The sequence below is a fragment of the Lagenorhynchus albirostris genome, chromosome 5 (assembly GCF_949774975.1).
Source record: "Lagenorhynchus albirostris chromosome 5, mLagAlb1.1, whole genome shotgun sequence".
Taxonomy (NCBI): Eukaryota; Metazoa; Chordata; class Mammalia; order Artiodactyla; family Delphinidae; genus Lagenorhynchus; species Lagenorhynchus albirostris.
Window position 1 is genome coordinate 65,524,903 of NC_083099.1, and position 144,179 is coordinate 65,669,081.

Here is a 144,179-nt window from a genome sequence, read left to right on the forward strand (position 1 = left end):
TGGGGAGGGGTGGGAATGGGAAATGCATGGTAGCAAAGAAGCATGGAGCATTCGGGGGCAGGTGAAGGAGACGGTCAAGGTTGAGGGGAGCAGTGCACACTGGTCAGCCCTAAGGCCCAGCCAGGATTTGTAAGAGAATGTAATGTGCCTGGTAGACACACCAGCCTTCTGCTAAGTCATATTTATTGAGCACTTAGTTTATGCCTGCACTGTGCTACACTGTGCTACGTGCTATATGTATATTAACTAAATTTGATCCTCATCAGACTTTTATGAGGTAGGTAAGGTATGCCATTTCCGTAATATGGACAAAGAAACTGAGGCTTAAAGACGTGAAGTCACCTGCCCAGTGTTACAAAGCTAGTAGGTGATACAACCTGGATTCTGACCACCCTGCTACTCTGCTTCTTTAAAGAGAGTGAGAAGGGGGCTAAGATGCCCCCTTTATTGGCCAGTAATAGATGGGCCGAATGAGGTGCGTGTAGGGCAAGGGGCATCTTGCATCAGATAACCAGCCTCTGCTGCTGACTGACCATGGACAGGTGAGGAAGAAGGTGAGGAACCGAATTCAATTCCTCATCCCGGTGACCCTCTGTATCCAGTCCTTGTTGTGGAAGGTGTAGGAATACACTCCGTAACGGTCCTTCTTTCCACAGTCCACACCCCAGGACACCGTGCCCACTAGGTACCATTGGCCTCTCTCTATATCCAAGGTCACCATGGGCCCTCCAGAGTCACCCGCACAGGCATCCTTCCCACCTAGAGGAAGAAGTGAGGCAGGTTAAAGCGTCTCCTTCCCTAGCCCCAAATCCAGAGAAGCCTCCTTCTCTCCACAACTGCCTTGTAGTTCAGAGAATCGGGCACCAGGGGGCGCAGTAGACCATTGGACCCAGACCTGGATTCTGAGCTGTTGTAGGTCAGACCTCCTCAGACCTCAGTGATTTTAGAAAGTGCAAGTTAGGACTCTCTCATTTCACAAGGGAAAAGCTGGGCTGGGAGAAGGGAATTATGGAAGTTCCTTACTTAGCCCCCCTTCTCTCCGATGCAGCTTCTTCAGTGGAATCCTTCCTCTCATGACCGTCCTCCCTCTCCCCCGCCTCGCTCCTGCCTGTCCGCCGCTGCTCAACCTGCCAGCTCCAAGGTCTCCAGTCCTTCCACTGCCAGGCTCAGCTCCCCTCCCTGGCTGGTGGTGCCCTGTTGTATGCCGGCCTCCTGACTTACCTTCCTTCTCCCCAGCACAGATCATGTCTCTGGTCACTTTCTTCTTCAGTGGGGTATAGGCCTCCTGGCAGATGCGGTGGTCAACAACTGGGATTTCGATCTGGAACACAAGGCCACTGTTGGTCCCCACCCCTGGCTGAGGAGCCCTGCTGCTCTGACACCCCTAGAGCTGACTCATCCCCATCCCCTTCCTGGATGAGCCTGGGTCTGCCTTAGACCTGGCCTCAGAAACTACCTAGGGTACAGGTGAAGGAACACTGAGTGCAGAATCAGGAGATCCATGTTCTGGTACAGTCTTAGTCATGAACTTGCTGTGTGACCTTGCACAGGTCATTTGCCCTTTCTGGGCCTCAGTTTTCTCATCTGTAAAATGGAGATAGTAATACTTGCCTAGCACATGCATGATCTCAAATATGGCAGTGTATGCAAAACCTATGGGCAGTCTTCTTTTCCTCACTCTTACCATTACTGGTTGTGGGACCTGGGGCACGTAGCCTTCACCACTGTGTTCTCAGATCTCTGAGACTCTGTTTCCTTATCTGAATAATGGGAGTCACAATATTTGACATACTAATCGCATAGAGTTGTTGTGCGAAGAGGAGATGAATGAGCGGATATTCTGTAAACTACAAACACTGCATAAATTGTAGGTGGTGTAGGGTTAGTGAGGCTCGCCTAGCAGCAAGCATTCACTTACGTTCTCCCCCACCACAGTGTGAGCTTCCAGACACTCGGTCTGTATGTTGTCCATTTCTATCTCACATAGCTTGGAACATGGTCAGTACTCAGGAAATGTTATTTTGAATTGAGGTGATACACTGATACATAAAGTAAGGTATTGTGATTGTTATTGCCCTAGATTCAGCTCGGGGGTAAACGTTGGAATGGATGTCTAGAATAAAAAGAGGAAACATATGAGTTTCCTTCAGCCAAACCAAGAACTGAATGGGTCACACTCCCCCCAAAAGCACAACTCCTGTTGGCCCTTGCTGGGAGGGGCCCAGAGGCATTCAGGTCTCTTTGGGGCCGTGGCCTTCCCAGAGAAGTGGCGAGAGGAAGTCAGGCAGGGTGGTCGTGAGCACGTGTCCTCAGCAAACTGTTGAGTGCCTGACTGACCTCTATCCATCGCTCATGCATCATTTAAGTGTCACTTCCTCTGGGAAGCCCTTCTGTACCCCTAAGGCAAGGTCAGAGCCCCTGCTGTACATTCCGGAGCATCTTGTACCTCTTCCTCATTCCATTGCTCACATTGATAACTACTTTCTGTCTATCCCACTTGACTGTAAGCCCAAGGAGGCCAGGGGCCAGATCTGTGCTCTTACCTCCCAGCATACCTAGCAGTTAATACAATGTCTGGTACACAGGAGGCACCGAATAAACACTCTAGAGTTAACGACTGAAGGGCTAAATTGTTGTTGCCAATCCAGAATTTTAAAGTACGCTAAAATAATGCATGTTGAAGGGTTTAGAGACTAGCTGTGGCGGTCGTAGAAGCTGGTAATGTCCGAGCCAGGCAGCTCCTGGAGGACATCTAGTGTTGCCCCTGACTTTGCAGCCTGAGATACTACACTGCGGTCTAGAGAGGCAGGATGACTCGTTTAAGATCTCGCAGCAGGTTACTAGGAGCCAGGACTTGGAGCCATGGCTCCTTACTCCTGGTCCAGTGTTCTTTTCTGATATGACAAGAACGTAAACTTCTACATGCAACAGTCAAGTTCATTGCTGCAAGGACTGCAGCTCTCAAGGCCCACTCCTTGGCCCATTCTTGGTTACTCTGTTATGTGAACCTTCATGATGTATATAGATGGATCACCTTTGGGGGAGTCCAAGACGCCTGTTCTCTGGAAGAATTTCCATAAATTGAGACTTTAATAAGCTACAGAAACATTAAGCAATGTTTAGAGACTAGAGCCCTATGACATGTAGAGCAAACAGATCAAACTAGTTGGGATTCAGTCTCATTTAACTTTGAAGATGAGTTTGGGCCCCTGGTACCTCTCTCACCCACCCCCTGCCGAAGCCTCTAACCCCCTAAGGGGCACTATGGTGCAGAAAGGTCCAATGTAGGGCAGAGGTGTCACCCTCTGAAGGGTATAAATTGAACTTCACCTCCATCAGGGTCTCCGGGAACCTTTGCAAGAACTGCTTCCCCCAGCCACTGACGATGACCATGGTCCCTGGAGGAGAGAAGACACAGTGAGAGCAGAGAGGCTGTCTGTGGGGTTTTCAGAGGGTGACATCTTGCAGCCCCATCATCCTCTGCCTGTGGAGGAAGGGCTGAGTTTGCCCCCTCAGAGAATGGCAGCATGGTGGGGGAGAAGACTGCTGGGTTGAAGGTTACCCACGACAGAGGTTTAGGCATTTGTTTCTATGAGACGTTAGCTGGTTTATTTGTTTAGTTGCCTGTTCTCTCCCACTCCCAGCTAGCTTGGAACCTAGACTCCATGAGAGCAGTAATCTCATATATCTTATTCAGCGCTGTATCTCCACGCCTACAGCAGTGCTGACACATAGTAGATGCTCAATCAATAACTGAATAAATACAAAGTCCAGCTTAGCCCACAATATGCTACGTTCCCTCCCCTTCTGAGTCTCAGTTTCTCCATCCATAAAATGAAGAGGCTGGACTTGGTATTCTCTAAAACCCCTCCCAGCTCTGATATTCTAGAAGCCTATGAAGTTGGCAGACCTCGAGGCAGTGTGGAAATGGGTTGAGCACTGATAGAACACTTATCTCTTCATTTGTAAAAGAGCCTGGCTACTGAAAACAACATTGGGCTTTAAGTTGGAGATCTGAATTCTACCCCCAGATCTACTTCTTACAAGCTGAATCTTGGCTAAGTCACTGTACCTTGCTGAGCCTGTTTTCTCATCTGGAAAACGGGACTACAATACCACCTCATAAGGCTTTTATAAGTAGTACATAAATTAATTAATGTAAATCAGGTGGCACGTGGTAGGCGCATGGCATCTGATGAATCAGAGCCATACCTGTGCCTTTCCTGTTGGCTTACTTCTCCTGAATACTTCTCAGATCCCATTCAGCCATTTTAAAAAATAACTTCTTTGAACTAAACGAGGTTATCTGTGACATGGCTCCACTGACTTTAGAACAGGATGGAACAAAAGCCAACTGCCCTGGGTTGGACTCTCACTCTGTGTTGGATATGTTTGATTATTATTTCATTTAAACATCACAACCACCCATGGGATATTATCCCCAGTGTAGAGGGAAGGGGCTTGAGGCTTGGCAACTTCCTCAAGGTCACCCAACTAGGAAATGGCAGCATGGGGATTTGAGCCTGTGCTGGTGATGAAGCTATTGTCTCTCAGCTCCAAACGTACCCTTCTACACTCTACCTTGTGATGCTGCAAATGAGACTCTGAAATGGCAGATCTGCTTTGTCAGGGGTGTTCCTGAAAATAGGGGGAACCTCCAGGAAGGCTTGCCATTCCTGTTGGCATCACCCTAGCAATGGTTCCTCACCCCAGCAGTGGCGGTTGGTCCCAGCTGTTCTCCCTAGCACCATCAGCACAGGGCCTCTTTTGCAGCATCTGAGTTCCTGCTTCACAGACCCCTGTCAAGCTTCTAGGTTCTATGTCTCCAACTTCTTCTCTTTGTTCCTCCAGCCCCAGGAGTGGTGGTTTCTTCCTGCAAGTGCTATCTCTATTATCTCAGCACCCCCCTTTACTTCTCCAGTCCTCCAATACCCTATATTAAATTCTCTCTGATATAACAACTGGTCTGGTTTCTGTTTTCCTATCTGGACCCTGACTCATATAGTGCTTGCAGTACTGATCAAGCCTGCCTGTTTACCTTGGAACCAGCTTTGACTCAGCTGTTTTAGGGGAGGCAGCTGAGGAATCACACAGACATGGTCAGCTGGCTCAGTTGGCACCAGAGCCCGACCAATGCTGGAGAAGAAGGCTCTATGGAGGTACCAGGTACTCTGCAGATGTGGAATCACAGGTGGGGGTGGTACCTTCCTGCGGTGGCCCCTGGGGCAGACAGATGGGCATCACGAAGTCATTCAGCACCGGGCTCTTCGACAGCTCCAGCAGAGCCACGTCATTCTCAAATGTGTTGGGGTTATACAGGGGATGGAGGAAGATTTGTTTGACGTTGAGACTCTGTTCATTCTCATCTGACCGGTACCTCCAATGCTTGCCTGGGAAAGAAGAAGGCGTGTGAGGTATGAGGGCAATGCAAGCTTAGAGGATAAGGTCGCACCTTGTTCCCTGTCAGCCCCTGTCCCATTCAGCCCATGTTTCCAGCCTTAACCCTTATACTGCCCTTCACCTACTTTTTTCAAGGCATCCCATCTTACCTGCCCTTCTCCACATATTCTCATGGCTCTGACCTCTGTCTTTCTTCATGACCTGATCCCATTGCCTTATAATACTCATTCCAGTGCCCATTGCCATATGTCCAAGCCTTCCTTGCCTGGGTCATGTGTTGCCTCCCTCCATGAAATCTCTCAGAGTCTTGAGTTAGATTCTTCAATTAGAAATCTCTTCCCTACGAACTCCCATGCCCTTTATCTGTTCCTCTCCTCTAGAACTTACTGCTTCCTACTTTATATTCGAGGTCTCTGTGCTTACATTCTATTCCTTTATTAGACTCTAAGTCCCTGTGGGCAGGAACTTGTGTAGTTATATGCTGGCATAGTGTCAGGACATAAATATGTGCTGAACTAAACTGAATCAGCCGGTGGTCTTGATTTTACAAAGGAGAGGGGAAGCTTGGATGGTTTGTGTATGATCCACTTGAAGCCACGGATTCACAGAAGCCTGAAGCACTTTTGGAAATTATCCAGATGAGGCTCTTTATTGTAAAAACTGAGGCTTCACCTTCAGTGACCTGCTCATGGTCCCACCACCTGAGAATCACAGCCTTGGGCTTAGATGCAGGTCCCTGGCCTCCAGTCGTGACTTGTCCTTCATCCCAGGCACCTTCCCTGATGATTGAGTGAGTGAGTGGACACACCCCATCCCCAGAACCACAGCTGGCTGCAGGAATCACCTTGCTCCGCACTCACCCATGATGATTTTGAAGGCAGAGGGGCTGAGCAGGTCCAAGCCATGTAGGGCTGCGTCCTCTGAATCCAGCGATTGGTGAAGGCAGTGAGCCGCGGTCACAATCCATTTGGAGCCTGGGAACAGAATTGTGCACACACACTGTCCTCACGGCCCCATCCTGCTTCCCACAGCCTCAAGCTGAGGGCTTTCAGACCCCTCCTCTCCATGGCACCCCTCTCCCTTGCGTTTCACAGCCTCAAGGCGGAAACGCATATGATCCTGATCTGAAAACGGGGAGTTGAATCTGAGATTTCATCTGCCTTCTCCAACCTAGGCCCAAACTGAATGTTTTAAAGATGATTTCAGGTCTCCCTTAAAACCATGGGGTTGGCGAGCTCCGGACAGCCCAAGGTGTGCACAAGAAACTTCGTGCTCACTGGCCACCCCTCCGGCCTTGCTGCTCAAGCCGTGGTCCCTGGACCAGTAGCCTCAGCCTCCCCTGGGAGCTTCTTGGAAATGCAGACTCTGAGGCCCCACCGTACGTCTACTGAATCAGAACCTGCATTCAGTAGTAAAATCTGAGGGTTTTAATAAGATCTCCAGGTAACTTCTATGCATATTAAAGTTTGGAAAGCACTGTTGTACGTGGTTCTTCTCAACTTTGGGTGCACATTTAGAATCACCTGGGGAATTAAAAACAAGCAAACAAATCCCCAAAAATAGTACCTGGGCCTGAAGCCAGAGCATCTATGTCATGGGAGTGAGGCACAGGTACAAATACACTTTAGAAGTGCCCCCAGATGATTCTACTGCCATCAGGGCTGAGAACCGCGGCTCTGATCCAAACCTCTCATTTTATAGACATGGATTCTGAGGCCTGGAGGAGAGCGAGGATGTCTAGGGCAACTCTGCAGGTTGGTGGCAGGGCCAGGGCCAGACCGTGGGTGTGCTGATGGTCAGCTGAGCACATCTCTTGCATCTTGGCTGTCTTTTTCCCTTGATGGACAGGTCCCTGCCCTTTGCTCAGTATGGGGTCAGGCTTCGGTTCATCCTTAAGGTTGAACAGATGACAAACCCATAAATAGCTGAGGCCAGAGACATGCTGGGTTGAGCCAAGCAGAAAGAAAGGCACCAGGGCTTTGGGATGGGGTATCGGGGCCAAGTACAGAGTCCAGGGCAGAGTCCCTGTCTGGAGCAGGTCCCGGGCTCCACTTGGCCCTCTCAGGAGCAGCTATGTTCCCTGGCTACTGGCTTCTGGATAGAGCTCCGCACAGGCCACCCTCTTTTCCCTGGTGGCATTTTTGATCCCTGTCCACAGCCAGGGGCTGTTGACTAATTTTCCAGGTAGGTAAAGTGGGATGAGGTACCCAGATTAGGGAGCCTGCCTTGGAGCGGGGCTCTGGGCTATTTAGATGAACCTGGGGTATGCAGCGGTGAGTCCAAAGACATGGCTTTGCCTCGTAGCTCTGCAAACACTGAGTCCCTGAGCCAGAACCCAGGCTTTAGGGTGGGCACTGAGCGGGAGCTTTCTGTCTGTCCCTCAGCTCCTTCCCTGCTTCCTCTGCCCTCTCCTGTCTTTCCCTCTCTCTACAAAACTAGACAACAGAGGAGGAGAGAGATTCTAGACGAGGAGAGCTGTGGGGAGGGCTGAGTAAGTCAGATCTTGTAGCTTGGCTGAGGGTAGAGAAGTGGGAATAAACACGCAGTAGACACAAGTGAGTGCTGAACATCATTGAACTTAAACACTCAAGGCTTCAGAAAACTAATCTAACTCTTAAAACCGTGGGCAGTGATCCATCTATTTACTTACATTCTAAAAAAGCCAGAAATGTCTTTGCTCCCTTCTGCTCTCCCTGCCGGCTCCTCCCCTCTCTTTGCTTCTCTTCTGATGCATTCTTTTCTGGGTCCTCCCTGCTGTTCTATGCCTTTCACAATTCTCTCTCTCCCTCTCTCTCTCTGTCTCGTCTCATGCCCCACCAGTTTCTCTTCCTCCGGTTGTATTTGTTTCCTTTCATTTTCCCCTTAATTTCTCTTCACTTCCCTCTCTAGTTCTCTCATATGCCCTCCGTCTCTTTCTCTATCTTTGTCCTTGTCCTTCTAAGCCCTCTCTCTGTCTCTCTGCCCCTTCTCATTCTTGGCCCTCTCCCCTGCCTGCTTCCCACTGGGCTCCCCTTTAACCTGTGCTCACTCGCTGTGCCCCTTTGGGAGGCTCCATAGGGGAGACCACTCATCTTTGTGTTTGTAGGAATATAAGGATCAAACCCTCTGCTGGGTTACCATTTCACACACCTCGGGGATGTCCAGACTGCAGTCTCACCAGAGCCTGCACCTCTCCTCGGGGATCCCAGTCGGGGAGCTGTCCTCACCTGAGTGTACCCTGGAGGAGGAGGGTGGGTCAGCGCGAGGCGAGACCGGCAGCCCCAGAGCTGCCCAGGCAGAAGTGGACCCATCCATGCCTTCTTCCTCTGTGATAGGGTTAGAGGGACTCTAGATTGCTATTAATTTTTATTATGATGTCAGAGCTGGGATGGACCTTAGGTCATTTGGACTAAACTGGCAGGAAGAGCCATCAGTCATTTCTTCCCTACCTTTGCTCCCACTGCCAATCACATTCAGTCCACTACAAAATTCTCACAATCTTATTTCTCAATGGCTTTGAATCAGCCTGGTTTCTATTCCTCAGCCCCTGTCCTTTTTCTGAGGCTAATGACTTTCCTCTCCACTATTGCACTATAGCTGCCTCACTGGACTCTTGGCTTCCAGATTCACCCTTCTTTCAATCCATGCTGTCTCAGGAGAGAACTTTCCAGAACATGCTTATAAACCTGGAGCAGCATTCAAGAAAAGATCTAAATTCCCAAGCATGGCATTCAAGGCTTTGTAAATCTCCCTTCTCTGACTCCTCTAGTGTGGGTTTCCTGGTTCCCCCTGGTCCCACGGCGCTGGCACCCCCTCACTTTGAGCCGCATGTAAGTGCCTTGTGTTGTAATCCATGTTTAAGGGTCTGACTCCCTCACCCTTCTCAGTGCCAGAGAATGACCAGGGCTCGGGAAGTGGTGTTGGCTGAAGGAGCCAGCTAGAAGAGAACACGTGTCTCCTGGCTCCAGCTCAGGTTTCTTTCTGCCACTTTGTACTTCTGGGTCCCGCTACTACTGTGGAAGATTCTCAGTGAAGAAATCTTGTCAGTCTCCAGGAAGAGGGTCAGGTCCCTTTCCTTCTACCCTAACCTCTAATCCTGGGTCCCCCAGCCCTTCCACCTTCAACTTACCTAAAAGAGAGCCCCCGCAGAAGGGCTGCCCATTCGGGTGTGACAGCATGGCAATCCATGGGGTGGTGCCCTTCTGGGCTGGGCGTCCACTGAAGATCCTGGCCATCAGATTCCGGGAGAACTTGGGGATCCCACACACTGCAGCCAAGGGAGGGAGGACAGATCACACTCTGGGCTCCATCTTGCCCTTTGCCAGAGCTACTAGCACATCACCCTCTGTTAGGAACATCTGTTATTTTTGATATTCCAGCATCCATTGCTCCTTTCAGTAACAGCACCCCAATTTTCCTCTGGGGCCCACTCTTCCCCCATTTCTTGTCCATATAGCCTGAGTTGCAGTGATCTTACCTCTGGTTCTAGGGGTAGGAATGTGACCCAGACCTGACTAATGAAAGCCTCTTATACTCTGGTCACAGTGATTGCTCAGAGATGGGAAGGTAACCCTGGCCAGGCCAATGAAAGCCTGCCTTGGGAATTTTGCTAGGAGGTCCTTCTCTGCTGGGTTGCTAAGCTGCTGGCTAAAAGCCCAGATTTGCCAGAGATCACTTCATGGAAAGTTTGTCGAAAAACTTGCTACTAATGGAAAAACCAAACCAAACCAAACCAAAAAACATCCTCCTCTCCATCTGCTCCCTCTGTAAACTTTCTTCTCTTCAGAACGAACTCTGGGCTTCCAAACTTTTGGGGACCTGGCTTTGAGGATTTGCACCCCTCTCCTCTGTCTTGCATCTCTCCTTTGTCTATGCCTCCAAAACATGATCAAGACCTCTCATTCTAAAAATCAAATTTCCAGTTCCACAGTCTCTCCCTCCCCTTTCTTCCATAGTCAAGCTTCTGGAAAGAGAAGATGACACCCAGTATCTGCATCCTTCCCTGTCCTTTGGAGGTGGATTCAAAGGAAGAAAGTGCCACGCTCCACACAAACTTGGACATAAAGTGGCCATTTGAATATTTAATAGATCTGTAATCATGGATGGACACAGAACGACTCTGGGCCCATAGCTGGAACTTCAAAGATGGTATTTACATGTATAGGAGAACACTATTTCTGAAATTTTATCTCACGTATTCTTCAGCTCTAGGAAATCTCGCCTTGTGGCTGCTGGAGGTTTTTAGGTTTCAAGGAAGCAAAACCTGGAGAACTGAGCATATAAACCAAGAGAAGGGAGGATGTAAGGGCAGTGTGCTATCTCAGGAAAGAGATAAAAACCTAGGAGAAGCCTGAAGAGAGAAAGAGAAGGAGGGAGGGTGTAGGAGGGAGGGGGAAAGAGAGAGAGAGAAGAGGGAAAGAAGAAGGAGGAGAAAGAGGTGGTGGAGGAGGAAGAGGAGGAGGATAAAGGACGAGGAGGATAAAGTAAGAGGGAGGAAGGGTTAAGGACTTCAGCATGAGCGCAGGCCTGCTCCCTGGATCCTCTCTCAGAGTTGACAGTAGAGACCGGGTCCCAGCACCCGGGAAAGTCCAGCCTGGAAGCGTCCTCTGGACTGTCCTGGGTCATTTGCACTGTTGATCACTTTATCCTTCTTGACACTTTCCCTCCTTGGCTTCTGAAGCTCCTCTCTTCCTGTGTTTCTGATTCCTCTTCCTTGTCTCTTTCTTGGGGTTTCTCTTCTTCTCTCCATGCCATCAATGCTCGTCTTTCCCTTTTTGAGTCCTCAGCCCCCTTTTCTTTTCTCTTCCAGTAGATAATGCCATCTCCTCCCATGCCATCATACTATTTAGACCCTGATGAATTTCAGATCAGTGTCTCTAATCTGCCCTTTCCTCTGAACCGATCCTGAAGTCTCCAGCTGGATTGCACATAAACTCCTCAAGCACAGAAAACCCAAGTCCTGGTCTCCACCCTTCACCACCCATCTGTCTCCCCTTTGTTATTCCAGATGTCTGTCAATGTCTGCACGGACTGCATCCTCGTTGCCTCCCTCTTCTTCAACACCCGTATTTAATCAGCCACTAAGCTGGTAAAAAAAGTCACCAGAAGAAGCAGAGAGTAATGTCACAATGTGCTCTCCATGCAACCTCGTGACACCTGTGTCTCAATATGTCACAACATAAAGTCCAAATATCTAGAGGAAAGTAAAACTCTGAAATGTAATAGAATACAAGACATGATAATCTTTGAAATCAGCTACATATAAAGTATAAGGCATAATGTAAGATTCTTTTAGTTCTCAATAGTGTAAAAAGCATGACAGTTTCATTATGATACAATTCCCAAACAAAGGCAAACCAGGAGTACCTTGTATGGGGAGCTCTCACTAACAGATTAGCTTGTGTTACTCCACATCTCTGTGTCTGCACTATTCACACGATGCCTCTACACCAAGCCCTGCCCAATACACTACTTAGATGTTTTCAAACTCCCTCACGCCCACATCTGCAGTGTCACACCCTAGGTCTGGGGGGTTTTCACCACCTCTCTCCAGAATGGTTGTTGTAATTTCCCAACCGCTCTCTCTAGCTTGGTCCTTCCCCGACCCCTCCACTTTTCACAGCATGTTGCTCACGCTCTAACCTGCTGATTCAGAACTTCCCATGGGTGAGACCCAGGAATCTGCATTCCTAACAAGCACTCCAGGTGATTCTGATATACCCCAAACTAGAGCATCACTGGTTACAGGACAGAGCACATAGAATAACATAGAATGACCTTCAAGACTCTGTCCACCTTCCCCTCATCCCCTCTGCCCCCACTCTACTCAGGGCACACTTTTCTGCTTCATCTTTGTCCCCTCTCCCCTTGTCTCCCATCTCCCAGTGCGTTCTTTGTAACCTCTCTGCAAATGTATCCAGATCCTCTTCAGCTGTATGAACCTCCCCCTCAAGTTCCCATAATACTGCAATCTCCACTCCTCTAATGACGTTAATTCCCTTCGCCTTTGTGAGACCTAGGTGCACACAGTCTTGCCTTGCGTGCTCATTTGAGCTCTTTGAACTCAAGGAATTAAACGGCAGGCACTTCCGTGATGGAATGGGCAGCCTTCGAGAGGACACATGTCCGTAACCGACTCCATTCCTCAACACCCTTTCTTGGATGATGTCCAGGTGACAAAAATTGTACTGTTTCTGCAATGGGAGAGATTTTGGCTTCATGAGGGGCCAGGTTTTCTTCAAAAAGTCAAAACAGGGCTTCCCTGGTGGAGCAGTGGCTGAGAGTCCGCCTGCCGATGCAGGGGACATGGGTTCATGCCCTGGTTCGGGAAGATCCCACGTGCCGCGGAGCAGCTGGGCCCGTGAGCCATGGCCGCTGAGCCTGTGCGTCCGGAGCCTGTGCTCCGCAACGGGAGAGGCCACAACAGTGAGAGGCCCGCGTACCGCAAAAAAAAAAAAAAAAAAAAAAAGTCAAAACAAACGAACATCAACAATAACCAAACCCCAAAACAAAGGCTGTTGGTTATCCACAGAGGGTTTATTTCCACTTTAGTCCCCTGATGGGAGAAACGGAGTGCAGAGGAAACTTACAGGGGAGTGAAGCTTGTGATATAAAATAAACAAAATAGAGTATCCTCTACATGCACTGTTCATACACATGGGAGTGTGCTTCCAGGACCTGACTGGAAAAGCGGATGCTTCCCAACTGCTCTCTTGGAATCCCTCTCAGGGCTTCTTCTTTCTCTGATGGAGAGTCCCCAGGAGAGCGAGCCTGGGGAGAAGGAAGATGATCAGCCCTGTGAGGGCCAGGGAGAGGCTCCTGGCATTGGAAGCACCGAACGCTGGAGCTGGAAGGACCCTGAGGGGGATCTGATGCCTTCCTTTTACAGATGGGGAAACTGAGGCCCAGTTGGGGGCAGAGCTGGGGCTGGAACCCAGGACTCTGGGCTCTCCCTCTCTTCTCACTGTCTTTCACGGGCAAGTCCCTGCTTCTCTGGAAGCTGGAGGACTGGACCCCTCTCAATATCCACGCTGGGTGTGTTCTCTGTAGAGCTCAGACCACAGACACGCAGGGCAGTCTGGTGGGACTGGGTCACTCCTATGCCCTGAGCCCTCCTTCTCCTGTTTCCCTGTCCAGAGGCACAGCGAGCATGGTGTGAGCCTTCTCTCTCTCCAAACAGTCCAGTTGAGTCTCCACACCTGAGGCTGAGGCTTTTCAGGTGACACATTTCAAGGCTGGAAGGTTGCTTCGTGCTCGTCTGGAGTGCCAGGTGTGGACACCCGTGTGGTCAGCTGGTATTCGGGAGTGACATGTGGGTCCAAATGATGTGCTCTGAGTGGTTGGTGGGAATTTAACGGGCTTGGGGAGCCTCCCACTGCTCTCCTCCTTCCCCCAGTCGCCACGGAGCTTCCCAACTTTCTCTTTGTCCTTTGAAATTCCTTTAACAGGGAACAGAAGGGATAAGGCTTGGACTGCAAGAGGTTTTGGGAGAGAAAACCCAGGGACAAAAGTACTACAAGGCATTACACTCGGAGAGAGGGGCCTCAGGCTGTCATCCCTGTCTCCCCAAACCTGAGGAGTTTTCGGCCAGAATGTACCCAGAGGGCAAAGCTGGGAGAACACACGGACTTAGCTCACGGCAAGGAAACATTTTCTAACAGTCAGGTCCAAGCTCAGTTACGCCAAGAGTGAGAGCAGGGCCACTGGGTTTGACAAATGACTAGCAGTGAACGAGGCCCCTGGGGTGAGTATTCGGGAGAGGAGTGGGGGGTACTGGCCCCAGTCTAGCTCCCTCACTGTACTGCGGGGAGAAGGAGGCCTGGAGAGGGGAGGGGACTCGCCCAGGGCCAGCGACCCAGGCCTCCTGTGTAGGGCCTTTTCCCTGTACCACATTGCTGCCTCTCAGGGTCCCAGGGGCTGTCTTGGGAGGGTGGGAGCAGCGTGGTCCATCCCACTGGTCACGTGAGTAACATGGAGTGTGCCGTCTTTGGGAGTGTGTGGTGCAGCCTCGCTCGGGCTGGCCAGGGCAGGCGCCCCGAGGACGTAACGCAGCTCACCGCTCCACCTGGAGCTCCCCCAGGCCCCGCGGGGAGCCTATCTGCTCCCACACCCAGTCCACGTAGTTGGAGACCTTGGTGTAGACCCCATACACCTGCTTGCTGCCACATTCTTCGGGGCCCCCCCAGGACACCAGGCCTTGGGCCACCCAGCGCTGGCTCGAGTCGTCGAGGATGACAAAGGCGCCGCCGCTGTCCCCCAGGCACGTGTCCTTGCCACCCTCGTAGTAGCCGGCACAGAACATGTTCTCTGTGACGCTGTAGTTGCCTGACCGGGACTCGTAGCTAGTCTTGCACTCGGCGTGCGGCACCACGGGTAACTTGACGTACTGCAGGACGTCTGACAAGGTCCGCGTGCCACTGCTGATGATCTCGTCCACCGTCACGTTAGGATTGGAGATGCCCCAACCAGCTACCAGCCCCAGCATGTGGGGCGCCGGGCCTTCGGGCTCGGGTCGCGGCAGGCAGATGGGCATGATATGAGGCCCCAGGGGCACGGGCTCCCGCAGCTGCACCAGAGCGATGTCGTGGTTGTAGTTCTGGATGTCGAAGTCTGGGTGGAGCACCACTCGGGCGGCCGAGCTGTTGACAGCCCCCGATTTGTCCCGCACGTCATGCAGGCCCAGGTAGACGGTGACGTGCTCCTTGGAGACCGGTGTCACCGTGTTGTCTCTGCGCTGGGAGCGCAGCACGTGGGCTGCCGTGAGGATCCAGGACTCAGAGAGCAGGGCCCCGCTCCCAAACCACTTGTCATTGGGCACCCTTGAGGTGTCCTCCACCACGATCAGGGCCTGCCACGGGAAGAGGCCGGGCTCAGCATTCCGGCCCCCGATGATCCGCTTGACCAGGTTTGGCAGGGAGCGCGAGGGCTGGCCACACGCTGCAAGGAGAAGGAGGGAGCGGGGACAAGGGACAGAGACACGTCAGGTCAGCCAGGTGGAGGACCTCTGAAAGAAATGCACGTCTCACCCACTGTAGATTATGCCACCACGGCCCCTACTCTGCATCACAGAGCCATGCTAGCCTGGGAAAGCTGTGAGTGCGCTCATCTTTGGCCTAAGTCTTTCTAGTCTGGCCCATCTGTAGTTGGACCCTTCTGTAGCCAGGGCTGTCTATGGACCAGACCTTTTTATATGTGGGCCTTCACCATCCTGAACCATTCCAGCCAAGATCACTTGTGGCCTGGATCATCTTTAGTCAGGACTATCTCTAGCAGTGGTCACTTTGCCCCTTTCTTCCCTAGAAAGGCATCTCAGAACCCAGACGTGGTCCATGCTGTAGGTACTTTGAAAACTTCTGAAAACCACAGATCAATGGCTTTGAGAGATGGAAGGAAATTAAAATACTGTCTAGCAAGTCACAGCAAACACTGGACTGGGAACTGAGACACCTGGGGCCTTGAACTGGCTTTTCTCTCCTCTGTCCTGTGTGACTCTGGGTTAGGATATTTCCTTCTCTGGATTTCAATTTTTGATCTGCTAAATGAGGCAGTTGGTCAAGATGATCTCCAAGGATCCTTTAAATTCCAAATTCCTTTGATTTTTATTTCATCTGCCCTGGTCACCCCCATTTTATAGGTGAGTAGAACTCTCCAGAGGTTAAATGACTAGCCCAAGGTCACATTGCTATTAAGTTGAGTAGCAGGGGCTTAACTAGATTCTAAGATGAATGTCTTGTCCTTGTGTCCCACAGTGCCTCCTTACATATAAAGAACCTTTTCTTCTCTGGACTAAAGGACACATGATGTGAAGGGATGCCCAGGGCATCCAAGGTTAGGGAAAGGTGGCATAATCTACCAGCAATGATGCATAGGCTCTGCTCTACCCATCATTGCACCTGGGGACCCCGTAGTACCTTCAGGGAAAGAAGAAAGGTCTGATCAAACTTAGTTCTATCGAGTTGTACCCCGAGCATGCACATGCACCACCAGCCTCCTGTAGCCAAACGCCTTTGGCCCGTGAGCAGAGGGTCTTCAGAACCAGCCCCCCGCTGCCTAAGAACAAGCTCCCAAGGGCCCCTCCAAGCAGGGTGCTTGGGTCTGGGGGCTAAGCCTGGTATGAGCGTGGACCTCCTCTGGGTTGCGAAGTGCCGGGCTACACCCCTTGGCCTGCAATACTTTCAGCAGTCCTTTAAAGACCAAGGAGTATCTGAGTTTTCTTGGCAACTCTGAGAGGTCAGGCTTCCAGCAACCTAATGCTTTTCAGATGCTCTTCTTCTGGACGCCAGATGCTTCTTACGTGATCCTGAGGCACCCTGCTGTGCACCCCAGGCCAGACGTGAGGTGGTTTTCGCTAATTGTCTGTGGCAGGCCTTTCGGAGCTGAAGGCCAGACTCTCGATTATAAGCGGCAGCCTACCAAGTGGCTTCTCCAGGCAGGTCTGTGACTGGCCCTGCAGAACAGTGCACTGAGCGCTCATAGGCCCTCATCTGGTGAGGGACACTTCTGTGGCTCAGTCCACGGTCACAGCAAAGCCGGCACTGAATGGTGCCTTTTTCCCACGAAGGTGCCAGTGGCATACTCCAGGTCACAGAGTGCCTGAGCGGGGGAAGCTTGGAGAACAGCTCACTTACAGATGGAAAACTTGAGGTTCAAAGAAGGCAAGTGACACACTCAAAGTTATTGGTGGCAGAGCCAGAAATGGAGCCTGTTTCTTTGGACACTGGCTTCATTTTTTCCCACTAAAGTCTGTTTTTCTTCTTGATATGCTCTTGTCCTTTCAAGAGGTTGAATGACGCAGCAAGCCTTTGAGAGTGCTCATTGAAATGGGGCCATTCTTTTAGGCTGCTACCGTTCTCCATCCAGTCTTTCCTGAGGCAAAGGATTCACCTTGAAATACTAGAGCTGCAGCTGTGCTGAAGTCAGATTTGGGCTCTAGAAGACTGGAGGTACTGAGGGAGGGCCCTAAAAACAGAAATGTGATATTCGAGAATTCGGGGTTCATGAGGATGGCAGAGTCAAGAATGGCTCAGCATTGCTGGTGTTGACATCAAAAGTCTTGGGTCCATCTTCCAGTTCTGCCTCTAACTTTCTGTAGGTAACCCTGGATGAATCATTACACCTCCCTGATCCTTAGTTTTCTCATGTGTCAAATAAGGGGCAAATAATATTTTCTTAACAGTTTCCTTGGAAAGGTGGGATATTATGATGCCAGATGAAATGGCTTTCTCCATTCTGGCTTGCCTTTGGGTTCAATCTTGGTGTTTTAGTGGGGGAGAATTTAGAATTTTCTGGCCTGGTTCAATGATACACGATGTTCTGCTCGATACCAGGTGTTAAAAGAATTTCATGACTCATTGCAAGATGCTTTGTATGAATCTAGAGGACGATGACCATTAAGAGTCATAGAGTGTCAGGGATCACCTGGTACTTCTCCTTCACTTCTGAGGTACGAAATCCTAGCCCCAGAGACGTGAGGTTACCTACCAAAGCTTGCAATTAGGAAAAGACAACAGTGGGACCAAGACCCGGGCCCATGACTCCCAGCGCAGTGCCTCCTCCCCTTCTAGACACCGCAACATGGCTGCCTGGGATGGAAGCCACCTGCAGTGCCGTCTTTGGTCCACCTAGTATTTTAGCAAAATGGGGGTTTGGCCTCCAGTTTGCCACAGCTCCACCATTCCCCATCTTCTCTGAGGCTTCTCCAGCCGTGGCCCTTGGGTGTGCTCCTGGCTAAGCCTAACTGAGATGATGGGGGTCAGCAGAGTGTGGATGGGTTGGCCTTTCCCCTGTTTCAGCTCCTCACGAATTCTTTGTGTTCTTTCTTAGACTTAAAGCCCTCTTAAGTGAAGTCTTCCTAACCAGTCCCCATCCCTTTACTCCCAGACAACTACATGCAGGAATTTCCTCCTTCTCTGGGAACTCGTAGCAGCTGTGATGGCCAGGGACATTTCCTATTACCACAACATTCTTTGTTCATTTTAAAGTGGGGTCAGTAGACAGGCTTGGGGGAGGTAGCAGTCACTAAGACTTGAGCGCATTGCTCTTTGGAAGAGCTTGTTGCTCTGTCCTATGGTCATTTGGTATTTGTCTGATTTCCACCTCCTCTGAAACACAGTGAGTGCTTGAGGACGAGGTGTCTACTTTCTCACTTTTCCTGGTGCACAGCCAGGGCAAACACCAACTCTGTGGGATGAAAAACCTGGTGGGAAGGGTGCAGAACTGCAGAGAGAAGAGGCAAGAAGGCTCCTGGTGTGACAGAACAGGTTGAACATAGAGGCGGGCTGGTTTGAGAAGATGTGAGGCTAGGCTTTTCTGACCTTTGCCCTTCTGACGTTATCTCTTAAAAATCAGTCGAAGCATCCTGACCTCCCCACCCCTTACTCCATCAGCAGCCAGAGCACCTGCGGCCCGAGGGCCTGGCATGGGAGACCCTGAGGCAGAGAATTTGAGGGGGAGGTACCTGGCAGGCAGGTGGGCTGGCTTCTCCCCAGGACTTCATTCATCCAGACTCCTTGGGCAGAACACGTATATACATCTGGGAGAGGGAGAAAAGGTTGAAGAAGAAGGAGAACATAGGTGATTTATAGCACATGGAAAATAGATCTGCGTTTTTAACTCCTCTGTTGTGGATCATCGCAAGCCTTCCAAAGTCTTTCTGATGCCGTTCTCTCTGAACCAGTCCTGTCTGCAACTTGAAACATCTTTCTAAACTGGGAATCGTTTCATCTCTGCTCAAAATCACAATAGCTCCCCACTGGCCTCAAAAATAAACAGGATGCTCTTCAGTATGGTGTCCAAGGCTCTGAGCAATCTGACTCCTGCCTGTCGGGGCCCCGCCCAGCCCCTGGGATGCACCTCTCATCATTAGTCACACAGCTCTCTGTGACGCACTTCCTCTGCCCCCGCTTCTCCACTTAACAAACCCTTTCATAAACCACACTTGTGCCCACCATCTCATGAGACTTACGCTGGCTCTGTGAGCGCTATCACTATTCCCTTTCTGGAAGGAGGACTTGGAGGCTTTGAGAAATTAGGAGAATTTTCTTAGTGCTAGTCTGTGGTGGAAGCAGAACTGACTGGCCTTCACATCTCCTTGAGGGTTCCTTCTCTGCCAGAGGCTGTATGTCTGTGTGGGTACGGGGATGTCATGCAGCTTAACTCGGGGTGCAGGCCTGAGGCAGGGAGAGGTGAGGCATGTCTCCAAGGGTTTCTTTTCCCAATTCCTCCCAAACCGTGGCCAACAGACTGGCTGTTTCAGCCCCCAGCCTAACCCTGAGACCCAGAGCGTGTGAGGACGGAGTGTGCTGGTCTAGCGTGGAAGGCTCACCTGTGATACTGTGCAGCATCTTGTAGTAGGGCTGCTGGCAGGAGTATCTGATCTCAGATTTGTATGTGGTAAGGTTGTTTCTGGTGGAAAATGTGACCAGTCCGTTTTCCAGCTCTGCTGGGGCTCCACAGTCCACAACTGAGAGAGAAGAGAGTGAGACCCCTCAATTACCCCTTCCTCTTCTTCCTGGGGCCATCTGGTGCGTGTCTCATACGATGTGCGGCTTGTACACTGCACACAACTCCAGAGAGCAACGTTATAGTCTATGCACATGGTGGCCCTGTATTTGGGGTGTCTCCCATCTATGACTGCTGTGTGGTCAACTCACCTGGCCTGGTGTCAATTCCAGGGCAGGGGCAGGTCTGCTGAGACTCAAGGAGATCCCAGTCTTCTCCCCACCAGGGCCCTTTCCTTGACTTCCAGTTCTATTGTGCAATCCTCTTCTGTCCAAGCATGAAGCCCATGTCTCAGTGAGAAAATTCTGGCTCACATGAACCAAAGAACCTTCAGTTCTTCCAGACCCAACCACATGCTGAGTAAGAGCAATTATTGTGCTCACTTTGGAGCGTGGCATGAAAAAGTACAAACAAAAAGAAACCCAGCTCCTGCATGAGTACACAGCCGCACCCTGCTGGCTCTCTGCAGGCACAGAAAGCAGAAGGGGGGTCAGGAGGGACCAACTTTTCGTCTTCACCTACTCATTTTCTCTGGTTGTTGGTGGCTGGACGTTGGGGCTGGCTGTAGGGCAAGACCAAAGATGCCTGCTCCTCAGAGGTGATCTTAGGAGAGCTTGCCAGTCCAGCACGAGTGTGCCAGGCGCCAGGTCAGGGGCTGAGGACCCAATTTGTCAATGTCTCTTCAGGGGCCTTTGTTAGAAGATGGTGCTCATGTCTAAGGAAATCCTAATCTTAGTTCAAACAGCCTCTGCCAGAACTGAAGAATCCCAGAGGACTCAGAACTTCGCAGGTGGAAAGGAACCTGAAGTCAGGCAACCTAGAACATCATCTTTACTTACAGATGAGCCGAGCGGGGAGACTTGACTGGTCTAAGGTCACATGGTGAATTACAGTCAGAGAACCAGATCTGACCTTAAACTCAGTGTTTTTTTAAGTAAACCAGACTCACAGTTCTTAGGACCTGTTTTCTAGTGAAAACGGCCTGTGATCAATATTAGCTGGGTAATGGTGGACATTAGCTATCCATCTTCTGATAATTTCAGAGGATCATATTCTAAAGCCAGAGCTTCCCTCCTCCTGAATTTCACCTGGTCACCTCGGGAAACAGAGATAGGGGCAATTTAGCCCTGAGACGCTATTCAGAAATTGTGATTTTTAACTTTAGGACTCCAAATTTATATTTTTGATTGAACAGAGAGTTATCTAACTGAAAATACAGATGATTCTAAGACCCTTCAGGGTGGAGGAGAAGGATGAAGCATGGGAGTAAAAGCAGGTAGGTACCTCCTATCTACAAGGAAGGCAAACGCCAAGAGAACTGGTTAGTGTTGTTTCCTGGCCTCCAATCCCCCTGGACAAATCGCTCCCATTTGTTTTGATCTCCCAAAGGTAGAGACACCCTTCTACTCTGAGGAGAAAGCATGTAAGGGTCAGCACTATGATAACAAGAGGCAATAATATTTACTATCTAAAGCTATAAACAATTTTAAAAGAATTTTCCTGCAGAGTCTCTAAGCAGATTTTTCTTCCTTTTTTAAGAAATACCATTGATTAGTGCCTGGATCTTTGTATTACTCTTGAGTCCCTTAACTTCGGTCTAGCAATTTATTTTGCCCAAATTATCCTCAAGACCTAATACCTAGTTCTGGGTGGAGGATTCCAGAGTCAGTCATAGACATGGCTAGGTGGTCAGGCCGTTGAGAGCCTGTACGCAGCCAGCACTGGTGCAGAGAGATTGTCTGGACGGAGAGCCTGCTTTCACTTTACTCCAGAGAAGTAACTTTGCCCACTGATGAAGCTGGTTTTACAATCAGACAGAGGGGGTGACAGACAGTGGAAAACAGAGGGTCATTTCAGCTTGGGTATAGTGAGTGGGGAAGAGGTGAACCTTCTCCCCAAGTCTACACTGGCAGGCAAAGAGCCATGCGTCTCTGGGACCTAGAGACAGCTTCCCGTTCCGAAGGCCCTTTGAGTTCTGCCTGCCACAATCCAAGATGCTAGATCCAGACCCTGCTTCCTCAGTTAGTCCATCTTCTTTGCTTGGGAAAGGGTCTCATCATCTTCTCTGAAGTGTGTCTGGCCACTTCCACACTCTGGGATCAAAACGCTCTTTCTTTCCCCTTTCCTTTGGCCTCCCATTCTCATCAGTCTCTGGGTTGGGTTGTGCCACCCACACCCTGTCTCCACTGTCACTCTTCCTGCCATTTACTTTCCTTCAGACATGTCTTTCTTGCCCTGCCGCCCTGAGGATACACTGACACAGTCTTGGGGCTTCCTAGGGAACCACACACAATCAGCTCACCTGGCCCTCAGGTCCCAGGGATGCCCCTGACCTGCCCCACCCCACTTTCATCTTCGTCCCTCCTGCCGTGCCCTTGCATTCCAGTGTCACACACCCCTCACTGTGCTGCTGCTTTCCCTACACAGGAAACCCTGTGGTTCATGCTCTGGCCACCCTCCAGGCCTTGATCGAACATCGCTGCTTCTTGAAAGGCTTTTCTCATTCTTCTAATTGGATAGGGCTGCTTCCTCATTTCTCCTTGCATGGCCCTTTATTCACTGCTCTCTGAGGCATGTATCTTAAGTTGCCTGGTATTGCAATTATTTGGTTTTATATCATATCTTCCGTCTAAATTACGATCCCCTCTCTCACACTGAGTACAAGACCTGTTATACTTTGTGGTCTTAAAAATATTGATCCAACTGATGCTTATCTTTAGTGATTGCCCCATCTCCTCTCTCAAGGGTGCCCTTGACCTAGGATGGTGCTGCAGTCTCCGGACCATTCATTGTCCGACTTTGCAGGATTCTACCTTCATCAAGAGGCTATTCAATCAGCAAATAGACTGAGCAGTCACAATGTAATGCAGGGGTGCTCTGATATGTCTACCCAGATTTTGTTCAGGCTGAAGCAGAGATTCCCACCCCCCACAGCCCTTTCTTTATCATTATTTATGACCCACTGATGTCCCATGGCACCAGAGCTGAGGACTGCTGCTTTCAAGCGTGATGCCTATCTTTTGAACAACTTTAATTAGGGAATTTCCAGAAATGCAAAATTTGTAAACCCCAGAGGAAAGATCTTCTGATGATGGAATTTCAGCCCTGTGTTAGGTACAGGTGGAAGAGAAACTCTTGGGCATGAGAATAGGTCTAGGTTTCCTAAAAATCCATGCTATATGAGTTATTGTTAGTTTCACCTACTCATGGTTGTTAAGAAAGGAGCAATGGGGACAAATATTAAAGTCATAAAGTCACAGGCATTTTGGCCCATTTAAACTTGAAGTGTGGAGTGGAAATCAGGGCCCACTTTGACCTGGTCTACCTAAGACCATGTGAACATCTCTAGAATGAAAGCCATTTTTCCTTTGATAAGAGTATAGTCCACATAGAAGTGCTAAAACAAAATCCCCCATTATCTTTTCATTATCTTTTCAGCATAATGTTTGTATGATGGGTGAACCCTCAAAAGGAGAGTTGTTACATATGCCGCGGTTTCAACTGCTTAGGCCTGTGTTGCCTTGTTCAGCATCCATTCTAATCCGCACTGAAATGGGAAATGGAGTGTTGGCAGGATGGGGAGGGATGGAGGAGCTCTGGGACCCAGGGGTCTTGTGAGTGGTCCATTCCTGGATGTCTGCACTGTGTGGGGTCCCGCCATTCACTCTGCCACTTGCTCTGACTCAGGTTCGCTCTCCACATCCATTTCCGTTTCTGCCACCATGATGAAGATCAAAGAGGGGTCAGGAGGTAAAGAGAAAGGAAGCAGAGAGAAGGAGGGAGAGAGAGAAAGAAGAGAAAGAAAAATTAGCAAGCAAAGCAGAAACAGTTGCTGCAGGAAATACAGAAATCACTCCACCAGAATCGATTAAGAATGCATAGTGTAGGTACAGCCAGTGTGAAGGACAGCTTGGGATTGTGGAATGCGTACCATTCTGAGAATTTGCACAGTCATAAATCCTGGCTCATGGCAATGATAACATTCTGCCCGTGCAGCAAGCTTTGCATTGCTCTGGTCCAAACCCTCATTTGGCAGATGGAATCAGAGTAGAGCAGGACTGGTTTGGGGTCACCCAGCAAGGTGGACGCAGGGCCAGAACCACAGCCCATAATTCCCACTTCCTGTTTTGGTGCAAGTTTCTTCACTGCACACACACACTTCTGTCTGTTCCCAACTGCTTTCCCCACAGTCCCTGGGGACTCACAACTTCTCAGTCTTTTTTGTCTTTTTTGCATCTCCCCTAGGACCCAGCACATGCCTGGGACAAAAGTACTCAATAAATACCTACTCAGTGAACAAGCAGAGATGCCGGGTGTGTCTGAGTGGGGAGTCTAATAGTCCTGATTCAGGCTATGCTGGGAGAACCAGGCCATATTAGGGAGGAAAAATTCCTCTTTTCTTTTGTACAAAATGACAGCATACCTTTGTATACTAGCATACGTCACATAAAAGAGCACCAGCAGATACATTAGTGCCTTACTCTATCAATAATTCTGTGACAATAAAAAGTGTGTGTTTCGGGCTTCCCTGGTGGCGCAGTGGTTGAGAGTCTGCCTGCCGATGCAGGGGACATGGGTTCGTGCCCTGGTCTGGGAAGATCCCACGTGCCGTGGAGCAGCTGGGCCTGTGAGTCATGGCCGCTGAGCCTGCGCGTCCGGAGCCTGTGCTCCGCAACGGGAGAGGCCACAACAGTGAGAGGCCCGCGTACCGCAAAAAAAAGAAAAAAAAAGTGTGTGTTTCATCAGGGACAAAAAATTATTACCGTTTCCTACTTTCCAAGAGTATGAATGAGAGAAACCAAACCTCTTCCTATGAGGGGGCTGGGTAGGAGAAAGAAACAAGCTTCTACAGAGCTTTTACTTATTCCTGGTGCTCCATGGCTGTGATACGTACATTAACTCAGTCCACAGAACGATCAACAATGCAGGAAACTCAGGCCAAATGAGTCTCAGTCAAGTGTTCATGCATATTTAACTGGTGGGGTCTGGATTTGAATCTAGAAATTCCTGTCTCCAAAGCAACACCCTGTCCTCTCTACCCCTCATCCTCTGCCTCGTCCTTCAGACCGCCTCCTTGCCCTGTTCTGCAAAGTGCTTCACACAGAACTTAGTCACAGCACCACACACGAGCCACGTGTTGCAGGAGGTGGCAGATGTGTCTGTTGGCATTTAGTTCTTCAATGCCTGGGCCCTGTCTTTTCCATCTGAATTCCCTGTGGACCTCTGCACAGGCATCCAGTAAGTGTCTGTGGAGACTTTTTGTTGCAGCCATAAAGTGCACCCATTTCCCACACTGGGCTGACTCCAGCCTCATCATCATATAGAAAAGAAAATTGAAAACAAGCACTTTCTGCTCCAAAATTATGCCTGGGATTTGCCTCAGGGAAGTCCCACCCTGACAGTGTCCCCCTGGGGCAGTGGGAGTGGATCCGCCTGCCTACTGGACCCAAGCCGTTTATTAGAAGGGAAGAGGACAACACTCTAAAGTTTATATGAGGTCATGAAATGGGGCTGGGCAGGACCCACCCTAATTCTCAACTCCTCACCTCTCCATTCGAAAATATATCCTCCTTCCCTCCCTCCCTCTTTTCTCTTCCCTTTCTGGCGCCAGGCCTCCTCTCATCACTGTTGCCACAGATAAGTTTTCTAAAATTGTGGTCCTTACACGTCTTGCACTGAAATCACCCGGTTAGGGGCAGAGGGCGTGGTGGCCGGTGATTTGTATTTTTACAAGCTCACTAGGTGATTTATAGGGATGACATTATTTCCGAACCAGTGGGATATATTCTAGAGCTAATCCAAAATCTTTACAGCTGAGGTGAAGGATCTTGTCCCTGGTCACAGCGTGGCTTAGGAGCAGAGCCAAGGCAAGAACTCTGGGTCCCAAGAACCAGTGCAGAACTGGACCCCCTGCTTCACTGTGTTGACCACACAGCCCTTCCTGCACAGCCCCAGCTCATGAGCTGTCCCAGGAGACAGTGGATATAGCTGATGGCCACGTAAAGGCTGGCAAGGTCACTGGGCTCTGGGCACCAGTGCCAAAATAGTTTCCTGAATTAGCAATCGCCAGAGCTAGTTTCGAACCTGGAAACAAGCTATTCCTTTAGCAAATCTGGCAACCTGCCTGCAGGCAGAGGTAAAATTAGCATTTAGAAAACAAACTGGGACCCACAAGGTCCTTTCGGAATTCTAACATCTTATTGCTGAAAGAAACATTAATAAACTTTCGTCCAACCCCGATGTGCCTGTGGAATTCCTGCCCTAACCCGCTCAGACTGTACCTGCCAGGTTTCCCCCCTTGTGTGGGCTCTGCTCGGACCCCACCAGTGCTGGGGAGCTCATGAGCCTTAGAATCAACCGATTGTGTTTTCTTACTTTTACAGGTGGGAATCTTGTTACTCCACGTCCCATCCTTCAGACACTCGATCTGGAACGTGTCCATCTCCACATTATCCTGGGAAGAAACATGAAGGAGGTATGGGAAGGAGGAACGGTGGGGTCTGTGGTTTTTCCCAGTGAAAGCAGCTCGAACAGCAAAGGTGGCTGCCCTCCCCTGAGCTTTCCCAACCGTGGGCCTCCAAGAGCTTGAAGCTAAGGGGAAGACAGATGCTGAATTCGTATCCCCCCGCTCCTACTCTGGAGACAGGCCAGGACTGTGTGCAAGAAGGGGTCCGGGAGGCTGTCTCTGAAGGGAAACCTGGACCCGTGCCTCCTTCAGAGCAGCGGCTCTCAAACCTGAGTGAGCGGCAGCAACCCTGAGCCCCTGAGGGCTTTTGCACAGGTCACTGGGCCCTTCTGAATCAGTGGGTCTGGCCTGGGGACCACAGCTTTGCATTTCTAACAAGTGATGTGCTGATGTCGTGGGGCCCTCACTTGGATGATCGTTCCCTGAGAGCAGCGGTCCACTAGCTTGGCCCACATCAGACTCACCTGGGCAACTTAACAGAGAACAGTCACTGGGACCCCCCCGCCCCAGAGATTCTGCTTGAATTGATCTCAGGTGGGGTTGGGAGGTGATTTTGTTTTTGTTGTTGTTTTTAAGTTAACCATGGGGTTCCTAGGAGAACGACTGTTTCAGAGAGCAAGCAATGCCTACCTGCCACCTTCAAAATCTCTACTTCTATCCCAGGTCCCCCCCAAATGCCTGACAAACTTTGTTAATGTTGTTTGTACTGGTTATCGGGCTGCATGGATTTGATTTGCTCTGACTTTTGTGTCACCTTCAGAAATGAGAGTCTGGGACACACACTTTGAATTTTCACAAGACTGGAATCTCTGATGCATTTTGGAGGTTTATGGAGAAGGTAGGAAATACTGTGGTGGGACCAGGACAAGCTCTAGAAGCCCGCCTGCCCTGGGAGGCTCTGGAGAATTTCTCTGGCCTGGATGACCTCCCTCCTCCGGCAGGACCCTGTACCTTCAGCACTTTGTGGCCTGTGTCACAGCTGATGAGCACCTGGTCTTTGAAAAAGTACTTGGCTTGCAAGGGCTCGATATTCCCATGGACAGGAGGCTGCAGCTTGGGGCACTCATTCCCTGGTGGGGAACAATGAAAGGAGAAGGTGAGAAAACAAAGAAAAGTCTGGTCACGAGAGGCCATTCCTTAGAATGCAAGGCCTGATGAAGGTGGAAAAGCCACACAAAAACCATACTCCCAGGCTGTGGGGGCCTGGACCTACCAGGCCCTGAAGAAGGCTTACTTTGGAAACTTGAGCAGGTCACTTTCCAACATGGACCTCTATTTCCTCATTTGTAAAATGAAGTGGTTGGCCAGATGATTTCATCAAAACTCAGGGTTGGAAAAGATATTAAATGTCACTGAGTGCAACTCCTGTCTAATGTTCCCTTTCCATCTTCTATAGTAGACCTCAGACATCTATTTGCATTCCTACAGGGACAGGGAGCTGGATACCTCCCAACCTGTATCTTTCATACTAGACTCCTCTGATTAAAGGAACAGAATTTTCATATTCAACTGAAATTTATACCCTTGTAATTTTTACTCAGTGGGCATAGTTTGCTCTTTTGGGTCACGCACGATGACCCCACTCTTTCTTCCCAAGACCATTCTTCAAAGTGTTAGAGAGACTGTGATTATATGCCCCTGAGCCCTCTCTTCAAAAGGCTAAATTGGATAGGATTCCTCCTTCCTGGACAAACTCTCCTTTGTTAATATCCTCTTCCTGCCTCTCCCCACAAGCAGGCACTAAATGTGATGATGCAGCCAAGTCCAGGATAGTCTCTGAACTGGATTAGTCACACACAGCTGTGGTCTTGTCGCTGATGTCTACCCACTTCTTCCTCGAGTTACTGCAGGCCCGTTGGATCAAATACCTCCAGCAGGGTATGGACCAGGACTGAGTGCCTTGAGGTACTGGGGAATGAGGCTTGTGGGCTTTGTCAGTCTGGGGGACACATGGAGGCAGACGGCCATGGTGAAACATTTTGAGCTACAGACTCTCACCCAAATTCCTGCCCCAGACGTGAGGAGGGCTGGCACTGGAGGGGTCCTCCCCACGCCCAGTGAATCACAGCATGAAGGGGTGAAGTTCAGGAAACAGTTTTTTTTTTTTTTTTTTTTTTTAAATCTCCTCATGTGATTCTGAAGTGCAGCCAGTTTTGAAATCTACATCTAGTCCAAACCCACCATCATTGCTGCCCTTGCGCCCATTTTACAGATGGGAAACTGAATCAGCAAAGAGAAATTGCCTCGGTCCCAAGCTGCTCACTGGCAGAGTTGGGAGTTCTGCCACATGCCAGGAGGAGCCCCAGGCCTGCTCCCCCTCACCACGTGGCCACTGCCCCATGAGGGCTGAGCATGGGACCCAAGTGTGACCCAGGAGGGGAGAGGCCGTGTTACCTGTTGCCCTGTACAACAGCCTCCAGCCCCGGTTCTCGCCTGAGTTGTCACTGCGGAACAGGATCTGAACGCTGTGGCTCTGGGTACTGATGGGTTCTGGGGCTTTCTCTCCACAGAAGGGCCCCAGAACTTTTGGACCGGTTTTAATCTGTGAGGGGCAAGACAGAGAAAAAGCAGGGTCACACCTGAGTGGCAGAGGCTGCTGCAGGGATTGTCTCTACACTGCACCCGGGGTTTTCTGGAAGCTTCAATGTGAGCCCATGGTGTTCACTCACATTTTTAGTGGGCATTACCATTCACCAAAGGGCTCCATCTCCACTCTCCCATTTACAATTTACAATGACCCTGGAAGTGGACAAGGCAGGCCGATAATCCTCTGCTCATAGATGAATCTATTATGGCTCAGGAAGGAGAAGAGCCCTGTCCAGGTGCACAGGACAGAAAAGGCTTCTGTTCTCAAAGACCCTGCAGCCTAGTGGGGGCAGACTAATGGATAATAAACAAAATAATTACGGGCTTTGGTAAGCATTATAAAAACAATCAGGATGATGTATAGATATAATACAAATATATGCTATATGTTTATGTAGTAAAATCTATGTAGTTTGTATAATTCATCATTAATATAATAGATAATAACTTTAAATAGGAAGTCAGGGACAGCCTCTTTGAGGAGGTGACATTGGATTTGAAACATGTAGGATGAGAAGGAGCTTCTCATTGAAAGAGGAGGGAAGAATACTTTCCAGGCAGCGAAAACAACTTATATGAAAGTTGAGGCCAAAGGTGGGAAAGAGCCTGGCAAGTATCAAGAACAGGAAGGATTTGCATTTCTCTAATGATTAGTGATGCTGAGCATCCTTTCATGTGTTTGTTGGCAATCTGTACAGACAATAAATGCTGGAGAGGTTGTGGAGAAAAGGGAACCCTCCTGCACTGTTTGTGGGAATGTAAATTGATACAGCCACTATGGAGTACAGTATGGAGGTTCCTTAAAAAACTAAAAATAGAACTACCATACGACCCAGCAATCCCACTACTGGGCATATACCCAGAGAAAACCATAATTCAAAAAGAGTCATGTACCACAATGTTCACTGCAGCTGTATTTACAATAGCCAGGACATGGAAGCAACCTAAATGCCCATTGACAGACAAATGGATAAAGAAGATGTGGCACATATATACAATGGAATATTACTCAGCCATAAAAGAAACGAAATTGAGTTATTTGTAGTGAGGCGGATGGACCTAGAGTCTGTCATACAAAGGGGAGTAAGTCAGAAAGAGAAAAATAAATACCGTATGCTAACACATATATACGGAATCTTAAAAAAAAAATGGTTCTGAAGAACCCAGGGGCAGGACAGGAATAAAGACGCAGAGTAGAGAATGGACTTGAGGCCACGGGGAGGGGGAAGGGTAACCTGGGACAAAGTGAGAGAGTGGCATGGACATATATACACTACCAGATGTAAAACCGATAGCTGGTGGGAAGCAGCCACATAGCACAGGGAGATCAGCTCGGTGCTTTGTGACCACCTAGAGGGGTGGGATAGGGAGGGTGGGAGGGAGACGCAAGAGGGAGAAGGTATGGGGATATATATATACATATAGCTGATTCACTTTGTTATAGAGCAGAAACTAACACACCATTGTAAAGCAATTATACCCCAATAAAGATGTTAAAAAAAATTAAAAATAAATAAATAAATAAAAGAATGGGAAGGAAGCCAGTGGGGCTGGAACAGAGGGAATGCCCTGGCTTGAGGTTGGAAAGGCAGACAAGGGCCATATTGTGCTGAGGAATTTATGTTTACTCCAAATACAATCTTGATGTAACCTGGCTTTCATAGAGTTTACCCTGGATTCTATGAGAGAGCAGACCGTGTAGAGCAAGAGTGGAAGCCAGCAAACCCGCCAGGTAGCTTTGCAGTTGACCGGAAGAGAGCAGGGTTTACACTCGGATGGAGGCATCGGGGATGGAGAGACGGGAAGACGCACTCTGGGCTGGTCCGGATTTCCCAGCTCCCAGGCCCGGTCCTGCCTATGCCTTCAACTCTTTCTCCTTCTACCTCTGAGGACCAGCACTCTTTAACCCTCATTTGATGAATTCTATAATCCTGGGTACATCTTCATCTTGTCAGCCTTACTGTGGCAAGGGGGCAAAGGGAAGCCCCAAGAGGTTACGTGCCTGGATAAGGCTCATAGCATAGCTCCCAGGATGTGCTGTGTGGTAGACAGAGTTCTAAGACGGTCCCCATGACCTTCAGCCTGGTGTTACTTCATGATGATGTTATTTTACCTGGCAGAAGGGATTTTGCAGGTGGGCAAAGGGCTAGTTTGGGAACAGGGCAGATCCCTAGACTGGATCCAATTAAGCTGGTAGATGTTATTTTAAATAATTATTTTTAGGAAGAAACCTGCTTGGCCCCCTCTCCTGGAAGAAGGGAGGGCCAAGAATGTCAATTTTCCCAATTCATCCAAGATTTTCCAGCATTCCCAGGGCTTATGCCCACTGTCTTCTTACCTTGATGTAGTCATAGGGGCAGGACACCTCAGGATGGTCCTCAATGTCGAAAATGTCCTCAAACTGCAGGGTGATCATGAAACCCTCCTCCAGCTCAATGGTGTAGACGCATTCGGAGCTCTTAGGGTAAGGGCTGGGGAAGTCGGGGCTGGTGATCACGCCAGTCCTCTGCGTGAAGAGGTTGTCACTGCACTCCACTGTGGGAAACACACCGGAGCAAAGTGGCACACCACACCCATGGCCACAGCAACCCCTTTCTTATTGGCTACTGTACAATTCTCCCAGTGGTCCTGAGACGCAAGTGGGGAAGGAGTCATTATCCCCATTTTACAGATGGAGAAACTGCAGTTTAGTGAGGGGAAGTGATTTAACCAAGGTCACACACCCAGTAATTTGCAGAGTCAATACTCAAAGGCAGTGAGTGTGATAAACTTTCTTGGCAAATTCTCTGGTCTTTGTCGGGGGCTGGAGGGGTCTGAGATGGAGTGGTCTGGTAGAAAGTCTGGTCTTCTTTTGTCCTGCTCTCCCCTCAGCCCAGGACTCCCCGGGGTCTCTGCTCAAAGCCTTCCTGGATCCCTCATATAACACAGGACCTTCACACGTACCCTCACTCTCTGGCCCTGGTCTTGCTTTTGTTTCTCTTCATGCTGCTGACCACTGCTTGCCAGTATGAAATATATTTGTCAGTGGATTTTCCTGTCTCCACTAGACTGTAAGTTCCCTGAGCTCAGGGATTCTGCTCTGTTCCTCACCACAGCTGCAACCCAGCACCCAGGGTCCTGGATCCTGGCCATGGCTGAGCCCTGCCAAGGCCCTGTTGTTTGCCACTGAACCATTGTCCTTGGGCTGACCCATCCTGGATCTGGCATGACAATTCTTCCTAAGCCTTTGTTTATCCTGCTTATTTGTAAACGAGAAAACTGTGGCCAGAAAGGGGGCGTGACTAACCTGAAGTCCCACAGCTATGAGCTGCAGAACAAGGTTTAGAGTGGCTTCTGAATCCCGAAGCTTTCATTTTTCTACACCAACCACTTTCATGGGGAGAATATCGCCCCTAAGGGGGCCAAAATTGGTTCTTTGGGAGGGGGAGTTGTTACTCTTTTTATGCATAATACACAGATAGACATACAGTGCATAAGCATATATACAGTATGTCTGTGGTATTAAAATTTCATGGGTGAGGCAATTAGGAAGAGAATGTTTAAAAAGGCTCCTGGGGGCAGAAGTGAAAATGAAAAACAGGATTGGGAAACATTGCTCATTCTTAGCCCCTCTGTACTCAGCACATAGTAGATACTCAATAAATACTTACTGAATGAAAACCATGGAAAATACAACCCTGTTCAAGAAAAGTCCTGTTATGTGCCTGCTTTGTACTGATGGGTCCTATAGAGTTTTATCTGGAAGTAAGTAGAAGTTTTTGAAGGAGAAAGGAAAAAAAATTCTTGTTTCCAGCCTTTCCCTCCTCCAATGATCCCTCACTCAGCTTCCAAGTGATCTTTCTAAAATGCAGATCCTTACCCTGAAGTCATACTAATCTACTGGCAATTCCCCAAACATTCCAAATTCTGTCATGCTTCTGTATGTTTGCAGAAGCTGTTCTCTCTGCCTGGAGTGCCCTCCTTTCCTTGTTATTTCTCCTTCATCAAGGGCACCATCTCTGAGAAGTGCTTGCTCACTTCTCTGTGCAGACTCAGGTCTGATGGTACCATGTCCACACTTCTTTTACAGCACTTATTACATTTTACCATTTTCCTATGTGGCTATTACCTGCTACCCAGGAGGTCCTCATGGAAAGTGGCCGAGTCCTCCTATTTCTCCACCCCTGCCTCAGCCTGGAGACTGTGGCAGAGAAGGCACACTGATGAGAGGTGAAAGCAAAGGGAGCTAGAAGGAATGGGACGTTTTCTTGCCACCTCTGTCTTTGCCTCTCTCTTCCCTCTTCTCTCCCTTGCACTGAGGTTCTCTCTATCAACAGAGGAACTTGAGGGGCCATGAAAGAGCAGGAAAAAAGGACCTGGTGGGTGAAGCCTAGTTTATGGTTCAGGACTGGGAAACCTGGGTTTTCCCTTGACTTGGCCAGTTACAGTAGAAGAGGAAATAGGGACTAAGGAGCAGAAATTCCTGCTGCCCAGGAAGAAAGATGGACTAGAGCCTAGGGCTTCTGAAATGCGGTCCTCTGAGAACCTGAACCCGACTTCCAGGCTGGTGGGCATTTCAGCATCTTTATCCCCGTGGTATCTGAGGCACAGCTCTCTGATTTCATTTTAAATCATCCCTACTGCACATCTGTCCTTCCTCTGAGCCTCCCCTAATCTTATCGGAAAATATGGCGCATAATGGTGATGCACAGAATCATCGCTGGGCCCCACCTCGGCAGGTCCTGTTGTCTGTGTGGAGGATGTAGCCGAAGCGGCAGGAGCAGTAGTAGCCGCCGATGTAGTTATGGCAGTAGTGGTCACAGGACAGCTCCTCGTCTTCCCGCTCCATGCACTCGTCCACATCTGCGGGGCAGGTAGAGCCTCTCAGTCAACCAGTTCATGTGTGATGGTGAAGACAACAGCCAACATCTACAGAGCACTCAGTATGGGCCACTCACTGTGTTGGGAGGTTCCTGCATCCCTCATTTAAGCCTCTCTGAAGGCCCATAAGTAGCCACTATCTCCATTTACAAATGAAGAGACTTACCCAAGATCACAGAGAGCCTGGCTGAAACCCAGGCAACCTGACTCCTGGTGGTGCCACTGTTCTCTAACAGTTGTGATAACAGTAAGCAGGACCATTATGATCCCCTTTCTATAGATGATGAAGCTGAGACTTAGAGCCATTAAAGAACTTACTCCGAGTCACACCAAGAGTTAAGTGGTGGAGTCGGCATTCAAATCAAGGTGGGCTGGCTCTAGAATCCAGGCTCTTAACCTCTCCTCCATGCTGCTTCTCTCTTTCTAAGTCCCTATGGGGGTCAAGCCCTATCCTAGGCGTTGGAAATATAAGGATAAAAAGATGTATGTTCTCAACCCAGTTTAAAAATTGGAACATGTATTTCTTCCCAAAAGATACAGGAATGGCCACGAAGCACATGAAAAGATGCTCAGCATCACTAGGCACCAGGGAAATGCAAATTAAAACCATAACGAAGTACCACTACATACCCCACGGAATGGTTAAACATTTTTCAATTGATAACATCAAATGTTGGTGAGGATAAGGAGCAGCCAGAACTCTCATACGTTGGTGGAGAGATACAAAATGGTGCAGACACTTTGGAAAAAGTTTGACAATTTCTTATAGAACTAAACATACACCTACCCTATGACTCAGCAATTCTGCTCCTAGATCTATACCCTGCAGAAGTGAAAACATGTTTGCAAAATGGCTTGTACAAAAAGGTTCATAGAAATTTTATTGAGAGCCCAAATATGGATAGAATCCAGGTGTCCAACAATAGGAGAATGGATAAATAGATTGCAGTATATTCATACAATGGAAAATTACTCTGCTAGGAAAAGAAACAATTACTGATGCATTGCAAAAACATGAATGAATATCAAAAACTTTATGCTGAGTAAAAAAATCCTCACCTCACAAAATATATTCTGTATGTGTTCCTTTATATGTAGTTTTGGAAGTGGCAAAGCTAATCTATGGTGGGAAAAAAATCAGGACAGTTGTGGCCTCTAAAGGAGGTGGGAGTGGGTTGCAGTTGGGAAGGAGTACAAGGGAACTTTCTGGGTTAGTGATAAAGCTCAACATCTTTTTAGGGGTTTGTGTTAGACACAAATATAAATTTTTGAAAATTTAAATGTACTTAAGATTTGTGCATTTCATTGAATGTAAATTTTACATTAAAACGAAAAATGTGAATAGATTAGATAAACAATATACATGCTAAAGTATTTAGGAAGAAGAGTACTGATGTCTGCAATTTATTTTGAAATGCATCAAAACAGATGAATTAATGGATAGAGGATAGATAGATGGATAGATAAGTGATAGAGCAAATGCAGTAAGACATTACTGGTAGAATCTATGTGGTGAGTATAAGGTGTTCATTTTAAAGAAGAGAGCACAAGGCACTTTTAATCTTGATAGAGAAAGGGAGACCCGGGGATGCGCCACCCACTTCTCTAACTTACCCACAGCCATGTAGTGGGCCTCAAAGCCTGTGAATCGCTCCTCGTTGGAGAAATCTGAACGGAAAGTGATAGACATGAAGGAGCCAGGGGAGAGGACCACTTCCTGGCCAGGGGTCTGTTCTGTGTCTGTGGTCTCCCTGCCACAGAAGGTTGCCAGCACCTGCTCCTCAGTTTCTACCTTTAGGGTCAAAGAGAAAGGGAACAAGATGAGCACCTTCCCAAATTAGCTCTTCTCTGCTGGTCTCCAGGAGAAAGGACGGAGGGGCTGCCCACAAGTAGACCAGGCAGCCTGGGAAAGCCAGAGAAAGGGGTTTAGGGATTCTGGGATTTGAGGAAAGACACATTACAGGTTAAGTCAATGTGGCCGTCCAGCCACTGTTTCACTCGTTTTGTTTAGGTCCATCAAAAGTAGCTTGGCATTTGTCATTCCTGTTGACAACAAAATGGCTTATTTGTTAAAAATAGCTCAATGTTAAAATAAATAAATTTTAACATTGGATAATAGAATAAATAAGAGCTAGATAATCTCACAGATTCTATACGCAACAGGAACTTACATTTCCAGGAAAAGAAAGTTTATACACAATATAAGTCATTCATTGAACATTCAGTGTGTGCCTGCCACAGAGCAAAGCGTGGGGTGGGGATGATGGGAGATGAGTAAGACACAGAGCTGTCACGGGGAGGCAGTGTTCAGGGGGAGAAGAACAGAGACAGAGCTATCATACAATGTGACAAGTGTCTCATTGAGGATGCACTCAGAAGGAGGTGAAGGATCCCCGTTAGAATGTATGCTGCAAGAGAGTGAGACTTTAATTAATTAATTACTTGATTACTTAATTAATTACTTAATTACTTATTGATATATCTGAGTTTTATTTATAAAATGATACAATATCTGTATCAGAAGTGGAAGTTTTAAAAAAATTGCATATGCTTTTCATTATTTTTATTGAAGTATAGTTGCTTAATAGTGTGTTATTTTCAGGTGTACAACAAAGTGATTCAGTTATACATATGTATGCATCTATTCTTTTTCAGATTCTTTTCTTCATAGATGTATCTTCAGTGCATGGTGCAGGACCTAGAACATAGCAGTTACCCAATAAATATTTGTCATTAAGAACTAAAAGTGCAAGACATATTCTGAGAACAATGAGATGCCAGGGAGTCTGTGGGGATTGTAGGAGGAGATATATTTGGAGGAATAAGTTGAAACTAGATTACAGTTGACCTTGAATGACATAATAACAAGTGACTCAATTCTGTGAGTAAAGGGAAGACGTAATCAGAACTGTATTTAATAGGTAGTCTTAATAATACAGAAACTACTGGAGTCACCCAGAAATAGGTGCATTTGTGTTAAGACTCAGATGCAAATATTGCCTATTTGCTAAAGAATTCCTACTTTGCAAGAGTCTGAGGCCCTGGGTAAATTCAGAGACCCAAGGAGAGATTCTAAACTGATTGCCTAAGGCAGAATTTATGTGTTTGGTTTGGGAAGCACAGTGTTGTAGCTGGTTGGTATATTTATTTGACTACCAATACTTGGCCTACCTACCACTCTATCATTTACACCTACCGCGATCCTTTTAAAGTAGTGTTTCTGTTTGCAACCTCTAGATTGGTATTTTAACCAAGATGCGAGAGAAAAATCTCTGACCAAGAATGATTTCTGCTGCCTTTCAAAGTCATTAAAGAAAGTTCTCAAAGGCTGCCTATCTCTAGTAGCTTCTAATGAATTCATTGTTTTGTTCATTAGTTTAGTATGTCAGAAGTATCTTAACATTTGACACTTCTGTTTTGAAACTAATGATTTATTTATTTAAAATAAGTGGGAGTTTTAAAGAAAAACAATTTGCCCTGGCAACAAAACACAAGGACAATTAATCACTAACTTTGGGAACTGAAGTGTAAACAGAAAATGAGATCATAGCTTTGCTATTTTTTCCTCTTCTCTGCAGATACTAGCCCAACTCACACCAGCCTTATTGCTATAGAACGTGCCTATCTGCACACAGTTGAAATGTCACTTCCTTGAACATCACAGCTGTTTTGCTGTTTTGCTGATCTGAGTTTTCCAGGTAGCTGAAGTTTTTACCTAGCTATGACTAGAAAAATTTTTTCCGGGGTAGCGGGGTATAATGCTTTTTAAAGTGCTTTATTCAAATCCCTGCTTTCTCAGGTAAAACATGCTAATCCTTCTTGGTGATCCAGGGACATTGTTATGAACATCAACTATCTTAGGGATATTGAGTTATGTAAAGTTGCTTGCCCTGCTTTGAAGGTCCCCAGACTATTATGCCTTTGCAATTCTTACGTCTTCTTTATGTAATGTTTTATTCACTGTTTTAAAATCAGTTTATTAGCTGAAATATGTTGTAAAATAGAAACCAGTTAAGCTGCTATCATTAGAACTTAATAAAAATAAGACAAAGTAGATTTAGAGTGAGGGCCTGGGAGAAGGCTTCTTCTATGAGTAACTGCATGAGCTGGAATGCACTATCTTGGTGACCTCTGCTTTGGAGTGTATGGACCTGGCATTTAGAGGTCCTGAGTATTCCTGAGGACCATACTCAGAGGTCCTGAGTATTCCTGACTCCACCATAAACTGTTATGTGGCTGACTCCTGTAGTTATCCACCTGGTAAACTAGGGGTTTCAACTTGCTGAGCTCTACACTCTCTTCCAGTCCTGACATACTAGTATTCTAACAAGTCATCATATCCATACATTAAATAAACCAACTAGAGGATGGTGAGCAGGAATTTCAGCACACAGATTGCTTCCTGCTGAAGAACTTGATGAACTTGAACTTGTTTGTGGTCTATAATCATGTGATACAGAATCAATTACTAATGAAGAGTCATGCCTTGAGCATTAACACTTCCAGGCACAGCAGCCTCCTTCCTAACTCGGTATTCCCAAAGTCTCTGGGGTTCCATAGTACCTGTAGCATGGACAGTTTCAAGTGAAATCAGCCAGAGATAATTTGGATTAGGGAGAGACCTAATGAAAGTCCGTGATAAACAACCTCCCTCCTTGTAACTTCCAGGCTTAAGGACCGTTTATGATGGCAGGTAAACGATCATCACCTGCAGGGCCTCACTATTCCAGAGGACAGGTAAGCAGGCCCCAGCTGAGACCCATGGGGAAATCTGAGCCAGATATACCTTTAGAAGCAGGGAAGAAAAGGCCCAGGGCCCTGGGAATTCAGCCTGCAGCTCCGAATAGAGTCCTGGAATATCAGAGTGTGGAAGGAGGGACCCTTAAGAACTGTTTCGATCCCCATCCTTCTAGAGGAAACTGAGGTCCAGAGAGGGGCAGTGACTTGCTCAAGAGTAGAGAGATAATCATGATTCCCTGATACTTGTTTTGTTTTTGGAACTGTTTTGACCCTGGAGAAAGGAACCCACCAACCCAGAGAGTGCAAAGCAAAAGACATAGGCACTCTGCCAAACAACTTTTCTGGCTCAAGGGCCTCTTGAAACTTTATCTTGGGTGCATGGACTGTCTCCCAGAGAGGATGTGGCTCAGTGACAGCTCTGGCCATAACCTAAATAGAGGGGGTCACTGGCCCTACTTAATATCTTCAGCCCTTGCTATGATTGTAAAAATCTACAAAAACCATTGACTTCTAAGTACAGATGGAGGATTGAGCTCTGGCTTCTGTTCAGACTACCCCATTTCTAGGGTCATCGTATTAACATGATGGAGGGAAATACCTTATCAAATGAAAACACAAAATTCGTAATATTAGAGAACCATCTGGCTGGGGATCACAGACTCTTCATTTTTCTACTTCTTATGGGCAGCCATGTCCTTTCAGACTATTGTGATTTAGGGCACCAATACATGGATGCATGTCCTCAATTTGCTTTCTTTCAACTCAACTCAGCAAATATTTATATAGCAAGTTCTGTCTGCATTATAATGTGAAGGATGTCAAAAATTACTTATTTGTTGGGCTTCCCTGGTGGCGCAGTGGTTGAGAGTCCGCCTGCCGATGCGGGGGACGTGGGTTCGTGCCCCGGTCTGGGAGGATCCCACATGCCGCGGAGCGGCGGGGCCCGTGAGCCATGGCCGCTGGGCCTACGCATCTGGAGCCTGTGCTCCACAACGAGAGAGGCCACAGCAGTGAGAGGCCCGCGTAACGCAAAAAAAAAAAAAAAAAAAAAAAATTACTTATTTGTTGCACGTGCTTAATAAGGAAGTCCCCCCCCCCCCGCCTCTGGGAATGTAAAATTTAGTAGGAGAATAAGTACTCAAATGTGTATGTGTTAGGGAATCACCAGATTGTAGTTATTGCAATGAAAGCTAGGAAGCCGCTGGGCTTATAAGATGGGAAAATATTGCATCCAGCTGAGGGGAATCAGAGACCACTTAAGAAGAAGAGAATGTTCTTTGATCTGGGGACTGAAAGGTGAGTAGAATTTAGGCAGGTAGAAATAGTAGGTGGAGGGTTTGGGGGGCAGAGGGGAGGACATCCAGGCAGAGGGAATAGCGAAGTCCCAGGGGCATTAGGAGTCTCAACTGCCCCTCCCTTCCCACCACCACCTAGGAAAGGGGTTCTGTTGATGTAGGAAAGGGGTTCTATTGAGGACAGGGAACAGGGGAGAGAGATCTAAGGAAAAGAAGCCAGAGCCTGTTTTCTATGAATTTTCTACCTTAGTAGAAACAGCACAAACCTCCTAGGCAAAGCTAAGGCAGAGCAGCAGAAAACTTGGTCAAATTTCTGTGGGAGGACAGCTATGGCTGCTTTCCACATGTCCATAAGGTTATCTCACCAGAGCTTAACAAATACACTGACAGCCACCCAACGAGAAACTTGAAGCCCAGATGATTTAAATAAATCAAGCAAGGTCATGATCTAGTGGGTGGTGGCTTCAGGTTCACAATGCAGCATCCTGATTCCCTAGTCAATAATGCTCATGCTCCTTTAAGACAGGAGGCAAACAAAAAATGCTGTCCTCTACTATATGATATCACTTATATATGGAATCTAAAAAATAATATGAACTAGTGAATGTAACAGAAAAGAAACAGACTCACAGATACAGAGAACAAACTAGTGGTTACCAGTGGGGGAGGGGGCAACAAAGGAGTAGGGGATTAAGAGGTACAAACTATTATGTATAAATAAATAAGCTACAAGGATATATGTACGGCACAGGGAATATAGCCAATATTTTACAATAACTATAAATGGATTTTAACCTTTAAAAATTGTGAATCACTGTGTTGTACACCTGTAACTTATATGATATTGTACATCAACTATACCTCAATTTAAAAAAAAAAGAGGCCGTCCTATAAGCCCAAATGCCTGAGAGCTTTGCTAGTCCATGTTCCCAAGCTTCATCCTGGAGCCCCACTGACATCTTCTCTGGGCCCTTGAAGAGCTTTTCAGATTTAATTTAGGCATTCAGGGAGTGTGCTGAATTGTCCTGCTGTCAATTTAGTTAACCTCGGAACCATGTTCCCCAGAATCTCCTTCTCTATCTAGTTCCAGGTTACTGTTGGCCAAAACAGGAACTTGTGTGGTTTGGAAGGCAATAGTCCTTACTCTCTGGAGGTTGTTTTATGATCAGATACAGAGATGGACAGATGTAGATGTGCCAATAGGTTCTAATTGTCTTCACTCTCCTCCTCTCTGCATACAGCTCTTCTTTCCTGCTTCTGGCTCTGATGACTAAGAGTGGCCCAGGCCCACCAGAGGCTTGCAGGTGTCCCCACAGGCGTAGTAGCTGCTCAGAGCCAACAGCTTCTCATAGACTTCTCTCCATGAGCTCCCTCTTCATGACCCAACTTTGGCTTCTTCAATAGGCTTGAATTCTCAGCTTTCTCTGAAGATACCAATATTTCCACCCATGCCAGGGCTTCACGAAAATGGATAAGTGAACTGTCTGTGGTCCTCCAACTCTCTGTCTAGGAGAAGCTGGGATCTTTACTTTCCTAGCCTCTCCTATAATTACATGAGTTCTAATGCCCATAAATAGCTTTTATCTCATAATACTCACAGAGGCTCTGCTTTTCTGACTGAACTCTGACTGATACAGCCTGGAGCCACAGAAATGACCTCAGGCAAATCCAGCAAAAGGACCATCCTGCCAAGCCTAGCCTAAACTTCTGACCACAGAATCAAGAGCAAATAAAATGGATATTGTTTTGGCTACTAAATTTTGGAGTGGTTTGTTACACAGCACTAGACATGTTATAGGGAGTAAGGAAGTAATCTGGGATAAAGAGAGACACTGACCTTTGTGAACTGAAATTTTGAGAATTACAGTCTCATGCCGTCTTAGGGCCTTGAAATTTACCTCATTTAACCTCTTATTTTTCTACCACACCCTTGAAAAATTCACACCACCTTTTCACCATCAGTTGCAGAGATGAAAAACTCACTACCTTCCAAGATAGATGAGGCCATTTTGGATTATCTTTGGCTTAGAAAGTTCTTCCCTGGCCCCATAACTGGGAATATAATTGAGGGGAAGATATTCCAATTGTGGAAAAAACTTATGAACAATGATGTTTCTAGCAGTTATATATAATAATAGAAAACTGGAAACAATGTAAATACCCAATTCTAGGGGAACTGTTGCATTAGCATTAGCTTAGTTAAGCAGCTATTAATTATTGCATTAATGGAGAATTTTCAGTGATCTGGAAACATTCTTAGTAGGTTATACTAAGTGAAAAAGCAGGACAAATTGTATATTCAATGTAATTATAACTATGTTGAAAGTATACATTGAAAATAAAAAGTGGAAGGAATTAGAGCAAACAACAATGGCTAGTGAAATGATAGGTAATTTTTCTTTTTCCTGTTTTTCTATTTTAAAAGTATTTTAAAAAGAAATTTGGGCCGACAGCTACTTCCCTCTAGCTTCTACCCAATGGCATAAAATCAGTTGGTTCAGGTCAACCAACAAAGGGAGCACACAGGTGGGGCAGCTGAACCAGCCTGGAAGTTCAGGGTTGGTTTCCAGTCTCTCCATCTCTTATAACCACCTGAGTCTTCCCTTCCTCATGGTCATGTATGGAGACCCCCTCATCACTATTTCACTTCCTTCTCTCATTTTTTTCTAGCCCTTGGGTCCCAACAAAGCTGAAAAAGAGGTGAAAATTTTTGCTTTAATTCCACACAAACAATACAGTGAAAAATAAAATTCTGAGAAAACAATCAAGAAACTCGGAACAACTAAAATTCACATATGGCAGGGAGGGTCTCATGTCAGGGAACAGTTTTTGTGATTGTCAAGTCCAAGAGGGACCCAGAGGATGAGGTGTAAGTGGAGGTATGAGGGGAGATAGAAGAGATCCTTGGTGTGAAATTCCTGAAGACTTTAGGGGAAAGAAGAGGAGAGGGAGAGAGGGGGCATGGAGGATTGAACATTTAAGAATGTTTGTGATAAGAACATCTCTGCCCTTTTTTGGTTCTCAAGAGAGTGAGTCAAATTGTGAATTGCTTTCAATTGTGTAAGTTTTCTGTTTTTTTGGATGTAACCCCTTACTGAGACTGGATCATGTGGGACCTCATCTTTATATAAGTTGCACATGAGTCTTCACCAATTAGTATATGTTAGGAAAATTATTTAAATTCTCTATGTTTTAGGTTACATTGTATTCCCTAAAAGATATGTTCAAGTCCTAACTCTTGGACTTGATTTTATATGGAAATAGTTCTTTGCCTATGAAATTATGTTAAGATGACATCATACTGGATTAGGGTGGACCCTAACCCAATGACTGGTGTCCTTATAAGAAATGGGAAACTTGGACACAGAGACATACACAGAGGGAAGTGTGAAGACAGAGGCAGAGATTGGAGATATGCGGCCGTAGCCAGGAACGCCAAGGACTGGCAAACAACCACCAGGCAGCTAGAAGAGGCAAGGAAGGATCCTTCCCTAGAGCCTTCAGAGGAAGCATGGCCCCACCAACACCTTGATTTCAGACTTTTGGCCTCCAGAACTGTGACAGAAGAAGCTGCTGTTATAAACCACCAGGTTAATGGCAATCTGTTATGGCAGCCCTAGGAATTGAATACATTCTGTATATAAGTTTTTCTCATTTGTAAAATAGTGAAAATAATAGTATTTATAAATCATATGACTTTGTGAATATGACATGAGTTAATATATGTAAAATATTCAGAAAGTTACCTGAAATATAGTCAGCACTCAGTAAATCAGTGAGAAAAACAGGACCCCTGAGATTCAGCCAACTGAGGTGACATCTTTCTGGACTCCCAGCTAAGTGGGGCATGGGTAATTTCACATATTCAAAGAAGAATTAAGAGACTGAAACCGTCCCTAGATATTCTCTTGTTTCCTGGTTCCACTCTTTCATTCCTAATCTCACTGGGGTCATCAGCACAGACATCTCTTTTTATGAGTCCCCCCAGATCCCAGGCTGATGGGGCAGGCAGGGAACCCAGGGAGACCTTGCAACCTGGCCTCCTCATTTGGCAGGTGGCATCTTAGGTCCCTTTGGCTCTCTGAACTTTACTAGCCTCCTATCAGTCCTGGGAGGTGGGGGACATGGAAAAGATATTATCCTAATTTTATAAGAGAGGACCAGAGTAATTTAAGGGATCTCTGCAAGCTTCCATCCACAAGAGAATAATAGCAAGTCCAGGAATCCCTTTACTTTCCTGTGTGTCAAAGGATTTCTCTAGGTGTGTGAATTTAGGCCAATGATTCAGTGACAGCCCTGGGCCCAGGACCCCTGACTCACAAGTGAGTGCTCTGTGCTCCTGTGGTCGCCTTCACCGCAAGTCTGTCACCCTCCAGGGACTGGGCCAGGGGTTAACAGCTCAAACTGCTACTTTATCCAGGTGCCCAAACTGCAGTTAAATATCATGAGAAGGAGCAAAGTAAAGGTACCAGATGCCAGACAAGAACCTGGGTCTAGAACAAAAAGGAGACGTGTGTGTGTGTGTGTGTGTGTGTGTGTGTGTGTGTGTGTGTGTGTGTGTGTGTGTGTGTGTGTGTGTGTGTATTGCATTTCAGAAGCTCTTGAAAGCCATGTAAGTAAAAATAGCACAGCTGGTGGGGTTAAGACTCAAGTTGGCCACATTTGTGAGGGGCTGCAGGTTGTTGCTTCAGTCCTGGATCAAGTCGTTTGGCCATAAAATAATAATGATGATAATAATAATAATAACAATAATAATAATAATTGTAGTAGTAGTGGTAGTAATAATTCCCACTCCCCCTCCATGTGGAATTTCCAGTTGACAAGGTGTTTTCACCTTCTTTATTTGTTTCTGACGGCTGTCTTGTAATGATTGCACTTCAGGTAGACATTGTGATTCCCCGACCAGAGAGGTGACATGAATTTCCAAGGTCACATAGCCTAGGAGTAGCTGACCTGAGATAAAAATACAGATGTTCTGACTTCCAGCCTTGTTCAGTAACTGGAATTACAAGACCATAGAAGGTCTGAGATAGAAAGGACATTAAAGGCTACCTATCATTTTCCTCTCTTAGATGGGGAAACTGAGGCTCAGAGAAGTGAAGTAACTGGTTGAAAGTCACATGGCCAGATAATGGCAGAGCTACCATCAGGGCCCAGATATACTGATAGTCCCAGCAAAGTGTTCTTATACATTTGTTAGTCGGAGTAAAAACCTCCTAACAGAGCTGGGTAAGCCCCTAGGAAGGTATGTATCGTGTACATGCAAATGCTAGACGCCATTAACAGTATGAGGACCTGAGAACCAGCTGGCAGGTGTTAGAGTCCCCGAATCCCTCTGCTACCAGGAGGATTGCCCAGTCACTAGGAGGGCTCCGGGCAGAAAAGGAGACGGTCTCTAGGCAGCAGAGCACGGGGAGAAGAAAGAGCTGGTTGGGGAGGGGTGGCCACGAGCTTGGGAAGCAAGCATCCCGCAGGTGGGAAACTGGAGGCGCCTGGCATCTCAGTGCGGCAGGGCTGGGGGGGCGTGGGTGGGAGCGTCTGGGAATCATGGCTGGGAAGGGGGGCCAGGAAGGGCTTTACTCTCATTGGACCGTGAATGGCTTAAACTCCCCATCCACCCCTTCTGTGACTTCAGAGCCAGGCCCATTCACATGCAAATACCCTCTGGGACCGGGAAGCTGAGCCCCAGAAGGTTCAGGACAGGAAAATAGCCTGGGGACAGGCAAAAACAAAGCCTTGTTGTGTTCTTCTCCTGCAGAGGCAGCCTGGCTCCAGGTCGGTCACAGTCAGCACTGGGGTGAAAGCAGTGATTAAGTAAGTGCTGAGCGGAGAAAAGGGACCCGCCACCGGCCAGCGTCTCCAGGCACTTTCCAGGAATGTGCAAGCCGGTATGTCCCTCCGCCACTGCCCAGGACCCTGCCCTCCCCAGCCCGAATGCACATCCTCAAATCTTGGAAAATTTTCAAGAGACCTAGAATAGGGACCAAAAGACCTGGCTTCTGGTTACCGCCCTGCCACTCACATGTGTCACTTTAACCTCCCCAGGCACTGGTGCCCTGGAGCTGGCTCTTACCAACTTACAGGGGCCAGTTGTCAACTTTTCAGGGATTTTTGCGATGCTGTTGTTAAACATACCCATCGTGAAAAACTGTTTCATAAATTTACAATTAAATAAATTATATTAAAAAGAAATAAATTATATAAAAACTCATCATCTCCTAACTATTCTATCATTTTACTATTATCTCAGCACTTGAGTTTACTAATGTCTAGAATATCTAAGTGGTGAATAGAGAGCTACCGAGGTATCTCTTCTCTGCCCTCCCAACCCACCCCCCAGTCCAGACCAGGTTGTTGATCATTGCTAAGTGCACCACTGGGTTCAGCCTCAGTTTTCACAAACATACTCGGTGGACCTTAATTCTCTCCTCTAAGAGTCAGGAGGTCAAATGACACTTGGGTGGGAAAGCAGCTTGTAAAGTCTGCCATTGCCTGTGCGCATTAGGCAGGGACCCTATTTCCCAGGCCCCCTGGTGATGGGGCTCCCACCTGTACCTCTGTCTTCATCTCCCATCCCTGTCCCTCCTGCTCCAGCCACACTGCCAACCTTGCTCTTCTTCAAACACACCAGGCACATTCCCACTAAGGTCTTGGCTGTTCTTTCTGGTTGAGATGCTTTTCCCCAGAAAGCTACATGGCTGACTTTCTCAACTTCTTCAAGTCTTTGCTCAAATGTCACCCTTTCAACAAGGACCACCTTGATCAACATATTTCAGTGGTAACATGCACCCCACCTCACGTGGACCCTCTTTACCCTGCTCTGTTTCACTTCTTTGCCTATCACCTTACTACTCATTATATAATTAACCTGTGGATTGCGTTTAGTGTTTACTGTCTGTTCCCCCCAGTGTCATGTAAGCACACAGCCGACCGGCATTTCTGTCTTGATTACCACTATACCCCAAGCTCTAGTAAATGGTAGGCATTCAATGAATATTTGTTGAATAAATGAATACCTCCACTTCCCTACTTTTTCTTCTATGAGCACATCAAAGCAAATTCAAGCCCTGCTTTTTACTAAGGTGAGAGTGGCCTGTGTACACATAAGCACACAGATTTGCACACCGGGGCACCTATTCCCCAGAGCACTCCCACCTCACACTCACCCACACTTGCCCACATTCTCTGCCCCAGCGCTGGGAACCTTCCTTCTCTTTTCCATTACCCCAGAGCCTGTGCTGTTTGTACTTCCTTCATAAAATAAGCTTTTGTCACGCTTTTTCTGAAGCTCATTTTCACTTCCTGATTCTTCTGAATCAGCTAGAATGGATTTGGAAACCTGGTATCTCTGGAGTGAAGAATTCCACTAGGGAATACAATTGAAATTCATGAGAAATATTTACCCATTCCTCTTTTCCCTCAGGGGCAAGGCCTCCTGTCTACTCCCAGAGAATGAACAGAGCTTCAGCAGTAGTTGAAGGTCGAGGGCACGTTCAGAGTAAACACAGAGCACTGCACAGAAATTAGGAGTCCGGGTTCAGAGGAGTCAGTCTTTGAGCAGGGCCATGGGAGGGACTTATCTGTCAATTACACAGCAGGATGAAGACTGACCCAACGAGGCCTGGGAAGGGAGCATCAGGGCTGGAAGGGCTTAGAGAGGCCAGCCAGTCCAATTTCCTCATTGGGCAGATGGAGAAACTGAGGCCCAGAGCAGACAAGTGAATTGCCCAATGTCTCAACAGGAGTCAGTGGCTGATCTCTAGACCAGAGCCCTTTCCTTTATGCTTACCACCAGGAGATTTTTGCTTTTTCCTGTTCTGCCCCCAGGGCTGTGCTCACTACTAGAAATAAACACAGACACAGGTCCTGAACTCCTGGGACTGACAGTCTAGTGCAATGTCCTTGAGTTCACCATTAGACATGTGTACCACAAACAGATAAATTGAGCACTTTCCCAACCTTCATAGCTCAGACTCCAATTTTTATTTATTTATTTATTTTTTCAGTACGCGGGCGTCTCACTGTTGTGGCCTCTCCCGTTGCGGAGCACAGGCTCCGGATGCGCAGGCTCAGCGGCCATGGCTCACGGGCCCAGCCACTCCACGGCATGTGGGATCTTCCCGGACCGGGGCACGAACCCATGTCCCCTGCATCGGCAGGCGGACTCTCAACCACTGTGCCACCAGGGAAGCCTGTTCAGACTCCATTTTTATAAATTTATTTTTCTCTCAATGTCAGAATAAAAGAGAAAGTTCTTTAACAAAATCTAGACAACACAGGAACCCTCAAGGTCCTTCAGTTTTACAAGATTTTACTAAATTTCTCTTATAGCCAGGAAGCATATCAAAATCCTGAAATCCCTACCAGGATAAAACTTGTTCTGAGAAGGGCCAAATGGAGAAACACAATCATGACTTAGGGGTAAGAAGAACAAGGATTGAAACCTGGCTTTGCTCTAAAGTCCTGGACCACAAATGCACTTAAGCTCTTGATGCTCAGTATCCTTTCCTGTAAATTAGATGTAGTAATCCCGGCTCTCCCTAGTCCATGAGAATCAAAGGAGGCAATACATCAGAAAGTGCCACAAACTTGTGTCACGACAAATGAATACACAGGAGAAATAAACAGCCTCTTGCATTTGATTAGTCCTTTCAGAGTACTTTTCCATAAATTGCCTGAAAAACTGAGTGATATGTGCAAGGTCATAGGCAGCCAGTTAGTGGTAAAGTCAGAGCAGATGAGAAAACGGACACTCATTGAGCATCTGGTGATACCAGCAAGCACTTTAGTGCTCACACCCTTGCCATCATTACCACTCTAATAATGCTTACTGAACTAATTACATAGGTGTTGGGCATATGTCAATACAGCATTTACCTCACTTGACATTCACAATAAGCCCAAGAGATAGGCATTACTGTTATCCCTATTTTACAATAAATAGTGGAGGCAGGACCTGACTCTAGGTCTGAGTGGCTCTAGAGGCTGAACTCCAAACCACTGAACATGTTTGCCTTTTGCAGTACTGATTTCACTCACAGCCATCATTTCATTTAAACTCTTGCATAAACTGCAAGGAAGGTACTGTATCATTGAGTCTTTTTTTTTTTTTTTTGGTACCAATCACAAAACCGATGCTTAGGGAGATCAAGAAGTTTAGGGAATTGCACTGTTAAATTCCTCTTTACCCTTCAAGACTTATCTCAGACATTAATTATTTCCAAAGCTTTTCTTGAACACCCAGAAATGATCACTCTACAACTTATATACTGCCCCATACTCTTGTGTTACTCTGCCCAGTTTTAGCTTATTAATTATGTACTTGTCTTATGACACACTATGAAATCATGAGTTCTTGGAGGGCAGGTACTGTCTTACTCATCTTCATGGGGCCTGTCTTTGGTGCAGTGTCCAACTTATGGTAGATTTTCAATAAAATTCTTAGACTTCATTCCACAGACAGCGGAGAACAATTGAGAGGTTCTGAGAGTTGCACAATCAAAGCAATGTTTAAGAAGATCTGTCTGGACACATGTAGAGGGTGGACCGGTTGGGGAGAGACCCACAGCTGGTAGACATTTAGGATGGTATTGCAATAAACTAGGCGAGAGGAATAAGAACTGGAACTAAAGGGCTAAAGTGGAGAGAATGGAAGAAATGTTTAATGTATCAAGAATATAAGAGGAGAAAAGTGATGTTATGTCATATGAGCATTTAACAGATGCCAGTTGAGCTATATGCACTCAATAAAAGAAGGGGAAAGAGAGAAAGAGAAAAAAGCCAAATGCAGGCTCTTATGATCTCCTTTTCCAATGAACAGATACCATGAAGTGGACTTGACAATAAGATGTGTGAATCTGCTGCTCCCTTCGTGGTTCTGGTTTCTGAGTACCTTTTTCAGTAACTATAGCTCCAGGGCTCCTTTCTCAGCACAAGTCAAACTACTTCATCTGATGCTCAACTAAAGGAACTATATAATTTGTTGCATTTCTGGGGAAAAAAGTCTCTTCTGGACATTCTAAAAGACAGTGCTCTACTATATTTAAGAGAGTAAGTTTGACTATAGACAGTATTTGCCTTACATTACACTTAAAAACCTAAGCACGCATAAGATGGGGGACTCCACTGTCACTTAATAATTTTAAAAGAAGAAAAGAAAAGACTGAGAGTTTTGAGATATAAATTCTGGTCCCCGTGTGACCTTGGCCAATGAATTGCCCTTTCCAGGGCTTCAGCATGATGATCATGAAGTTGAATCATGATTCCTGAGGTCTTAGATACATAGAATATCAGGGCTAGGTGGACCTTAGAGAACGTCTGGTTCAACTCCCTGTATTTGAGACAGGAGGAAAGAGTCCACTCTAAAAGCAATCACTTGCCCAGGGTTACTTAGTTAGTAGAGAATGGCCACAAGAATCTAGGCCTCCAGTTTCCTGGCCAGTGTCTGTGCTCTGCCCCTCGCCTACAGCATTAACCAGCTGTGATTCATATGTCTCATCTGTGCACTGTAGGAATCCACACATTGCAGCCACATTCCAAGGAAGCAAATCCTGTCGTGCAGATGTGCATGTGCCTTGAAGACCAAAGACTGCGGGAAGTCAGGCTGGAGAGGAATTTTCATAAAATGAGAGCATCCAGACCACAGCCTTGGGGTCCTGCCCTTCTTCAAGCTGCTGATGTGCAGTGTCAGCAATTCCGTCATCATCACCCTGATGGGCCAGGGTGGGAAGGGCAGTCTGTGGACTGGGGCTGGGCTGAAAGGATTCCTGTGAACTGGACGGTCCTTTAAACCCACTCCCAGGCCTGCCAGGGGAATTCAGTCACAGAATGAAAGAGCCTCAAAACAGGGGATATTATCCCATCAGACGGAAATGAGTGATATTCCAAGTTCCTTGGAAAAGGACAGCACTGGTATGATATATTTACAAGTTTTCTTCAAATGACATGTCACTAAGGCAACTCCAGCAGACTATAGTCTCTTACTGGAGTGCTTATGGCCACGGAACTTCAAGAAGAGGCCGCTGTGACATATTATTACCGTTCTCTGGCATTATCCTAACTAGGATAATGAGGGTTTGGGGGGGTCATCTGGAAAGCTCTGGCAAGGAGAATGAAGATTAAAATTCTGGAATTTAAGGGACCTTAGGGATCATCTCATTCTACTCCTCATGGAACAGATGAAAAGACAGAATTTTGTAGCGGGGTATTGACTTATCCAAGGGTGGCATGGCTGGCATGCTCATGCTTCATTCAGATGAAAAGGGAAGAGCCTCCTTCTCATTCATAGCCAGGAAAGCCACATATTCTGGGGGTGGAAGGTTAGGGAGAGAACACAATTAGGAAAAGTCAATGGGTTTCGACTATATGTTGACGGCTTCTGGGTTTTAGGGTTCACAGGTGAGAGTACTAGTCTTGTCCCTGAATTGGGAACTTAAGGAGTATTCAAGCTGTAATTCCTGCAAGGTGTGACCTTCAGGGGGACCAAGAAGGTTGAATGAGCAGAGTGAGCTTCTGAGCCACCTTCAACCCTAGCAGCCTCACTTCTGTTTCCTATATCAGGACTACTAGAAGATTTTTAAGAAGAAAATGTCCACTAGGGAGAAAATATTTGAAAAACAACAATAACAACAATGACATGGGACTAGGTGGGTCTCCAGAGGGCCCCTGTGGCCTGACATCCTATGAGTTCTTGAGTCCAGGAGGGGAACTCTGCCGGGCACATGTGGGCAAGGACACAGGGCCTGTCTCCACATGAGCACTAGTCATCAGCTGACCAGGGTGCAGCGTCCTGTGAAGGAAGGCCTGCTCAGGCCCCATGGCTGCTAGAACCTCTGCAGGGAGGCCAATGCTAGTGCTGGGATGGCATTCTGGAAGGAAGTGGGCTGTGCAAGCCCAAGCAAAGTAATACCTCTCTGTCCAATATGCTAATCTCTTCTTCTAAAGGAACTGGAAAAATGTATTGGAATCAGAGAAGCAAGGACTGTCGGGCACTTCAGGTAGGCAGCTCAGTCTCTGTGTTGCCTCACACAGACTGTTTCTTTGCTATGCTCAGAGGTCATAAGTCTAATTTTGGAGCAGAGAGAGTGCTAAAAGATTGCCTTTTCTACTCCAGATCATTTGGGAGTTAGTGGCAGATCTGGGACTAGAACAGGCATTTCCTGAATCCCAGTCAAGAAACCAGGATGATGCTGCCCTTCCAGAGGGCCTAGTCCCATCTCCTTGGGCTTTCAGGAAGGTATCTCACCACCCTAGATAGAAACCATCAATCAATTTCCAAAATATTCTCCAACCAGAAAGGCCAAACTTTGGGTAGAAATTTCAGTGTCCTTAATTCAGTGTCGGAAGAGGTCTTCACAGTCTATTGTTGCCCTTGAAAAGTATCATTTTTTTCCGCTACAAAGTGTAGCTGATGTCAACCCTTTAATCTGCCTTGCCAGGAGACTCAATTTATTTGGGGGCAAAGGAATGAGTTAAATCCTCTATTGTGTGTTTATCATCTCGATAAAGGAGTCCTAACAAGGTCAAACCTGGCATCCATATAAATAAGAGGAAAATTTGTGAGAAATGATTGAATATGAATTGAGAGTGAATTCTTAGGGTGGAGGCAGGGAGGAATAATGAAAATAAGTCATTGTCACAGCTAAAGAAAAAAATTCTAATTTCTGTGGTCTTGAGGCCTCAGCTACTAATAAAGGCAAGTGTTTCCGCTGGCAAAATTTCTAGATGATTGACATATTTGAAAGTAGAGAAAAAAGCAGTTAGGAAGTTCACATCTAGCCTTGTCTAAATCTATGGAATTTACTCTTCTATTAAGTCATTGTTTGGTCATTTTCCTTCTGCTAAGTTCACTCTCCAACCTAAATATTTGAGAATACCATGGTTGTACGGTGAGCATCAGCTAGGGGAATGGGCGGGGGGATTCTGCTAACCTAATGTCCCCTACCCATAATGCATCTGGGATCCTGGAGTTTGGTTCTGCCGGAGGCTAGATTATGTCCTAGAAGACATAACTAACCTGTTTGTTAGAAATTTCAATTTAGGATGATAAACACTTCGGATCTTGGTGAATACTCTCTGCTTGATCCTTGCGAGTCTGAGAAGTTGACTCCATTTTCAATGAATTCATAGAAACTGTCTGTCAATCTAGATTACCAAGCCACATCATCTCTTAGAGCAGCCAGTTTTACCTTTTCTCATTCTTTCTGTCAATCTTTTATTGTCATTACTCTTTTTCATCTTGTGCAATTGCTATTTTTCTAGGCTCATCTCTCTTTTTAAGGGACTAGATTTTTGTGTCCTTAAATTCTCACAGTTTCTAGCACAGGGCATTCAAAGATGGGCAGCATCACACAGAGAGAGCAATGGTTCTCAAATGGAGAGATTTTGCTCCCCTGGGGATATTGATAACTGCTGGAGACATTTCTGGTTGTCACAACTGGAGTGGGAATGCTATTGGCATCTAGTGAGTAGAAGCCAGGGATGCTGCTGAAGACCCTACCATTCGCAAAACAGCTTTCTTCAGCAAGTAATTGTCTGGCTCAAAATGTCAATAGTGTTAAAATTGAAAAACTGTCACGGAGCACCAATTTTAGAACATTTTCAATCACAGAAAATGTGCTTTAAATGGGATACTTGATGCATATCCAACATATATAATTAGCCACACCCACCATTTAAAATGAGTTAATCAGGGTAGGGGTTCACAGCCCCACTTACCAGGCCTCCGCCCCACCCCATCCCACCGTTCTTTTCAGCCCCTGCAGTATCCTAGGGCTCAGTGTAGTACAGTTTGTGAGCAGTTTGGTGGAGCCAAAAGAACATGGTATTGAAAGTCACAAGACATGGGTTTGGAACACTGATCCATCACTTACTAGCTGTACAACGTTGGGTGAGTTGCTTCACCTTCTTGGGGTTGTTTCTTTGTCTGTAAATGGGACAGTAGTACCTGTCTCATAGGATTGTTTTAAAGGTTGAATGAGATTTTAAGTGTAAATCACCTTGTCAACTCACTTCTTTGCTGTTGATCAAACATTCTGGTAAATACAAGGTTAACTCTTGTTGAATTACAGGCTGTGGAAAAATGAGACTATACTAATACCAAAAATATAGAAAGCCTACTCTAGGGTGGTTTGATGAGAACTTCTTCCAGGAAACCAGAGAGAGTTTATAAAGTAGGTTCTTAGGTCTTCACATCTTTTTGAACCAGATACAACCTTAATAAGTGTCATCTCTCAGAAGTACTGTAACCTTTCTTAGCTCCACTTTTAAAAGAGAACAGCTCCCCACCCATGGCATTGTTTGTGGGCTCTCCTTAAATTCTGGGAAATGTTGTTTTGATGTTGTAATCATTTTCTGCTCCTCTTCCATTTGTCTTTGACATCCATCTGTGTAGTGACCCCCCACCGTTGCCCATACTCTTTGTTGATAAAATCCAAACTCTTTAGCATCATATTCAAGGCCCTTCAGAATCTCATCCCAATCCAACCTTCCAACTTCACCTCCTACTCTCCGCTGCGGCATACGCTACACTTCCCAAACACTTGATCATTACCTAGGGAACAGGGCAACGCTTTCTAATGCCTCAGCTTTGGATATAATGCTAGCTTACTCTGATTAATGCTGACTCTGGGGTATCTGCCCTTTTCTGCTTGTTGAATTAAAGGTGACATTGGAGCAGAGGTTAGTGGAAACGTTAAAGACTTTGAGATCAGAAAGGAAAAGGCAAGGCTGTGTTTGGCTGAGTCACACTTTGCCAGTTTCAGTTTCCCTCAAGGTCTTTTCTAGATCTTCCTACTCAGCCTGCACCTAGCATGCCACCCCCAACCCTCCTTCATAATGTTATAACACTGTAATGTCTCCCTCACTGGACTGCCAGCCTGGGTGGTAAACACAGCATCTAATTCATCTAAGCTCCTCTAACTCCCAGCAGATTCTCCCATAGAGAACCTGGCCCAGTTAGGGAACATTAAGGGTCTCACCTTCACATAGTCGTATTCACAAAGGTAAGAGGATTCCAAGTTGAAGTGCATGAAGTAAAGCTTGATCCGAAATCCCTCTGGGACAGTGATATTCCACGTCACCTCTGAATCACTTGGATAAGAGTCTGGATAGCCAGGCGACTGAATCTGGCCAAACATATTGTTAAGCTCCACTATGTGGGCCAAAGCCTTCAACAAGGAGAAGCACAGAGCGTGAGAGAGAAGGAGCCACCTGAAAGACATGAATGGATTCACTTACATTCACAGACACTGGTCCTTGCCATTTAGCTAAATCAACAGCCAGGAGAACAAGTTCCCAGCATGTCTCTGCCACTGACCTGCTGTAATTACTTCGTCCTTATGGGTCTTGCTTACCCAGCCTATAATACTGGAGGGCGGTAACTTGATTTTAAAGGTTGCTTCCAGTTGTGCTCTTTTTAAAGATTTGATAATAGTATTAAACTTTCCCAGAAAATACCATATTTGGGACTCTGAGGCATATCATTTTTTGGTTGAAAATATAAATTTCATAGTTAGGTAAAAGCTGGTATCATTTCTTTAGCTTAGCTTCATTTAAGAATCATAAACTCTTGATTCAATTTTCTAAAAAGTAAGTAACAGTAACATGGTAATACTGAGATAAGACATATACTCAATGATGGGATCTGTAGTACCTAAAACAAATTTAACAAAATCAATCAAGAAATGCAAAATTTTGAATTAAGAAGGAATGAGCAAAACAAGGTTTTTCCTTTTGGCAAGTGTTTTTATAAAAGGATCAAAAACATACAGTTTATTTCCAGCTGCAGGAATGAGAGATGATGGACTGTGAAAAGAGTTGCATAAGGGGCACGGGAAATTCAACAAAACTTGCAGAATACACCCAAAGTGGCTGATGCAATAATGAGGCAGAATGTCCAAGGCTTGTCAAAAACCTAATGGTCGGGCTTCCCTGGTGGCGCAGTGGTTGAGAGTCTGCCTGCCGATGCAGGGGACATGGGTTCGTGCCCCGGTCCGGGAAGATCCCACATGCCGCGGAGCGGCTAGGCCCGTGAGCCATGGCCGCTGAGCTTGCGCATCCGGAGCCTGTGCTCCGCAACGGGAGAGGCCACAGCAGTGAGAGGCCCGCGTACCGCAAAAAAAACAAAAACAAAACCAAACAAACAAAAAACCTAATGGTCAGTACACAGGACAACCAAGGCATCTACTAGATTGCTCCCCCTGTGAGACTCAAGGACCTTGAACTCAAACATCCCAATCCTGGCTCATCGACTTCTCCCTTAAATACTATATGTTCTGCTTCCTATGTCTTGGGAACCCCTCTGCTTCTCTCCAGCCAATTAATTTAAATGTTCTTATCTGGACTGTTGCTATTTCATCCTAACTGATCTCCCTGGCTACCACTTCATACCATTCAGCAATCTTCCGCCAAATTTGATTTTCTAAAACACAGATGTGTCCACACTGCTCCACTGTGCCTGCAGGGCAAAGCATCTGCTACCGGGGTGGCTGATAAGCCCTTTTTGCTCTAGTGCTGATTTACCTGTCCAACTTCATCTCATAGCAGCCATGCCGAGGCAGATCATTCTGGGAGCATGCCATGCCCATCCAGGCCTTGGTCCCACTGCACATGCCCGGCTCATTCCTCACCTGGTTGTCTTATTTATCTTCCACCATCCAGCTCAAAGCTTCCCAAGATACCACAGAGTATCCTTCACTCCAGATTCCAGCTCCCTGTACGTGCTTCCAATTGGAGCACTGCTTTAGGCACAGTCCCTGAAGTTAGGTGTATTTGGGGTCAAATCCCAGTTCTCTTACTTACTGGTTGTGAAACCTTGGGTAATTAGTCTCTGAGCTCAGGTTTCCTCAAATGTAAAATGAAGACTATAATCTCTAATTTACAGAGCTCACATGAACATTGGAGATGATGTATGTGAAAGACCTAATATAAAGCCTGGTATATAAGAGATGATGAATGAATGAACGAATGAATGAACGAAAGCATGAAAGTGGGGCCAGAGTCTTATATAGCCTAAAAAGTAACTTCTGGGAAATTATACCAGCGTCTTAAGATTAAGATACAATTTGGCTAATCAGGAAGTTGTTTCTCCCCAAGCTGCCCCACGCTGCTCCGTAAACAGATGCACATATGTTTATATATGCACACGTATGAATTTTTGAGTGTGCAAACACAATGAGATAACTACAATGAGATTATCTAGCTGTCATATAATTTTTACATAAAAGGTAAATATGTAAGTGCAAAATGGCCTACAAGGGTGTCAGTAGGATATTAACAGTAGTTATCTCTGAAGTGGTAATATGAGTGTTTTTAATTTTACTTTTGTGTATATAAAATGTTCAGATGTGTCTAGAAGGGCCTTGTGCTATTTTTTCAATGAAAAAAAAATGGTTATTTAAATTTTTTCCAAGGCCCCTGCAATAGCAACATGTGAGATGCAACTAAGGAAACAAAATGTTTTAATCCAATTGCCAGGGTCAATATTTTTATAAACCAATCTGTGGAGGAGAGAGAAGGGGAGGCACAGGTCCAAGCTCTCTCGTGAACTAGTAGGAAAGCTTGAGTCTAGAAACCCTGGCTTGCAGGGCTCAGGCAGCCCCACTTTCAAGTGAGGAAATATACTGATGGTACCCGGGCTAGGAGTTCTGGTTCAGTTCGCTTGGGGAGGGGAGAGCACTGGTCTTAGGTTGGAATAGCTGGATTCAAGTCCAGACTTTGACTTTATTTATCTGACCCATCTTGGGGAAGTCACGTAAGGTCTCCCTCTCAGTTTCTTCATTCTTTAATTGGTGACAATAATGACATCCCGCGGGGCTGCTATCAGAATAAAGGACGATTGGAAAATAAGTACTTTGTTAACTGTCCAGCCCTAGGCAAACATTAGTTATGATTACTCCATCATGCTGCTTCCCGAAAAGCAGGGGTTAGGAATGAGCTTTGGATCCCCCAACTGGACCTCCCTGCAATAGCGACACCCAGATTATGTAAGGCTGAAAGGTCAACTTTCTCCATATCTGCTTTTTCCAGACCACATGGAGGAGACTCTGAGCTTCCTAATGCTGCTTCTGTCAAGGGCTGGCCCAGGCTAACAGCTCCATCTATCCTCAGAGGCCCAGGACCATGTGTAGTAGGCAACTGGTCATTGTGGGAGGAAGGCCTGTGAAGCTTTCTGTTCTATTTTGTTTGCATCTCAAAACAGTTTTAAACATATGAAACAAATCTCTCTTTTCACATAATAAGCCTGAGCATATGCTTGCTTGCTTGCTTTCAGGGCTGCAAATTAAAGAATGTAAGTGGCAGCTTTCATTTCCCATCACACTCTGAATGTTTTTGGCTTCTTATCCACCAGGCACCGGCTGTACAAATTCTGACACCTGCTATCTATTCTCCAACTAATCAAAAAGTTTAATTACATTTGCTTGAAATGTCAAAAGTAATATATAATGCCAGGATTTCCTAAGCTCTACTGTAGGAGCAAGCTCTCAGGAATGCCTTAAAAAATGCCGGCATATATCCATGGTTGTGGAATGAGTAGCACTTTCTATCCTTTCCATTCACTCCTCACTTCAACCTACACTACACCCAGACTGTTTTGGGGTAGAAGAGTTGAAATGGACTATATGGATCCCTTTGACAACACCCGTACTTGACAGATGACGAAAAGGATACCCCAAGAGGTGACATGTCATGCCCAATACCATATGGTGAATTAGCTTCAACAGAAGAAAGGAATAACAAAAGCTCACAGAGGATGCTGGGTCCATGCCCATATCATGCCCAGGCATCTGGCCAAAGCAATTAATCCTGTGAAAAATAATTTAAAAACCCGTAGCTTTATGTGAAAATTAAAAAAAAAAAAAAAAAAACTAATACCAAAGCTCCTCCCCTGCAGATTTTAGTTTAATTGGTCTGGAGTGAGGCCTGGTCACTGACATTTTTTTTTGCTGTACACGGGCCTCTCACTGTTGTGGCCTCTCCCGTTGCGGAGCACAGGCTCCGGACGCGCAGGCTCAGCGGCCATGGCTCACGGGCCCAGCCGCTCTGCGGCATGTGGAATCCTCCCGGACCTGGGCATGAACCCGTGTCCCCTGCATCGGCAGGCGGACTCTCAACCACTGCACCACCAGGGAAGCCCTGCCATTTTTTAAAGCACCGCAGATGCTTCTAATGTGCAGCTAGGATTGAGAGCCGCTGGTGCAGAATAATATACTTGGTTGAGAGTCTGGCAAAATACAGTAGAAAAACATCCTGAACTTGGAGCCTAAAGATCCAAATTTGGGTCTGGGCTTTTTCAACATCATCAGTGTGGCTCTGGGCAAGTTGCTAAACTCTTTTATCCTCACTTCTCCATAAATCCTACCTCATCCAAAATCTGAAGACCAGATGAGACAGTGCCTATGAAAGGGCTTTGCAAACTCTGAACTGTTGTGTCTATGTGAGGGAAGACCTTTTATAGACTTCTAGTGGAGCACTTTTCCAGTAGTAGTTTTGCTATTGAACAACTGAATTCAATTCAGCTAATATTTATTGCATGCCTAATAGGAAACAGACATTATGCTAGGTACTAGGCATACAAAGATGAACATGCCATAGATCCTATTCCTTAAGGAACACTCAGTCTTGGAAGAGGAGGTGTACATTTCAACAAAGAGGTATTAAGAAAGGTAGCTCCCAAGGACAGAGATATCACAAAGGAGAAGATGCTGACTCTGGGGATACTGGGCAGGGAAGAGGAGGTGATGTATGAGCCAGCTTGAACAATCGGGTCCTCTAGAAATAGGAGAAATAAGAGGGAGAGCTATTCTGGCTTAAGGGATCAGCAAACACCAAGATACAGAACTGATCGTCGGCCTTGTAGTTTGTTATGGCTGGGGCACTGGGTGGTAGGGTGAGATTTGAATAGTGGACAGATCAATCAAATTGTCATTCCATGTAGATGGGCATAAATCTCCTCTCTTTTAGGAGAAAGGAAAATGAAGTTAGATAGCAGATTTAACATTACAATGGATTTAGAAAGAAGAGAATGATTGGATTAACCTTAAAGACCTGATTATCTCTCTAAACCACAGGTAATCTGAGTTCAAAGAGTTAACATAGCCTGAAGCCCCTCATTGGCCCCAGACCCTGAAAAGTTGCTAGGTGACTTTGCAGAAGAGAAACAAATAGAAACCCTTTTCCAATTGAGAAGAAAATTAACGGGAAAAGATGTTTAGAGGCAACACATCTGCAGAGTGTTTTTTTTTTCTTTTTTGTATTTTTAACAGTATTAACACTTATAAGTAGTAAAAGTAATTATGGTGGTCGGATTTTGACACTTGGAGAGAAAAACTTACAAGAAATGTCTGGTAACAAGCATCAAGTAACTCTAAGTCTAGGCTGAGGAACGGGGAATATTGAAGAGCTTGGAAACAATTAGAATTTAAAGTCCTAGTTTCAGAACTCCAAAGACTCTTTTTTTTTTTTTTAATTTCAATTTGTAATATTCCTTTAAGAGCCATTTGGTGCAATTCATAGCCTGATTCACGCCACTGGCGGCCTCTGATTTCAGTAAGAAATGCAGAAATTTATAGTGGAATGTAAAACGGGGACAGGTTTTTAGTTTTCTAAATTGAGGTTTTAAACAAGCAAACTTCTGAAGGTTTAAGAAGCCACATAGCTGAGCTACGGGAATCTGGTTTCTTTTCCGGTCAGAACAAATAAACACACAAACACATATCTAACTCACAAAGTGTTGGAAGAGATAAAGCAATGCTCTTTACAAAGGAGGAAAACAAAAACTCAGCCTTGTGGGCAACAGAAGAAAAGTCACATTGGCCAGCAGACAGCACCCTACGCTGGCAGAGGGAGAAATCTGAGTTCCAGCGGCGTCAGGGGCATTTGCACACAGCCTCCCGTTTCAAGTTGCATGTCTCCGGAGTCCCAGGGAAGGCCCCAGCCTGTCTCCCTTCTCAGAGCCCCAGGGAGTGATGAAAAGCCCCTGAACCAGCCACAGGACTCGCAGGTGAGTCAGCCCAGAGACAAGGTCAGACCTTCCAGGGCTACTTGGCACCTGGTCCCTGGAAGGACCCCCTGTGCCCACTCCTGCCCTGGCACTCACCTCATTTTCCTGCCTTGGGTGCTCCTGGCTGCCTGGTCCCCCCGGCCTGACTTGTCTGCGAGCTCGTCCCCGGTGTGGTGTCAGCGATGCCTTATCTTTGTTCTGAGGTCCCTGTGTGTCTCTGGAATTGGCTGGCATTCTCCATTCAGGTCACGCCTTCCCCTGCCTGCAACAGATCCCCTCTCCCCCTCTCTCCCTCTGCCTTTTCCTCTCCCTCTCCTCTCTGACTTGCTCGTACACACACTCAGAGGAACCTGACAGAACAGAATCTGTCTTCTTCCTTAAAAGATCTGCTTCTCCAGGTCCCTCCTTCATCCCATACGGCTGCTTCCAGCTCCTGAGAGAGAATAACTGAGCAGCTCAAATAGGTATTTGTATCACCATGTGTGTGTGTGTGTGTGTGTATGTGTGTGGATATATGTGTGTGTGTATGTGTGTGGATGTGTGTGTGTGTATGTGTGTGTGTGTGTGTGTGTGTGTGTGTAAAGGGTGGAGGGGGACAAAGTCTGATCTCTCTGTCTCCCTTGCCAGATGGCTATAGTTTTCTGCTCGTGTTCAGGACACTGGCAAAGGACACCAATTAAACAGGATGATCAACTAAGAGGGCAATTCTAACATCTACACTAGGCAAGAAAATAAAACCAAATCCCAAAGCTTGTCTATCTGCAAACAACTACAGGCTTTCCTGTGAACAGAGCGGCTGGCCCGGTATGTGAGGGGAGCAGTCAGTCCTGCAGTTGGTTAGTTGTTCTTCGTCACTTAAAAGCAAGGCTTGTGCTGTTTACCAACTCAGAGCATTCAGAGGCCTGATACAGCCCGGGGAGGACCCACTACAGACAGAAAGCCCCGCATCCCATGGCTGTAGAGAGATCTGGGCCTGTAAAGGTGGCTAGACCTGGAGTTTGTGGAGAAAAGCAGCATCAGATATAAGCCAAGCTGAATAAGAAGAAAATTCCTTTCTTCACAACAATGACCACCAGTCCTGAATAGGGAGAGAGACATCCGGGTGTAACAAGTAGATTTTACCGAGAACCTTTTCTGTGTTAGGCACATGGCTAGGTGCAAACATCATCTCAATTACTCCCACAAACCTGTGAGGATCATACTATTATACTCATTTTACAAATAAGAAAACTGAAGCATAGAGAGGTACACAATCTGCCTGGATCATCCAGCCCTTTATTACTCCTTACTGCTACCACGGCAAACGCAAACAGTTAACATTTACTGAGCACTGTGCGTCAGGTACTGCTCTAGTAATGTATTGATTGCTTTCGATCATCTTTACATTTTGTGTATCTGGGTAGTAATATTATCCCCATTTTCCCGATGAGGAAACTGCCCAGAGAGTTTAAGTAAGTTACCCAAGATCACACAGCTAGAAAGTGATAGGGGAAGAATTTGAGTTCTTACCCACAATATTGTACTGCTTCTCACTAGAATATTATAGTACATATGGCATTTCAAATACACACCACATTCACAAAGAAACTCAATTTGGGGCATTTTGAAAAGAGCAATTAGAATCAGCATCAGAGTTGGCTATAATCTTCCCTTTCTATCCAAGCTGGCTGTGCACTTTGGCCCCAATTGTTAACATCTCTGATCCTGTTTTCTCATCTGGAAAATGGGGCTTGCTTTGAGACTTAAAGGAAATTATCCTTGCCATTTTTTTAGCTGTTCAGTGTACCCAAGAGAGGGCTCCCACCCATTCTAACCAAGGTGGCAAACACATGCATTCTCCACCCTCTGATAACACTGCTTTAGCACATTTGGGGGAACAATGCCTTGCATCTTTGCTGAAATTCTCCTGGCTCCATTTTCTCTCCAGTTTCTCTATTTTATCACTTTTAAAGGTCAGCTTTGCTAATCTAGGCATTATTAAGAGGCTGTGTTTGATAATGTGAGTGCAAGTATATGAGATGAGAGAATATGTGTGAACCTAGGCACCATTCTGGCTAAATAGCCTAAAAATTTCTGTGTTAGGCAGGATAGAAAAAATCCCTTTAAAAGTCCCATTAAGAAGACTCACAGGCTCCTCAAACATCAAATAACTCTCACACAACATTTTAATGATTTAAGTGCAAATGAATCAGAAACACATGGACTACATTTCTCTTGGAATATACAAGGGTTTTAAAACCAAGGGATAAAGAACTTGGCACGAAGCATCCTGCACCATGCAGAGGGCCCTGCCCACTAAAGACATTCCCTCCATCAACACTGCAGCTGAGCTGACCCTCTCCTAATTTAGGGCACATCCAGGGAAATGCAGTCATTTGTTCTGGGCACAGAGGGGAGAGCTTGGGAGGGAAAGCCATCAGCTTCTCCTTGCAAAGTGTCATAGAGTAACTGAGCCTCCTGGAATAATTTCCTGGCCATGTTTCTTTAAGGCTGCCAGTGCTCAATGGGAGGCATTTGAAATACGTTCTGAGCCAAAGTTCTGCCAATGTACAGCAGAGCTGATATGTGCTTCCCTGGGAGTTAGCCAAGGCTCAGATGGAATCTGCATGATAACGGGAACTATGTGGCTCAGGACTGATCTGGGTGGGATTCAGAGCTGTTTCCCATCGTGTTGGGCTGCATTGGTGATACCTTCCTGACCTCTTGATAAAAACTTCCTGGGGTGTCATGAATAGATCACAGGGAGTGGGAGGAATGGAAAAGACAGTGGTTTAGGAATAGACTCAACATGAGTAGGCTAACTCATGGGACCTTGGGCAAGTCACCTACTTTCTCTGCTGGAGGAGGGGAAGGAGTGACACCCGTTTGCTCCGCTATAAAATCAGGGGAGAGGAGTCCATTGAGATCATGGAGTGAGGACTAGGAAATTGCAGTGGAGGTGGGGAGGTGAATTGCTAATGATCTGTAAAGAGAGTCAAGGAGTCCTGAGTGACCTTCTAATCTTGACACTTGTTTTATCTGTGGTCACAATAGCATTACATTACTCAGGATTCAATCATAGGTATTCAGAAAGATAATTTTTAAGAAGGTTCAACTCGTTTTTTAAAATGTTGATGAAAAGGTTAACATATGAGTATAAGGAACTAACAGTATGTCAATTAGAATCATAGAAGTGTAGAATGACGGATGTGGGCTCAACATCTTGTTTATAGTCAGGGAAAGGGATCAGAAAGCTACTACTAAGGAAGTAAATACTACAGCACTCCTACAACTAGAACTGGGCTTGGTTTACATGTTCTACCAAAGTATTTATTACATGCAACTCCTGAGCCCAGACTTTCTGGAATTCCATGAATGCGCTGGAAAATGTAAAATATTTGGGCAATGAGTTTTTGTTGGCAAAGTGTGAAATCCAGGCTTCCTATAGAGTATATGAGAACTGATAAATAGCCCCAAAGATTACACCTTAGAATTAAATTTTAGGTTATTCAACACATTGGCTGACAGTATGCTGGAAACCCTGGCTTCAGAACCTATCGGATCATCAGAATAATATGGGAAATTAAAACAAAAAAACAAAAAAACCAGTGCCTGAGCTTCATCTCAGAAGATTCAAATTCAATGAATCTCGGGTGGGGCTCCTGAATCTGTAATTTTAAAAGCTCCCATGGACGATTTTGTCATTTTGGGTACTTATAATGGTGCGTCTTATGATTAATGGCATCTTAGATTTGATGATATAGTCTTAGTGTCTGCCAGATACCTTCATATACATCATTACATGTAATATTTACATGTGTTTAAAGGTGAGGACACTGAAGTTCAGAGAAACTAAGTGTGTCAGCAAGAGGATGATGGACATCTAGAGCCCAGGACTCCTGACCCTAAATCCAGGGCTCTTTCATCTGCAGCCCCTTGATCCTGCCTGTGGACTTTGAGCACCCATGAGCCATGCTGTCACGTGACTGCAAGATTTCAGGGAAGGGATATATAATTTACATTCAAAAAATAAATTATTAAGCTCTCTTATGGGCTAAACTGCACCCCTTCGAAATTCACATATCAAACCCGAGACAGGAACTTTAAAGAGGTCTAAGTTAAGAGGAGGTTATTAGCGTGGGCCCTAATCCAATATGACTGATATCTTTATAAGAGGAGGAGATTAAGATAGGGACAATCAGAGGAAAGACTATGTGAGGAGACAGCAAGAAGGTGGCCACCTGTGACCCAAGGAGATGAGGCCTCAGAATAACAACCTCGATCTTGAACTTCCTTAAAATACCTGCCAATACCTTGGGCTTGAACTTCTAGTCTCCTAACCTGTCAGAAAATGCACTTCTGCTGTTTAAGCTACCTAGTCTGTGGTTACTTTGTTATGGCAGCCCTAGCAAACTAATACAGGCTCTCTTACAGAAGTTCTCCCAAAGCGTGAGCGCATACCACCACGGTGTCAAGCTGATTTCAAGCACCGCAGACACAGAATGAACAAATACTGGGTCAGTTAAGGTTCCGTTTGGTAGGTAATAAGAGAAACCTTGACTAAAGCTGAAACAGAGTTTATTTTCCTCACTTAGCAAGAAGTGAGGCAGTAGGTGGGCCTGGGGACATTTTCTTTTTTTCTGTTCTGCCATTCTTAGGAGCTAGGCTATGTGTAAGGAAGAATCCAGGGGTTCTTAAGTACTTGAGACATAGACCGTTTGTTATGAGCTGAATTATACCCCCACCCCAAATTCATATGTTGAAGCCTGAACTTCCACTACCTCAAAATATGACTGTATTTGAAGATAGGAGCTTTAAAAAGGTGATCAAGTTAAAATGGGGCTGTTAGAATGGGCCTAATCTAATTATAAAAAGAGGAGGTTAGGATACAGACAACACAGAAAGCAGGGAGACCATGTGGGGATACAGTAAGAAGGTGGCCATCTGCAAGCCCAGGAGAGGGGTCTCAAAAGAAACCACCTAGACTTCTAGCCTCCAGAACTGTGAGAAAATAAATTTCTACTACTTGAGTAATCCAGTCTGTGGTATTTTGTTATGGCAGCCCTAGGAAGCTAACAGAGCATCCACATCTCCCTTACCTTTGCTCACCTAAATCCATTTGATACCAATTATTGTTGCTATTCACTCATATTAGGTCTCCCCTCCCACAGAAGTTCCTCAGATGCTAAGACTACATGGCCCAAGCAGATTCAGCCATAGGACAGGATTAATTAGGCCTTAAGAAGCAAATGGACAGCTGAGGTTAGACCATGTGAAAGGCAGGATTCAGATCAGGGGAGTCATTGTTAGCACTTCTCTAACTCCCTAATGCTGTTTCAGTGACCATGACTTTTCCACCCTCCTTCCAAACTCCCTTGCTCTTCTATCATTCTGCCACACCCTACTCATCTCTATTACTGTCACCTTCCAATCTCTTGGTCCCATCCTCTGTTCCTTTCATTAGGAACTTAGGCATGTGGCACCATGCTTACCTCTCCTTCCCAATTCCTCCTGACATCCTGACACTGGACCCTCATTGCTTGATCTCCTCACTTCAACGATGACTTCTTCCATTTCATTGTAACCATCTACTCTACTTAAAGCCACATCCACCTCTGAAATCTTAAACTTGTAACACCCCATTCTCTGACCACCATCTCTTACCTTTCTAAGTCTTTGACTCCTTCAATAACCCTAGACTTCAACCTCATCAAGACATCCAGTCCTCTGACACCACTCCATTTCCAGTCTATCAGATCCTCTTGGCTTTATATCTTTTCTGAATCCCACAACCAATCACCAGCACTCCTGTGTGGATCCTTCTTTCTCTACCAGTTTCTTGACTCTCTTCTTACTTCAGAGGAATGATTCCTCAGCTTTCTGGTGAATCACTGAGAATCTAATGAAAGCTAGATTCTCTGTCTGGAATACCCCCAATAAAGCCACGTAATTTACTCCCTCACTTCTTCAATTCTTTCTAAAAATGTCACCTTTTCAGTGAGGTCTTTCCTGGCCAATCTATTCTATTATTTCTATTTCCACCCAGCTTTGCTCTCCCCATATCCTGTTTTATTTGTCTTAATGGCAGTAATCATCAGCTAAGATGGTATTTATTTTAAGTTTTTATTGGTTTGTTGCTTGCTCCCCACCCCATTAGAATAACACAATCTCCAAGTGGACAAGTATTTTTATATTTTTTGTTTACTGCTCTATTCCCAGTACCAACAATAATGCCTTTGACTTGCACAAAGTAGGACCTTAATAAATATTTGTGGAATGAGCCATCTTCCAAGAAACATTTAAATAGGCACACATTCTTGAATTTTGGCATATAATTTCAGGGACTTGATGGCTCTTCTGAAGCCATGAAGCTCAGAAGCTCAATTTTTTTTTTTCACCCGTGTCCCCTGCATCGGCAGGTGGACTCTCAACCATTGCGCCACCAGGGAAGCCCCAGAAGCTCAATTTTAACCATTCTTCCTGAATATTTCTCATACATCCCACCACTGCAGTTTTAAATACCGTTACATACTGATCACTAGCAAATCTATTTCTTTAGTCTAAATGTCTTCCCACCCTCAAATCAAATGTCTATTCTCGCCTCCATCTGAAAGTTCCACTGGGCCGAGGTCATTATTTTTCTATTCCTGACTTGCTCATTCTCTCATACCAACGATGTCTATGAACTACCATCAACTCAGAAATTCAAGCCAGATATTTGAGTGTCATCCCTGATTTATATTTTCCTTTTCTCCTCATATGCCATCAATCAATAACTCCTATTGTTTACATATAAGTATCTTTCAAATCCATCATTATGCATAACTTCAATTCCCCACTACCGCTGCATTAGTGACGGGATTCATTAGTTCTCACTGGATTATTTCAACAACTTCTCATTTGTTTCTTTGCCCTTAGTACCAATCTTATAAATATACAAGTCTCATTAATTGTCTCCCTTTGTCAAACCTTTCAGATCACTTCTTTGCTTACAGAATAAAATAAAAATACCTTAGAAGAGCATTTGAACTCTGAAGTTTAATGTTGACAGGAGGTGCAGTGAAACTGAAGTAGCCTGCAGTGCTGAGCCAACATGTGGAGGACAGCTGCCCTGGAGAATGGCTTGGACCCACAGCAGACTTTGCATAAGTGAGAAAGAAACTACTGTGCAAAGCCACTGAGCTTTTAGTATTATTTGTTACTGCAGATAATTTAGCCTATTCTGACTGACACAATACTCTTATATGGGATTGCTCTTTCACCTCTATATTCTCTCCTACAACCAGCACACTTACATATACAGACTTTTATGTCTAGAACTGGTACCAAACTAGTTGCATATTCCAGATTTTATCATGATCTCTCATGTCTGTATGTACTGATATACTTGGTTCTCTTGTTCTTTAATGCTATTTTCTTCCTCATTTGTCTGTAGAATTTCCTCTTATCTATCATATGAAATCTTGCTTAAACGTCAGCTTCTCTGGAAAATCTTCCCCAATCACTCAACACGGAAGTAAACACTACCTTTGTTCCTTACACTTAAACTTTAAATTATAGTTTAAATTGCATGTGTCAAATTATACAGCAAATTTTTGTCTACTTGGGTCATCCCTTCATCACAATAATTTGAGGGCCTGAACAATATCCTTTGTACCTTTGGCTCAGTAAATGTTTATTGAATACATAGATGTCTAAATAAATTTTTAAAAAGGCATCAAGACATGGGGCTTCCCTGGTGGCGCAGTGGTTGAGAGTCTGCCTGCCGATGCAGGGGACATGGGTTCGTGCCCCGGCCCGGGAAGATCCCACATGCTGCGGAGCGGCTGGGCCCGTGAGTCATGGCCGCTGAGCCTGCGCGTCCGGAGCCTGTGCTCCGCAATGGGAGAGACCACAGCAGTGAGAGGTCCGTGTACCGAAAAAAAAAAAAAGGCATCAAGACAGGTAAACACACAACTAAGTCTATAATTATAAATTGTGATGAATGCCATGTTGAAAGAGAGCAGAGTTCTATGAGAGAGGCTAATAGAAGCGCTTAATTTACACAGAGTGGTTAGCAAAGTCATGGTGAAGTGGTATCTAAGTTGAATAGGATGAGTACAAGTTCTCTAGTGAAGAGCTGGTGATTTCACAGTGATGGACTTTGCTACCTGGACTTCCACACATGTGGAAATTCCCCATTTTTATAACCCAGGTCATAGAAATAATAAAGATATAGAAATGAGATTAATAAATGAACAGCTGCACTCAGAATCAAGAAAAGGTATTTCCTGTGGGAAAGTCTGCAAAAGGAGGGTGGTAGATGAGAAGCTATGGCAGTGAGTTTCCCACAGTGGGAACCCATCCTGACCATGTGGGAAGTCTTCACAGTCCCGCTGGAAAGCTGGGGGCTGACAGGGCTGTATGTGAAGTCACTGGGGAAGGAGTGAGAATCACCACCACAGAAAAATTGCCAAACAAGAATCAACAAATATTTTTCAAAGCCTGCGTATGGAAAAGGGGTAATAAACTCAATAAGAAAAGGATTTCATGGAAGGAAATAGAGTTAATAGAACCATAAGAATAGGATTTTAAAATAAGCTGTTTCCATAAAGCTAAAGGAGGGGATATCATCTATGATACAAGAAGAGGAGAAAGATTTGAAACAAGAACAGGTTGAAACGCAAAAAGAAGCAATTGGATAATTAACGAAATTAAAATAACAATTTTACATTTATTAAATATAATTTATTAAATATATTTATTGAAATTAAAAATAAAATGCAATTATAAGTATAAACAGCTGAATGGTCACAAATGAAGAATTAATTAACGATTTGGAAAATCAAGTTGAGGAATTCTCCCAGATAAAGAGATCAGAAGTATGAAAAAAATAAAGGGGGTATGGATTCAGAAGGTCCTACATATGTCTAATAGAATTTTCATTAAAAATGGAATAAAGAGGGCTTCCCTGGTGGAGCAGTGGTTGAGAGTCTGCCTGCCGATGCAGGGGACATGGGTTCGTGCCCCGGTCCAGGAAGATCCCACATGCCACAGAGCGGCTGGGCCTGTGAGCCATGGCCGCTGGACCTGTGCGTCTGGAGCCTGTACTCCGCAACAGGAGAGGCCACAACAGTGAGAGGCCCACGTACCACCAAAAAAAAAAAAAAAAAAAAAAAAGGAATAAAGAGGGGGAACAGGAAGTAATCTTTGAAGAAATATTGGCCTCAGTTTTCTAAGAATTGAGAAAAGACAAGAATTCTCAGACTGAAAAGATCTACCAAGGCCCAAGTGAGATACTTACATAAAGTTAGATCTAGATTCCTTGCAGCAAAATTTCAGTGTACCAAGGATAAAATTAAAATCTTAAAAATTACCAAAGAGAAAGAATGAAATTAGATTATCATTCAGACATTCTCACCAGCCACCTGGAAACAAAAGGGAAATAGAGAATACCCACATGTACAAAAGGAAAATACTTTTAAACCTATCATTCTATACTAGCTGAAGGATTATGTAAATGAAGCTGAAATAAAGACATTTTCAGACTCTAAAAAGCCTACCATTTGCAGGCCCTTTCAGAAAGAGTTACTGGATGATGTTGGAGCTGGTTAGTGTTGCTGAAATTGTAGAGAAATAACCACACTTGTACCATGCATGTGGGACTATAAAGTGGCCTGGCTACTTGAAGTACAATCTGGGGGTATTAATAAAATAAAAATTTGCATATCCTACAAACCAACAATCTTACCTCAAGATATCTGTCCTAGGGAAACATTCATTTGCAAACATGTTTATTGTAGCAAAAGTTGTCAAGGTGAAAAATGGGCATCAGTAAAGTAATGACTAAATATAATATGGACATACTATGAAACACAGAGCACTGGTTAGAAGGGATGAGAAAGATCTTTATGCATCAACCTGGATTTATCTCCAAGATTTACTATTAAGTGAAAAGGGCAGGCTGAAGAATGACACGTGCATTAGGATACCATTTATTTAATGAAAAAGCAATAGGCTCAACCAGCAATACATATTTTGCACATACCATAGATATTTTGCATGTATTTTCCATATATCACTGAAAAAAGCATGGAAGGAAATATACCAAACACAACTAGTTACTTGTATGGAGGATGTGGTGAGAGGCTTTATTCATATTTGTAATAAGCAAAACCTTTAGTGTCTGGTCAGAGCTGTTTAGGCAAGGGATTTTAAGGATAAAAGAGGACTCTGGGAAATGCAAATCAAAACTGCAATGAGATATCATCTCACCCCTGTCAGAATGGCCATCATCAAACAATCTACAAACAATAAATGTTGGAGAGGGTGTGGAGAAAAGGGAACCTTCTTGCACTGTTGGTCGGAATGTAAATTGATACAGCCACTATGGAGAACAGTATAGAGGTTCCTTTAAAAACTAAAAATGGAACTACCATACGACCCAGCAATCCCACTACTGGGCATATACCCTGAGAAGCCATAATTCAAAAAGAGTCATGTACCACAATATTCATTGCAGCTCTACTTACAATAGCCAAGACATGGAAGCAACCTAAGTGTCCATCGACAGATGAATGGATAAAGAAGTTGTGGCACATATATACAATGGAATATTACTCAGCCATAAAAAGAAATGAAATTGAGTTATTTGTAGTGAGGTGGATGGACCTAAAGTCTGTCATGCAGAGTGAAGTAAGTCAGAAAGAGGAAAACAAATACCATATGCTAACACATATATATGGAATCTAAAAAAAAAAAAGGTCATGAAGAACCTAGGGGCAGGACAGGAATAAAGACGCAGACCTACTAGAGAATAGACTTGAGGACACAGGGAGGGGGAAGGGTAAGCTGGGACAAAGTGAGAGAGTGGCATGGACATATATACACTACCAAATGTAAAACCGATAGCTAGTGGGAAGCAGCCGCATAGCACAAGGAGATCAGCTCGGTGCTCTGTGACCACCTAGAGGGGTGGGATAGGGAGGGTGGGAGGGAGGGAGATGCAAGAGGGAAGAGATATGGGGATATATGTATATGTATAGCTGATTCACTTTGTTATAAAGCAGAAACTAACACACACACAAAATAAATGAATAAATAAATAAATAAATAAAAATAAGACCGGGGAGAGAAATAAAAAAAAAAAAAGAAGGAGGACTCTGGGTATTGTGAGGAAAATGGATTTGGAGGATAGGAGGCAGGGAGACCAGTTTGGAGGCTGTTGCAGTAGTTAGGACCATTAGGCACAGTAGGCACACAGCCTGGGGCCATGAAAATGTTTTAATTTTAATTCTTTTCAAATCAGAATGAAAACTAAGATAATAATGAATATATAATAAAGAATCCATTTACTTTTATAGCAATGAAGCACTAAAATACAATTTCTATTTATTTATTTATTTTATGAATAAATCCCAGATTAGGAGAGAGAATGCTTGGATGGATCAGAGTGGTAGCAAGTGAACATGGAGCCAAGAGGATAAAGACAAAATATATTTTGTAAGAAGAAAAGCCTGAACCTCGCCATAAATTGAGAGTGAGGAATTGAGGGAGAGAAAGACAGCAAAGATAACTCTCAGAATTCTGACTTAAGACGGTGTTGGTGCCATTTACTGAGATGGGGAAGAGAGGTGGAAGGTGAGCAGGGGTCAGGGTGTAAGGAGACTTGCATGCCGGACTAGATGTGGAAAATCTACTAGACAGGACAGGGATTCTCAACTCTGGATGGATGACAGAGTCACATGGGAGCTTGAAAAATTCAAAATTTTGCAACAACTCCCAGACCAGATCCCACCCAGAGTCTTGAAAGGGTTGAGGAACGCTGAAATTTTAGGCCACAGGGAGACAGAAAAGATTTTTAAACAGAGAATGACATGATCAGATAGCGTTTTTAAACAAATTCATATTTGAAAGCAGTATGGGAGCTGGAAACGAGTTGGCAAGAGATTGGAGGATAACCAGGAGCTACAATACCCAATGAACCCAGGCCCCCTGATTCTCAGGCCACTCCCGGGCTCAGAAAAGTTTAATGGAACCAAAGAAGTTTGGAAGGAAGCTGAAAAGACCTCCCAGCCACACCCAGTACAGAGCACAGATTGAGTGAAGGCCAGGGACATTTGAAGCACGTGGGCCTTGGGGCCATCAACATTCTCTCTGGCCAAACCACAGTGCTAAGTTAAATGTTCAGTTGTCACAAGACAACAAACCTGAACCACAATTGCTTTTTAAAAGCAGGATTTTAAAACCTGAAATACTTCACAAAAAAAGCATGTCAGGAAAACTGGCTATCTTTGGGACAATTGTTTTAAAATGTGGGCCTCAAAATATTGTCAGCCCCCTGACAAAGGGGCTGAAGAGGGAAGGGGAACAGAGCTCTATGGACCTTCTGTCTTTACCCATATCTGACTGTGAATAAGGGTGACTCTTCTGGAGACATGCCAGCAGACCCTGATAGTTGAGCAGGAGATCATGATACTCAATGCTTACGCTCATCACAACAGTGAGGGTTTTTGAGTAAGCTATGGCAACTCTTTGGGCCTGAGTTATTTTGTTTTGTTTTCCCCATAAGATGGGAGAAATGATAGCACTTTTTTTTACATATTGTTTCAAGGACACAGTTGTTCTTAAAGCCTTTTGAATGAGTAACACCTTTGAGAATCTAATGAAAGTTGATCTTCTCTGGAGTAAAGCATAAAATATACATGTATCTGGGTATTTATAGGACTGGTAATTAATCCTTGGTAATGTTATAAATCACCTGCAAAGCTCCTGGCCCTTTGTGGAGACTCAACTGATAGTAATTATTATTAATATAATTAGACAGTAAGGGTAGGAGGATCATGAAATGTATATGTAGAAAGTGGCCTTCAGGATGGGACTAAAAAGATGAGCAGGATTTCAATAGGCTGAAGGAAGAACAAGAGCTACAGTAATGGCAAAAAGTGAAGTGAGAATCAGTGATGGAGGGATTATGCCTAATGAGTAATAATACTGACCATTTGCTGAGCCCTAGCTATGTGCCAGACGTTACATGCATGATCTCAGTCAGTCTTCACAAGTGAGGTACTGTTAGCCCCACTTTAGATATAAGGAAATTGAGAATTAGGGGGATCAAGAGGGAGGCAAGAGTAGAGGCAGGATCTTACCTTAGAAGTCTCTATTTCTGTTCTTTATGTAATTCTCTTTAATTTTGTGTATGTTCGAAAATTTCCATAATAATACATTTAAAAAGTCTCCCACTCCCTACAATTTTTATACCACAGGATGGCTTAATGGGAAGCCATTAATGGGAAGTAATTTCTTCTAATTATTGAGTTATCTATATATGAGTCCATTATATATACAAGTCCATTATCAGATGCATGATTTGCAAATATTTTCCCCTAGTCCATGGTTTGTCTTTTCATTATCTTAATGTTTTTTGCAGAGGAAAAGTTTTTAATTTTGATGAAGTACAATTTATCAATGTTTTCTTCTATATATCATGCTTTTGGTATTGTATCGAAGAAATCTTTTCTTAACCCAAGTGTCCACCATAATAAAATACCATATTCTGGGGGGTTTAAACAACAGACATTTATTTTTCACAGTTTTGCAGGCTGGGAAGTCCAAGAGCAAGGAGCCAGCAGATTTGGTTTCTGGTGAGAGCCCTTTTCCTGGTTTGTAGACTGCCTTTATGTTGTGTCCTCACATGGGAGAAAGAGAGGGCGTCTCTTCTTATAAAGACACAAATCTAATCATTGGTCCCACCCTCATGATCTCGTCTAAGCTTAATTACTTCCCAAAGGCTCCACCTCCAAATACTATCACATTGGGGGGTAGGGCTTCAACATATGAATTTTGGGGGATACAAATGTTCAGTCCATAACACCAAGGTCACAATACTTTTTCCTGTATTTTCTTCTAGAATTTTTAGGTTCAGATTTACATTAGGCCTATGATCCTATGATTTACATTTAGGTCTATGATCCATATGGAGCTGATTTTCACATATGGCACAAGATATGAATTGAAGTTCATTTTTTTACATATAGATATCCAATTGTTCCAGCATCACTTGTTAAAAGGACTATCCTTTCCCCACTGATTTGCCTTTACATCTTTCTCAGTTGTCCTTATAAGTGTGGATTTATATCTGTTTTCTCAATCTGTTCCATTCATCTATTTGTCGATCTTTATGCCAATACTGCATTCTTAATTACAGTAGCTTTAGAAAAATTTTGAAATATGTAGTGTTAGTTCTCCAACATTGTTCTTTTTCAAAGTTGTTTTAGTAAGAGTTTGTCAATTTCTACCAGAAAGCCTGCTATGATTCTGATTGGGATTATGTTGAATCTATACATCAGTTTGGAGGAGAATTGACATCTTAAGAATATTGAGTGTTCATATTAAATGAACACAGTATATCTCTTCATTTATGTGTCTTTAAAAATTTCTCTCAATAATGATTTGTTGTTTTCAGCAAATAGTTCTTGTCTACCTATTGTCATATTTATCTCTAAGTCTTCCATAAATTTTGATTTCATTGTATCTGACATTTTTATTATTTCTGATTGCTTAGTGCTAATATATAGAAATATAATTGATTTTGTAAATTGGTTTTGTCTCCTGCAACCTTGCTGAATTCATATTTTAGTTTTAATAGCTTTTTTTAAGATCTCATCAGATTTTCTGCATAGATGATCATATCATCAAAAGAATAAAGACAGTTTTACTTCTTCCTTTCTTTTCTTTTCCTTATTTTGTTGCACTGACTAGAACCAAAAGTACAATATGGCATAGAAGTGGAGAGTGTGAACATAAATGTTTTATTCTTGATCTTATGGAGAAACCATTCAGTCTTTCAACATTTAGTTGTTAACTGTAGGTTTTTTGTAGTTGTTCTTTATCAGAGGAAGTTCCACTCTATTCCTAGTTTGCTGAGAATTTGTACCAGGAATAGCTGTTGGATTTTATCAATTGTTTTTTCTGCCTTTATTTGTTAATTTTTTTGGCCACGAGGCATGGCTTGTGGGGTCTTAGTTGCTGACCAGGGATAGAGCCCCAGGCCCGGGAAATGGAAGCATGGAGTCCTAACCACTGGACGTCCAGGGAATTCCCTTTTCTGCCTTTATTGACATGATCATATGATTTTTCATTTTTCATTTGTTAATATTTAAAATGTCAATGTTAACATTTTACCATATTAAAAATATGGTAAATTACATTGGTTTATTTTCTTGACTTTTCCAGAAAGTTAATCTTGCATTAACTCCACTTGGTCATGATATATTATCCTTTTTGTATATTGTTGAATTTAATTTGATAAAATTTTGTTAATAATTATTTTTATATATGGTTTTGAGGGACACTGGTATGAAGTTTTCTTATAACATTTTTATCTGATTTTGGTATCAGGAAAACACTGGCCTCATAGAATGAGCTGAGAAGTATTTCCTTCTCTTCAATTTTCTAGAAGAGTTTATGTAGAATTGGTATTATTTCTTTCTTGTGTCTTAATACAGTGAACCTATGTAGGCCTGAGTTTACCCCTCCCTCTCCTCTGTGGGAAGATTTTTAACTACAAATTCAATTTCTTTAATAGATAAAAGGCTATACAAGTTTTCTGTTTCATCTTGAGTAAACTTTTGTGTTTTTCAAGGAATTTGTCCATTTTATCTATGTTGTCAACTTTATGGATATAACATTGTTCATCGTAGTATTCCTTTATTGTACTTTTAGTATTTGTAAAATCTTTAGTAATGTCACTTCCTTTATTCCAGAATTTGGTATTTGTGTCTTCTCTCTTTTTGTGCTGACCAGTTTATATAGAAGTTTGTCGACTTTATTACCTCCTCAAAGAGGCTGCTCTTGATTTCACTGATTTTTTTCCAACATATCTGTGTTGGATATTTTGTGGATTTATTCCCAAATCTTTAGTATTTCCTTTCTTCTGTTTACTTTGAGTTTAATTTTGGTTTGATCTTTAGTGCTATAAATTTCCCCATAAGTTCTGCTTCAGTAGCATCCCACACATACCTATATGCTGTGTTTTTTTTTTTTTTTTTTTTTTTTGCGGTACGCAGGCCTCTCACTGTTGTGGCCTCTCCCGTTGCGGAGCACAGGCTCTGGATGCGCAGGCTCAGCAGCCATGGCTCACGGGCCCAGCCGCTCCGCGGCATGTGGGATCTTCCCAGACCGGGGCACGAACCTGTGTCCCCTGCATTGGCAGGCGGACTCTCAACCACTGCGCCACCATGGAAGCCCATATAAGCTGTGTTTTTGTTTTTACTCATTTAACTTTTTATTTTTTGACTTCTGGTTATTTAAAAATGTGCTATTTGGTTTCCAAATATTTGGTAATTTTCCAGAAATTATTCTGTTATTGATTTCAAATTTAATTCCATTTTGGTCAGAGAACCTACTTTGTATGACTTGAATCATTTTAAATTTACTGAACTTTGTTATAAAGCAGAAACTAACACACCACTGTAAAGCAATTATACCCCAATAAAGATGTTAAAAAAAATTTACTGAGATTGGTTTTAGCCCTGAAATACGATCTATCTTGGTAAATATTTCACATGCACTTAAAAGGCATGTATATTCTGCTGTGGTTGGAAGGAGTTGTCTTTAAATGACAGGTTGGCTGATCATGTTATTTAAGTGGTCAGTATAGTTACTGATTTTCTTTCTGCCTGTTCTATTAACTATTTAGGGAGGAATGTTAAAATCTCTAACCATATTGTCAATTTTTCTACTTCTCATTGCAGTTCAGTCAGGTTTTGTTTCATATATTTTGGAGTTCTGTAATTAGATGTGTAAACTTAAGATTGTTATATCCTCTTTGTGAATTACTTCTTTTGTTTACCATTATGATCTTCTTTATCCCTGGTAATATTCTTTGTTCTGAAATCTACTTGTCTGACATTAATATAGCCACTCCAACTTTCCTTTAATTAATGTTAGCATGGTATATCTTTTCCTACCTTTTTCCTTTTAATCTATTTCTATCTTTATATTTAAAATGCATTTCTTGTATGAAGCATATAGTTGGGTCTTGCTTCTTTATTAATCTGAAAACCTCTGCCTTTCAATTTTGTCCAATTTAGACCATTTACATTTAATGTGATTATTATTTGGCTGAGTTTGAGTTTATCACACAGCTCTTTGTATCCTATTTGTCCCATCTGTTCTTTGTTTTCTTTGGGTTTTTTTCCCTTTCAGATTAATTTAGACTAGAATTAGTATATTTGTTTTTATTTCATTTTATCTACTTTGTTGGCTTATTAGCTATAATTCTTTGTTTTGTTATTTTACTGTTGCTTGGGGTTTTAACTTATTACAGTCTACTTTCAAATGACATTATACAACTTAATGTGTATTATAAGAACCTTAAATAATGTACTTCCACTTTCCCCTTCATGTCACTATATGATTGCTGTCATTAATTTTCCTTATACACGTGTCTTGAGCCCCTTGGTACATTGGTATTATTTTATTTAAACAGATAATTATCTGTAAAATAGATTTAAATAATTTTTAAAATCTTCTGTATTTACCCAGGTAGTTGCCATTTCTGGTGCTCTCATTTCTTTGTGTATATTCATATTTCCATTTGGTATTATTTTCCTTCTGCCTGAAGGAGTTCCTTTAATATTTCTTTTAGTGTGGGTCTGCTGGTATGAATTCTTTAAAACTACATATCTGGAAAAGTCTTCACCTTGCCTTTGTTTTAAAAAAATATTCTCATGGAAGCAGAAGGGTCTATATTATTTTGAGTGTGACGAAAGGCATAATTAAGATGACAGTTCACATATATCAAGCACTTAGTTTATGCCAGCAACCTTCTGAGTTAAGCATTGTTATTATTTGCATTATACAGACCTGGAGACTGAGGATCAGAAAAATTTAAGTTTTCCAATGTCATACACCCAACAAGTGACAAATGACATTCACATTTCTCTAGAGTCTCTAATGTTAACCACAACATTCTGCTGTCTATCAAGAAAATAGAGGACATATAAGTACACACTCCAGGAAATGCCTCATACTTATATTTCTGAGAAAAAAAATTAAGTCACTTGAAAGTCATTCCAGACTCTTTCTGGGACAATGGTCTTAACAGGAAACTCCTGGAGCCCTGTGAAACCATACAACTCCTCAGAGACCTGCTTATAGAGAATATAATCAGCAAAGCTCCACAACACAGCTGGTTGGTCAAGGCCACCCAAAGTCATTCCCAGAGCCTGAGAAATGGCTCTATAAAATTAGCAGCTGGGGGTTGGGGTGGGTGTTGGTTCTAAGGGAGCATTTCCCAGTGGATGGCTATACACACTCATATGAAAAGAGGGCTGCATTGATAGTGCTGGGTAGGGTGTCATGCTCTTTTCTCAAATGTTCTGTGGAAGTAGCATGGACAAAACAAAGAGCACTGGGTCTGCACCCATGCTACCTGGATGGATGGATTTAGCATTAAGAACTTGAGCGTCCTATGTTACTTGCCTGGTCCCGTTTCCTCATCCGTAACAAGAGGACATGAGTGGTCATTCAGCCTACCATTTGGTGCTGTAAAAATGAGAAGGATTATTATTTTTGTTCTTATTTTTATGAATGTTTCAGGATTCTGCACAGGGATACAATGAAAACGTGTTACATCACACACTGAAAAATGAAATATACCAAAAAAGCTGCACCAAGTTAGAATTTGGAACAGAAATTATTTATAAAATAGGCAATGCTACTGGGCATGTTTTGGTCTTCAATTAAATTCTTTTTAAACTCTGGCTCCACAGTGTAATGGTTTTGGAATTAGTAATAATAAAACATTAGTTACACTGGTAAGTAATGGTTTTATTTAAACAGGATGAAATGTTAACCCAGTGGTGCCCAGAACCAAATGTAAGACCTCTAAGTGGCTATCCCGTGAATGTCAGAGGCCAGGGTCATTCCTATTAACCTTTCGGTGGGAGGCTGAGATACACACAGCCCAGCTACCTGCATTTCACATCATTTCACCTCGATGTTTTATCTGTGCCTCAAAATTCTTTTGGGAGCACTCAATATTGACTTTTTTTTTTTTTTTTTTTTTTACTGACAGAGACACTGGGGCTCAGAAAGATTGACTTGGTCAAAGTCTCACCGCCTGTAGGGGGTGCAGAGCCGAAGAGGTCATGACAGTGCAGAGAGCACAGTTTGACTGTGACATGACAGGCGTCGGCTGGGGTGGGTACCTGCATAACTGAGGAACAGTTACTATGTGAGAACGGGGATAATACCTACTTCGTGGAGACTAAAATGTGCTTACTCAGGCCCTGGCACTTACTTAAATACTTAACAAAAGTTGGCTATTCTTCTCCTTCTTCATCTCCCACCTAACTTTCCACTAGAGCACACAGGCGTCTTAACAAATACAGCCACAGGCAAGCTTCTACTTACGCAGTCCCCCAACCACCAGGAACACGCCCCCAACAAACCTGTCCGAAATGGACTCCATTCCACTCCCCTTCCAGCTTGTGAGTCCTGGGCTTTGGAGATGTTCCCGCACTGCTCCCTTTCCCTCCCTTTGCCCTGGCAGTCAGCACTTCAGCTTGGGCCTGTCCTCACCTGGCTCTGGAGACTTCCCAGGGGTGGGAGGGAGGGGTGCAGGGGTGGGGGCAGTGCTTCATTTCAGGTGGGAAGGCAGAAAAAAGAAGAAAAGCTGGAGAAACCCCTCTCCTGGGGGTGGGGGGCAGCCCCTGCCCTGATCTCCTATCAGACCCCGTCCCATCTGTCAGGCCTGCATCTCCTTCTCCTCCTTGGCTTCAGGCCCTAGGGCCAAGCTCCCTGGCAAGTCTGCCTTTCCTCTGGAACATGGGGCCTCTAGCTCTCCTCTGGGTTTGCAGGGAACCCCTGCTAGCAGCAGTATCACCTGAGAACTTGCTGGAGACCCACATTCTCTGAAGTCTGGCACCAGGCCTACTGAACGGGAACTCCAGGGGCAGGCCCCAGCAATCTGCATTTTAAGAAGCTCCCCAGGTAATTCTGATGTACCCAAAGTGTGAAAACCACTGTTCTAGGGAAACAATGCAAAAGGAAGCTGAGGACCTGAGTATTCAGCTCTGCTTCTTGACAAGCACAGTGAGAGCCCCCCAAGTTGTGGTTAAAGGATATGTGTTAGTTCCAGGCACAGATGGTGGGGAGGGGGAGGGGGAGAAGGAAGGAGTGGGGAGGAGGATGGGGGTGGGTACAGGGAGATGGCTGGACAGAGGAATGCAGATGGAGTGGGGAGTAGGAGATGGAGAGGGAGGGGTTTGTGGAGGTGGATGGGGGAAGGGGGAGGAGCTCAGAGACTGAGCTCTGTTCTGTGGGAAAGGAAGGCGCAAGGGGTAGAAATCCTACATTTATTGAGTACTTCCTACTAAGCAGGTACCTGGCATCCACTGTTTCCTTTCACTTTTAATTTAAATTTTTTTTAAAAAAGTAAATGTTATTTATCCCTGCATTACGGATGGAGACTCTGAGAGGTTGGGCTGGGAAAGGGTAAAGAGAATAGGGTGAGAGTGATACCAATACAGGACCATAAATGTACGACCACAGATAGGATAGGATATTATCGTCTTGTGGAACACCTGCACTGTACAGATGGGGAAACTGAGGGCCAGGGAGGAGAAAGGACTTGCCCAGGATCACACAGAAAGTCAGTGTCTACTAATTCCTAACCCCGTGCTCTGTCCCCAACCCTTTAAAATGCAAGAAAATCAAAAGCATTTTCTTGCATTTTAAAGCTTGTTTTCAAACTGTTTATTTTGAATTAATTTCAGATTTACAGAAAAGTTGGAAGAAAGTATAGATATCCTTAAGTCCCTCACTGCTTTTCCCCTAAAGGTAACATCTTACATATGTGTAGTATAGTAATCAAAAAGTTTTGGGGGAGTTAATCACACTTTTTACTTTGAAGTAATTGTATATTTACATTCAGTTATAGGAAATAATACAGACCATCCTGTGCATCCTTTATGGAGTTTCCCCCAATGGAAACATTTTGTCCAGAACTTTTATGCTTGTATGTTTTTGTTTTACCCTTCAGATTCATCCTCCTCACTCAGAAGAAAGTTCTCAGATCTCTTCTGAAGAGACAGAAAAGACAGGATATAAAAATAAAAATGGAAAGGGTTTTCTCAGCAGGAAGGATGGGCATCTGCTTTTCCTGGACCCACTATTTCTTCTCCAGGGACCGCCCAGGCCTTCCAACAAAAACCTCTGGGTCTAAGCTTCTGCAGGTGCCATCCAAAGATACCTGCGCCGGCAGCAGGGGAGCATTGGCAGTGTTCCAAGAACTTAAAACCTCGTGAAACCTTGCGCTTGGGAGGAATCTTGGAAATCAGCCACCCAATTCTTCATTTGATGCTTGAGTCTCTATCAACCTCTGCTGGGAACTCACCCCTATTCAAAAGCTTTGATAACTTGGAGTGCTAGAAAGTCCTTTCACTGGACTTGAGAGCAGGACTGTGATTTCTTGTTTGCTGTGATATTCCTACTCCCCCCCACCCGCCCCCCACAACAGTGCTCAATAAATACTAGTTGAATGGATGGATGAATGAATGAGCTAGTGAGCAGATCTTCTGCCCAGTTTGTGTGGTTGCTGTGAAGGAGGGCGTCAGGGTCTGCCTGGGATGCTGTCAGCGTGACTCAGCACAGCCTGTGCCTTGCTGAGGGCAGATGCCCTTGGAACTTGAGGTGGATAGGAGAGTTCCAAGCTAAGAGGTCCCTGGGGTGGAGAGACGAGTCTTTCCAGTGTTCCGAGTGCCAGGGCTGGGTAGCAGTCTTACTCCATGGCCATGACTTATTACATTCCCGGGTAAATCGAAATACAATCCATATGTTCTGGGGTTATTTACACGATTCTCATCAAGATGCCGCCGTTGCGTAAGAGCCATTTGACATCGATGGCACGGCTTTCTTTCTTCCATTCTGAGAAGAGTCCCTGAAGAAAAGCCAATTCCACTGTCCCCGGAAAGGGAGGGGCAGGAGCACAGGGAACAGTCATCTGGGGCAGCCCTGCTGGCAACGCAGTGCCTGGGGAGACTGTTTTCAGTGAGTCTCATAGGGGAGGCTGAGGAAAGAGGGAGACTCCTGCCAAGCTGCATGCCCCCGAGGGCTCTGCCAGCTGCTGCCAGCACGACTTCAGTGGAGGGCGGGGTGGAAATGGCTTAAGGAGTTGCCAAAGAACAGGGAGGAAGAGCTGGTGCATCGGGAAGATGGGGGCTTCCAGGAAGGACACCTGGGTTGCATTCTGGTGTAACTTTGGGTAAATTACTTCCTTCCCACCGCCCCTGGGCCTCAGTTTCCCCTTCTGTGAAGTGTGAGGCTGCACTCATGCTGCACCATCCTTATGCATCCTGATAGACTATTCTAGGGTCCCTTTTTTATATCTTATTGTGAATATTATCTGGCAATGCCTAGATAAATATTTTTCAAGAAAATATCTTTACCACAATCCTTAGTAAGAAATACATTTTACACAGTAATCTAGTGTGTGTGTGTGTGTGTGTGTGTGTGTGTGTGTATGTATGTATGTATGTATATATATAAATATATAAAACTGAAACAAAGTTTTCACAAATCAATGCTTACCCTTCCTACAAGGATAGACATGTAGATTAATGGACCAGCAGAAAGAGTCCAGAAATAAATCTACGCATTTATGGTCAAGTGATTTCCAACCAAGGTGCCAAGGCAATTCAGTGAGGAAAGATAGCCTTTTTAGGTGGTGGCACAACTGGATATCCATATGCAAAAATCCACCCAGACATCCATCCATCCAGACATACATATATACGTGTATATACTTACACCCTTACTTCACGTGATACACAAAAATGAATTAAAAATGGACCTTAGATTGAAATGTAAGAGCTAAAAGTAAGGAGCGAACTATGTGTACTTGTTAACCACAAGGACGATCCTCATGAACATTATGTTAAGTGAAAGAAGACGAACGTGAAAGACTAAATACTTTGTGTTTCCATTTACATGAAATTTCTAGAAAAGGCAAAACATTAGAGACAGAAAGCAGCTTGGAGGTTTATTTGGGCTGTAGGGCTGCTAACAGGCATGGGGGAACTTTGTGAAGTGACAGCAGTGTTCTGAAACTGTGGTGATGGTTACACAGCCCTATAAATTAGCTAAAAATCATCAAATTGTACACTTACAATGGATGAACTTTATAATATGTAAATTATAACTCAAAGAGACACACTAATAAAATTAAACCTGAAGGATAAAGATGATACATGATTTGTTTGTGATGTGTTCTTTGGGTGTGATGAGTTAGTTCCAAACCACCTCTTACTGTCTTATTTGTCTCTCTTCATAACATCCACAGAATCATTGCACATAGACATACTACTCATAACTACAGTCATTTGAAAAGATTAGAAAGAACAGATATACAGTGATTAGATTTATACTGAAAACTAAACTTTTTTAAGAAAAGGAGTTTATAAATCTAAGCAAGTCTTCCAACATTATGCGACACCAACAAATGCTATTAGACCATAATTAGCCATACTTTCAGGCATGTAGTTTGTCATATTCACCAAAGGCATAATCTGATAGTTCTGAATGATCATGAAGTGCAAGGAAAAACGTTCTGTCTCTCCTTAGTAGCTTAGGATGGGAATCAGACACATCCAAAGACTTCCAAACCTAACTGATCATGAGGATGATTCATGGACAGCTCCACACCTCACCCCCAAGACCTCCGAGGTGGTGAAGTTTTAGGATTCTTCAGTCTTGCAAAGATCTCCCAGGTGGTAAGGGAGGTTTGTGAGTTTCACTTGGTGAAATCAGTGTAATCAGATTTGAGATAGAATACGAAGATTGGTTTCCAATTATAGTTAAAATATCAAGGTTTGCAAATGAACGACTTAAAAATATATATATAAAGCAGAGTATAGATTAAGTTGCCCAAATCTGACCAACTCTGTTTTCTGTTCATACCTAATTTAACTGTCTCATTGAGTTTGTTTTGGGGAACTGGTCTCTCCTTCTGAAAGCACTCTTCCTTTGGTTTTTCAGGCGCTGCTTCTCCCTTCCCTTTCCCGTCCCCCAACTGTTTTCCCTCAAGGACCACTGGGAGGCATCTCATCTCCTTCACTTCCCATCCCCTACATGTTGACCTCCAACCTCTGCTCTCTCCTCCTCTCATTCTCCTCTAGTGGTTTCTCAAGTGTGCCCTTAAGCCATTTGTATCAGAAGCACCCAAAGAGTTTGCTTCCTCCTGAAAGTGCAAATTCCAGGGCCCTAGCCCAGATCTACTGAATCAGAATCTCTGGAGGGCACCTAGGAATCTGCATTCAAGCTGTCTCTCCTAAAATTCTAAAGCACACTGAAGTGTGAGAACAGCAGCTCTACAGACTTCCCCTGGGCCACACTCCTTAATCTAATGTTTCCTGATTCATCCATCCCACTGCTGCCCAGACCCCATCTCATTGTTCTACTCCTTAAAATCTTTTACACAGGCATCTCGTCCCTGGAAACTGAGGCTAAGCTCCCAGATCCTGGCATTAAAGACCTTTGTCACTTGGCCCTTGTGAAGCTCTTGGGTTAGGCTTTTTCTCCCCACAGCTCTCAAATTTCTCTGCACTCCAGGTATACCCTTAACACACCTGCCTGCTTGCACCTCTGGGCCTGGCTGTTCCTGCTGCCCAAGTGGTCTCCACCAAGGTTCTCCTGAATTCACCTTCAAGTCTCAGAAACTGCCTTGAACATTATTCTCCGAAACTACCCTGAGCTTGACAGCCTCACCATGTTCTCTTTTTGCCCTTAGGGTGCCCGTTTGTAAGATTCCTCACTCAGTATTGTCCTGGATGGGCCTCCTACCCACCAGAGCTCTGCACGAAGGGACCCATGTCCATTCTCTTCAGAACCCCAGGAGCATGGGGTTCCGTAGCACAGAACAGGAAGACAATGGTCGTGATGACAGGTGCAGCAAGGGTGCTGCTTTCCTGGGTGAGGGGCGACTTCTCTCATCAGTTCACGTGCACTAGGCTCCAGGCTGGGCCCTGTGTTCGGAATGTGAACTGTCTCTGCTCTCAAGGGCCTCTTGTTGAGTGAAGGACACAGAAAAGTTGGTGGGGATAATCTGGGTGCAGAATGCTGTTACAGAGGGAAGTGTGGGGAGCTGGGGGAGCATGGAGGAGAACAGTCAGCCCGGACCTTGGTTCCAGATGAAAAGTTCCTGTCCCAGGAAAAGGGCAAAGTGATAGGAAAGGTTAGACACGGAACAGTGCACAGGATGGGAAAGAGCTCCTGAAGGACAGCGAAGAAGGCTTAAGCCTCAATCTGGGCTCTGCCACTGATAAGCTGTGTGACACATGCTTATACAATTCCTGAGCCCAGACTTCATGTAAGTAAAGGGTGGAGTTTAAACTAAGTTCAGTTCTGAAACCCTTGAAAAGATCAGAGATGGGAACTCGATACAATGTATGTTGTGAAAGGTGCATTAATAGTGTTAGACACCAGATGGCAGGAGAGGATCTATTTTTGCACAAACTTGGGGCTTTACCTCCATCACTGAAACCTCACCTTGGGGGTGGTTCATTAGAATTGGAGCTGATAGACGCCACCAGCTCCAGACCTGGCTTCTATATAAGAGGCTCTTCTGAGACATATGAGCAGCAATTCTTATTAAAAAGAATTCTCCCTCACTTTGGGGGAACTAGTCATTAGTTGTCTTTAAATATGCATATTTGAAAAGCAGCCCCCGTGATGCCTACTGACATACTTCCGAGGCCGTCCCAGCACTGTTATGCTGCAGCTCTGGTTCTGACCCCGTGTGCTGGACACATGGAGGGAGGTGTTTTATTCAGGTCCTAGTGGGACAAGCTGCCCACCCCTCACTCTCTGGGGGTAGGTATTGATCACAGGAAATGGATGGGCTGCCTTGCAAGGTATCTATGCCCTATCCCTGGGGCTTTGACCAAAGCTGGGCAGCTGGGGGGCTAAGGAGGTAATTTCTGATCCTCAGTGGCTAGGTTTGGAGCAGAGACCCTTGTGAGGATCTGATGGAAGCCATAGACCCTGTCCTCCAGAACACTCGTAATATACATGTTATTTCAGCAGCTTCTCGGACCTTGTGTCTAGGGACCCTGACTATGGACCACTCAGAGTTCTTCTCAGCCTTAAGAACCTAATGTCATGTATTCACTCTCAGTGGTCAGCTATGCACATTAGCTTTCTAATCTGTGGTAAGACTAATCTCTTGGTTATTTCCCCTAGAGAAGAAGTTGCAGGAGTGATGAATCCCGAGTCTTACCATGGCTAATAACTAAATAGCGGACCATGAAGGATCAGTTAGATATAACTGTAATGCTTTTGGGTCTGGGTTTCCTGTGAGCACTTCAGCCGTGCAAAAGGCTACATTCTCAAGCTCTGCTCCAGGGGAGGCTGAAGAGCTGCGTATGTTTCCAGCCAGTGCCTGCCTGCTGGAACACACCTTGCTGCACAGGGAGGACATGAAGCTTTTTGCCAGCTATATGTCCACATCTCGGTCCTGAGTTTTCTTTGAATATCTTTCTCTTTGCTAGAAAACCCCTGCTGCCTGCTTTTCTGTGCACTGTACAGCGGCTCCACATACTCATGGCTTTGGGGTTCTTTGCTTCCTGAGGCTAGTGACCCAGAAGCATCAGAGGACAGAATAACTAGCAATGACCTTGGGGTGGGAGTCTCTGTGTGGTCCTGGCTCTGCCATTTATTAACTGTGAGTCTCTGGGCCTCAGACATATAATGTGGATAATGATTCCTTTCCTGGCCTCACAGGGTTCGTTTATTTGACAAATATGCGTTAGAGCCTATGTGCCACTCCCTGCTCCAAACACTGTGGATACGATGAATGAGACAGACATGGATTTCCAGTCCAAGCTAGTTTGAAAGTCAAATCATAAAACATAGCTGAACACCTTGTGTTAACTACAAAGTGCTCTGCTGACATACAATCTTCCTTCTGTTTTTGTTTGAATGGTTTTGCGGCCTATTGTGGCAGGAGACACAGACTCAGGGTTCCAAACATCACAAATATGAGGAAGTTACCTTCAGGCAGAGTTGATGGACCTCAGTCCTGCTCGGTGGGAAATTGCAACCAGGCTGGCCCTGCTCATCCGCATTCCTTTTTTTTTACATCTTTATTGGAGTATAATTGCTTTACAATGGGTGTGTTAGTTTCTGCTTTATAACAAAGTGAATCAGTTATACATATACATATGTTCCCATATCTCTTCCCTCTTGCGTCTCCCTCCCTCCCACCCTCCCTATCCCACCCCTCCAGGCTGTCACAAAGCACCGAGCTGATCTCCCTGTGCCATGCGGCTGCTTCCCACTAGCTATCTATTTTACGTTTGGTAGTGTATATATGTCCATGCCTCTCTCTCGCTTTGTCACAGATTACCCTTTCCCCTCCCCATATCCTCAAGTCCATTCTCTAGTAGGTCTGTGTCTTTATTCCTGTCTTACCCCTAGGTTCTTCATGACATTTTTCGTAGTCTTTCTCCTGGAAGATAAGTGGATGGGACTGCAGCTTCCATTATTCAAACAAAATCCAAAGTCCTCCACCGAGCTTTGGGCAGACAAGCGCCATCTTGTGGAGAATGTAGGTGGGATGCTGCTGGCCAGGGCAGCACCCCAGGACACCCCCGAGTCTCATGTCCCTCGTCTGTATGTGTTCTTCCCCACAGTGCCCTAAGCCTCCCAGGCAAACTGATTCCTAAGACAACCAGTTGAAAGTTTCCGTTTGATCTTACTGTTCCATGTGATCCCAAATTTCCAAGTCATATGTTACATACACAAAATAGTTTAATATTAGTAATGGGGAGCTGGGAGACCCTTGATCCTCATTTCCATTCTTTTCCCCTTTCTTCTCCAACAAGGCCCTTTCCTCCGGGTTAGGCTCCGTCTGGGAGAAATGCTGTCAGTGGACAGGATGACACTGTGTAGTGGCAGAAGTCCGACAGCCCAGGGGACTCTGGATGAGAAAATGGGGCTCGTCCTCACCCCAAATGCTAAGGAATGTAGAGTATAGCCCCCCTCTCTCCCCAGTAGCCCTCTCAGTCCTTTGAATACCCACCCCTCTCACTGGGTGGGCTTTAAATCAACACTGATGCTTTCAGACAAGACCTGCATGTTGAGGGTCTGAATTCACTCAGGAAGGGGTGTGAGTGTGTGGAAATTGTTAAAGTTGCATTTTTATTAAACAATATGTTAGACTTGAGCTATTCTATTCTTTGCAAATTATTCAGAAAATGAATTTTCCTGGACAGAGTAAAAAAAAAAAAAGACTAGGGAAAGGAGGAATTAATTATTAGGAATTCTGAGGACAAAACCTTCTCTCTTGTTTCTAGGAAAAATTGAAGAACATTTGTCTCTCTGCTTTAAAGAAGACGTATTTGCAATGTTTGTGTATAAAACAATTTAAGGCAACCCTTCCTCTGCCCGCCCCCCACCCATATTCACCTTCTCAATACCAAGAGTGTCCTGTGGGTCACACGAGGTGCTGACAGCTCCCATCTCTCCAGGGGCTCAGCCCCAAAACCATGCTGTCTTTGTGACCTCTCTCTTTCTCTCATACCATAGATCCAACCAGTCAGGAAATCCTATGGACTCTACTTTCAAAACATATCCAGAATCCAACCATTTCTTACTTCTCTACTGTGATCTGAGCTCTCAGGAAGATTAGTGCAATAGCCTCCTACTTACTCTCCCTACTTCCCCTCTACAATCTATTTTAAAAAATTACAGCCAGAGTGGTCCTATAAAACCTAAGTCACATTCAATCAGTTTCCCGGCAAACCCTTCCATCGAAAAAAAAATTATAAACCATTTGTGTTCTCTACTGACCATGGGAATGTCTGACAGCCTGGGCAGAATCTATGTGTCCTTTGTTCAGTAGTATTAACTACTACCAGCTCTTGGGTTTGGACCTAATTCTCCTATAGCCTCTTAAAGACTGAAAAATCCTGGAAATGAGGTAGCAGCAGAGATGGGCTGAGATTTCTCTGAGGTTATTAATTTCTGTTTCCCACTAGCTAAATTGGGCCTGAGGTTCTCCTGAGAAGCACAGAGCAGTGATTCTAGCAGAGCCCTGCCAGGGTAGGTCCAAGGGATTCATCCAAGTTTGGCACAAGAGAGCAGTCAGAGGAAAACCAAAAGAGTCCATGCAAAGTCAACTGGAAATAAATGAGCCTTGGATAAGCTTCATTAATGGCAAGTTTTCCCCCCTCACCCAGTGTCTTTCCTTTAAGGGACACTCTGCCAGACAAGTTCCTAGATCTTCCTGCTGCAAAATCTGATTTCCCGTTCAATAATGCGAGGTAATATTGACGATGGCTAATAATTCTTAAGTACATATTTTGCACCAGACACTATTCTAGACCCTTTATATTCATCCCTTCATTTGTTCACTCATTCAACAAATATTTATTGGGCACTTAATAAATCTATAAATAAAACAAAACAGAAAAATAAACCCCTACCTTCCAGAGCTTACATTCTGGTACAGGGAGACAGGACATATAGGACCATAATGAATAAGTAAATTATATTGTATACTAGGAAGTGATGGGGCAGGGGGAGGGAAAGGGAGCATCTGAGAGCAGGAATCACAATTTTATAGTTGGTCCAGGTAGGTCTCATTGAGGAAGTGACATTTGAGAGGAGAAGGAGATGGTAATGAAGTTATCTGTGTGGTTACCTGGGGGACCAGTGTTCCAGTGCGAAGACCCTGCAGTGAGAGCAACCTGGATGCTCTGGGACCAGCAAGGACTGCTGTGGCTGGAGCAGCCCAGTGATGAGGTCAGAGGCAATGAAGGGACCAGGAGGCCATTGGAAGGGACCAGCTTTCTCTCTTATCAAGAGGGAAGCCATGGGAGGACTTGACTTAAGGTGAACTATGTTTTACAGGACCTGACTGCTGTGTTGAGAATAGAGTGTAGGATGCAAAGGAAGAAGTAGGGAGATCAGTTAGGTGGCAGATGCAATAATCTTGGTGAAGGATGATGATAGCTTAGGAGAGGGGATGAGAAAGGTTTAGATTCCAGATATGTTTTAAATATTGAGTCAGTAGGACTTCTTGGATCTGTGGCGGTAGAGAAAGTAAGGAGTTAAAAACGAATACAAATGCTCTGGTGACCTAAATGGGAAGGAACTCCAAAAAAAGGGGGATATATGTATACGTATAGCTGATTCACTTTGCTGTACAGTAGAAACCAACACAACATTGTAAAGCAATTATACTCCAATAAAAATTTTAAAAAGCAAAAAACAAAAAACGAATACCAGGTTTTGGCCTGAGCACCTGGAAGAATGGAGTTGCCCTCAGCCGAGATGGAGAAGAATGCAGGTGAACAGGCTTTCGGAGGAAGGTCGGGAGTTCAGTTTGGGACATGTTATGTTTGTGGTATTTTTTTGGAGTGGGCAGTTGGCTCCATGAGCCTGGATTTCACGAGAGTGGCTCAGCTGGAACTATACATTTAAGAGTCTTTGGTACATAGATGGTAATTAAACCTTGAGCTTGGATGAGCTCACTGAGGGGCTGTATGTTGTAGGTAGATAGAGAGGAGGACCAAGGACAGGACCCTGAGTCTGGGAGAAGATGAGGAACCACCCAGGGAGAATGACCAGGAACAGTCAGAAAGGGAGGACAAAGCCAAGAGTGTGTAGTCCCAGAAGTCTAGGGAAGAAGTGCCTTGAGAGGGCAGCAATGATCTGCTGTGTCCAATGTCACTGGTGGCTCAGGTAGGAGGAGGACTGAGTTGGTCAGTGGGCGTAGCAATGTGGAAGCCATTGGTGACCTTGACAAGAACACTTTATGTGGAGTAAAGCGCATGAGAGCCTAGTTTGAGTGTGTTTAAGAAAAGATAAGAGAGGAATCGGAGACAATGAGTGTATCAACATAAGAGGTTTTGCTGCAAAGTGTTGCAGAGAGAAGAGTGGTAGAAGGCAGGGAAAGCACGGTCAAGGGAAGTTAAAAACAATTTTTTTTTTTTGAGATGGGACAAATAACAGCCTGTGTGGAGCTGATGAGAATGATACAGTAGAGAGGAAAAAACTAATGCTATAGGAGAAAAGTGCTGTTGGACCAATGTCTCAGGGTAGTCTAAACGGGGTAGAATCTAGTCACTTTAGGTGACTGAAGGGTTGGCTTTTGTTGTAGTTTTCTAGAGCTGCCAGAACAAAGTACCACAAGCTGAGTGGCTTGTGGCCACTGAATGGCAGTGGAAATTAATTTTCTCACAGTCCTGGAGGCTAGAAACCCAAGGTTAAGGTGTCAGCAGGGTTGGTTCCTTCTGAGGTCTATGAAGGAGGATCTGTTTGCAACCTCTCCCCTAGCTTCCGGTGGTTTGCCGGAAATCTGTCATTTCTTGGCTTGTGGGCACATCACCCTGGTCTTACCTTCCTTTTCACTTGGCATTCTTCCTGTGTGTGTCTGTGAACAAATTTCCCCTTCACATTAAGGACACCAGCCAGTGGTATTGAATTAGAGGCTCACCCTACTCCAGTATGACCTCATCTTAACTAATTACATCTGCAATGACCTTATTTCTAAATAAGCTCACTGAGGTGCTGAGGGTTAAGATTTCAATATACAGTTTTGGAGGGCACAGTTCAACCATAATAGCTTTCGATAAGAGGTGGAAAATTTATCTTCAGTAACAGAATGGAAGGCAGAACACTGAAAATGCTGGCAGATTTACAGATAGATTTGTGGGAGCCCATGCAAATACCCTTCTGATTGCCTCTATTTTCTCAGTGATGTGAAAAGCAAGGCCATTAGCTGAGAGTGTGGGTAAAGGCAGACTGAGGAGGAGTTTGTTGTGAAGTTGTTTCTAGCAGGGTGGGAGAGTGGGTGGTCTAAGGGGATACAATACAGCATCTGGGTATTCTTAAGGGCACACCTGTGGTCCTTGGTCCTGCATCTAAGGCAGGTCAGTCAGTGGGGTCCTGAATTTTTCTCAAGCTCCAGTCAGCTGCAGAAGGGCAGGCAGAGAGTGTGAGGAGAGTTATGATTCACTAGGGCGTGATATTGCAAAGTGAGTACAGCACCCAGAGGAGAAGGAGAATCAAGGGAGTTGAGAGTAAATACAAGGAAGTTGTAATGATAGACTGTGGAAATAAAACTGGATAACAGGGAAGGGAGGATCCTATGTGGAGATGTTATGATCACTCTGATTTCACAGATGAAGAAAGTGACGGATAGAGAAGTGAAGTACTTTTGGGGGTTCAGTCAGTGGCAGAATCAGAACCCAAATCTAGGCAGTGCATCTCAGAGCCTGTGTTCTTTGAGACAAGACCAGAAAGGTGGGAGGAAGGAGGCAGGAAGGATGGAGCATCAGTAGTTATGAAACTGTTCTCTCCACTGACCCCATGTGACTGTAAGCAAGGCATTCTCATCCCCTGTGACACAGCATTCCATGATTCCAGTGATTTCCTCCTCTTTGGAGAAGAATCTTTTCTCTTTTGTTCTGACAGATATTCTCTTTCATTTAAAACAGATATCCATGTCCCTACTAACCTCCCATCCTCCCTTCCTTTCCACCCTTAAATATGTACACTGTTTCATTGTTCACAAAATACTTTTGTATTCATTTCACACTTTGTGTTCACTGCTACCCTGCTCTGGCAGGGTAGCATTTCCTTATTTTCAAGATAAGGAAATGAGGCTTCGAATAGTAAAGAGATGAACACAACAGCCAGTTAATAGTAGACCTGGGCCTCAAATCTAAACCTTTAATTTAAAATTCAAATCTCTTTCTATCTCCTAGGATACTTTCTTTAAAAATGATGATTTTTCTGATTTTGAAATAAGGTGAATTTGAGGGCAGGTGTATCCCTGACACTGGAGAAGTTCAGGAACATAGATTAGTACTCTTCTAGGATTCTGTAGAACAAATTCAAGCAATAATTATGTTGTTAGAGTACATGCCACTCACATTTTCCACCCTTGACTCGCTGCTAAGTCAAGGAATAAATGCCTATGTTAATAGAAGGAAGGCTAGTTAAATGGTTTAGTTATGGTACACTATTGGTAATATCATGTTAGATATGGTAGGTGAAGCTATCTTACTTGTTCTTGGGACATTCTTTGTATTTCAACAAAATATTCTTCAAATATTTCAAAATGCTTCTGGAATATTTGCTAAAGCTCCTCAGTGAAGTTTATTCACTCAAACATTCAATCATTCATTCATCAGACTTTTATTAAGCCCTTGTTATGAACCTGGAATTGTGCTAGGTGTTGGATCCTTGTCTTTAGGAAATTCATAATCCATCAGGTGATACAGACCTATAGACACATAAATCCTATAAATGCTGTAGGGAGAAATGAACTAACTGCTAAGGAGCACAGAGCTGAGACTGACCAATTGCCTGGGCAGAGGAAGGAGGACTTCAAGTTGGAGGTGATATTGAAGCTTCTTAGAGGAGTTTTCCAGGCGGTGCAGGGGAAAAACTGCACAGTCCCGCAGCTCTCTCAATTCCTCTCCCCCAGACTGGTTTTAGCATGACCTCTACACCTGTACTAACAAAACACATGCCACACTAATAGTTTAAGACAAGTGAAGAGCCAAATGATTTCTTCAGCTCCTCGAGGTCATGGAATTCAAGAGGAAGACATTGCTGTGACCAAAGAGATTATGGGCAGGAAAGAGGGCATGGGCAGGCAGAACTGAGGGTTCTTGTATGGGACAGTAACTCTACCCAGGCTTGTAGTCAGTCATGTGTTCCTCTAACCAGTAGAACAAAGCACAGTCTTCCTGTCTCAGAGAGAAGGACAGAGGATGGTATGGAGGACACTTGGTCAATGACCTGTTGACAGGTCAGATTGTTGGCTGACCACTTCTCCTCTGTGGGCCACAGTTCATAAATTATGGAGCTGATAGTGCTAACTGTGATGGGTTTATGGATAAAAGTTTTTTCTTTAAATTATTTTACTTTTTCTGTATTTTCTATATTTTCTGCAATGAGAATGTTTTAATTAACCTTTAAAAATGAGGAGATTGAAGTAAATGGCTTCTGAGACCAATTCCAACTCAAAATCGGATTTTAAAGGAAGAGTAGAGATAGAGAAAATAAGCAAATAGTATTGACTTTTGGTGGCAGTAATACGTTATGTTGATGAGGCTTCTTTATAGTAGTTCTCATTTATTGAGTGCCAAGTCTTATGTAAAACACTTTATGTACATATTTAAATATATATGTAGAAATATTTAGTACATATGTCTAACTATCTATATAGACATAGCACATACCTTATATAGATATTCAGATAGATATCTGTATCTATCTATCTATATATCTAGATAGATATCTATATAGAGATATAGATACATTCCTAGAATAAGGAGAAGAAATACAGTGAGTGTTTGGGGTCCTTTTGACTTGGAGTTAAGTTCTGGCTGGGTCTATATATTCCTCATCTGTCTCTGAGCCCAGTTCTAATAAAATTAAAAGAAAGACACACTTCCTCTTTATGTGAGCATCAGCTGTATACTTCCCCAGGTCCTGACGGTCTCAAGACCCACTGCTAGTGCTATCCATCCCCACTTCCTCCCTTCAGTGAGCCAACAGCAAGCTGCATGGGTGAGTGCCCTTAGATCAGGATGGAGCCTCTGAGTGCTGGGGCTGCAAAGAAGGGCAGTACCTGCGACAACCAGAAGCAATTGGGAGCTCCCACATCCAGAAGTCTGGCCACAGGCACAACTCATTGCCTACAGCACATCCCACCCCTCCACCACAGGGCTAGAGTCAGATTTTGGTAAAGAAAATGCATCCTCAGGTGGCATTAAAGGCAACCTCTAATAAAAGTTGAGCACATTACTAAGAACTGCTGAAGATTTAAGGATAACAAACATCATATAAGAAGGGAATAAAACTCAACAAACAGAAAAATTAGCTCCCTGGGAAACAGAAAGTGGAATAGATAAAAATGGGGAAAAATGTAATTAATATTTACATTTATGAAACAAGAACAAGATATTATGAAAAAGTACCAATTCGAGATTTCAGAAATGATAAAATATGCTTGTTGGAAAGAAAAAGTAAATCAATGAGTGCAGAGCACATTGGACATAGCTGAAGAGAAAATGAGTGTGTTGTAAGCTGGAGCTGAGCAATTCCACCAGTTTTTAGAACAGAAGGACCCAGAGACAAAACATTCAGAGAAAGTTAAGACATGTGGAAGACAGAGTCAAAAGTCCAATATCTATTTATTGAATATGAGTTGAAGATGGAGAGAACAGACAAAACAAAGAGAGAAAATCAAAAATATAGTAGAGGGCTTCCCTGGTGGCGCAGTGGTTGAGAGTCCGCCTGCTCATGCAGGCGACACAGGTTCGTGCCCCGGTCCAGGAAGATCCCACATGCCGTGGAGCAGCTGGGCCCGTGAGCCATGGCCATTGAGCCTGCACGTCCAGAGCCTGTGCTCCTCAACGGGAGAGGTCACAACAGTGAGAGGCCCGCGTACGGAAAAAAAAAAAAAAAATATATATATATATATATATATATATATATTTTTTTTTTTTTTGAAAAAATACCCCAGTCCTGGAGAAAGATGTTTTTAGATTCAAAAAAGGATATCTTGCTTCTGAGTAAACGAAACAAAACAAAAATTCAAACTTAGGCACATCCTAGTGAAATTTTGGGCAACGAACAGGAAAACAATCTAAAAGCTTCAGAAAAAATTACCTACAAAGAAGGAAGAATCAGATAAACAACAAGTTTCTGATGACCAATAGTGGCTACAAGAGATAATGGAATAATATCTTCAATATTAGGAGAGGAAATAATTTTGAGCCTAGAATTCTTTAACAACCCAAATAAACATTAAAATGTAAGGTCAAAATAAAAGGATTTTAGAATACAAAGTCTGTACAACAACTCTTATTGTAAGAATTTCTGAAAGCTATAGTCCAGCAAAATGAAAAATGAATACAAGAGAAAATTATTTCAGAGAGACAATTTTTAATTAAATCTTAATAGTTGTTGACTATAAAAAATAAATCAATATTATGCTAGATCCCAAATGCAAAATGATTCCTACGTATGATGTGGCGAAGAGGAGGTTACCATTTTTATCATTATAAATAGGGGAAAATATAGACATGGTTTAGTTTTAGATCATAGAAAAATATATTTATTGTGTTGTTTGGACTGCAGCAATAAGTGGATTGCTTTCAGAGTTTGAAAGGAAAATCAGCAAGATATGTATAAAAGAAAAATAAGAATCCTTCATCAAAATGAGAACAGCATTCTTAGCTAACACCTCAATTACTGAATCACTCATTTCCTTCTAATACTTATTGGTTGACTGTTTAAAGGTAAGAATGGAGCTGTGAGTCTCATGCTTTGCTGCACATTAGAATTACCTGGGTAGTGTTGATAACTCTCAACACCCAGGCCCCATTCCACATTAATTAAGTCAGTATTGCTGGGCGTGGGACCCAGGCATAAATATTTTTAAAACTTTCCAGGTTATTCCAATGTGCTGCTGAGTGTGCTAACCAGGGAATAGAGGAGGGTACTGTTAGGGAAAAGGTAACACTTCAGGTGGGATTAGATGGCACAGTGACTCTGGGCGGGTCCTTGCACCCTCAGACATTCTCTGAGCTGTAAGAGTTGGTATGCAGGAGCTCTATGGGCCCTCCAGAGCTGAGGAACTCTAATTTTATAAGATCAGTCTCAGAAAGAAGAGAATGTGTTTCCTCCCTTTTAAAATGTACCACATGGGACCAGTATGAGTACAGGGCCCACCCCCACCTGGTCCTCAGAGCTGGCACCACACTGTTGCTCCATTTGCACTGTTGTGGCCAAACATGACCCCTTCTCATTAGGAGCTTGCACACAGCTATAGGTAAAAAAACCTATCAAGGCCTTCTCGGTCTATGATAACGGTTAGTGCCCTTGCTGAGAAGTGCTGCTGGACCCAGTGCCAAGCCTTGCCCAGCCGGAAATACCTTCTCTCTCCTCCCTGCCTGTTCAGCACACACCCGGTTTCTCTAGGAAGACATGGCTTCCTTCTCTCAACTCCTGGTAAACACTATCTTGGCTCCTAAGTAGATGTCAACCTCCTATTTGGTATTTCTTTTTAAAATCCTCCAAGTGCTTGTTTGAGCCTAAGTCTGATGCAATGAAGAGGCATTTAAGCCTGCAGTGCCTCAATGAATTCTCACCATAACCCACCAATGTGTAGGTCAAGTCTCCTGAATCTCTTTCCCCCTTTGACATGATGAAATCCAAATGCCTTTGCGTGGCATTCACACTCTTCACAACCTAGTACTCATCAACCTCACGGAACATCACTTTCTCTGCCTTCCAGTTAAGTCCATTCTCCAGCAGTCTCACCAAGGTTCCACACCATCCCTGCTGTGAGAACATGCTACTCACATGAGTGCTCCATTAATGTTCTCTGTGAAGTGTTCCTGGACTCCCCATTCAGAGCTGAGTTCACCTGTCTCTGTGCTCTTATGCCATTGTATTTCTCCCTCTGTGACAGCAGTCATCACTGTGTATTATAATTACAATTCTAATGTGTAGTTTTTCTTGATAGACCAGAAGGAACTAGAAAACAGCGTACTGGTCTCTGTCTTCACCCATGGCTAGCACAGTACCTTATGATTAATAAATATTTATCAGATGAATGAATCAATAAATGAAATGATTTAAGACCCTAACTGACCTGGCCAAAAAGAAAAAAAAAAAAAAGCTCTTCAGCTTGGCTAGAAATTCTAGAAATCAGAATTAACATGAAAATTTGTTAAAAATGCTAATTCCTAAGCTTCAGTCCAAAATGATTTTGATTTAGTAGGACCAGGGTGAGACCTGGCAATCTGTATTGTCAAAAGGCCTGTCCTCCCCCACCCAGCACTGAGTCTGATTTGTAAGATCTGGGGACCTGCCATGGCTTTGGGAATTCTTCCTTGGGAAATGATGTACTTTTGCCACTGTCCCAGTGCTCAGGGGCTGGAACAACACAGCTGGTTATCAGTCTGGCTCTTCTCTTTCCAAGAGGGCCAATGAGGCCAGTTGCCCCTCCAGTATGCTGACCCCACATAACGAAGAGTCTTTACAGCTTAAAAACAAACAACCCGGGGCTTCCCTGGTGGCGCAGTGGTTGAGAGTCTGCCTGCCGATGCAGGGGACACGGGTTCGTGCCCCGGTCCAGGAAGATCCCACACGTCGTGGAGCGGCTGGGCCCGTGAGCCATGGCCACTGAGCCTGCGTGTCTGGAGCCTGTGCTCCGCAACGGGAGAGGCCACAACGGTGAGAGGCCCGCGTACTGCAAAAAAAACAAACAAACAAAAAAAACCCAATCCAAAAATGGGCAGAAGACCTAAATAGACATTCCTCCAAAGAAGATATACAGATTGCCAACAAACACATGAAAGAATGCTCAACATCACTAATTATTAGAGAAATGCAAATCAAAACCACAATGAGGTATCACCTCACACCAGTCAGAATGGCCATCATCAAGAAATCTACAAACAATAAATGTTGGAGAGGGTCTGGAGAAAAGGGAACCCTCTTGCACTATTGGTGGGAATGTAAATTGATACAGCCACTATGGAGAACAGTATGGAGGTTCCTTAAAAAACTAAAAATAGAACTATCATATGACCCAGCAATCCCACTACTGGGCATATACCCAGAGAAAACCATAATTCAAAAAGAGACATGTACCACAATGTTCATTGCAGCTCTATTTACAATAGCCAGGACATGGAAGCAACCTAAGTGTCCATCGACAGATGAATGGATAAAGAAGATGTGGCACATATATACAATGGAAGATTACTCAGTCATAAAAATAAACAAGTTCTTTGTAGTGAGGTGGATGGACCTAGAGTCTATCATACAGAGTTAAGTAAGTCAGAAAGAGAAAAACAAATACCTTGCACTAACACATATATATGGAATCTAAAAAAAATGGTTCTGATGAACCTAGGGGCAGGACAGGAATAAAGACTCAGATGTAGAGAATAGACTTGAGGACACGGGGAGGGGGAAGGGTAAGCTGGGACGAAGTGAGACAGTAGAATTGACATATATACACTACCAAATGTAAAACAGATAGCAAGTGGGAAGCAGTTGCATAGCACAGGGAGATCAGCTCGGTACTTTGTGACCACCTAGAGGGGTGGGATAGGGAGGGTGGGAGAGAGGCTCAAGAGGGAGGAGATATGGGGATATATGTATACATATAGCTGATTCACTTTGTTATATAGCAGAAACTAACACAACATTGTAAAGCAATTATACTCCAATAAAGATGTATAAAAAAAAACAACACACGGGCTTCCCTGGTGGCGCGGTGGTTGAGCGTCCACCTACCGACGCAGAGGACACGGGTTCGTGCCCCAGTCCGGGAGGATCCCACATGCAGCGGAGTGGCTGGGCCCGTGAGCCATGGCCGCTGAGCCTGCGCGTCCAGAGCCTGTACTCCGCAACAGGAGAGGCCACAACAGTGAGAGGCCTGCGTACCGCAGAAAAAAACAAACAAAAAAACCCCCACAACTTTCTGAGAGCTGTGTGTGTCCTGAATAAGACAGGGCTGTGCCCATGCAATTGTGCCTGGTCATGGAGCCCAACCTGACAAAAGATTTGTATTTTGGCTAACTTCTAAATCTGAGAGGATGTGAGAAAAATAGAGCAACATTCTGCTATTGGGGTCCTGTCATCTGTTACTTTCTGATGTGATGGACAACCCTAGTACAAGCAGTCTTCTTTTCAGCCTCTGTCTTCCTCTAAATGAATATTGATGCTGTGTTTACCTTTAATTAATATTCATTGCGATAAAGGAATTACATTCATTCACTTTTAATTATACCCTTCTTGCATAAACAAGCTTTTAATAACAGATTTTCCAGGGTAGAGAAAAACAAGCTCTCTGCCCGCAGCCTTGTTTGATGCCAGGAAAGCTGCCTCTGCAATTGATAAAGGGAATTTCAGTTTGTTACTTGGTACAGTGGGAGGAGCCGTGGTGGAAAGTTAGGTCTTCGGAGTTCTAGCTCCATCCAGCTATGCCACAGCTACTGTCTGTGTTCTTGGGCCAATTCCTTGCCCTCCTGTGCTTCACCTTCGTATCTGGAAAATGGTGATGGAACCCAACCAATCATTCTCATCCATGGCTGCATACAGGGAAAACCTGGGGGATTATTGAACAATACCAAAGCCCAGGCTGCATTCCAGATGAATTAAAACAAAGTATCTATGGGTTGGGTGTAGGTGCAGGTATTTTTATAAAGATCCTCAGGTGGGATTCTTTTGATGTTGGGAATTATGCGTATCATTCTCACCAGACTTCTAGGTGTTTGTGGCTCCTGCGAGGGTGGCAGGTTGCACAGGGCCCAGAAGGAAGGCCAGCACGGACCCCAAGAACCAGGTCAGCCATGCCCTGGTGCTCCCCTGTGCTGGGTGGGTGCTCACATCCTGGGACTGGCTCAGTGGTATTCTCTAGGAGCAGGGAGGAGGGATAATGTTCACTGAGCACCTGCTCTGTGACAAGGCACATCCAATGTCTCATCTGTCAGTCATGAGACACGTCCCCTGTCTTCTCTGTGCCAGGCACTGGGGGTTTAATGTTGGTGAGTACGGCAGTTTCTGCCCTCCCAGACCTTATGACCTAGTAGGGGAGAAAGACTTCAAAGTGTGTAATTAACAATTACATGAGTTTAAGGAGTTGAAAGGAAAAGTACAGGTTGCATCAGAGCACACAACAGTGGTGGGGCAGTGTTGTTAAGAGAGACCTGCGTTATGAAGCAACGTCTAAGGTCTGAGGCCTGAGGATGAGTAGGACTTAGTTCAGTTCATAGATGGCGAGCAGCATTTGCGTAAGAGATAGTGCTTCTACAAGGCAGATGCTGACATTCCTCTTGTACAGATGAGAAACCCAGTCCCAGAGAGACCAGGTCCAACGCAACCTCCCTGGTTCTGACTTTTCAGCTGGGAGGGATATCAGAAATCACTGAAATCACATGGTGGGACAGAGCTCATTAAAATGACCACAGCTGCAGCTGGACAGAGCAGAAATCAGGTTGAAATAGGAAAGGAATGAAGCCATAGGCCTAAGGCACACTAAAGGCAGAAAGTGCCACCTGCCTGGTCAGGCAACAGGCCACATGCAGTCCTGGGAAGGAAGCCACATCACAGGGTCCAACACGGATCTTGGATGGGAGTGGGCTTCTCTGTGAGGCAGATGGAAACTGGTGTGGCATGACCACAGGAGGGGTCCAACAGCAGGGGATATTTTGATGCTCCTAGAAGGTGGTCCAGAGCAAGGCAATCTTTCATCCAATAGCAGGCCTCTTCCCGTTAGTCTGGAGTTGGGGGATGGGACCCCAGATGCTGAGAAAAGCAAAACAATGCTCTGCCAGTCATTGCTGGACAAGCCCAGCAGTGCAGCTCCCTCAGGGAACGAGGTGAGACCACATCTCGGCAGCTGGCTCGGGCTCAGGGTTGAGACTAAATCAGGAGGTCAGAGACAGTTCAGCACCGGGGGCTTGAGGCCGAGATCCAGAGCTTGAGGACAGGATCAGTGCTGGAGGCTGTGGGGAGGCTTATCCCAAGGGCAAGGATCAAGTCGTTCCAGGTGTGGGGGGAGCAGGTAGGCAGAGGTGGGGCGCAGGTGGCGCCTGACCATCCATTCCAGTGGTTCTCCACTGAGAATCTGCTTCAACATAACAGGGTGGGATGTGGGTACCTGAACTTTTAAGAAGCTCTACAGGCAATTCTAGTGTACATTTCTGGTTAAAAATCACTGAGCTAGACCAATCCCTTCAGTTTTCAGATGAAGAACCTGAGCCCTAGAGAGAAGTGACTTGCCCAAGGTCCTACAGCACACTAGCAGAAATAGGACCAAAACCTTGGTTTCTTCACTCCCAGTCCACCGCCTATACATTCAGGTTAGCAGTTAACATCAGCAACAGTAGCAACAGCTCTGGAGATGCATACGCCCCTGCCTCTGATATCATCCGATGTTCGGGAACATTGCTTATTTATGCCCCATAAGCAAACCAAAACTGCGAAGTGAAACCATTTGCTTGCTCAAGCCCATATAGCTGGGCTGGGACTCTTTCCTAGTCCTGAGATCTTTCTCTGGCTTCAAGCACCACATTACAAAGCTGGAGTTTAGGCTTTTCTCCCAGGAGGCAAGACCTGACCTTTTTCAACCTGGATGGTCTAATGGCCTCTAATCCATTTCCTGTGCATGTGGCCAGCAAGCCCCTAATGGAGTGTAGCTATAAGGCTAAAGGGGAGCCTGGTAATTAGAGGCCTAGAGGCATAAGTGACATTTGGACAACTGGCCAGCTGGCTACAGTGCATTTGGCACCCCAAGGGTCCCAGAAACCAGAGCCGAAGTGCCAAGCATATCAAACTCATGTCACCAAGGTCTGCGCTCAGCTGCTCCCTTAGCATTTGCAAAATGTCCTGCCCACACTCTTCCCCTCGCATCCTCCCTTGGCCATTTGCAGGAGCAGATGAGTTGAGGTTACATGCAGCTGATCCCAGACCTGCTGGCTAATTATCTTGGCCTGTAATTAGTGTTTCCTATTCCTCACTCCTTGCCAACTCCTGCAGTTAATGTATCGTTTCTCTCTCTGCAGAGACTCCTTTGGGAGGGTTCTGAGGCCCTGGAATGAACATTTCTGGTAGTGGCAGGATTCTGGAGATGTTCCATCTGCTGCCTGTCCCACCACCCCTTGGCATCATCTCTGCTCCCTCCCACCTCAAAGTCTACATCCATCACCAAGTCTTTAGTTCTCTCCTGAACACTTCTTGAACGTGTCGTTGCTTTTCCATCTTTGTGGCTCTGATTTGATCAGACCTCATCATCCTTCATTTGGATTCCTACAGTATTTTCTTAATGGGCCTTTCCTGTCCTGGTCCTGCAAATGTCTCCTCTGCAATATAGGAAGAATAATCTTTCTAAATTGCCAATCAGGCTGTATGACTCTCCTACCTAAAAGCCCAACCTTTTTAGTTTGGCACATAATGTCCTGGGCAGTGTGGTCTGCCTAATTTTCAACTCCCCCTTTCACATGGTTTTTACATGGTTTTAAATTCAGAACTGCTGTAATTTTCTCCTCTCCTCCCTCCCTTACACGTCCCAATACGTATGTACATGTGTGTGTGCATGCACACACACATGCACACACACGCACTCCATCCATCCATGCTGCTCCATGAGCAGGAGGACAGAAGACAGGGCAGGAAAGGGATCTGATTGACTTGGGCAAGCACCCTAAGAACAATCATTAGGAAAGTGAGAAGGGACTCATTCTCTGTGACTTTGGAAGATGGGACTAGAAACTATTAAGTTCATTTTAATACTCAGAATAGATATTTAACTGATAGGGACAGAGTAAAGGGACAAAATATGTGATTAAATAGTTAATCTCACTAGGGGACTGTAAATAGAGAAAATAAGTATGGGAGACCCCTGTAAGTTAATCATCACTCAAGAAAGTATGCTTTTGTAGCAAGAAAACCATGCAACAAAAGCATGAGACATGCTCCTCAAACAATAAAACAATGGTGGAATGAGGTCCACATCCTGCCCAGTGAGGTCCGTAAGTTATCGATTCCTAGGACATGCTTCTCTGCACGTACTAAAAACAAAAATATAGGGAAAAGGTGACATTATACTGAAACCTGAGATGATTTACCATATTTTAGTATGTTACCACCTTTTGGCCCATTTCCATAGCGCCATGACAGTCAGTCCCAGTATGACCAAGTAGGAAAAAGAAAACTCCCCCCATCCAACGTGGAGGAGGAGCTGATGATGGAAGTTTGATGTCTATTCAAAAATGAGGAAGGTGGTCTTTTCCCCCTCCTCACTTTTCCTTTGATTATAAAACTGTATAGTATGACCAACAATTCTATTTCTTGTGCATTTGAGCACAGCATAAGTAACAAGGGAACATCATCACAGTAGAAATGACTGATGGCATTAGAGCTGTAAAAAGTCAATGGAAAAATCTTGATAGTGAACATTAGTGCTTGAAAGGTACTGCAGAGGTATGGAATGCCTATCAGCACATGACAAAGTCTCTGGGACATGATAACATTGTAGAGCAGAGGGTTACAGATGGCCAAATAGCAGTCATAGGCCATGGCTGACAAGACAATGAACATAAGGAAGAAAGCCAACTGTGTGGTGCATGCATGATAGGAAATGGCATTTTGATCCACAACAAAATTTACCAGCATCTCAGGACACATGACAGTAGAATTACCAAGATCAATGAGAGCCAGGTGTTTGATAAAAAAGTACATAGGTGTGTGTAGGTGGGAATCCACTTGGATCAAGATGATCATTCCCAGACTTCCCACCACTGTGATTGTGTAGTAATGAGGAAGACCCCGAAAAGTGGGGCCTGCAGCTCAGGATGCCTTGTGACTCCCATCAGAATGAATTTAGTCAGTGATGATAGATTTTGTTGGCCCATTTAGTCCAGTTAGCTTTTCTGGAAAGAAACAGGTTGTTATTAGCTTCCTTGTGGTATCTTCTAAATAAAGTATAATATGTATAGACAGAAAAAAACAAAAAACTGTAGCCCAGTAAGCTCTCGGGGTGACACTCCCTTGCCTACCACTTGTATTTCTCACAAGTGTCCTATACTAATAAATTCTTTCCTTACCTGTCACTCTGCCTCTTGCTGCTTTCTTTCTACAGCGAGACAGACCTATGCTCTACTGAGTCCCAAAATGCATTCTGCGGTGTCATAACCACTGAAGTTATCTGAGCACAAAGTGGGCTCCCCCAGGAAATAGTGAGTGTATCACCTGGAGGATTCGGGCAGAGGCTGTCTGTCAAGATGCCACAGGTGCAATTCCTGCACTGCGCATGGTCTGGGAGTCTTTGGCCCTCAAATAACATTCTAATTCCAAGATTCTGTACATCTCTGATACAAAAGCCACATCACGTTTTGCTGCTTCCACAGAGACTTTCCTGTTTGGGAAAATCTCACCTCTCTGCACATTTGTGTCTGAATCCCGTCCATGCACACACACACACACTCCACACACTGCGTCAAATGCTTCAAATATCCGGTGGAGACACATCTTACACTCATTCATCTATAAAAGCTAGAGGGAGAAGAAGAGCAGGAACATAATTTGAATAACATGGGGGTGACTCCTGGTCTTCCGCTCAATAAGCAGAGGCCCCAGGCCAAGCGGAGGTGCGATGGGAGGTGAGCGCCTGCCACCGTATCCTCACTGTGTCTCATTCCCTGTGGGCCGCTCAGAGCTGGGAGGGATCTTGAAGATAGGGCTGCTGAACACAGGCCAGCTACTGCAGCTGAGGCATCACCGAAAAGCAGAAATCAGTTCCAGCCTCAAAGGACCGACTGGCGGTGCTGAACCCTATGAGAGACATGAAGTCTGCTTCTGTTGTGAGGTCCTCCAGCGGGAGTTTAAACGGAATTTAGGTACTGTTTGATTTTTCCCTCATACGCCGACTTCAGAGGGTACTGAGGTCCAACTCCACTGTGCAAGGTCTAGCACCATGTCTGGTGTGGACCACAGGATGGGGAGGCCCCAGATCATCTACTATTCTCACCTTAGAACCCTGAGAGAGCATGGTGCTGGGCACCTAGCTATTGAGTAATTGTTTAGAAGTTACTTTAGTCTTTCAGAACTGGTGTGGTAGAAGAAACACGAGTCTAATGGTTAGTGACCCAGTCATGGTCCCTTCCAGTTCGGTGATTTTAGGTAAATCTCTGTGGGGCTAGCCTCTTTATCTGTGTGTGTGGAGTATGTTGCAGGGGCTGGGGAGTGGGGAGGGGAGAAGGGTATGGATTAAACGACCTCCATTCTTCCTTCCAATGTGAATGTGCTAGGATTCCGATTTTTCTGTTTTAGAGGTTGGCAAACTTCTCCTGTAAAGGGCCAAATATTTTAGTGTCCGCACACCACACAGTCTCTGTAGCAGCTATTCGACGCTGCCATTATTGCATGAAAGTAGCAATACATGAATGAATGAGCAGCTTTGTCTCAATAAGACATCATTTACAAAAACAGGTGGCAAGCTGAATCTGGTTTGCTGACCCCAGGTTTGTGGACTATTGTTCTAGTCTAGTCTATCTATTCTCCACATAGTAGGACTTTCTTTTTCTGTCTGAACTATACCACTCAGTTGCCTATCTCATGAAGAGACTCTCACCAAAGCTCCTTACTCCTCCTCTGCCACAGTAAAGTGGTTCCAACTTACAGGAAGCCTTTCCTTAGATCATCTCAGAGTTCTGCTGAATTCAGAGCTAAGAACCTTGTGGTGAAGCAGGTAATAACAGTTGACCATTTTCACTCTGTCAAAGAAGTCTAGGTTTTCAAGATTTCCCAAACCATTATGATGAGTGGAAAATTTAGTTAGTAACAGATGTATTGAATCTTTTCAATAACAACATCTGGGAAGAATATATCAAGAGCTGGACACACTGGTCTCCTAAGTTTGGCATCCAATATCCTCTTGATTTATCATCAGTGGCTTTTACGTACCCTCCTGTAACCACCACCAGACGTTGTATCAATTCCAACACTTCTAAGCTCTGTGACTTCAAAGAAGCTATTCAACCTCTCTATGCCTCAGTTTTCTCAGTCTAATGAAATAATTAAAGAGTTTGCATAGCACCTGGCATACAGTAAGCACTTGGTATGTGCCATTATTATCTCCTGGTCCATGAACATCCCTCATATTTACATGCCTCTGGGCCTTGGCTCACCTTCATCCTGGCACATCTGTATTCTTCCCATTGCTCAGGATTGAGCTCAACTACTGATTGGCCAGGAAGAGTTCCCTGAACCCCTTGGTAAGAAATAACCTTCCCATGTCCTTGATGGGACAAATAACCTTCTCATACCTTGATCTCTCTCTACTTCTCACAGTAATTTTCTACTTTGTCATAGTTTGTTGGCACCTATCACTATAAATATCTTGGCGACAGAACTGTCACCAGTTCTTTTCTGGATCCCCTCCATGATGCTGAGCAAAGTACCTCAGCACATAAAGGATTCTTGGTAAGTGTTGGTTGAATTAATGAATCAAGTAAATCAAGAAAAGTCTCAACAGCCAGATTTTATCTTCCCTTTCATTTTGCATTGTGATACTTGGTTTCATGAGGATGCGACTCTACTGTCCGTTTCCAGTAGAAGTTTAACAACAGGCTCATTAGTTTTCGGAATATACTGGATATGATAACTGACAGAGATGTGATTCTCACTCAGGTTTCATTTGAGTGTGGGTGGATGTTTTTTCTTGATAACTTGTATCCTATGAACTCATCCATTTATACCACATCTAGGCACAGACTGGAGACTGGAATTCCATGCCTAGGAGGCAGCAGGAGCAGGTGGGCTTGGAGCCTAGGGCTCGAGAGAGAATTTGTCAAGTTTTGCTAATTAAGCCTGGGATCCATCTCTCCCTCAGCCTGCCAGGATGATGACAATGGACTGCAGCTAGTCATTTTGCTAAAGAATTCCCACTGTAATTTTTTTCTGTTATTAGTGAGAGAGAAGTCTGTGTGCATTAGCCACATATTGAGGCCATACTTTACCCCAATTTGGAATATATATTTGGTGCTACTTGATTTCACATTTATGGAGTTGAGTTTAACTTCAGAGAAATTTCAGTTCCCAGGCCTATGATACTTCCAAGTGCTGGATGAATCATAGACTTTTAGAAAATTGAAAAGGGTCACAGAGATTAATGATTCTAATGTCTGATGCATCCATCTCTCCAACTTTCTCATGCATGCTTCCAGTGATAGGGAGTTTTACTGCTACATGAGACAGCCCATTTCTTTTTTTATTATAACTTGAATTCTTATTGATGTAACATCAGCTTGCATTTTCATGGTGATTTACTTCGAAGAAAGTATCTTCACATTCATAATGTTTGATTTTCACAAGGTTGTTTGGAAGAGGCCTGGACCCATTGGTTCCATCACCCCTACTTCACTGAGGAGGAAACTAGGGCTGGATGGCTCTAAGCCATGGATCTTGTGCAGGGTATTGGAGTCAACACATGAGGTGATTCCCCTATGCCATGAGTTCCCTTTTTAACAAATAGAAGTTATTTTTACCTTCAATTTTAAAATAATGAAATATATTTTCTGCAGATGTAGAGGGAAAATAAAATACTCTAACTGCATGTTTTGAACTCACTCCCAGCTCAGTACTCTTTTGAGATGGCTTAACCCCTATGACCAAAGTCCAGGGAAGCAAGGAAGCCTGGAAGAGGTCCCACTGGCCTGAGTAGGGTATCAGTTTCCATGGAGATGATTCAGGCAACCACCTGGAATTTGCTTGCAGTGGGTAATGGCTTGCATCTCAGAGGGAAAGGGGTAAAGCCCAGGGAAAGCCAGCCTTCCAGTTAGTGTGCTGTTGACAGTGCCAGGAGGAGCTGACCATCCTGGCACCAGCTGTCCTAGGTGGGCCAGTCCTGCTGAGGGGCATCGATCTTTTTCAGTGCCCCCTTTTTCTTCTCATGAACCTGGACAACTTCATGGACCCAGTTGCCTTTCCTTTTCCTAAATTCAGGAATCCTAGCCTGTCTACCCTTTGCTGTTGATCTACCTGGAAAGGGTCCAACACCTTCAAGTCGCCAACAGCCTGACCTCAATAGTGCTGAATGAACCTACACTGGCTGATGGAGCTGGTACGTCTAGGCCTGTCTTCATAAGAAATAAAAATACACACATACAGAAGAAGAAGGAGAAGGAGAAGAGGAAGAAGAGGAGGAGGAGGATGGGAAGGAGAAGGCTAAGGAGAAAAAGAGAAGGAGGAAGAGGAGAAAGAAGAAGGAGAAAGAATGATAAGAAGAAGAGGAAGGGGAAGAAGAAGAGAAAGAAAGACTGGAGGGCTTCCCTGGTGGCGCAATGGTTGAGAGTCCACCTGCCGATGCGGGGGACACAGGTTCGTGCCACGGTCCAGAAGATCCCACATGCTGTGGAGCGGCTGGGCCCGTGAGCCATGGCCGCTGAGCCTGCGCGTCCGGAGCCTGTGCTCCGCAACGGGAGAGGCCACAACAGTGAGAGGCCCGCGTACCGCAAAAAAAAAAAAAAAAGAAAGACTGGAAATTTGAAAGAATGAAAAGCCTAAAAGGAGAGCTAAAACATTGAGAAATCAAAATAAAGTGGAGGCTGTTTAAGTAGAATAGAGGCAAGAGAGCAAGAAAGAGAATTCTCTGATACAAATTTCCAATGAGATTCAAGAAGATATTACCAAAGAGAAAGCTGATAATAAGAAAAGTCTCAAAAATTAGGAGAAATAATTTAAAAAACAATTGCTGAAATTAAAACAATCTAGAAGGAGTGAAAATATATGGAGGGACAGAAAACTGAATTACTGATCTCAAAAATAGACTTAAAAATATACTCCAGGGCTTCCCTGGTGGCGCAGTGGTTGAGAGTCCGCCTGCCGATGCAGGGGACGCGGGTTCGTGCCCCGGTCCGGGAAGATCCCACATGCCGCGGAGCAGCTGGGCCCGTGAGCCATGGCCGCTGAGCCTGCGCGTCCGGAGGCTGTGCTCCGCAACGGGAGAGGCCACAACAGTGAGAGGCCTGCGTACCACACACACACACAAAAAATTATATATATATATATATATTCCAGAATATAGAGCAAAAAGAACAAATGAATGAAAATTATTAGTAAAAATAAGAGAGAAATGGAGGAGAGACTCAGGATACATAACTGACAAAGACAAGCAGCTCGGGAAGAGACAAAGGAAAAAATGGGGAAACAATACTAAAAAATAAGAAAATTTTCTGGAGCTAAAAAAAGACCATTTTGTATTAAAAGTCACAGAGTTATACACAAGATTAATAAAAATAATATAAACAAACATTTTTTTGGGAAAATGTTAATTTCCAGGAATAGAAAGCATATATTACAAGCTTTTAGAAAGACAGAACAGCTTATTTACAAGGGCAAGATAATCGTTTTGACACTAGAGTTCTTATCACAACACTGGAAGCTAGAAGACGTTGAGAAATATTTAAAGAATATCACTGGGAAAGGACTGTAATTCTTTGGTTTTCCAACCAAGAACTGCAAGGACTCAAAAAGCATGCAGCCATGGACTTCTTACAAAGGACTTGAAGAAATATGCCTTCTTCATTAAAATGTAATTAGAAAATAAAATATCAGATTGGGGAAGATAAAATATGTAAGAAAAATACTGATTTTCAATGAATTCAATAAATCTCATTTTTAAGTATAAATCAGGTTTCTTAGAATAGAATACTGAAATAAATGTTTTAACAACTCAGAGTAAAACTTTCAATCATCTTAACAGGCAGGAAGAGGATAGAGTGAGGGAAAGCATTCTAAGAGTCTCTTCTTGAGGGACTATAAGCGTATACAATGTACAAAAGTCAAATGTATTCATACATACCTGCGGCAAGCAGTTAAAACATAGAATTCTAAAAGTATGTCATTTATAAGGGCATAACAATATGAAATATCTAGGATAAAATCTAATAAAAGATGCTCGAAACCTCTCTGCAGGTAAGCATAAAATTGTTGAGACGTTAAGGAAGACCAAACTAAATGGAGAGATACAGTATACTCATGGACTGAAGACCTATTGTAAATATGACCTTTCTTCCAAATTGATCTAAATATGCAATACAATCCCAATCAAAATCTTAAAGCATTATGATCATGTTTATGATTATGATAATCTTAAAGCTCATCTTGATAAGCTGATTATAAAATGTATAGGAAATATGAAGAGTCAAGCATAGCCAAGATACTTTTGAAAAAGGAACCAAGGTAGGAAGACATGCTCTAAAAATATGAAGCCTTATTATGAGGTTACAGTTATTAAAACAGTGTAACCTTAGCACAGGAATATAAACCAAGGGACTAGAATAGAGAGCAGACTCCAGTATATATGGATGTCTGATATGTGATATAGGTGACAATGCAGAGCAGTAGAGAAAGACAGTCTTTTTAGTAAATGGTGCTAGCTTGACCCCTACCTTACAACGTATGCAAAAATTAATTCCAAGGGGATTTGAGATCTAAATGCGAAAGACAAACAAAAAATATTTTACAAGATAAAATAGGCAAATTTCTTTATACTTCAGGGAAAGTAAATTTTTCTTATAGAGGGCATGAAAGGGGAATTCCCTGGCAGTCCAGAAGTTAGGACTCTGCGCCTCCACGGCATGGGGCACAGGTTCAATCCCTGGTTGGGGAACTAAGATCCCGCAAGCTGTGTGGCACGGCCAAAATTAAATAAATAAATAAATTAATTAATTAAATGGACATGAAAGCAATGATCATATAATAAAAGAATGAAAAATCTGAGTATATTAGAATGAAGAAATTGCGTTCATCAAAAGACACCACTGAGAGAGTGAAAATACAAGCCATAGAGTGGGAGAATATTTTTTCAAGGAGTTCATATCCAAAAATATAATTAAGAAACAAATCAATAAGAAAATCCAAGAGTTAGCAAGAGTCTGGAAAAGGCATTTCACAAAAGACAAAAAATTGTAGGAAATTAATATATGAAAAAGCACCCACTTTCAATAGTAATCCCAGAGATACAAAATTAAAATCACTGGAAGATATCACTACACATTCACCAGAATGATTATAATTTAAAAGACTAACCATATCTCATATCAGGGAGAATGTAAAGCAATAGGAACTCATACGTGTAGGAGTTATAAACAGGCACGATCCCTTTATATAAGTTAGGCAATCTCTACTAAATTTAAAGATACTCACCATGCTCCAACAATTCTACTTATTGTTACATAGCCAATGGAAATGCGTGCACAAGAAACTTGTTCAAGAATGTTCATAGCAGCATTATAAAATAGCCCAAGATGGAAATAACCCAAATGTCAGACAATGGTGGAAAAGAAAAATAAATTGTTGTGTATTTATATGATGGGATACTATACAGCATCGCCACCAACAACCAAAAGCTATAGCTACACATAACAAGATGAATAAATCTTTAAAATGTAATACTGAGCAAAGGAAGTAAGACATGAAAGATTTATACAGAATAATTTTATTTATGTATGTTTCAGAAACAGGCAAATCTAAATGCTAAAGTACTGAATATACAGCTTGGTGGTTAAAATATGAAGAGAAAGGAGGAAATTCCTACACAAATCAGGATAATGGTAACATTCAAGGGGAAGGTTGAGAATAACTTTTGGCTTTTAGAGTTCTGTCAGTGATCTACATTCAGTTACTTGAACTGGGTAGTGGTTAGATGAGCAATTCTTTAGGCCATACATTTGTGTTCTATGCATCTTTTTCTGTATATTTCATAGTAAAAATTTAATGTATATCCTTAAAATACAAAAAGAAACACCTAAGAGTGGCAATGTTAATATCAGATAAAGTAAAATTTGAGTCCAAGAGTAAAAATGGAAAAAGAGAATATTTCCCATTTGATTAAAAACACCAAGACTAGAACTCCCTGGCAGTCCAGTGGTGAGGACTCGGTGCTTTCGCTGCTGTGGCTCGAGTTCAATCCCTGGTTGGGGAACTAAGATCCCACAAGCTGCACGGTGCGGCCAAAAAACAAAAAAAATAAAACCCCACCAAGATTATATATTTGTCATAAACTTTCATGTACTCTACACTAAACAGTACTTTGCAAGGTATACAAAGCACAACTCTTAGAGACAAAAACAAAATTTGATAAAAACAGAATTGAAGAGTTTTTTTTTTAACATCGTTGTCTCAGAATTTGATGGACCAAATAGACAAAAAAATATAAAAAGGATATAAATCAGTTTAAGTTTATAATTAGTAGGATAAACTTACTAGATAATCTAGTACTTGATACTTTATAGAGAATATATATTCTCACATGCCCATAGAAGTAGAAGAAAATTGTGATGTGTTTAGTTATAAAGAAAATCCTGAATAACACTTTTCAAAATGTAAAAATCTTACCACATTTTGGGACTATCACACAATCAAACTAGAGCCACATGAATGGTAGATCAAAACAAAACAAAAACCAAACAAATAAAATCCACAATTTCTTTAAAGAAATTGTAAATTAAGTCAAAATCATACTCTGAGATCATCTAAATATCAACAAAAATAAGAACAGTGCATAGCAAAACTATGGGTTGGTGCTAACAAGAACTATTATAGATTTAAATTCTTTTACTATTAATCAAAAAAGGCCAAAGATAACAACCAAGCTTTCAACTCAAGACAATAGAAAAATTAATATAATAAGCCAAATATATAAAATTGCATACTATAGTTAATAAAAGCAGAAATTAATAACCTAGAATGCTAAAAATAAAACAGAATTAATGAAAAAAGGAAGTGATTCTTCAAGAAGATAAAATAAGCAAGTCCCTAGGAATCTGGGCTTTGAATAAAGGGAGAAAATAAAAATATAAAGCATTAGTAATGGGAAAGGTATAACTACATTAAGAAGCTAAGTGAAACACATAATTCTTTAGGAAAGTTGAAATAACCAAAATTGACTTGCAACAGGGCTCTCTGGCTCTCCCACCTCGCCTATGTGGGCACAGGGGTATCGGGGGAAAAGGCCTTAGCTCTCCAGTACCTTTCAGTGACTGGGAAGTTCAGTTCACCATTAGAGCTGCAGAGCTCCCTATGTTCTTCAGTCCAGCTTTGCCAGTAATAAAGGGTATACTGTGTTTTCATTCCCTCCTAGGCCCAGTGTCTATTTTTCAATGCATTCTGAATATGAGTAGAAGGAGGTGTGAGTAATTAGCTTTCCAACATATTTAGAGTGTAAATGAAATGAAAAATTTCTCAAATCTTTTTATGAGACCAACAAAGACCTGACACCAACACTTGCTAAAGAGAGCACAAAAAATTAAAATACAGACAATTCTAGTTTATGAATGTTACATCGTGTCAACTGACTTAAGGGAAAAGGGGAGCTTATGTTTATGTGTCCATGTTACCAAAAAATATGGGAGTATGTCTTTTGGCACACTAGAACAAGTGCGTAAAGCTTCCCTTTGTGCTGGTTTCATTCCCAATCACACTTCCACCTGGCTGTGGCAAGGTGCTTACCAGTTGTATAAGCTAACATTCTATCAGCTTGGAACTGCAGCAGAATAAGAGAACCTCTCTCCTTACAATTCCAGCACAACTCCTGATAAGGAGTCTCACTGGTCTGGCTTGGCTCCAGTGCCCATCACTGAACTGTTCATTGTGGCCAGGAGATTGGTACTCCAGCTTGAACAAGAGTGGATTCTGTGTCCACTCCTAGAGCAGGGATAGAATTAGCTTGACCTGATCCTCTTGGTCTGGGAGTAAGAAAGCAGTAATTCTCCAAAGGAAAACTGAACCTCTTTCTAAGAGAAGGGAGAATGGGAGAATGGATTCAGGGTAAGCCAAAAAAGAAGAAAGAAAAAAAAAGACACACACACACAACAGACAAAAAATATAAAACAACATCTAATTTAAGATTACTTATAAAATCTTAGCAAATCAAATGCAGCTATATATTCAAGGAATAGTATATTGTCAATAAGAAGAGCTTATTCCAGGAGTGCAGGATGGTTTAGTATTAAGAAGTCCATGAATGCAAATCATAAGATTAATTATTTTTAAAAAACACATGAAGGAAAGGCACTCGAGTTGATTCAGCATCTATTTCTGGGTAATTGATTCATTCCTCCAACAAGTATTTCCTGAACACCAACTATGAACTAAACACTCTTCTAGTCATTGGATACAGGAGTGAGCAAAACGGGCACAACTCCCTGCCTTATAGAAGTTACATATGAGTGATTAAAACTCTATACAAGGGCTTCCCTGGTGGCGCAGTGGTTGGGAGTCCGCCTCCCGATGCAGGGGATATGGGTTCGTGCCCCAGTCCGGGAAGATCCCACATGACGCGGAGCGGCTGGGCCCGTGAGCCATGGCTGCTGAGTCTGAGCGTCCGGAGCCTGTGCTCCGCAGTGGGAGAGGCCACAACAGTGAGAGGCCCGCGTAACGCAAAAAACAAAACAAAACAAAAAAAACAACTCTATACAAAATAGTAAGAATATGAACCATCTTAAATATGGTAAAAAGTATCTGACACATGCTAACAGCAAAATTTACATCAAATATTGAAGATTTAAAGATATTCTCTTCCTAGGATTTCTATTTTACTTATCTTTCAGAGCACAATTTTAATAAGATTTCTGGAAAGAGGCAATGTATATATTATCTGGATTCTTACTTGTTAAGAATATCTTTTCCTGCCCTTGCAAGTGAAAATAACTTGCAAGATTTCTCAGTCTTGAATATTTTCCCTTTAAACTCTGCAAATGTTGCTTTTTCTTTGGGCATTTAATATTAATGAGGAATTATCTGAAGCCAACCTAATTTTTGTTTCTTTGTAGGTAAGCCATTTCCTCCCACTCAATTAATTAAGAATTCTACAGGACTCAATTAATTTGATTGCTCTTTATGAAACCTTTCAAACTGAAACATTGCCTTTCTTTGACTCAAGAAATGCTTCTTCTTCTTTTCCTTTTATTGTTTCTACTCAATTTGCACTTTTCTCCTCCAGGTTTTATTTAATAACTAAATGGCATCTTCTAAAGTTTTTCCCTATGTCTTTATCTTCAGTTGTTCACCTTCTTCTCCCTTTCTTTGGATTTGTGGAGACAGTTTTTTTTTTGTTTCTTTTGCGGTATGCGGGCCTCTCACTGTTGTGGCCTCTCCCGTTACGGAGCACAGGCTCCGGACGCTCAGGCTCAGCGGCCATGGCTCACGGGCCCAGCCGCTCCGCGGCATGTGGGATCTCCCCGGACCGGGGCACGAACCCGCGTCCCCTGCATCGGCAGGTGGACTCTCAACCACTGCGCCACCAGGGAAGCCCTGTGGAGACATTTTTGAAACTTTCCCCTGCTTTGGTTTTCCTTGGTATCCCTGCTGTTTGTATTTTGTTGGTGTTATTCTTTGTGAGGCTAACATAGGGAAGACAGGCCTTCCCTTATAAAACTGCATGATGTTGTTAGAAGAAATATCTATTTAGTTAAACATTCTCGGAATATAAATTAAATACAGTATCCTCTCTTTCTTTCCCTAGCAATTTTATTTAATAGAAAGATGATGCTCTGATTCCAGAAGTCCATGCTTTCTCAATATCAGATGTTGAGCCTGAATCTATGAACAATTATATGCTGACCTTTTAGACATTTAGGTCTAGACAAGGAGAGACCAGAAAAGGTTAGATCTGCAGTACTTTTCCTTTCTGGTTCTGCATTCCTGAAGCCTGGGAAGGGGAGGCGCAAGTCCAGGGGCAGTGATGGTTGGGATCTTTGCACTCTTTGCAGGGCTCCTTTCCTTTCTTGTATTCTGCGGGATCTGGGAGTTAGCAGTAGCCTCATCTGCTCACCTTCAGGGTCCCATGGCACCTGGCTCATAGGTCCTTGGACATGCACCAGTCACCAGTATACCTTTATGTTAAAAGGACCAGGAAACCTAATTCAAATAGTTCCAGGCAATAAAGGAGAATGATGTGCTCAGTTAACTGAGATATGGTGAACTCCACAAGGGTTTTTTGGCTTTTGGGGTTTTCTTTTGCTATGGCCCAGTGATGTTGTCAAGGACCAAGTTCCTTTTTGATCTCCCTTCTCTGACTCTGAAGTGTCAGCTCCACTCCTAGGCTGAACTTCCTTAAGGAGACAAGGTAGCTGCAGCAGTTCCAGACCACATGGCACAGCAGGTGACGAAGCTGACTAGCTCAGAAGAGGGCACCTGAACTTCATATGACTTCTGAAGGGGAATGCAATTTCACTAATTAGCTTAGACCAATCTTGGCACTCCTGCCCCCATGGCTGGGATGGGCAATTCACTCTTCCTTACCCCACAACACGGCTGCTACCCAGGGGAAAGGGTGAAACGGGTGGTGAGGCGTCACCCATAATATATTCAGATTTTTAGGGTTCCTTTCAGCGTGTTCTCAGAGTTGGAGACAAGTTCCAGAATTGGTCTAAACAATGCAGGGATAAATTTATTTGGCTATGTAAGTCTATTATATTAATTACTCAGTTTATTAAAATCCAATTTTGAGAGTGACAGTTTGGGAAAGCCCCTTAGCTGTTATTTTGGTTTTATTTCACTTTGATACTCTGTCAATCCAAAATCCATCAGAGGGGAGAAAGGAGACTGGACTAGCAGAATCTCATAAAATAATGCTATATTTTGGACATTTGGATTCATTTATATATATAAGAAATACTTTTGAACACCTACTACTTGCCAGGCATTTCATTCCTAAATGTGGAGATACAATGGTATACCAGCTAGAAAGTGCTCCTGTTCTCAAAGAGCTTAAGTCATAAAAGAGATGATAGCAAAGTCAACAGATTTGTGAGATAAAAGGAAAAATACCAGCTGCTATGAGACCACACAGGGTGGGTGCCAAATCCAGGCTTGAGGAAGCAGTCAAAGCTTACTTATCAGACAAAAAAGTCATCTGAGCTAAAACATAAGTGATGGGTAGGAGCTGGCCAGGTGAAGAGGAGACGAAGGAGCCTTCTAGTTAGAGGGTTAGTATGTAGAAAGGCCCAGAAGTGAGAGAGGCAGCAGAGTAATTCTAGAGGTAGAGCACCTGGGTTTGATTCCTGGCTCTGCCACTTAGCAGCTGTGTGATAGTGAACATATAAGTTTCCATCTGAGAAACAGATAAGAATGGGAGTGACCTCATGCCATTATGAAGACTGAACAAATTAATATTTGAAAAGCACTAAGAACAGTGCTCCATTTGTTACATAAGCAAAATAAATCTTACATAAACCATAAAACACATCTTTCCACACTGCTTCAGTCAACAACGAGTAAGAAAGAAGTTACTTTTTGGTGTCTTCTGTTCAAGAGAGCCATGCTTTTTCTCTAACCTCCACAATAGTGGGTCCAGCTGCCTGAACAAGACTGTCCACTCAGTCCCCCTGGACTGAACCCCTTATCCATTCAAGAAAGGCTACAGTGTGAGATCACAAGAGAACAGTGAGAGTGGGAGTTGACAGCTAGGGCAGTAAGTAAATGCGAAGAAGGTCAATGAGGAATCCAGGAGAGATGGTTGTATATGTTGAAGGTGAAGGCAGGGGCAAAGCAACAGTCAGCCATCTGGGCAGGTTGTCAGAGAGACTGACAGCAGGTCCTTGTCAACGCTTCCAGACCCCATTCAGAGGCAAGACTCCATCTCTGGGAAGCCTGACCAGGACAAAGCCAGGTCCATATCCAGGGAAACCATAATGCCAGGCAAGTTATCAAAGCAATGATTCCTCCTTTCTTTCATTGATTCCACAAAAAATTTATTAAAATGCTTAACATGTGCCAGAAAACACACCAGGTGCTGGAAGTATTAGTAATAAGACAATGTCTTTGTCTTCAAAAGATTTGAATTAGTGAGACTAGTGAGAGGATAGACTAAATAATGTAGTGTTTTGATAAAACTATTCACAGGGCACCATGGTAATGATCCCCAAATTCTGACCTTACCAAGTCCAGTTGTAAGGGTGAGGAGAGAGGCAAGGAAAGGGGGCATAGAGAAAATAGAGATAGAGAAATGGATTTAGAGTCTTCACTGAGAAGAAACCCAATTATTAATATAAAATCAGAGCAAGATGGCTTCCAGAATGGCCTGTTGAAGCTACTTCATAACATGACTCTATTTCTAGAAAGAAGGAGTTGAAGTGTGCAAGGACAGAATCATATAATGAAGGTAAGGAAGGACAGTGTCTGAATGAAAGAGAAAAAAAAGCAGAGTACCCATAAATTATGAACAAAACAAACCTCAAAAATATCATTCTACAGAAAACTATTCAACAAAAAAAGGGAATGAAGTACTGATACATGCTACAACATGGATGGACCTTGAAAACATTACGCTAAGTCATAAAATACCATAAAATTGCATGACTCCATTTATATGAAATGTCCAGGAAAAGCAACTTACTAGAGACATAAAATAGACTAGTGACTGCCTAGAGCTCAGGGGGTTGAAGGTTGAAAATGGGGAGTAACTGTCTATGGGTATGAGGCTTCTTTTTGGGTGATGAAAAGGTTCTAAAATTGATTGTGATGAGGGTTTTACAGCTCTGTGAATATACTAAAAACCTTTGAATTGGTATACTTTGGATAAATTGTATGCTATGTGAATTACATGTTTAAAAAACTGTCACAAATATAAAATAAATTAAAAATGGTTCAGTAGAGGAATAAGGAAAAGCTAGTATGGCTAGAAGTTCAAACATATAGGGTGTAGGGTGTAGTGACAGATCAGTCTCAGGCAGTGGTTCTCCACCAGGGTTGATTTTGCCCTCTAGGGTACATTTGGCAATGTCTGCGGACGTTTCTGGTTATCACAACTGGGGAGGTGGTATGACTGGTATCTAGGGGGTAGAGGCCAGGGATGCTGCTAAATATCCTAGAATGCACAGGAAAGCTTCCTACAACAAAAAATTATTTAACCCAAAATGTCAGTAGTGTTGACGTTGAGAAATCCTGGCCTAAAGAGGCAAGCAGAGTTCAGGTCATGAAGGGTTATGGGGACAAGTCAAGGAGTTTGGTCTTCCTCTTAAGAGTAGTAAGGAACCATGATGGGGGATTGGCATGGTGAGATCTGAATTTTAGATAGATCACTTTTGGTGCAGCCTAGAAAAAGGATTGAAGAGGCAGGGGGATAGAGATAATGATGACCCAACTAGGATGGCAGGAGAAGAAATGGAGGGATTTGAAAGGTATTAACTTAGGAGAAACAACTGGCAGAATGTGATGATTTGTTTGATTCAGAGTTCAGGAAAAAATGGAGAAAGAGGGGCAGGTTGGCGTCTAGACTTCCAGCTTGTGCTAGAAGCTGGATGGTGGTAACGCCATTGACTAAAGTAGGAAACAAAGGTAAGGGAGTTGGTTTGTGAAATAAAATAAGAGATTATATTCTACATGCATGGAATGTCCTGTGGAAATCAAAGTGGAGATGTTTAGGGGATAATTGAAGATAAAGTTATGCAACTCGGGAGAGACTGGAACTGTAGATGGATATCAGGGTATATAAGGCAATTGTACATGGGAATTCCTGGGATAACCTAAGGAGAGTGAGGCTTGAGATGAGAAGGAAGAACTCTGAGGGATACTAACAGGCACAGAAAAAGGAATTTGCAAAGGAGACTAAGAGAGTAGCCAGAAACTTGAGGAGAAAAACAAAACAACACAAAACAGGACTGTATGGTAACATAGAAGTCAAAGGAAGATTGTTTCAAAGAGGCCAAGAGTAGAAAATTCTGCAGAGATCAAATAATATGAAGACTGAGAATTACCCAATGGATTTAGCAACAGGCGTTTGAGGGAGACCATGGTGAGACCAGTTTCAGTGGTGAGTCAGGGATAGAAGTCAGATGTAGTGGGTTGGGAGGTAAGGAAGTGGGTGCAGTAAGTGTAAGTGACTCGGCCGTGGCAGGGCAGAGAGAGATCAGTGGTAGCTGGAAGGGAATGTGGGGATCAGATTGGGGGCTTTTTGAGAAAAAAGACTTCAACACTTTAAATGCTGAGTGGAAGGGCTAGCAGACAAAAAGATTAGAGATATAGAATAGAGAAATTAAAATGTCAAGGTTTGGGGGAAGGACTGAAGTCATTGCTTAACTTTGGTTGAAGGACATCTCTGCTATCAAAGCACTAGAAAAAGACAAAAGGATGGATGCAGACAAAAGAGAGTTTATAATTTTGGTGGCAGAAAATTGAGGATATTTTCATCTGAAGTTTTCAAATTTCCCCATGGATGAGGTAAGGTCATCTCCTGAGGTGAGCCAGTGAAATGGCAGGGTTAGTATTTTGTGGAGAGTGGACACAGTTTGAAATAGCTATAGTAGAGTCGAAGAGAAGGAAGCAGATGGGTAATCTGGAACATGACAAGGTCAAGTACATGGCCATGGGATCGGATGACAAATAAATGGATGTGAAGGTCATTGAAAATGAATGGGGTCAGGGATTTAAGACGGAATTTCTTTATTGAAGCTGACTTGTCTTGGCAGAAGAAAACTATATCATGCTTCTTGGGGTATGTGCAGATTCTAAGTAATGTCTTGTTTTGTTTTTGGTTCTCAACTGGATTTTATCCTTAAATCTAGACTCAACAGTACTTGTTACACTTCAAATCTCTCTAGCACTTATACTTAAGGAAATCATGCAGAGAAGAATGGAAATATTTCAGAATGCTACAAATGAATACGGACCATGATGTGCTCAATGACTTGAAGGTTGCTTCCTCTTGCACATGAAAACTCTTTGGTCATTCCAGGTAGCCACCCGCCTAGTGCATCTTCCCTTCCTCAAGGTAAGTAGTCCCATTTACTTCACCATTTCTTCCCTCTTCTCAGACACTGACTTGTACATACATGCTGGCTTTCTCCTCTTCCAGCAGGTACATTCCAGATCTCCTCCTTAGCTTACATACTCCCCAGTTTTCTCTAAGGGAAAAGGCTACCAGAAGATACAACCTTCTGGAGGATGGCACTCAAGTTCACTACTCTGCTGCACACTTGGGACATTGGGACAACTTGATGCTGTCAACAGTAATAACATGGGACACAGGAGGACTCTTTCACATCCCCTAATGTAGGTCCAGAGTCCTGATCCATCCACAGAATGCCAGAATTGCAACTGAACTTGGAGATCGTCTAGTCCAATGCTTTATTATGCAGAAGGGGAAGCTGAGGCAGGGAGTTGAAGCAACGTGTCCAGATCATGGCAATCAGCTAGTGGCACAGCCTGGATTCAGATCCAGATCCTCTCGCCCCCAATCTGATCCTCTTTATGCTTATCAAATTCTCTGGAATAGTATCTCATTTTCTTCTCTCTAAATATCTATGGCAGAATAACTTTTCAGCTCAGTTCCACATATTGACACTCTGAATATTCACTTCCCAAACCTCAGGAGCTTAACAAGAACAGAAAAATGGATCAAAAAAATTAATCCATTATTGGGTGACATGGATTATAACAAATACAAAGTGGGAGAAAACACAGAAGAAAGTAAAACCTCAGCGTGTTTATAGCCTTATGACAACCATCAGGCCGCTACCAAAATTGGATATGACAGAGCATTATAAATCATGGGACTGTAAGGGAAGAACAGGGAGAGAAAAGAGTACAATAGTGCTGATGCCTCAAGCAGCATTCATCACCTATAATCTCCCAGCCTTTCCATCTTCTGAGCAGGTCATGTGCACAGTAGGTTTTGGCCCGAAGCAGTAGCCCTTACTGATCTCTCTCTGCAGACCTGACACGTTCAACTGATTCCCAGTAATTAAAGGTGATCACAGGGCCAGACAGGCTCCTCCTCATTGAATCAGGGCTATAATGTACCTGGATTTTTTAAAACGAAATGGAAAAAAAATATCTCTGAAGAGTTGGCAGGGAGAGAGATAGCATTGACCTCTTTTTCCCCGACAACAGTGGAAAACCTAATCTTCAGTCTGTGGCTGAGAATGAAGAATGCCCCACAGAGAGATACACAAAACAGGTTATCACAATGGCCTGTCAGAATGAACTCGGGAGAAGTCAATAACTTCAATGGAAGACTCTAGGTCAGACTGTAAAACAACTCCAGCATAAATCTCATGAACTATCCTTTAGGGGGGTAATCCTGAATTTTTGCAAAACACCTACACTGAAGTCATGATCAGTGACCTTTAATGCACTCACCAAACCACCCCTGGGTGAGTCTGTGGCTTTGAGCCTGCTTGTTTCCTGCTACTGGCCTGGGGCGCTGGTTGCTCTTTGCACAGGTCGAAAGTTCTCAGTGACATCAGGAGGGGCCACAGGGCTCTCAGCGAGGCCCAAGCTGCACTTTCATGGCCAGACTGAAGCTGCAGAGGTGAAAAGCCAAGTCTGGCTCATTGGTGTGAACATCAGCAGGCTGTGCAGCACCTCGCAGCTTCACGTCGCCTTGGCCCCGGATGATCTGCCTTCATTTCTCAGAGCTCCCCTCCCTGGATTTCACTGTGTGCTGCTGTTAATTCAATTCATATATTAGGACCGTCGCCATCTCGTGGCCTCCTTCCATCAGAGAGCAAGCTGCTTTCTGGTGCCAGGTCAACTCAGCCATAATGACTAGACTAATGAAGGCTGACCTTGCCTTCCAGATCTGCATGGTGGAAAAAAGCACACAAGTGGGATTTATAGCACCCGGATTCATCTCCTATCTCTGCCACTCATATGTTAGATCTTAGGATTTGCTCAAGCTTCCTGAGCTTCAGATTTTAAATTTATAGTGATTTTTATGCAGGAGTGTGTTTTGGCATCATTCTTGGAGTTTTCTAAAAATACATGCCTCTCTACCCCCAGACATGTAGAATCAGAATTTCCAAAGGTAGGCCTGGACTTCTGTTTTTTCCAAAGCTCCATTATATGCATCTGTTCTGAAACACTCCTTATTAAGGGTCATAAGCCATTGGGCTATTGTAGTAACAACAAAGATATGGTGATAAACATATCTGAGAGATAAAGTGCTCTAAAATTTAGTTATTCATTTTATCTTCCTCTTCTCTTCTCCATAACATACAGACACAAACACTTTCCAGGTTCTTGGTCTTATATATCTCTCTCCTTCACATATAAGGGTCCTTATCTCTTTTTTGCCCTTTAAATATCTGGTTCAAATATTCTTTTGCATCCAAGAGCTACTATTTCAAGCCTCTACATATTCTTTCTTGTTTTGAAATAATACTGATGTTTTGTAGTTATGGTTCATATCTATACCATATTAGTACATATACCATTAAATCTAATGGTATGGGTATTATTATTTCCATTTGGTAGATGAAGACATTAAGATTCAAAGATCTTAAGTAACTCAATAAGTGTTGGAGTTGGAACATATAACCTTCTCTTCTAATCTTAAATCCAATGCATTTCCCCCTGAGTCAGTCTAGAAACAGTATCTGAATTTTTACTCATAATTCAAATGGACACCATTACAAAGCAAGCAAGTAAAGAATAGGACTTAGAGGGTCTTTAAAATCTCTTCCAAGTCTTGGTGGTTTAATGATTCTAGTTGTGTATTTGGAAATCTTGATAGCTAAATTCTTTATTCCTCCCCCAAATATTATGAGATGAGTTGAGAATTAGTTTGACCTGTGTGGGACCTGGCACCTCTCCCAGAAGGCAGCACAGGGGTAGCCCTGCCCCCTTAAGTGTATGCAGGCTCTGCATTCTCGTCACTGCAAGTTTGGTGGGCTTTGTACTCATTATCGATCAGAAAAGGAGTGAAGTCATTCCCATCCCTCACAGTGAAGGATAGAAGGGGCTGGCATTTGGGTATTTCCTTTCCCCCGGGTCAGTTAGGCTTCTGTAAAACCCAGCTGTGTTATGCTCCAGTGCAACAGTTTTCCTTAAAGGCAGACTTTAAGAACAGAGAGTTCTGGGTGTTTTAAAAAATGTTTTTTTCCTCCTTCCCCTGTCAGAAGCACAGGAAGATTTTTCTCCATTTTGTAGTGAGTTTTTCCTGGAGGTAAAACTCACAAGAAGGTGGGAAACCCCCCTAAGACTGGGTCCCCTGGATTTTTTAATTCTCAAGCTTGTCCACTGAGCTTCCAGCAACTGGCCATTGACAGTGTAAACTGTTCCTGCTGGTACTGGTTCCCGCGGGGGCTTCTGCTTCTGAGCATTTGACTGTGGTAAGCAGTGATCCTCTGTATCCACCCATCTGTCCCTCCAGTTTTCAGGGCAGTGGTTTGCCCTCTGACCCCAAATTCTCTCGTGAATCTAAGAAGGGCTGTTGACTTTCAGTTTGTTCAGCTTTTTTCTTGTTGTAGGGATGGAAGTGATGACTTCTAGGCTCCTTCCATGTCAGACTGGAAAATGCCCTTTTTACACATGGGTAGGAAGTGAAGAAAAATTAAGTTGCTCTTTGTCTTGGTTGGGGTTCTTCTAGAAGCACAGCCCAAGACGAGAACTTAGTGCTGGTGGTTAATGTGAGGGGTGATCCCTGGGGGCAGGAGGGAGGAACTAGGTAAAGTGAGTCAGAAAGGAAAAGCCAGTGAGTGGGTATAGCTTCCACGTGCTGGCTTCCTGGCCTGGCCTGCGGCGGCAGGGGAAGGGGGTCTAAAGACCCTGCTTCATCACATCTTCACCACAGCTTTGGAACAGAGCCCAAATATTTCTGACTCTGGTTTTAAAACAACCTGTGCTGAAAAAGAGAAGGTGGATGTCACGAATGGGAGTCTGGGGCTCTATTTGCAGGCTGAGCAGCCTGGGGTTGGCTACTCTCCTCTCTGGGGTCAGCTTTCTTCAAGTTCACAGAAGGTCTTTCTACCCCAAAATATCCAAATGGTTGTCTATCAAGGCAAACCCCAGTTTCCCATATGGACTGTGCAAGGCCTGACACCAGACAGGTTTTCACAGAAACTGTGAAACAAACTGCCTCTTTGAAAATTTGTGAGCTTTTGTTTCAGTTCTTTTGATTTTACACGTTACTTCTGGTTCTTTCTAAAAGGTTTACTTTATTGTCCTTTGAGCGTGATCTTTGCTGTCTGGAATGGTGTTCTCAGGAGGCCTAGCCCTGGGCCTGAGCCGCAGCAGGCTCTGGGCTTCCTTCTCCTTTTACAACTCTTATTTCACTTTTACAGGGGAGTTGACTATCCAGACAGGGGCTGGACAGGAGTCCTGGGGGAGCACTGGCCCCGCCCAGGGAGGTGCATGGAACAGAGTGGGGCTGGGGATAGATAACAAGGTGTGATAGGAATACATCTCTCTGCTCAGACTGGATTCCTAAGTGACTGCTGTGCTCTTGGAGGCCTTATATACACAATTATTTGCAGTTTTTTTCACCCTGTACTACTACAGATAGGTAGATGACAGATAGATAGATAGATAGATAGATGATAGATAAAGAGGTGAAAGACTTTATGGTAACTTACAAAGAAACATGCAACATAGCAACAATACAAAACTAGCAAACACTGCTATTTGCTTACTAAATGACAATAACTAATTTTTTTTTTTTTTTTTTTTTTTTTGTGGTACGCGGGCCTCTCACTGTTGTGGCCTCTCCCGTTGCAGAGCACAGGTTCCAGACGCGCAGGCTCAGCGGCCATGGCTCACGGGCCTAGCTGCTCCGCGGCACGTGGGATCTTCCCGGACCGGGGCACGAACCCATATCCCCTGATTCGGCAGGCGGGCCTCTCAACCACTGCGCCACCAGGGAAGTCCCGACAATAACTATTTTTATACTCATTCAAGCCTCACAACAGCCCTATAAGGTAGGGAGTGTTATTATCCCTACTTCTTTTGATGGAGAAACTGAGGCACAGGGAAGTTAAAGGGACTTGCCCAGGCCACCAAGGTGTACATGGTGGAACCAGCACTCAACCCAGGCAGGCTGGCTCTAGTTCTACGCTCTTAACTAAAAGGATAAGCTGAGAAAAGTGAGACAGGGCAAAGTAAAGCTAGATGCTCTTTTATATACACACCAGTCTTTCCTGCTGGGCTGTTCCCTGCCTGAGGACAAGGACCAGCAGGTTATAGGTATTTGATAAATGTGTTATTTGATCTTTCCAAGGCAACGGTCTAATTCTGCTTTCCCTTGAGCTTGCTGGTTCCCTGTTGTGTTTGTGACTATCCATACATGCAGCCAAGGGGCAAGGATGAGAGTAGAAACAGCCCCTTCCATTACATTCCAGGCAATGTGAGTTCAACACCTCCCTTCCCCTCCAGGATGACCTTTTGCTGAGAAGTCATCCTAACTGGAATGGCAGTTCTTCCTAGGATGTGCCCAGGGGCCCCAACTCAGAGAGCACAACCCTTAGAGGAGCAGCATGAAGACCCCACTTAGATTCCCCCAAATAGCTCCCCACGCCTTCTGCCTGTTCTTCAACCATTAGCAACTCATTCTTTCTTTAGACATGCCCATTCTTTCATGGGACTTAGTGTGGCATCAGAGAAATTTGAGTCCTGGCCCTGCAACTTACTGGACAAGTCATGCCAGGGTCCAAGAGATGAAGGTATTTGTCTGGCATCACCAACACAGCAGGGACTCCTAGTCCAGAATTCACCTCTCCCTACTCTGAAGCATTGAGGCAGGAGACATGGATTTAGGTTAGGGATCATCCAGCCTCATTGTTCCCCAGATCAATCACCTTAAATTTTTTTGGTATCTATGTTCCATATACCTATAGTATTTGTGCTAATCAAAGAGATATTTTTTAAGTTATTACAAAATAATGAATATAGTTCCCTGTGCTACAAAATAGGTCCTTGTTGTTTATCTGTTTTATATATAGTAATGTGTATATGTTAATCTCAAACTCCTAATTTATCCCTCCCCTCCCTTTTCCCTTTGGTAGCCATACATTTGTTTTCTATTTTTGAGTCTATTTCTGGTTTGTAAATAAGTTCATTTGTGTTTTTTTTTAGATTCCACATATAAATGATATATGGTATTTGTCTTTCTCTCACTGACTTACTTAACTTAATATCATAATCTCTAGGTCCATCGATGTTGCTACAGGTGGCATTACTGCATTCTTTTTTATGGCTAATATTCCACTGTATATATGTACCACGTCTTCTTTATCCATTCATCTGTCAGTGGACACTTAGGTTGCTCACATGTCTTGGCTATTGTAGAAAGTGCTACTATGAACATTGGGGTGCATATATCTTTCTGAATTAGAGTTTTCTCCAGAAAAGAGATGTTTAAAATGTAAAATTATTACCACATTAAGGACTACATTTCTTGTTTCTTGTTTCTCTCCTTTAACCAAGCCAATCCCTCCATCCCATCCACTTGCAAGCTAGAGTAATTATGGAAATAAAGTATCAAATGGATTACTTCCATAGATAGGGTCTCCATCTCCTTTCTCAGTCCCACCCCCTCAAACCCTATCACTAATGTCTACCCTCCTTTCTTCCTCTGCCTAAAATGTCCCCAAGAAGAACACATCTCTTTGTGTTAAACTTTGTGCTAGACTTATTTGTAATAGGTCATGTGATATTCTGAAAATGGGTACATGCCTAAGATTACAAAAACTGTACTTTAGTCCTAGTTAAATTAAATCTATCTTGGCTTTGGTTTCTGCAACTTGTAAAATAAGGGAGCTGGACTATTGCAGGAATGGCAAAAAAAATTGTCATCTATCAATCAGTTGGCAGTGGCTGCCTAGACCATTGATGAAAGAGATTTTGAAGATATGCCCAGACCCAGAGAGAAGAGTGCAATCATCGATTAGCAATGTCTGCCTTGAAAAAGAATAGGGGAGTGACATCATGTGCCATCCAAGGATTAGATGACCCTGTAGATTCATTCCAGCTCAAAACTGCTGAGAATCTAAATTTTCCTTTTTCAGAACTGACCTGTGCTTTGTGTCCTTTGAGGATCCTTCCTCTTTTCTGACTGTCTCTCATGAACTCTTCAGCCAATCTATGATGAGGCACCAACTGTTGATGAAAGCCTAGACGTCACGACCCTGTGTGACTTGGGTAAGTCGTTTTGACACCTTGGCTACCAATGACATGGGAGGGGGAGGTCACAAGATGATATATGAGGTTTCTTCCAACTACAAGTTCCATGATTTGATTATCCTAATGCCTTGGTACGAGGGAACAAGTGGCTTACAGTGGATCCATGGGGTTTTTAAAGGGCTGTAATTTCTTTCTCTTTCTGCTTTTTTTGGTCATGTGGTGAGGAAGGTAGTGGGCTTCCTCCAGCCCTCAAATCTCAATACATACCCCTGGTCTCCCCATGCCCCTGTCCATTGGACCAGGCTGGCCTGGAGCAGTTGTGTGTGTCAAAGGAAGCACATGAAGCAGAGGCAGAGGGAAATGGCAGGGAGTGCAATGGATCAGTCAAGGCTACATTTTGGGAAAAAAGACCATTTGAGGAGTCAGGAGGCAGGGATGCTCTGAAGATACAGGACAAAAAGAGTGGGCTTGGGTTCTTAAACCCAGCAGAAAGTAGGAGAGCAAGGGTGGGGAAAGAGCCTAGGCATGGTTGGAGCAGGTGAGCAGAGCTCAGAGCTAGGACATGGGATGTTTGGGTTCTGGCCCTCTACTGGCAATAATTTTCTGTGTGACCTTGGGCAGGAGACTTCTTTCCACTTTGTCTCTATTTTCTTATGTATAATAATCAGAGAGAAAAGAGGACAAGTTGATTCCTAAGGGATTTCCAGTTCTAATATCCCATGGGTTTAATTCCAAGTTCCTCCAACTATCTGTGCAGACAAGAGTTTCCTATATTGTCTATGCAGACATAAGCACCCTCAATGTGTAAAGTTATAAAAGCAGAGAGAGTTTGTACAGAACAGAATATCCTGGGAGAGGGGGACAGGGGAGGGGGTTTCTGCCTCCCAAATAGAACATGTTCAAATCCAGAAAGCATGAGAAGACTTAGGCTTATCCTGTCTGGGACACAATAACTGTAGGGGCTTCTAAGGACGTAAGCATCCTGCTTGTCTTACCTCCCCCATTTAAATTTCAACTCCAGAGGGACAGAGCTTACTTTCTAGAATCTCAGACTCTTTTGAGTTAGAAGTGACTTTATAGGTCATCTAGTTCCAATCCCTCACCCCAGGAATGGGAACTCTATCCTGACATCCAAAGATGGCTCCCACACCTGCTCGTATACTGCGTTACATGATAATTTACACAGCAAAAGGCAGAGTTAAGTAATCTTTTCATTTGGCCTAGAGTCCTGCCTCACGACCCAGGATATCTCAGTAGACCAAATCACTAGGTCAGGGTTTCATGATGGTTCTTCCCACTGGCTCCAGAGTGCCAACCTGGAACCCAAAACACCATTCTGAGCTCCCTCTGAGCTCTCCTCAGGGAGGGAGGTGGCTGGAGACATCACAGGTTTAGAATCTCACAGGACGGGGTTCAAGTCTCACTTATGTTGCTTACCAACCGGGTGGCTTTGAACAAGGGACCTCCACTCTCTGTGCCACTCACCTGAAAAGTACCAGGAATAATCCCCCCCTAAGGGACTGTGGTGAGGTCTCATCAGGTGCACGAAAGGAGCCTTGGACATGTGCTCCCCCGCACCGGCCCCCCCTACCCAGTGTCTACACGAGGGCGTGAGCATCTATGGGCGTAGGAACTTATTCTTAGTCGACGTTACTTGTCCCAATGCCGAGCATAGTGCTTTGCCTAGTGCAAAAATAAGAGAAAAATAAAATAAAAACTAACTTATAGGTGCCTCCAGAATCCAGACCAGAGTTTTGTACTCAGACATCCCTTAGCAAGACCTGTTCACAAACTAGCAAATCCCTGCTGCCCCCTGTCCTCAGAACAAAAACTTGCTCTGTGTACTCAAACAGTCTGAAACAACAGTCAAACCTGGAGTCTGTCATACAGAGTGAAGTAAGTCAGAAGGAGAAAAACAAATACCGTATGCTAACACACATATATGGAATCTAAGGAAAAAAAAAAAAGGTCATGAAGAACCTAGGGGTAGGACGGGAGTAAAGACACAGACCTACTAGAGAATGGACTTGAGGATATGGGGAGGGGGAAGGGTAAGCTGTGACAAAGTGAGAGAGTGGCACGGACATATATACACTACCAAACGTAGGGTGGATAGCTAGTGGGAAGCAGCCGCATAGCACAGGGAGATCAGCTAGGTGGTTTGTGACCACCTAGAGGGGTGGGATAGGGAGGGTGGGAGGGAGGGAGTTGCAAGAGGGAAGAGATATGGGGATATATGTATATGTATAACTGATTCACTTTGTTGTAAAGCAGAAACTAACACACCATTGTAAAGCAACTATACTCCAATAAAGATGTTAAAAAAAAAAGGAGGTGACGTGTGTCCAGACGGAGAAACTGAAACTTGACGGAGAAACTGAAACTGTTTTTTCTTCTTGCTGGAAACTGAAAGTTATTGTCGACATGGACTCCAGGCCTCGGAGCAAGAGAATGGTTTTGGATGTTGGGACATGGGAGCAGACATTTCAAGAACTGATCTGGCAGGAGAAACCCCAGGCAAGATGGACCCTGAAGATGGATGGGAACCTTCAGCCAGAATGTGCAGCCCCAGGGTGGAAGCAATACAAGCAGAGAGCATTTGGCAGGTATGTGAGAGTCTGTCCAGCCGTGGGTCTTTCTGAGCCAAGAGGTTCAGCTAAGCATTGATGATTCTTTTGAGAGCTTGTTAAAAGAATATGTGTCACCAGGCTCTTCATGCTTTTATAATCACAGTGTTCTTTAAGATGGAAATGATAAGGCTCTAAGCCTCTATTTTGCTTAATGGTAGGAAATTTTTTCTTTTACTAGGCTTTCTCCTTAAGTATTTCTGGAAATCCCCAGGGAATACCATAAATCTGCCCTCCTATTCTCTCACCACAATTTATTCCAGACTGCTTCTATGTAGAGACCTGCTCTCCCCCATCAGTCCTGTCTGGCTTCCCCAGGCTGCAGCAGCCCTACGAGCCTAGTCCTGGTCAGTACCAGCCTAGGAAGACTGGGGCCTTCCTTTATAGCCCCAAGAATTGATTAAGGCCAAGCAATGGCTTTGAACATTACTTTACTGAAGGCCTGAAGATAATAGGAGGGATTGATGCTGCAAGAAATGAAAACCTGGTTCTTTGCGTCCCTAAATACTGCCCCTCCCTTATTGTCTGTCTCCCTCTTTAACTTCCAATGAGCCTCTAAGTTGCAGGAACCAGCTTCCTTGCCCATGCAGAAGGGTGAGAAATGCTGACTTGGACAATCAAGTCTTCTCTTTTTATATGGCATGCAGGGACTTTCGCTTCACTTTCCACCTCACCTGTTATCCTGCTTCCCTGCCTGCCCCCATCCTGCCTCAGGTGTCCTCTGTTCCATTCCTTATGGGTTATTAGCCATGCCATAAATTTTCAGACTTCTATACCCTTGTCTATGATGTTCTGCCTGTTCAGCAGGCCCTTTCTTCCTCCCTCCCTCCCTACTTGTCCCTCAAGGACTAACTCAAGTACCCTGGTTTTCCTAGGGACAGTAAGTGTTCCTTCTTCTCCATTCCCGTAAGACAGTGAATGGTTCTCTCTTTCTTTCTTTCTCTTTCTCTCTTTCTCTCTCTCTCTCTCTCTCTATATATATATGTTTGTAATACATTTATAAATAACGTATGTTCACATATTACATACTACAGAACATATATGTTTATATATAATTATTTTTAGCTGCAGAACCCATTGTTTACATGAAGCTTCCCGGGGCTCTACAGAACAGTTTTCAAGCCATTGGCCACAGCCCACATAGCAGTCATTCTGTTCTGCTTGGAACCTGGTGAACTATGTAAGAGTCTCTCTTTGCACCAACCAGAGCTCTTGGAGGGACTCATGATGTCTTTTATCAGTTTGGCACTGCCACAAATGGACAGGTGCTTCTCTTGTTCAGATGAATTGACCTGATAGTCATTCTGAGTTGGGAAAAGCAACGGATCAGCATAGTTTTAGAAAAATATCAACCAGCTTTTGAAAAGCACTTTGTAGTTTACAAAATGCTTTCACATATATTGTCTCATTTAATGTTGACAATATAACCCTTGAATATTTTTCCCTTTAATATTTTATGGATGTAAAAATTGAGGCTTAGAGTAGTGCTTTTTCCAAAGTCCCCTTGCTGTAAACTATGGACTTGAGTCTCCAACCCAAGTATTATGGTTCCAGGTCCTAAGTCAGGTACAAAGCTAACCACATTGCTCAATAGAGGTAATGTGGTATAGTAGGTAGATAATGTTGGGATTGGAAACATGGCTCTACCACTTAACTTTGTGTGTCCTTAAGCAAGTTGTGTATTGTTTTATGATTCAGTTTCCTTATCTGCATATTGGGCTCAATAATGCCTACCTCAGAAGAGTGCTTTAAAGATAAAATGGGATAACATTGTAAAACACTGCCTCAAAATAGGTACTTTATAAGAGTTTTCCATAGCCTTGTGAAGACCAAATTTCACTGGCAAATGGCAGAAATGTTTTTCCCTCTGAGACATCCAGAGGTGTTTTACCAGCAGAGGCAGACTTGGTACCACATATAGGTGGGAGTTCAATGGGCCACAGGAGAAAGCTTTACTAGAAATGCAGTCCCTCTCATTCTTGTCAAATTGGCAATATCACATACACTTTTTCAAGTTGAAAGGGTTCTTAGAGACCAAGGCCAGGCCCATTTCCCTGGCCTCGGTCAACAATCAGCTGAGGGCACGATGATCTTCTGTCTGTAGGTTCTGTTGTTCCTCATGCCGTCGAAGCTGGGCTTCCGCCCAAGTGCAGATCCTATTTCACATGTACCTGGAGCACCAGAAGTCCCAGGGAAAGGTGCTTGTGCGGCTCTTTGGTCAGAGGTGCCGGAAGTGTTCTCAGTCTCAATTTGAGAAGCCTGAGTTCTCCCTGGATAGCACCAAGAGGATTCTGAACAACCTGGTGCAGCGTATTCTGGAGAGATTCTACAGAAATGGCACCAAGAAGGTTTTGGAGATACCAGTGATCCAGGAGGTGCCTTTGGATGGGCACCATGATACGGTCAATTGTGAGGCATGTGCTCTGGGCTTCTGTATACAGAACTTACATAACAGCATGACAGAGCCAGCCAAATCCTCTCTCTCCTACATGAAGACTGGGAGCTCCTCTCCTCACCCTGGTGACATGTGTGGCCAAAACCAAGCTAGGAACCAGTCAGCTGAGGCAAAGGAGACTCAGGGAAGTGGGTATTCCTGCACCCATAAAGGCCCAGGGCCCAGCCATGCCACTGCTGGGATCCAAGTGCCTGGGGCAGGCCCTCAGCTCAAACGGGAGACAGGCCGACTGCTCACACCAGGGGCATACTGGCAGGCTGCACGGGGAACAGGCCCACAGCCCATCCGAGTAGCAGGATCACTTCCCCCAGGGTGGACAGACCCATGGCCCAGACAAGCAATAGGTCCATTACCTAAAGGGTTGGCACGTTCACAATCCACACTGGGGACAGGACCACAGACCCCCCGGGTGACATCTTCTCAGGCTATAAAGATGTCAGGCCAGCAGTTGACACAGGACACACAAGCCACCCAAGGGGCAGGTCGTCAGGCCACAAAGGTGACAGACCCACAGCCCACACAGGGGACAATCCCAAGGGCCACATCAAGGTCAGACACTCAGGCTACAAGGAGGGCAGGCCCCTCACCACTGGGGTCAAACTCACAGCCCACACGGGGAACAGGCCCCACGGCTACATGTAGGAACTTCAGTGAAAGTCAAGCTCCCTGGGGCAGGCAGGAGAGGTGCTCACCTAGAGGGTCTGCTCGAGACAGCTCTTTCAGATTACCTCCTTCAACGTTACCAAATAATTCCTTGAACCAGGAGCAGCGGTTCAACTGGGGCTATGTCTGTGTTGTTGCTCTGTTTACCTTTCTTCTATGTAAATACCTATAAGTAGAACGATGAAAAAAGACTTGTCTTCTCTTGTCTTAATTCCATGGTAATCAATGAACTGGCTGCCATTTTAATATGACAGAATTTGCTTTGGGACCAATGCATGGTCAAATTTATAGAATAAGAACTGGTTCCTGGACCTCTTTTGCAGATAGTTTAAAACATGACCTGGCAGATTAATAAATATTTGTTAAATCATTAAAAGATTTTTACTCATGCATTCACTCATTCATTGATATCAATATATAGAGACCATATCTTGACAAGAACTGAGGGTCCTGAGTTTCATCAGAAAGTTATTGTAGTAGGCTGAATAATGGTTCCCCCAAAATGCCCATGTCCTAATATGTTACTTTACATGGCTAAAGGGACTTTTCAGATGTGACTAATTTAAGGATCTTGAGATGAGGAGATTATCTTGTGTTATCCCAATGGGCCAAATGTAATCACATGGGTTTTTAAAGGAGGGAGGCAAGAGGGTCAACGTCAGAAAAAGGAAAGTTAACTATAGAACCAGAGGTTGAAGTGATGTGCTCTGAAGGTGGAGGAAGGGGTCACAAGCCAAGGAGTGCAAGCAGCCTTTAGAAGCTCATAACGGCAAAGAAATATATTCTCCCCTAGAGCCCCCAGAAGGAACCAGCTCTGCTGACATATGACTTTAGCCAAGTGAGGCTGATATTAGACTTCTAATCTCCAAGACCATGAGAAAGTAAATTTATGTTGTTTTAAGGCACTAAATTCATGGTAATTTGTTACAGCAGCAACAGGAAATTAATACAGTTATCAGTATCACTGCAGGGATCAGGCAGCTATGTTTTGGGTATGCTTTAGCTTTAACAACAACAAAAAAGAGTATAGATTAGAAATACTGACATACACATCCCCTCTTGTTCTTTTTTCTCTCCTACATAAACCCACCCAAATATCCCCATCCTAAAGAGATTTTCTAAAGCATCATCAAATCAAAGGGAATCTATTTAGAATGGAGGTATTTGGGTGGGCTTAAGTAGTTTGGTGGCCCTTGGAGCTATCATATTCTCTCACTCCTTCTAGCATTGGATTGAGAATCATGTAAGAATGTGCCAATCCTGAGATCTTGTGATGCATAGCTTCATCTTTCACTCTCTCTTTCCATCTGTCTGCTAGGCATTTCTACATGGTTCTCGTACTATCACCTCTACCTTCCCACATTCAAAATCAAGCTCATCAGCATCTCTGACTTTCTTGTTCAAATCTGCCCTAGTCACTCAAGCTTATCACCTTAACTTAACTTAACTTAACTTAACTTAACTTCTCCTCCTTTTCACCAATGCTTATTATCCCTTCTTTTGTCAAGTTGCTCCCATCTCTTGCCACTAGGTTTTCCTATCAACCCCTCTCCGCAAACAGTTCAGGGACTTGGATTATTGAAATAATGAGGAGATTTGGATTTTACCTCATAGGCAGTGGGGAGTCATTGAAAGCATTTGAGAATATGGGCAATTTGAGTAGAATAACAGTTTAAAAATATTATATCTTTCTGGAAAAGAATGGAGTATAGGATAGAACCAGTTAGGATTCTGGCTTGAAATAGGAGAGTGGTAAACACAGAGAGGGGTTCTTGTAGACAATAAATATCTTGAAGGAATTTGAAGACAATGAAAGGCAAGATGGCAGAAAACCCAAGGATGAAAACACTTCCTTTTTTTCTGGCCATCTCTTTTCATTGCCTCTCAGGCCACTCCCATCAGCACTCTCCATTTATATATGCCCCCATCCCCAAACCACTTTACTAAATGTCTGCATTCCTCCTGTTTTCATACCGTTTTGCTTCTTTCATAAAGAAGATACACATGAGGACTAGAGACTTTATTTCTGTCTTGGTTATGAGATATGACTGGTGCAGGTCATTATCCCTCCCTGAACCTCAGTTTCTCCACCTGTAAAATAGGTTAATGACTTCTAATTAAACATAGAGGATTGAACACATGCATTTCCTTCTGATCGCTCTTGAAATCCCACTGTGTGACAGTAAAAGGGGGGGAAAAGCATCAATTCACAAGGCAAAGAGCATGGGTGGAAGCTACAAAACAGATGGATTAGTGATGGGTTACTGACTTGCAGAGAGATCTGGAATACAAGTTAGGCAAAGGAAAACCAAGGTGCAAGGCAATTGATGTGGCACAATTTCATAAAAGTTCAAAAACTGTAGGCAACAAGTAGCTCTGAAGGTGGGTGTTAGGAAGCCTGAAGTGGTCGAAAGCCTTTAGAAAAAGTTCCATTTCCCCACTCCGATGCAGCCTTGTACCCACTCTTAACTCATTCCAGGGTGAGGAATGGAGGTTTATTCTCTGAAGACATTGACCCAGAGGGACTCTGGGTTTAGGAACTTGTGCATAGTTAAGGGAGGGGGTACCAACCAGCAATCAGAAAGTCTACATACTGACTAGAGGCACTCCCTTAGCCCACTACCAAATCTAGGAGCCAGCATTATATCCTACTAACCCTCCCCTCAAAGGCACAAAGAATGGACAGTTCCTCATTAGGAAAACTGATCAGCTCAAGAGAGAGAAAAAAATACATATACTGAAATCGGGGAAGGGGGTTCCTCCAATGGAATGACCAACTCAGATCATATAGTACTGTAGTACATATTTATTGAAAAAAAACCTGTGTATAAGTGGACCCATGCTGTTCAAACCCATGTTGTTCAAGCATCAACTGTATATGTAAACTACTAGAGATAATAAGGGGAAAAATTCTGTATGCAAGGAAAGTAAGACGTGTTTTTGGCTAAGAAAAGGTATGAGATATGGAGATGCATTTTTGTTAATGGAAAAGAAAGTAAATTTGTCCTAAAGTAATACTCATTATTTCAGAATTGAAAAGAGGACAACAGAAAAATAGAGGACAAATTATGGACATATCTATATCTGTAACTATAGAGAGAGAGGGAAATTAAGCATGAGCATGGGAAATTTTACCTTGTCTAATCAAGCTGGCTAAAATTGAATTGTTATTAAAAGTGTTTCTTAAATAAGCCTTAATATTAATAGTGTACTTATATAAAACTAAAACTTGATTTTTTTTTCATATACTGAAAAGACAAAGTTTTATTGGACTGTTGGTCTGCTCCTGATAAGAGACTGTGAAAGGTTTTTCTTTACCTATTAAATAACCTTCCTAAAAAACAGAAGTTCTGTGTTTTATCAAAATAATTTCCTTTGCTTCATGTCATCTTAATCAGGTCTTTCGTAACTTAAGAAAAATGAATCTTCTCAATATTAAGAGTGAAGTTTTGTTAACAACTATGTAACATTCTATATTTGCCTTTGAAACACTTTACTGTCACTTTGTCACATAGATTATTAAGTATTGTTTATTAATAATCTGGGATCCTATTTAGTCAAGTATCCAAACCTTTTGATATTTTTCACAAACTTCCCAAAATTAAATTCTAAATAAAGTCTTTTTGACCTCGAACTAATTTGGGGATTTCCCAGAGGGCCCCTGGAACATCTCAAAAGATTTGTTCTCTCTCCTTTTTTAAAAAAAAAATTGAAGTATAATTGTTTTACAATGCTATGTTAGTTTCTGGGGAACAGAAGAGTGATTTAATTATATATATATATTCTTTTTTGTATTTTTTTTCCATTATGGTTTATTACAGGATGTTGAATATAGTTCCCTGTGCTATACAGTAGGACCTTGTTGTTCATCTATTTTATATATAATAGTTTGTATCTGCTAATCCCAAATACCTAATTTATCCCTCCATCACCCCCTCTCCCCTTTGGTAACCATAAGTTTGTTTTCTATCTCTGTTACTCTGTTTCTGTTTTGTATACAGATTCGTTTGTATTAATTTTTTAGATTCCACATATAAGTGCTACCATATAATATTTGTTCTCTCTCTTTATAGAGGAGAGATGATGAACTAATTAGGCTTGTTTGATAGGTTGGATTATGTGAGAAGCATTGCCAAATAAATGATGCTAAACCTTCTTAGATTATATTTGTGTGGCTACATGTTATTTATATGTGTTCTACAAATTGTATAAAATCTGATATGTCCTGGTATGTTATCACTTTTAATTCTAATTATTATCTTGAAGTGTTGTGTGTTACAGAAATAAGCACATTTCCTTGTCAACTGCATTATAATGAACTCTCATGAGGTCTTTAACCATGGCCATTTTAAAGTCTTTGTCATTTACAGAGAGTTACTCTTTTACTTTTATGCTTTTGCAAATATGTTTCATTTTCAGAGAGATTCATGGAGTGGGCTCAAACAAGTACTCTAGAATACAGGTTTCTGATAACTTTAAGATCATAAAACTGAACTGGGTAGGAATTTCCAGAACTCATGGAAAAACTGGATTCAAGCAGAACAAGGATTAATAACGTGGGACTGAATGAACCGATGAGGATGATTATAATTTTATGATTTTTATTTGAAACACTGCTGATTTTTAAAAATGTTTTAGTTTTTCCAGATTTGAGGGAAACCCTCCCTCTTTTCTCTTAAGCTATCAACAAAGATGACTTATTTATCTTTTTCTCCCTTCTTGATCCTTCTATAATTCATAAACTCTCAATGAGTATTCTTATTTTCATGGTAATATATTTATTTGCATAAGTTCAATAAGAATCTGTTCTTATAACAGGACACAGTTGAAAACACTGGTTATATTATCAAGGCTTTGACTAGGATGTTAGGTTTGAGAATGTGCATAGACTCAGATATAACCAGAAAACTTAAAGGAACTAAGGTTGACTTTATGAAGCTAATAAAACCCCTTGGAAATACTGGCCTGCCCTTGCTTACAAGGTTCCCAGCAACCTAATCAGGTGACTAAGGAAGGTCACTTCCTGGTAGGTACAAGAGCCTCAAGATACTCTGGGGACCTTGAGAAGAGATGAACTCACCCAAATCTATATGTATTGCAGGAAATTTCTGAGGGTAAGTCCTTGGCTTGGCTTCCTGGCCTTAAGAGGCTTTTAAAAGTTCAAACTGATATTTCTTAAGAAAAGTTCCAGCAAACAGATTTAAAAGAGCCTCTATGATCAATCACTATTCTTGCTGCACTTATGTAAATAATCAGGTCAATTTTTTGGAACTAGATGTATTTTGCAAAAAAATTAGACTTAATTTGGCTCTCTTTTATAGAAATGAGGGTCATTTTAGAGAGATAAAGTAGGTTTCAGTAACACACCTTTGTGGATATTAGATTCTAGTACTGTTAATTGTCTTTGAGGTTTTGTTATTTACCTGTAAACTGGACTGAATCCTGAATTCTTCTAGTTTCCTCCAATATCTGGCTATAACACCCCAAACTAATGTTTCCAATTTTCTCTTACCCTTTTGACTTGGAATCACTAAGAACAAAAGCTGCACTATTCCCTGAAACCCTGCAAACTGAATGTGAACGACTTGATACAAACTGCAGAGAAACCACCACAACAGCTTATGTGTAGGCCATCTTTGTGTCTGCTGCTGTGTGCACCACTCAGAAAGTTTACTTGAACACATGATGACATCATTAGAGACATTCCAACTACAGAAGATGCTTTGACCCCAACATCTAGAGTATTCTCTAGAAATCTTCTTGACTGACTGCCCTCAGAACTCAGACTGGGTTTTCAGTCTGCTGTAATCATTAAGCTTTGTTTTTATTTTGTTTCCATAGAAATGCCTTATTAAATACCTGATTTCTCACACAATATAGGCCTAATTTGGGGAGCTCAAATACAAGACAACCTCCTGAAACGAGACACGACCATTTAACTGAACTGACCTATTCTCAAGACGGAGATTGGTTTAATGAGATATGAAGCAATCTATCAACTTAGCTTCTGGGCTGTGAAACTTCTTTTTTGAAGTTTCAAAGGCAGGACTGAAGAGGAGCAGAATTTGTTATCCTAAAACATGCCTCTTCAGCATAAGGATTATTTTAAGCTGTCTATTTTTAAGAAACAGCAGACAGAGGAGAAGCTCTGAGAACTGAGTAGAAGTTACCCTTTTGTAAGAGACATTTATATTTATAAGGGAAATCTCCATGTGTGAGAGTGTCTCCCTCTCTGTATCAGGAAGAGAAGGATGATTCTAAATCTCTAGAAACTCTTTGCAATGGAGAAGGTAAGGACTTCAATCTGTATAACAACCTTACTCTTGTTTACTATGTTTTCCTGGTCACCTTCCATAACCGACTCCTCACCCTCAACATCTTCTTTTGTCTTTAGCTGAATATTTAACATGATGATTCTGACCATCTTGGGGAGCTACTCGGTTTCTCTGGGTCTCTCCCACGTATACATGAAGGTATACATGTTATACTTTTATTTGCCATTCTCCTGTGAATCTGTCTTATATCAATTTAATTATTAGACCAGCCAAAAACCTAGAAGGAAAGAAAGGGAAATCTTTCCACTCCTATACAGCCCAGGAAGCATTACTCTACCTCCATGCTTGGTAATTAACTTGAATTATGCAATAATGGATTGGGATGTTACTGGAGGGAAGAAAGAAATGGAGAGAAATTCAGCAGCACCTAACCAAGCCATGAGGAAGTATTATCAGTCAGGCCAGGCAGCCAAACTGGGATCAGAAACAAATGTGTGTGTGTGTGTGTGTGTATATATATATATATATATATATATATATATATATTTTATGAACACTGAAAGCACAGAGATAATTCTCAGCCAAACAGAGATCTGACATGAGAGGACTCAGCAAAAAACTCCTGTTAACAAAATCAGTCATCCCCTAAAATGGAAAAGTTTTTCATTAATGAGAGTCCAGGGCCAAAAGCTATGGATTTCAAGGAATGCTAAATGCATCCACTGACCTTTCTTGACCTGCTTTTCTTGTTCTGTGCTACCATCTATCCTTTACATCTTCACCCCTGGTTAATTCAAGGCACTTTCAGCTTGTGCATTATGTCTGAACATCCTCAGGCCAAGAAGTCACAGGGAGGGAAGACTCTGGAGGTTTGGAAGGACAGATTCATCAGATGTCAGAGCCAGAAGCGGGTTTAGAGAGGAATCCTGACCCACCTCTTTGCAGCAGTGGGAGGGAAGGGAATAGCTGTTTGATCCCTGGTCCCTCAGCAGAGGCCAAATGTCATCAATTTTCACTTAGGGATGTCAAAGAGATGAACACTCAGGGGTGAAGCCTTACCCTTGGGATTAAACTAAAAGCTTGCAGTGTGGAACTAGGAATTTCTGAGGTTTATAGTGGGAAGTAGGGAATGGTTGGAGGAGACAAAGGCAGGGGAACGGAGTAAACTGGGTGAAACAACACAGTTTGGCTCCTGGAAACTTCCAAATAATCTTAGAATTGCTGCAAGCAAGCAGCATTCTGGTGTGAACTGACCACCTCTCTGGGGGCTGGATGTCTGGGAGCAGTGCTGGCAGGCACTGATTCCAGCTCTAGAGAGTTAGTGTGGTTCTTTCTCCAGAGACCCTGGGAAGCTGGGAAAGAGGGTTCCAGATGGCTTAGTGGCTCAGATACCTTAGAGTGGGCTCTTAGAAACCCTCTAGTCCTAATGTATTTTTTAACAGAGAAGAAAACCAAGTCTTTAGAGACATAAGATTGCCTGTTAGAGTATAATTTTCGAAAAGGTAAAATCATGTCTCTCATATAGGTGTTAAATGAACAGGTTTCAAAGATTTTGTTGAGCTCATTAATTAATGAGGAAAGTAGTAAGATTTAAAACCGGCACAGAGAACATTTGAGAAGCTAGGTATGTATAAGCAATTTAATGGCTTGCTGAGTTACAAGCTATCCAAAAACTGGCTTATGTTTAACCGGATCATAAACTGTAAACTTTCAGGCTATTAGTTCCACTGGGAAGAAATTATTTGCATCTTCACTGAACAAAATTTTCCTAATGAACCTTTGCCTTATAGTGAAGTAAAGTCATCCAATAAATTCAAAGTCTGCATTGAAAGAACACTCAATGATTTCTTTTGCCTATTTCCAAGTTTCAGGTAATTTTTAAAAACCTGTCCAAAATAACACTGGTGTTTGCTAGCAGATGTAGGATGACATCTGAAGTCTCTTTATACTCAACCCTGTGTTGTTGTCCTTGCCACACAATCCAGAAAGACCCAGATGTACAAGAGCGAAATTGTGAATGGAAGAAGTATATTCCCTACTCTGGTCTGCCCCACCCATCCACTAACTTAAGGTGTTGCGTATGAAACACTGACCTGTGAGGACGCCCAGACTAGTTCCTTGTCCCCATATTTCCCAAACACAAGGTATGATCTCAATACTCTCTTTCCCTCCAGTGTCTTACAGTAATCCTTAATCACCCTCCCCCACCCACACACACACTCAGTCCTTATACTTGACTGTCTCTAGGATCCTTTTCTGCATATTCTCTATTGGAAACTTCATTAGATGTGTTCCAGTGAGGCTCAGTGACATCTTGGTGGAGATGTTACCTAAAGGGATTTAAGACTGAATGTACTCACTTGGCATAGGTATCCATTAAAGTTCTTCCACTTCTTAAATTCAAGGATTCTGTAATAGTTTTTTTTCCAAGATAGGACTGAGAACTTGCATATAGAACCTAGGAAGCCTCAGGTGGATTTGCAAAGGTGGCATTGATTTTTTGGCTTTAGGGTAACTCTAATTTCTTGGCTCTTCATTAGAGTTAACGCTAATGTCCTTCCTTTTGGGAGGGCTCTGAGTATAAGTGAGTTACTATTTGCCAAAAGATTTGGAAGCCTGAGACAAGTAACACTGAGCTGCTCACCAACAATGACAAGTCATCTACACAAACATCCACCCTTTTGCTCCTTCCAGATCTTTGTGGGTGGCAGAGATTGGAATAATTTCATTACCAGAGTTCATCAGACTTGCCAGTGTCTCTTTAAGATTGCCTTTTTCAAAATTACTTTGTTTGTCTGAAATGGAATTCAGGTAGATAAGGGGTAGCTATTAACCATTCAAAAGATAACATGATGGGGATGAATCATCTACCCCCAGGCCCTGATTTTGAGGCTTGCTTTTGTATTTTTATCCTCTAGATAAAAAGA

General features: G+C 43.8%; 3 protein-coding genes and 1 long non-coding RNA gene across 5 annotated transcripts; 2 read left to right on the plus strand and 2 right to left on the minus strand.

Annotated features, from left to right (window-relative positions):
* Window positions 1–12,905: 12,905 nt before the first annotated feature.
* MASP1 (MBL associated serine protease 1) lies at window positions 12,906–61,085 on the minus strand. 2 transcript variants are annotated; one of them, XM_060150258.1, is made up of 11 exons: window positions 60,923–61,085; window positions 54,804–55,035; window positions 35,405–35,582; window positions 33,641–33,772; window positions 31,269–31,465; window positions 28,739–28,886; window positions 27,296–27,414; window positions 26,254–26,332; window positions 19,703–19,840; window positions 18,836–18,910; window positions 12,906–15,315 (listed from the first exon to the last, which is right to left on the minus strand). In XM_060150258.1, the coding sequence occupies exons 1-11, from the start codon at window positions 60,925–60,927 to the stop codon at window positions 14,432–14,434; spliced, it is 2,187 nt and encodes a 728-aa protein (XP_060006241.1). In that variant the 5' UTR covers window positions 60,928–61,085; the 3' UTR covers window positions 12,906–14,431. The 2 variants fall into 2 exon arrangements, with proteins under 2 accessions (XP_060006241.1, XP_060006242.1); XM_060150259.1 differs by lacking the exons at window positions 12,906–15,315; window positions 18,836–18,910; window positions 19,703–19,840 and adding an exon at window positions 23,056–23,592 and having other exon boundaries at window positions 60,923–61,080.
* Window positions 60,698–84,018, plus strand: LOC132521072 (uncharacterized). The gene is made up of 3 exons (XR_009540713.1): window positions 60,698–60,826; window positions 79,866–79,990; window positions 81,834–84,018. It is a non-coding gene; the product is annotated as an uncharacterized LOC132521072 (long non-coding RNA).
* A 20,494-nt stretch (window positions 84,019–104,512) lies between these two features.
* Window positions 104,513–105,246, minus strand: LOC132520237 (olfactory receptor 8K5-like). Its single transcript, XM_060149029.1, is given in 2 exon segments — window positions 104,513–105,147; window positions 105,150–105,246. Coding segments are annotated over 2 exon segments (732 nt in total).
* Window positions 105,247–131,656: 26,410 nt separating this feature from the next.
* Window positions 131,657–135,316, plus strand: RTP4 (receptor transporter protein 4). Its single transcript, XM_060150260.1, has 2 exons — window positions 131,657–131,838; window positions 133,964–135,316. Exons 1-2 carry the CDS (start codon window positions 131,657–131,659, stop codon window positions 135,147–135,149), a joined length of 1,368 nt encoding a protein of 455 aa, XP_060006243.1. The 3' UTR covers window positions 135,150–135,316.
* The last annotated feature ends 8,863 nt before the right edge of the window (window positions 135,317–144,179 follow it).

Bases quoted from the DNA above. Each gene is read 5' to 3' on its own strand.
- MASP1 (XM_060150258.1), bottom strand. The intron at 33,773-35,404 runs GTAAGTTAGAGA...CCTGCCCCGCAG, and splicing joins GGCCCACTACATGGCTGTGG to ATGTGGACGAGTGCATGGAG. The intron at 27,415-28,738 runs GTAACACGGCCT...GTTCCCCACCAG, and splicing joins GCTGTTGTACAGGGCAACAG to GGAATGAGTGCCCCAAGCTG.
- RTP4 (XM_060150260.1), top strand. From the start codon at position 131,657: ATGGACTCCAGGCCTCGGAGCAAGAGAATGGTTTTGGATGTTGGGACA. The intron at 131,839-133,963 runs GTATGTGAGAGT...TTCTGTCTGTAG, and splicing joins AAGCAGAGAGCATTTGGCAG to GTTCTGTTGTTCCTCATGCC.